Below are 110,519 nucleotides of genomic sequence, written 5' to 3'. Positions count from 1 at the left end.
TGAAAGCGAGCGGTGGCATTTTGTTTTGTCTTTTTAAAAAATGTCATATTTGAAAAACTGCCATTTTCATTCATCAGGATGTTCCTTTAGTGATTGCATGTAGATTTAATTCATTCTGCATTCAAATTCATAATCCTTAAGCTAGGAGCACATTATTTCCACACTGACAGCTTTTTATATACAGTGGTACCTTGGGTTACATACGCTTCAGGTTAAATACGCTTCAGGTTACAGACTCCGCTAACCCAGAAATAGTGCTTCAGGTTAAGCACTTTGCTTCAGGATGAGAACAGAAATCGTGCTCTGGCGGCGCGGCGGCAGCAGGAGGCCCCATTAGCTAAAGTGGTGCTTCAGGTTAAGAACAGTTTCAGGTTAAGAACAGACCTCCAGAACAAATTAAGTACTTAACCCGAGGCACCACTGTATATAAAAAAAACATCTCTACATAGTGGGGTTTGCACACGACTCTAAATACCTTTCCTACCTCTTTTTATGTGAATGCAAAAGGTGCATTGGCTAGAATGTACACTGAACACCTATTTTTCCACTTCCCCTCTTGCATTAACCGCATTCACACATGCACTGGCATGAATGGTGCTCAGGCCACGTGCAAAAAACGCTACGAGAAACTTGGATTTGGGGGGGGGTGTCTTTCCCCTCTAGGGGGCACTGGAACTTATTCCTGGACAATCCGTCTGCTGGCGGCTGCGTTGGTGTTAACATCACAGGCCCCAGTACCAGGCCTTTACGGGTTTATTTCCCTCTGAACCGCAGTGAGAAAAAGGATCAATTTAATTCCCTTTGCAGCCATTAATTTTCTCCGCTATCTGTCACTTTCTGAAGCAAGAGGGGCCGAGAGACTGGAGAACAGAGAGTTTAATTAAGCAGATAAACAGCAGGGGGATGGGATACGGACCACTTTTGCCCATTGCCCGCCTGACCCCAACTTCTCATTGCCACCTGAAGGGCAGTCCCAGGCTCCCCGCTGCGAAGCAGGGGGGGGCGTGCGAAAAGGAATTATAATAGTTTTATGTGATATCTCTCTTTCTTATTAATTGGCTGCCTGATTATAATGCAGTTGCCGTCCAACTGGCAAGTGACATTTTGTCTCTGTCCCAGCCGCTGTACACGCCATGCCTCTGGCATTTGGGAAAGGTAGAGCGCTTGGCAGGGTGGCATCGAGAAGCAAGGAAGGGGGACCTCTGGAAATGGTGGATTCCTCTCCCCCACCCCGTGCCACAACTCTGCTCTCCCCACCCTACCCGCTTCCCTCTTCCCAAGCCCCCTGATCATCCTAGCACAGACTGTCCAGATTTTGCTTGGCACGTTTCTTTCTTCAGCTGCTATTCCTGGAAACATTTTCACTCCCGCCTCCGGGGCTGTATTGGGGGGCATCTTGAACAGAAGCTTCTGTTTGTGTGTGTATGTGTGATATTTTGGTTTGAGGATCTGGGCGCTGACACCTGTCTCTGGAGGCGTTGAGGGAGCTGAGCAAAGGCGGGAGTTGGAAGCTTGCATTTCTGCCAGGACCTCATCCAAACTCCCCCAAACAACAACAACAACAACTCATCAACAATACCTGATCCCTCCAGATATCCAGATGTGGTTCAAATCTCAGGGTTTTTTCAGCGCTCTTCTTAACTTCCTCCTATATGATATTCAACATGGTGTGGTTGCTAGAGGGCTGCCTTCCGATGCTTCTCTATTATGGAGGTTGTGTTGATGGGTGGGTGAGGCTGGCGCTGACTGCATGCCCCCCGCTTTGCCCCATGGGCTCACGGTCCTTTCCACCTGTGTGCTCCCCAATAACGGGGAGAGAAAGAACCGTTACGCTGGTGATGCTATGGAGGAGAGCCATGTGACCCTCTGCACAAAGACTAAGAAGATTTGACCAATCGTAGCTTTGCATCCTGGGACACGGGTGGCGCTGTGGGTTAAACGACAGAGCCTAGGACTTGCTGATCAGAAGGTTGGCGGTTCGAATCCCCATGACAGGGTGAGCTCCCGTTGCTCGGTCCCTGCTCCTGCCAACCTAGCAGTTCGAAAGCACATCAAAGTGCAAGTAGATAAATAGGTACTGCTCCGGCGGGAAGGTAAACGGCGTTTCCGTGCGCTGCTCTGGTTCGCCAGAAGCGGCTTAGTCATGCTGGCCACATGACCCGGAAGCTGTACGCCGGCTCCCTCGGCCAATAAAGCGAGATGAGCGCTACAACCCCAGAGTCGGTCACGACTGGACCTAAGGGTCAGGAGTCCCTTTATCTTTACCTTTACCTAGCTTTGCATCCTATATCCTGTGACCTCCGGTACGATCATCACACCTGTCAGTCCACATACGTGGCCCTATTCCTCCCTGTATAAAAGCCCCTTTTGTGTATGAACTGTGGGAACATGGGTTATCTCCCTAGAGGATCAGTGACCTGCCACTCCAGTGAAATTCATGGCTGGCTGAGTAGAGGCCCTGGGTCACTGGTGGACGGTGGACTTTCAAATTTCAGCAGCGCTCTGCGTGACACCAAAATTTGGCGCCCACTGGCCTCTCGCCTTCCCTTCTAAGTCATTGTGGCATGGATGGTAGCCTCTCTTGTTGCTTGGCTAATGTCCAGGGCAGAAATATCTTGGTGACAACGGAAGATTTCAGAGACAGGAGATGACCTAAGAGGTCTGTGCATGCCGGTCTCTCTGTCTGCGTTTGTTTCAGGCTAGCCCCAATGTGTAAGTGCTGGCAGAAAATAAAGTGTGATTTATGGGTCACCTGTAAATGGGATCTCCAGAATACAGCTGGCTATACAGAACTCCGGTGTCCTGAATCTGATCCTCCCTATTTTCTACTTTTGGTAACAGGCAGTTTCACTTTCAGGGGTTGATTTATAACAAGAAGGGTCTGCTTTTATGACAGGATAAATGATTAACAGAAGGGTGGATGTGTCTGTTGGTAATGGAAAAGGCTGGGCCCTTTTCCCATTTGTAGTTTGGGGAGGGGGGGATGCATCCTTGACAGTTGCAGTTAGTCTGTCATCTGGGGGACAATTTAAGCCGCAGGAGACAGGAATGTAGCCAAGATGGGATAAAAGTCTGGATAACAGTCTGGGAGATAACAGGAAGAACACATCTGAAATGAGGTTTGGAAAGCATCTAGTAAAGTTGAGGTTTGTGTTAAGAGGGAATATAGAGATTGCTCCAGAACATCTGGGAGAGAGTATCTCAAAATAGATTCAGTAAAACATTAGTCAAACATGGCTGTAAATTGTCCAACAAATTAATCAAGTACCAACTTGCCTCTAGAAAGTACTGTAGAAAAGCACACATTTTGAAAGATATCTGTTCAGAAGAAAACCAGGAATGTGCCTGAAAGATATCTAAAGGGGAGGAAAGCTCTTTTCAAATCAGCTGATTGGTTTTAAATTATGTTCCGAGTGCCCTTTATGCAAAAGATTTTATAATGATTATTGAGCCCGATGCATTTTGAACCGAGCTCTTTCTCAGGGGTACTCTTAAACAACCAATTCCAGTCCAGTTTCAATGATTTTGCAACAGTGTGGAGAGACTAGGATTGAAAGTGGTTGCTTAAGTGTGTCCTGGAGGAAGAACTGAGTTCGTGTGGCACCATATTATTTTCACATACCTGGAGGTTCCCTAGAGTGACCTTAATAGTTGTGAAGAAGAGGGGATTTCAACAGGTGTTGCTTGCATGATAACTGTGCTGGAGCCCTATTCTCTTTTTCATGCTTCTCCCAATAAGGTGCCCTTCTTTCCTTCCAATTGGTTCCTTGCTATTTTTCCTTTCCTTCTCAGGTTGTTAGCATACCCATTTTACAGACGGGAGCAACCGAGACCAAGACACAGGTGCTTGACTACCATGGCCAATCCGGCGGAGTTTGTGGTGGCTCTCTCGTTGATGGGCCCATCAAACCCTTCACTCTCTTCAAACACCTGCCCGGCTTCCAGTACCCTCTCCGTCTAACCAGTAGCTCCTCCGCTTTCCTGTGTGGAATCCTGACTCCTCTGCCTTTCTCGCTGTGTCCCATTAGGCCCTACTTTCCTCCCACAAAACCCAGGAGTCCTGTCATAAAGCAAAGGCAGGGAAGTAATGAGTGACGCATCTGCTTGCTTGTGTCCCAGCAGAGACCTAATTAAGTGGCAGGTTCCGTGGTGAGAAAGCAAGTCACACTGTGCTAATGAGATCCTAAAACATCGCCTTGTTAACCCTCCCTCCTCCGCCGAGGCTGACGCATTTCCCTTTGTCCCCACCTGCCACCCCCTGTCCGATGCCAACCTTTTCTGGACTGGTGCCAAAGCCCTCTTCAACAAAGCAAAGACCCCCCCCCCCCCCGAAACACACACTGATACCCTGATAACCCTCCCTGCCTTTTTGGACCAGCCAATTCAATTTCTCTACCCTTTTCCAGCTGAGGCTCCATTCTCTGAGTGACACCTGTCATTTTGGTCTCACCTCACCAGCTGGGCCCCATTTCTTAATTATATCCCAACGGGGGCGGCCATTTGACAGGCAGTAGGGGAATTTTATGGGGAGCTGAGGAGAATCTCTAACCTTTAAATCCATAGTCTCGTTTGGCGGCTTCATGCTGGCCCAATTAGTCTTTACCCCCCCTCGTACTCCTTTTGTTTCCTTCCCTGTCTAGATCTGTTCTTCGATCAATGGCAGCTCTGGCCTCAACCAAGGCTTTCTAAAACTCTTTGTTGTAACACTTGCCAGCCTGCTGATAAAACCTTCAGCTTCATTTCAGGAAAGTGTGTGTGTGTGTGCGCGTGTGCGTGCGTGCGTGCGTGCGCGCACGCACACACACACACACACACACACACACACTCTCTCACACACAGAGATCAATGTGAAATAAAATATAAAACGGACATGCAGCAATTTATTCCACCTTCTGAATACACACGCTGATTGATGAAGAATGCTGTGATACCTTGAAAGCTTGCACTCCCCTTAAAACTGCTGGCTGGCCCAGTAACAGTGTGTTGCTACTCTTCCTATACAATAGGAGCTAGACGTGGGTGACTTTGGCTTTAGGGATTCTCTGCAAGGTGCTGACAGTGCCTCCGAAATTGACTGTGTGGATATAGGCGGGGCCAGCTCAAGTCATTTTTTTGTGGCCTGAGGCAAAAACAGCTCATTGCTCCCTGTATCTCCAAGCCCTAAAGCAGAGTACCCAGGACTAGCCAAGTTATTTTGGCACCTGAAGCAGAAAATCTCACCCACATTTCCCTTCCCTGGTAGTACAAGTACGGTATCTATAAATTAGCTGCCTGAGGCAGCTGCCTCCCTCTGCCTATTAGCTGGGTCAGCCCTGTATGTAGAGAATCATCTCCTCCCTCCCTGGCCTGTGATACTGCTGTGCCCTCTGTGTGTGTGTAATAGTAGCCAGACACAGACTAAAAGGGTGACTGTCCTAAGGAGGGCGAAATCCCTCGACCATAGCTGCAATACAGCCGCAGCTGGGGGGGGCGGCGTAGGTGGTGTTTTGTACAGGGATCCCTCCGTCAGCTCCAAGCCGCAGACACCTCTGTCTCTAACCTTTCCCTACTCTTTGTCTGACTGCCGCAGTCTCTACCTGAGATGCCTTTATTAATTATAAGCCATCTCGCCTTGCTTTCTGTGTCTCCCTCGCGGCGTTCACACCCACACATCCTGCCAACCCGTTTACTTGTGCACCTTGTCCATCCATCCATCTATCCCTCCTCCTCCTCTTCTCTCTTGCTTTGTTAGCCCCACACCTGCCCTCCCACTCTCTGTTTTGTGTGTCTCGGTGAAGGTACCTGAGGGTGAAGTTTGTGTGCGGTTATTTCCGCTGTTTATGCACCCTTTGGGATAATTAGCGCTTTCTGTAAGATTGCTCTCCTATCTGTGCGTCCTGTGACGATTTCTTCAGGTGCATGCATTTGTAATAAAAGTGTGTGTGTATGAGTGAGTGAGAAAAAATCCGTATGTGCAGGGATTGCTTCATGTGTTATATAACTCCTTTCCCTATCTGTGTGTGTGGCTTCGCTTCGCACACCTCTTTTCAACTCCTTTTTTTACCTGGCTATAAAGATTTTGATCTTAGGTGTCTATAATTGTCGCTGGCACCTTTGCTGATCGTTTTTGTCAATGTGTTTCTGTGAGCCATTATCATTTTGAGGTTCAGCATAATCCCTTGCAGTTTGTGGTGTGTGTGAGGAAGGGATGGGGGGGGGATGAGTTTGGGGGCTGACAATTTCTGCTTTGTGTGAGTTTGTGATGGCGACAAATGTTATTTCAAGACGATAGCGTACTTCTTTCGCTGATGATGGTTTTATGGCTTGCCTGGGAATGTTGTAATTATTTTCTGATGCCTGAGCATGACTTCCTCTCTCCCTGGAGAATGGAGGAACCTGTGTCTATGTAGTAATAAGCTGAGGTGCTTGGATTTGACTAAGCTTGAGTTATTGCCAGGAGGTTTTGTCATCGCTTTAGAGCATTTCTAATTGTGCAAGCACTGATAGTTCTGATTCGTTACCCGCCTTCACCCTCATTTCTAATATTTATGAGTCACAATAAAACAGGCCTTTGAGGAAGGCTGCAACGTCTCCCATTTTACAGGCTAGAAAACCGAGCACAGGAAGGCATGGTTTTAAACAAGCCGTCGCCCAAGTCATTTCCCTCTTCTTGCTCTGCAGTTTTGTTACTTTGGCAGTACTGTACCTTGTCTTGTGTTTTTATTTTACGATTTTAATGCACTTTCCCCTTAATAGTCATCGTAACATTAAAGTGATTCCAGTCTGAGTTTTACCAGTTCACCGCCTTGGAGGAACTCCAGCCCAGGTTTTGTGCAAGAGCTCAGGAGTCCTAGAGATTAATTAGGCCCTGAGGCACTTTGAGGAGAATGAGATTTCTGGTGGGCTTTTCCTCCTACCTCATGTGTGTTCTCATAAAAGTGACCTCTTACAATTGTGGCAGTTTTGTAACCTGCCTTGGGGCCACTTCTGGTGGTGCCTGTAAGCACAAATAATAAAGGATAAATCTATAATAAACAAGTACTGGACATAAACTTGCATTGGCTGCCAGTAGTCAGCTGTAGGGTATGCAAAGTGAGGAAGAAATATGAGAGCACCTTTAAGCATGCACGGAATGCCTTTCCTTCATTAGTGAAGAGACACCAAAATCTGCCACACATTTGGGATGAAAAGGCAAGATTTCCAGAGTGTGGGATGTTTCAGAAAGTAGGCACAGTAATGTGCGGGTTGCACCGTTTTGTGATACAATGAGTCGCCGTATTATTCACAACCTCTCTCTTCCTCTCTTTTTGTACTGGCATGAATGCAGCAGCAGCAGCATAACTGAATGTGAAATATTTGAGGTGAAAAACAGTCAATACCTGCTTAAATCTCTTGAATCAACCATGGAGAGGAACACAGTGTCTGAAAAGGCTATTTCACCCAGCTGTTTCCATGCCAGGGAGGACTGAAGGCTTGATACTTTCTTATTAAAGGTAAAGGTTAAGGGACCCCTGACCATTAGGTCCAGTCGTGACCGACTCTGGGGTTGTGGTGCTCATCTCGCTTTACTGGCCTAGGGAGCCGGCGTACAGCTTCCGGGTCATGTGGCCAGCATAACTAAGCCGCTTCTGGCGAACCAGAGCAGCGCACGGAAACGCCGTTTACCTTCCCGCCAGAGTGGTTCCTACTTATCTACTTGCACTTTGACGTGCTTTCGAACTGCTAGGTTGGCAGGAGCAGAGACTGAGCAACGGGAGCTCAGCGCCACCCGCGTCCCTTATAGAGCTGTCTAAATGGCCTCTTTCAACCATCGAGGTGGGCAGGCGGAGGGACACAGGGGTAGACTACAACCACTGGATCACAGAATCTCAGAATACAGAAATGTAGAGTTGGAAGGGACCCCGAGGATCATCTAGTCCAATGCCCTGCAGTGCAGGAATCTCAGCTATAGCATCCAAGACAAATGGTCATCTAGCCTCTGCTTAAAAACCACCAAGAAAGGAGAGTCCACAACCTCCCGAGGGAGACCATTCCACTGTGGAACAGCTCTTAGTGTCAGAAAGTTCTTCCTGATGTTTAATCAGAATCTCCTTTTTTGAAACTTGAAGCCATTGGTTCGAGCGAGTCCTACCCTCCAGAGCAGGAGAGAACAAGCTTGCTCCATCTTTCATGTGACAGCCCTTAAGATATTCGAAGATGGCCATCATGATCTCCTCTCTGTTGCCTCTTTTCCAGGCTAAACATACCCAGCTCCTTCAACTGTTCCTCATGAGGCTTGGTTTCTGGACCCTTGATCACCTTGGTTGCCCTCCTCTGCACACATTCCAGCTTGTCAATATCCTTCCTAAATAGCAAGTTAATGTCAAAGTGCCGCTGGCCTAATGAGTGAACTCAACAGCAGTGTTGGTTTGTCTCGGTAAATTCTGTGGTAAATTGCTGCTGGGAATACATTTGCAGCTCTCTTGGGAATCCTAGTCATAAGAAATCTTATCCATCCATCCATCCATCCATCCATCCATCCATCCATCCATCCGTCTCCACCCTTGTCTCCCCTTCTTCCATCTTAGCAACAGCACATTGATCTCGATCTTGTATAAACAGCTGGGTTACCTTAAGGGCGAAAGAAATATTGGCAGATGCTGACAAAAACAAAGAGTTCTGCACGCAGGGTTATTTCCACCCCTCAAGTGGATGAAAACTTCTCAGCAATAAAGACTGAAGAATAACAGGTTGCTCTAAAGCAGAAAGGCTGGCAACCAAGATCTCTGGGGATTCTGGGAGAGGAATAGGGCTTAGCGGATTTGAGAGGTGGGGGTATATGCGCAGGCTGGGGAGGTGGGTGGGAAAGTTGTAGAAACTTTCTATTCTGCCTTTTCTACTGCAAAGGGACCCCCAGACCAGCTTTCAGACTGAAAGCGGAAACATTCAATAAAACAATCACAGATCCTCCAAGTGTCCCTGTTTTCCAGGGACGTCTCTGATGTGGAGCAGCCGTCTTGGTTTCTGATTTGATCCCAGAATGTCTTACTTTTCCTTAGGATGTCCCTACTTTCATTGGAGAAATGTTGGAGGTAAGGAGTTATCTGACCCCGAGCCATCTGAAGGCAATCTGGTATAGGGAAGTTTTTAAAAAATGTTTATTATTATGTTTTTACATATGTTGGAAGCTGCCCAGAGTGGCTGGGGCAACCGAATAAGATGTGTGTGTGTGTGGGGGGGTATAAATAGTAAAATTATCATTATGGAATGGGACGTCCTTCTTTTCATCGGAGAAATGTTGGAGGGTATGCAATCATAGAATTGTAGAGTTGGAAGGGACCCCGAGGGTCATCTAGTCCAACCCCCTGCAATTCGGGGATCTCAGCTAGATCATACATGACAGGTGGTCACCCAACCTCTGCTTAAAACCTCCAAGGAAGGAGTCCATCACGTTCTGCAGGAGTCTGCTCCACTGTCAAACAGCTTCCTGGTGTTTAATATGATAAAAACAACTAATATGCACCAGTTAAATCATCATATTCCTTGATGTGCTGAACTAATGAATTATGTGAGGAAATAAGAGAGATACAGTGGTACCTCGCAAGACGAATGCCTCGCAAGACAAAAAACTCGCTAGACGAAAGGGTTTTTTGTTTTTTGAGCTGCTTCGCAAGACGATTTTCCCTATGGGCTTGCTTCGCAAGATGGAAACGTCTTGCAAGTTTGTTTCCTTTTTCTTAACACCGTTAATACAGTTGCGACTTGACTTCGAGGAGCAACTCATAGAACGCAGTGTGGTAGCCTTTTTTGAGGTTTTTAAAGACTTTGGTGATTTTTGAAGCTTTTCCAAAACTTTCCCGACACCGTGCTTTGCAAGACGAAAAAAATCGCAAGACGACAAAACTCGCAGAACGAATTAATTTCGTCTTGCGAGGCACCACTGTACTGGGTCCTATCTACCCTCCAAGTTCTATATATGAGGAGATGGACAGACTTTGGTTACTGAGGAAGTGCACTCTGCACAAGCTCCAAGCTATTAAGTAGTGGGTGGACATAGCAGATGACACAGAGATTTCTCCAAGTAGTTCTTTATAAGTAAGCTGGAACTGAACTGAACTGAACAGCTCAGCCGGCCTGCTTTGATAGACAGCCGGCTGTCAACATTGTAACAACAACAACCCAGGGTTTCCTGCCTAAATTAACTTATGTGGACCTGAGTGAAAACTATATACACAATACCCCTGGTGGCCAGGGTGAGAACTTCAATACATAACACCGCAACTCTTTTCTTCCTTGTCCGCTTAACTTTTCTCTGACCTGTTGCATGCTGACATGACCCCCATCTCAGATGAACTTGTGGAATCAAGGCTTCAAAGCAGAGAGGGGAAAGGAAAGAACGGTAGTAATTAATAATAAAATATCCAGCTCCTTAGAAGACAGCTGGGATATGAGTGTTATACAGTATGAAGATATCTATTCAACCTCCAAGGAGCTGAAAGTGGCAAACATGGTTCTCCTCATCTCCATTTTGTCCCCACAACAGGCCTGTGAGGTAGTTAAGCTGAGAGGCAGTAACTGGGCCTAGGTCACTCAGGGAGCAGGGATCTGAACCGTGGTCTCTCAGGTCCTAGGGCAACGCTCTGACCACCCCACCTCCTGGGTCGTCAGTGCTATAAAGCTTCACCGTGCTCATTATTTTGAGAGGCCCCCGGTTTAAAGAACATGTTCAGCTTTAGACAAACCAAAAAGGAATCTTGTGGCATCTTACATATTAATGGACTTATAAATATTAACAGGTTTGCACAGAGAGGGCTCCGGTCCATGGAAGCTGATGCCATAATAAATCCATTTGTCTTCCAAGGGGATGTTCACATGAATGGCATAAAATGCAGTGAGGTCAGCCCCCTTCTGCTGCTTTTCAAGCCGCATTTTGCAGGGATGTCTTCTCTTGATGGTGCATGAACATTCTGGTTTCCCTGGCCCTGCAATCGCGCCTCCGCTGCCCTTGGAACTGCTATTCATGAGGCTGCCACATTACTGCTTACCCCACATCCAGATTTTGTTGTTGGATTGAAGCTGGATGGAGTAAGAAACTCGCCGCAGAGCAGTATTTAACAAAAAACAACAGGATCCGTATGGATTGTGGCTAACATCCTGTGAATGCGGCTTCAAAAACCAGCAGCAGAGTAAGCAGTAACGTGAACATAACCTAAGTTACCACAAGACGCATTTTCCTCCCTTCAGATTTAAGGATATCAGACAAAACGGAATTTTTCCAGAGGATGACAATGAAGACACTGGAGGCAGGTATAAAAAAGGGAAGACTATGTGTTTATTTCAGTGACAGAAATAGAGGCTTTCTTTTAAACTCTGGTTTTCAGCTGGTGGGTCTGTGTACCCTAGAGTGAGTTGTGTCCTGGCCTCACACAATTCATTCCATCACTATTTTCTTCTTTTATGATTTTTAAAAAACATGTTAAAAGGGATGAACAAGGCCTAAGAAGGAAAGCATAGGAGAAAGAAGAAGAAGGTGTATATACACTATATACATTATACACACACACAAACAAACCAGAGAAGATCTGATTTATATGGTGGGAAATGAATGCTGGAATCCTGTGCCCCACTGAACTCATTGGGACTTTCCCCCAAGTAAACTTGTATCAGGCTGAATCGGTGGGTCCCATGGTCTGAGCAAGTTCAATACTGTACAGTGGTACCTCAGGTTACATACGCTTCAGGTTACAGACTCCGCTAACCCAGAAATAGTGCTTCAGGTTAAGAACTTTGCTTCAGGATGAGAACAGAAATTGTGCTCCAGTGGCGTGGCAGCAGTGGGAGGCCCCGTTAGCTAAAGTGGTGCTTCGGGTTAAGAACAGTTTCAGGTTAAGAACGGACCTCCGGAACGAATTAAGTACTTAACATGAGGTACCACTGTATTTCTGTCTAAAGAGATGGGCTTTTCTTTTTGCCTCCCTTTCTCCTTTTCCTGCAGAGTAGCAAAGGTCTGGCACTTGGCACCGACTACGTGGTTCATAGCGCACCACAAGTTGGATGCTGTGTGGCAAAAAGGTGTGGGTGGGAGATCAAGCAGCTCAGCCCTTGGGTATGTCACGAAATGCAAAACATCGCAGCTGGGATTGTGCAGACAGCTGTGTTTTCGCTGGTGGCAGATGGTGGGGGACCCAGGCTGGTGGCAAAGAGTGGGAGTGAGGAGAGGGAGAAATATACCTTTCCCAAACAACTGGTCCAGCCATGTTTGCAGTCATGTACAACTGTACGGATGGGGGCCATGTAGTATTCTGTGCCTTGATGCAAGCAAAAGAAAAGTTCAAAATGTAGTATCCCAAGAAGTATCTCTTTCATTAAAAAATAAATCAAGTTTCTAGCCTTTTTAAGGCTTCAAAGGGTGGCTTCAAAGTGTGTGGCGATGTCAGGGATTGGGGCTGGTTTGGGGCTGGTTTTCAATGCCAAAGTACATTCAAGATGGTAATGCCTCTGATTGTGTTCAGACTGCTTTCCCCTCACACCTTCTTAGTTAAAAAAAATCAGCATTTTCTCAGAATTTCTCAGAATGCTGTCAAGAGAACGCAGGGCAAAAGCTTTCTGCTGCTCCCTCTGATTATCAGAAGAAGAAGAAATTATGCCCTCATGTCCTGCATATGTAAATTTGTTTATTCCATAATAAACATTATTCCATAATGCCCCAGAATGACTGTGGCAACCCAGTCAGATGGGCGGACAACAACAACATAGAGATTTGAGAAATCCAGACTTCTATACCATAGAAACTGCACATAAAGCTGTGCCTATAGGGAAGGATGGGCAAGGATAGACAAGCTGCAAGAAGGTATATGAATCTGTGAGCAGCGGCAGATTCTACTCCTTTTGAGTTTGTGAATCCCTACATAAATTTGAAGATATGAAGCTGCCTTATACTGGATCAGGCTGCTTGCCCATCTAGCCCTGTTGGCTTTGATTGCCAGTTGTTCTCTAGGTCATCTGACATCCCCACCACCTGCTGGTGGACCCTTTTAACCTTTACATCCCAAAGCATCTGGGAGCAGCGGCGGAATGAAGGTCAGTACACGAAAGGTTACTCCTGACAAGATGGAGGCGTTGTTGGTGTCTGGCTCTCGTGGAATGGTCAGCTGGCGTTTGCCCTCCCCAAGATGGGGTTGCAGCCTGACTTTGATCACATTCACAATTTAGGAGTTCTCATAAATCCAGTGTTGTCCCTGAAAGCCTAAATAGCCTCAGTAGCTTAGTCTGGTGTGCCAAGTTCCGCCTGTCCTAGACACAGATAATCCAGCCAGGGCCATCCATGCTCTGATAACCCTGAAGTTAGACATCTGCAACACAATTCACTCTTCTTGGGAAGCTCTTTTGTCAGAGGGCATTTGGGGACTTGCGGCTATTCCTGGTAATTGAAGGTATCGGTTTTTCTGTCAGCCTCATGATTTTGCTTGTGTGTTTTGCCTGATTGTTGCCCATGTGATAATGCAGTTCTTGGGCTGAAAAGGCTTCCTTGCCCCTGCTCAAGATATTGCAATGGCAGACCAGTGGCAGACTCGCTCAAACCAATGGTGCTCAGTTCTTGACTCCCTGGCTGCTGTTAGGGACTCACCTCACCTTTTAACATTATAGCACAGCTCTGGGATGAACCCACCAAAGTTTCTCCCAAGCCACAGCTTCTGCATCCGAGAGGGCTTTCTGAAAAGATTGGACAAATTCATGGCGGACCACTCAAACCAAGGCTATTAGCAGTGGCACGGGTGTGTGGGGCTACAACAAAATATTAAAGTGTGAAGTGCTGTCATTTGGGATCCCTGCCGTTTTATTCAATTCCGGTTTCTCTCCCCTCACAACTGTCAGTCAGTGTTGTGGGGCTGCTGATCATGCTGTTTCCCTTCCTTGTGTGTGTTTGTGTGGCGCCATTTTGGGCACATAAACAACAATGTCTCTCTCTCTCTCTCTCTCTCTCTCTCTCTCTCTCTCTCTCTCTCTCTCTCTCCCCCCTTCCTCCTTGGAATCTTTTTGTGTTACTGGCTTTATTGCTGTGTGAGTCTAACCAACAGGTCCGTATTGTTGTGTGGTGTTCGGTGGGCAAAAAACCAATTGTTGCTCTGTGCTCAGAGCTGGATTCTGACCCTTTCTTCTCTCACTCTTCGATTTGCTCACTTTCCTTGTCAACTGGTAGCCAGGAAACTAGTCAAGTGTCAGAAGAATTGCATTTATTTTGGAAGGTGTGCCAGTCATTCTGCCCCTCAGGGACCTCCAAGGAAACAGGTTTTCGGTTTGAAGGTGAAGCTGTCTCAAGTTCAGGATATGGCCCATATCCCAGAACCTTTTCAATTATAGCTTGAACTTTCTGTTTCTTCCCTCTCTCTGGGCTTCTGTGCTACAAGTCCAGTAATTGGGGAAAAAGGCCTAACAATCCCTCACTGTCTTTGAATCACCAAAGCCTATTATTCCCTTCCCCTTTTGAAAACATTTGTCTTTCATTAGTATACTGTCTTAAGAAGCTGAAAGCAAAATCCATATTTTATTTTTGCTTCTGAGAATGTTGTGGAGTCAGATGAGCTTTCCAGCTTGTTTTCTCATCCTTTTAAATTATCTCATATTTCTTATGCACACACACAACCTTGGGGGATTCTTTTTTTCTAGTTGCTTTTCTTTTGTAACCATGATTACATTTTTAATTGCACTGCTTTCTTAGTCCTTGGCTCCCTCAAATGTTCTTAGGTGGGTTTTTTTTTGTTTTTTTCCCCTTTCTTCAGGAGCACAGATTTTGTTGAGGGATTTATTGGGTGGGGGATGACTAGATAAATGGACCATGTTGTTCCCCAGAGTTGCCAGATCAGGAGCACCCCAGACCCTGAGAGTTCAGGGTTCAAATCTGAGACCTTAGAGTAAACCTTGGTGATGTGCTGATTTTCCCCTCTGCATTTCTTCCCACCACTAAGCTCAGGAGACGGAGGTTAATTGGGAGAGGAAAGGAGGGATCTGAGGAAGGTAGACCCTCTAGAGCAGACTTTCTCATCCCAGATGTTCTCTGGGTTCTCTCTACAACTCCCATCACTAAGCCCTGCTGTCTCTTCAGCTTCCAACACCTCCTCCTCTCAGTCTGCTCCCTCTTCTCCCTCTGACCACTCATTGTCATCCCACCACTACTCCCTGGGCTCTGAGCCTTCTTCCCTTGGGGTTCCCCAGCTGGCAAGAGGGCAACGCCTCCCCCTCCCACATACATCCTAAAGACTGAGCCTGCTCTGTAGAATGCCAACTGGAAAATAGTAATGGAGCACGGGAGGTTGGGGGTGGAACAGGAGTGGAACGCTCTGCTTAGATCCTGACAAAATCCTGAACAGCACCATTTCTTTTAGCATCACAATTTTGTTGCTGGCCCCACTTGTATGTCTGGTTTCCACCTCTCTGAAACAAACAGCAGGGGATGTCTGCCTATCGTGATCTACTTGTGATCATCCATGGAGACAAATTATTAGCGAGGCGGTGCTGCAGTAGAGAGAGTTTTGATTCAATCCAGCAAAGATGAAGGGCATTTTTGGATAGTGCTGTTTCTTCCCTCGAAACACACACCTTTTCCTGTCCCATGGTGAGCACTAACCAACCACAACAAACAACTGTTCTGCAGGTTCTCACCATGGTCCAGTTTGAACTGGGTAAAGGACAGCTGTGCTAAGCGTCTGTTGTCTGGTTCCAGTGATATTGCCCTGAACACTTCCAGCCCTCTAATACCTTAAGCAATTTTGCAACTGTTCTTAAAATATTTGCACTTTATTTCTTCAGTAAACTGAAGGCTCAATCTATATATAAATCAAAATTCATGTGCCAGTCTGCAGAAGAAAATAAAACGACAGCCTGCCTGATTCATGAGATGTTAATACAAGGTTGACAACCTCCTTGATAAGGAACTGTCTCGCTGATCCAGCATTTGACTTGCTGATATGCATGCTTGTAACACAGACTTTGAAGCAGGGTTCACGTTGTGGGTGAAGAAACCGTCTTAGTGCTTATCTTGACCCCAAGAGAGTTCTTACACTTTGTGGCACTATGGCGATGGGTGAGGGGTCCCTGATACAGAGACATGACTTAAACATTTCAGGGATAAGAACCAGTCTTGAAGGCCCCCTTTGAGATAAAGAGTGCTTGCATTCTGTGAGGCTGTGATCTGGCAAGAAGAGATTATTAGAAAGGAAGCACATGTCATAGTCACTAGCAAGATACTTCCAGTCCCTAAAGCAATGGATCTGAAACATAATTTACTCATTTCAAGCAAAAGAAGAAGACCCCTTGTTGTTTATTTGTTTGATAGGTAGGTTGACAACGATTAGCTGTTGGCAGTGGCGTAGCGTGGGTTGTCAGCACCCGGGGCAAGGCAAGTAATTTGCGCCCCCTAACCCGTGGATTTGCGCCCCCTAACCTGTGGATTTGCCCTAACCCCAGATGTTGCGCCTGGTGCGGCCGGCCCCCCCTGCACCCCCCCACGCTACGCCACTGGCTGTTGGGTAACTGTCCTGGCCAGTTGAGTTTCTCTATCTACCAGATTTCCACAGTGACCCTTGAATTCATCCCAGAGAAGGCCAATTTCTGTGGGGCCTGCAAGTATCTTGAATATATACAGTAAGTGTATATTTAGGTATTTGTGCTTCTTGAATTTTTTTATTTCAGGCTGTATGGAACTTTGTGCCGCAGTAACACAGATTCCTCAGTGCGACACTTTTCTGCTGCTGCCAGTCCATTAGAATGCCTTTAAAGCCTTCTTGTGGCCTAGTAGGGTAGGCTTAGGCATAGATTTGGCAACAGGATGAACTAGTAACTATGCTTGTTTATTAAATGGATATAATGCATATTAAGGGATTCTGATATTTACCCTGGGTTCTTACGTGTGCTTGATAACAGTTCCCCAAAACTCTGATCCCAAAGCTCCTCCACTTGTACTGAAGCCTTATTTACCTAGGGATCCATCAGCCACGCCATCCCCGGACCTTGGAGGGAACAAAAGTACCAGGAAAGCAAAATCTTCTTTGGAGAAAAAGAGTTTATTGAAATCTGTCCACAGAAACATTCTGTACACAGAGACAACCAGTTGGATAGCTCCTGAAAATACACTGGCTGTAAAGAAATACGCATCTACAGACTTCTTATACTCTTCTGAACACTCTTCCCCCTCCCATACCTTCTCAAATTATTCCCTTACATGGCACATCTATATTGCTTGCTAAACACATTTTATTGCTTGCTAAACATTCCTGTCTTTCTGCTAGCTAAGCATTTCCTCCCTCCTCCTTCGTACACGTGTCTTTTCTCATCTTTGCATTAGTAAGCATAAGACAGGAAAAGGGCCTCTTTAGCAGGCCTGGTTAAATTTGCAGACATCAGCTATAATGTTTTTGCAAGCTAACAGGGTAGGAAATGGACTTTTGACCTGCCAGCCAAATTTAGTAGGTCTGGTTAGTTACTGCTAACAGCAGCGGTTTCTTGCTAGCTGACTAGGCAGGAAACGACCTCCTGACCTGTCTGATTAGAAATAGCAAGCAACTGCTGTCTTTGCTAACTGTCTGGCCGAAATTTGCAGAAGTAAGATTAGCTCAGAGATTTACTTAGGAATTTACTGCAGATAGTATTCACAAAGTACAGAGCTTAGAAAATATTGAGAGAAACCTTTCCCATCTCCCTTTACTCCCTCCTCTTCTTTTGAACAATCTATTACTTAGATTCGTTCTGGGGTAGGGGTTTATAGTTTCTCATTACAGCAGTCACGTGAGGTCCCATCATGCGAGACATCATCTTTCCCATCATATTCTGCAAGCATTGCATCAAGCAGGGAATACAAAAGCAGAAAAGCAATAGAAGCATTATTGGGCCTATCACCATAGTAAATATCCTCCCCATCCATCCACCTGGGAAGATGCCGTCCAACCAAGACATATCCCAGCCCTCCCAGGTTTGTACAGGGACATATGCTACCTTTTCAATGCTTGCTGCCAGATCACGGATAGTCTCGCCATGGTCTGAAATGTTGAAGCAACATGCTCCATTTCAGCCATTTGTAACCACCTTTTTTTTAGGGGTTATGGGCACCCCACTCAGTCATCAAACGGGAAATGTCGGCAAGGGAAGTCGGGGGACTTTTTCCTGCCTGTGCCAATACACATGTGGGCTCTCCAACTAAAAAGAAAAGGAGAATCATCAAAGGTATAGATGGATTATGTTTCCTCCCACAAATACGGTACCGTTCATGCCAACAAAAATACAGGAGCATCCAAACAAGCAGGCCGGTACATATCACTCCTACCCACCATCCCCAATATCTCCATGGTTCCTCCCACCAATATTCAGTCATGGTGGGTATCGTGTCAGTCACTCAAGGGTATGTGTGTAACTACCTCTAAGGCCCACTGGGTGTATGGTACTTCGATGAGTGGGAGAAAGAGAAGCACCTCCTGGAGGGGGGTTTGGTGAGAAATAAAAAGCAACACACCCACAAGAATAGACTGCTGCTAAAACTCTAGCCTGGTGAGGAGTCAAATGCCCAATGGGGTGGTCCCCTTCCCAAATTATTGTAAGTCTCGCTCTGTCCTTATATTGTGGTAGGATATTCTCAGGTGGGTGAGTTCGTAGAACAGGTACGTTGGGAGCGCTGCCTGCGGGCGCCCCTCCCATCCAATTCTCCAGCTGTGCGTAGAGATATCAGCTTCCGGTGTGATATCAGCAGAGCGGTCGTCAGCGGAGGGTCTGGAGATGGTCAGCCGAAGGGGTTAATCAGGATTTAACTGCACAGTCCAATCTGTAGTGGTCACTCTGGTGTGGTGGACCCAAGGGGTGATGCCGGCGAATTTCACGGCGGTGGGTGTGGAGAGCAGGACGATATAAGGTTCCAGCACGGTTGTAGCTGCGTCCGTGCCCAATCGTTTACCCACACTTCATCACCTGGCTCGAACTGATGCAGCCAACACACAGGGGTTGCGAGCCTGGGTCCACCTGTTGAGACAAAAGAAAACTCGGAAGAATATCTGGACTTAATTATTCAATTGCATATCCTGGCTAGCATATGGAGTTAACATTCTAACATATGGGACCGGTCTCCCAAACATAACTTCAAAGGGTGACAAATGGGTCCTTTTTGACGGGAGACTGCGGACCCTGAGTAATGCCAAGGGCAACATGGTCACCCAATTAGACCCAATTTCCTGTGTCAGCTTGGATAGCTGATTCTGGGGTCTGTATGCTGTATGCAACTTTCAGTTGATCTGGAGTGCTTTTGCCAGTCCCTGTAGGACTGCATGAACAAATGCTGGTCCATTGTCAGATCCTATGGACCTTGGCAATCCATAGCGAGGGATGATTTCCCTAAGCAGGCACCTGGTTACTTCAAATGCCTTTTCAGTCTTTGTTGGCCATGCTTCGGCCCTCCGGTGTAGGTGCACACTGCCACCAGCAGGTAGCGGTGTAGTCCACAACGGGGTAATTCAGTAAAGTCCACGACAAGATCTTCCATAGGTGCAGTTCCACTATGCTGAATCCCTGGGGGAGCCAGTGGTCCGGCTCTGGGATTATTCTTTTGACACAGCAGGCATTTCCTGGAAATCTGGGCTGCCAGTTGGTAGAGGTGGGCCATGTAGAAGCACTTCTCCAGCTGCTTGGTTGTAGCATCTGGTCCTATGTGGGTTGAATCATGGTATCTCTGAATTATCTGCCGAGAAAGAGACTCTGGAATCCATATCCTGTCATCAGGGGTAAGGTACCATCCCTCTTTGGACAATGTCAACTCCTGAGCGTCTGCAGTGTCCCTTTCCTGCTTCGTGTAAGCTGGCTTGTCAGTGGTGCTTAAGATCTCTTCTGGGACCAGTGCTCCAATAACCAAGGCGGGGGCCAGTTCCCGGGCTGCTTCTTTGGCCACTTTGTCTGCCAATCGATTTCCTCTGGCCACTTCCCCTGGTCCAGTCTTGTGGCCATAGCAATGGATAACTGCCACTGCCTCGGGCTCCCATACAGCATCCAGAAGGTTCAATAAGGCTTGTGGGTGGGCCACCTGGCTTCCTCTGGAGGTAAGCAAACCTCTTTCTTTCCATAAGGCTCCATGGGCATGTAAAGTCAGGAATGCATACTTAGAATCTGTATAAATGTTTATCTTCTGTCCCTTTGCCAGGCTCAGGGCTCTGGTAAGCGCAGTTAGCTCTGCCAGCTGGGCCGATGTTCCAGGCGGGAGTGACTTTGCTTCGACCACCTGGTCTTCCAGGGCTACCACTGCATAGCCTGCCTTCCGCTGCCCAGCCCCAACAAAGCTGCTTCCATTCACAAACCATGAAAGCCAGTGGGGGTTTGCTTCGTCTTTAAGATCAGGTCTGCTGGAATATACTTCATCCATCACTTCAATGCAATCGTGCGTCTGCTCCTCACCTTCTCCTACCGGCAACAGGGTAGCTGGGTTGAGGGCTGTGGTAACCTGGAACTTCAAACGCGGGTGCAACAATAGCATCTGGCACTTTCTCATCTTCGCTTGGGAGAGGAAATAGGTACCCTTCATGTCAAGCAGAGCTGGGACTGCATGCGGGGTCACACAAACAGTGTCTTGGCCAAAAGTAAATTTGTCTGCTTTGTTCAGTAGGGTGGCTACTGCCACAACTGCTCTCATGCATGGCGGTAAACCTTGTTCTGTAGGCGTCAGGTGCTCAGATAGGTATGCCACGGGCTGCTGCCAGCTTCCCAATTTTTTGGCATAGCACTCCCTTTGCTGTTCCCTGGTCTTCATCCACAAACAGGGAGAAAGGCTTCTCAGGATTTGGGATGCCCAGCGCTGGTGCTTGCTGCAATGCCTTTTTCAAATCCTTGAAGGCATGCTGTTGCTTTTTCCTAAGCGGCCTCGCCCTCCTCTTCTTCTCCTAACGGTGGACTTCCCGTCTTCAGGGCCATCAACTTCTCTGCCTGGTACTTCTCCTTTTTTCTTCTGGGTCTCTTTTTCCCTCTGATTATAAATGGTCTGGGCTAATTCCAACATCCATTCAAGGGTGTGGCCCATAAAAACCTTCATTTTTCTTGGTGGATATCGGGCGCCGCTTGGGCTACAAAGGCAGTTTTTATGATAGGGGCATTGGCAGCCTCATCTGGGTCCACAGGGATATACTGGCGGTAGGCTTCCTTCAGCCTCTTTAAGTAGGCTCCAGGGGCCTCCTCTGTCCCTTGTACTATTTCTCTGGCCTTCACAAAGTTGGTGGGTTTTCTGGCTGCCCTCCTCATGCCATTTAAGACATTCTGGCGATAAGTGGTGAGGGTATTTTGCCCTTCAGTGATCTGATAATCCCAATTCAGTGTAGTTTCAGGATATCCTGTTGCAACAGCTTGATCTCCTGCCCCCTGCGCTCTCATGTGTGCTCGGGCTTCAGCATGAATTCGCCTAGCCTCTTCTGTAGCTAGCAGGGCATCCATCAAATATTACACATCATAAAAAAAATGGGGTTGTATGTTTTTTTTAAAAAAATAATTCCCTCAAACAGCTTAATGATTTTGGCAGGGTTTTCTTCAAATGAAGGGTTTTGGTTCCTCCAATTACAAACATCTGCACTAGAGAAGGGGACATGTTGAACTGTATGAGTTCTATTGGGCACCACCCCATTAGGTCCCGCGGGGGCCGGAGGGTCATACACTCTATGGAGAGGCATCACTCTGGCCGCGCCCTTCTCCTGTGCTTTATGTGCCCTATGGAGGGTCACTCTTTTCACTGCCTTCCCCACTCCTTCTGCCACTTTCTTCTCTGTTCCCCTATACATCCCGCTGTTTTTAACATATGGGGACTGACGTCCACTTCTCATAAGGTTCCACATACTTTCTCAAACGTTCTGCCTGTTCCTCTGTTCATATCTTTCCATCACTTGTCAACTTAATCAATCTTCCTACAAATGCCTCATCCTCATCATCCTCTTCTCGTTCCTCCCTTTCTCCATCTTCGCCCAGGTCTAACAATGCATTGTCCACGGGATTGGGGGCTGGGCCATCTGCTCCCTGTGGCGGGGGTGGTGCCAGGGCTGTTGCCGGGGCATAAGGCGGTGGGGGCATCAAAACTTTATCTTCTTCCATCTCTGAATCCTGGAGGACTGGGGGGTTGTCCTCCTGTCTTCCTGACTAAGCAAATACGGCTGCCTGAGACTTTTTGGCAGCATGATTTCAGCCAAAAGGGGGGGGGGTTCTGTTCCACATTGGTCTTCCATGTGGAAATGTAGGGGATTTGATCAGGGTGGACATTCAAAATGTTCTGATATAATGGATTAATGAGTTGCAAATCAAGGGTCCCGGTGGACGGCCAATTTGTTATTTTGGGATGGGCCAATCTAACTCACAATGTCCTCATCTTCCCCTCTCATCAGCTTGAATCTCCAAAAGCATTTCAAAGGGGTACTTTTACTTTGGCCAGAACCCATTTCTTCCAGATCCTTCGCTACTATTCACAGTAAAAATTCTCTCACACTTCACACACAACAGACCTACAATTGCTCGGCCAAGGGGACACTAAGCCCTGGCCCACACTTGACAATTCAGTCACTAGAGTATCTTGACATGCAACATACAACATACAAAACACACCAATATAATTTCAACATGTAACACACTAAACACACCAAAATAACTTCAGCATGCAATACACAAAACACACCAAAATAATTTCCCCTCCTTCTTCTGTTCCAAATTTTTGCTGGTGGCACTCTCCTGCACAACCAGTCCCCTTTATTCCTGGTGGCTGGCACACTACTGCGCAGCCAATCCCCTCTTTACCAAACCTTACTGGTGGCACAACACTGCCACGCCCTTTTTTCCCTTCCTGGCTGCACTCTACTGCATGACCAGGTGAGGCTGATCAGGCCTCGCCTTTTTTTCCCTTGGGCCCACGCCCACGCCCTTTCCCTTGGGCTTACCGTTTTCCGCTGCGGACCTGTCCCCTCGGCGCCGTCCTCTTTGTTTTTCTCCCTCAACAAGATGTCTCCACTGCAGGACAGTGTGGCCGGCTTCCCCCACAAAACAGGTGGGGTGCGCGCTGAAGCCTGCAAACGCTGCTGAGCTGTTCACCTTGGTTGAGCCTGGCCCTCCGGTCCGTATTGGGGAGGGGGCTTATCCCGGCACGAGCCCCCAAAGAAATGAAGCCTTATTTACCTAGGGATCCATCAGCCACGCCATCCCCGGACCTTGGAGGGAACAAAAGTACCAGGAAAGCAAAATCTTCTTTGGAGAAAAAGAGTTTATTGAAATCTGTCCACAGAAACATTCTGTACACAGAGACAACCAGTTGGATAGCTCCTGAAAATACACTGGCTGTAAAGAAATACGCATCTACAGACTTCTTATACTCTTCTGAACACTCTTCCCCCTCCCATACCTTCTCAAATTATTCCCTTACATGGCACATCTATATTGCTTGCTAAACACATTTTATTGCTTGCTAAACATTCCTGTCTTTCTGCTAGCTAAGCATTTCCTCCCTCCTCCTTCGTACACGTGTCTTTTCTCATCTTTGCATTAGTAAGCATAAGACAGGAAAAGGGCCTCTTTAGCAGGCCTGGTTAAATTTGCAGACATCAGCTATAATGTTTTTGCAAGCTAACAGGGTAGGAAATGGACTTTTGACCTGCCAGCCAAATTTAGTAGGTCTGGTCAGTTACTGCTAACAGCAGCGGTTTCTTGCTAGCTGACTAGGCAGGAAACGACCTCCTGACCTGTCTGATTAGAAATAGCAAGCAACTGCTGTCTTTGCTAACTGTCTGGCCGAAATTTGCAGAAGTAAGATTAGCTCAGAGATTTACTTAGGAATTTACTGCAGATAGTATTCACAAAGTACAGAGCTTAGAAAATATTGAGAGAAACCTTTCCCATCTCCCTTTAGTACTTCCGGCTGCTTGAGCAGTTTAGCTGGTTCTTTTTTTGTTTAACTTTGTGCAAGTTTCTTCGGGTGAAGCCTTTACAGCAGGCAGCTTCTTTGCCTAATCCAACCACAGGCTCCCTTCTTCTGATCTTCACCATCAAAGCAATGTGAACGCACTGGGGGCGAATGGTTTAATATTCAGGCCTCAGCTATTCACTTTCACCTCTGCTTTCTCTGGTCTTTGCCTCACCCCTCCTTGATCAAACTGCCTTTCCCCCAATCTCTACAGACAGTTATTTCTCTTAGTGGATCTTTCTTCGCTGACTAGACCCTCCAGCCCATTACACTCTGTTGTTTCCCAGACCAAACACAACTTTAGTCTCTGGCCCTTATTTCAGCTCTGGAGATGGGAGAGTACCTTCATAAGGGCAGTAGTCTAGATTAGTGGGCATGGAGCAGGCTGCATGGCACACAGCTCTGCCGCTCTCTCCTACCCATGCACCTGCTGCCTGACAGAGCTGCCTCATTCTGCCTAACGGTAGAGCCGGCTCTGATAATGTCCAATGCTTGTTGGAAGCTATTCACTTTAGCTTTCTGACTGTGGGATGTATTGTTGCTACAGCAGTCAAGTACAATATCTCCCTGTTCCCTATTATGGATCCACAGGGGAATGTGGCTCCAGAAAGGGAGGGCTTCCTGTCATATCTGCTCGGGAGCTTCCTCCCCTTGTGTGTGACCAGGTAGATGGGCATGACCCTAGCTGACCAGGTAAAAGGGCTGGCCACACCACCATCTGTCTCTTGGACTCTTACCCTCTTGCTCTCCTGGCTCTCAGCCAGTGCATGGCTCAACCTTCACACAAGATGGAGCCCACAAGCAGAGAGTCTGAGATTTCTTTTCACTTTAGCTCAGACTTCTTTTCACTGTAACCACAAGATAAAGCCTGCCTTCAGATTACTGCTGTGTACTGAATGTGAGTAAAACTCTATTCTTACTTTTAAAGAAGACTGTGCTGTGTTATTATTATTTTAAGAAGGAAATAAAGGGGACACTTACCAGGAACAATCCAGACTGGACAAGCCAGACTGGACTGCTTAATTAAAGGATTCATCAACTTGCTTCCAATAAGTTGCAAAGGAAATGTGCTCTGCTGTTTACTCAGTAGCACGAATGAGGAGGGATAATATCAAAACAATACAGTATATCCTCCCCTACCTTCCTTAACGGGACACGGGTGGCGCTGTGGGTTAAACCACAGAGCCTAGGGCTTGCCGATCAGAAGGTTGGCGGTTCGAAACCCCGCGACGGGGTGAGCTCCCATTGCTCGGTCCCTGCTCCTGCCAACCTAGCAGTTTGAAAACATGTCAAAGTGCAAGTAAATAAATAGGTACCGCTCCGGCGGGAAGGTAAACGGCGTTTCCGTGCGCTGCTCTGGTTCGCCAGAAGCGGCTTAGTCATGCTGGCCACATGACCCGGAAGCTGTACGCTGGCTCCCTCGGCCAATAAAGCGAGATGAGCGCCGCAACCCCACAGTCGGCCACGACTGGACCTAATGGTCAGGGGTCCCTTTACCTTTTACTTTTCTTAACATCCCCACACTAAGAAGGATTTGCGTGGGGTTAAAACAGGGAAGGGAGCCTCCCAATTCCTGAACTGGCTCATTGTTTTTTTATCTCTGTGCTGACCTGAAACTAATATTCTTCGGTTGCAGCTCTCATTTCCGGTCTCCCTCTTCACTTCTCCTTTGGACTTTTTGAAGAAGGGTCAGCCTTGGGTCTATCTCTGCTGAGATCGAATAGCAGGCACAGCTCTTTGTATCTCCAACTTAGCTTGCTAGAACTAGGAATGCTTTGCTATCCAATAACGCATTTCCAGTAATAAACCTAAGCTCTCTTATTTTTCCTATCAAGTGCCTCTCTGTGTGATTGCAGACAGCTGAGCCAGCTATCTCACAGAAAAGGGATTCAATATGCAGTCAGCTTCAAGCTGCGTGTTAATTTAGCAAGTAAAACAACAGCCCTCACAGGGATGTACAATGACAGAAGAAGATGCGAATCCGTCCTGATGCTGGCTTCCAGCCGTGACACACAGGGAGAGGAGGCAGCAAACAACTTTGGGAATTTTGGGATTTACACTTTTTGAAATATGGCATCCCTACCATACACAAGGTGAAAAAATCATGGAGAGGTCACTGCATGTAGGGCCCAAGTGTTTGTCTATTAAAGCACTATGCGCCTCAGCAAGGACACAGAGCCTCAAAAGTATGGTTAGACCCAGGGAATATAAAAGGGCTCAGATTGTGTACACACTGCTGTTCAGACCCAGAGACCTCCCCCCTAAATAAAGACACATTTGACTCAAATTTTAGTTTTGGTTTTTGGCAGAATTTAGGCCATCACTTTATTGATTACAGAAAGTGAGTGGTTGAATAGGTTCTGATTTGACTAGCTCCCTGCACCCTTGCAGGTAGCGCTGACCCAGAGCTCTATCATAGGTCAGCCAAGGGTGAACACCTGAGGTAGGCGGAAAGCCCAGGAACCGACTATGTCCACTCCCCAGATGCTCCCCTGGACTCAGGCATAGGCACAACCCCCTCTCGGGGGTTGACCAGACCAAGTTGAGTCCCTGGAATACCCTTCACATAGGGTTGGCGAGACCGTTCTCCCACCCCTATCACCTGAACCAGTGCCTATCTGCAACCTTACAAGTTGTGATGAATTGCTATGCGGCAGGCGAAACCCAAATGGCACCAGCCAATCAGTCAAGTGGGGAAAATTCCTGCCATGCCCCTGTCCCAATGACAGATGACACATGATGGCATAGCAAGGTCAAATATAGGGAGAGGTGGGCGGGTGTTCCGATGCACGAGCCGAAAGAGGAAGCTTTGGGTTACGTGCATAGGCATATATGGTAGGTCCCTCAATCCGTTTAGACTGCACCCCATTGGCCAGATTAAACCCAGCAACGAGGGACCTACCAATCGGGTGTTGTGGCTTGTCCAAAATACCCACCCACAACACAGGAGGTCAGTCTCCAGGTCTCACCGCAACACGTGCCCTCTTTGAAGGAGGACACGCTTTGCTCCCATGTGCTCCCACTGCTGGTTTGGGAACACAAAATGGCCACACACACCATACATTTGAAGCACCGCAATGCCACTTCAAATAGTCTTGGCTTCCCCCAAAGAATTATGGGAGCTGTAGTTTGTCCTGGGTGCTGAGAGAGATGTTAGGAGGCCCCCTATTCCCTGCACAGAGCTACAGTTCCCAGAGTTCCCTGGGAAGAAGGGTTGACTGTTAAACCAATTCTGGGAATTTTAGCATTATAAGGAAAATAGAGGTCTCCTAACAACTTTCAGCACCCAAAACAAACAACAGCTCCCAGAATTTGGGGGAAGTAATGACCATTTACAGTGGCATTCAAATGTATGGTGTAGATATGGGCGATGTTAGCCACAATCCATATCTATTCCCTGTCCTGAATTGAGCCTGTCGTTTCTTATGAAATGCTGAGTTTTGATGTGTTCATCCCCGAACCAGCTTCGATCCATACTGAGAAAAGGATGCCCTAACTGCATTTTAAATCATTAATGTACAGTCAGCCTCGGTTGAGACAGCTCTCCTCAAAACAAGTCACCCATTAGCTGAGCTCTCTGCGGGGTTTTGCCTCAGAACAGCTTTGTTTTGTACTAGAGTCCTGATGGATCCACAATGAGTGACCTGGCCTGTCTGTATCTTCTTCCCCTGGAAGAAGACCTACATCCTTCTGACCCGTTCAAGGCTGCACCTGATCTGGGGGAAATTTCTGTCACATCTCTCTCTTCCAGAATGAAGTTTCAGGAATATAAACCAGACTTTGGGGGAAGATGCACATTGACATTTACAGCTGGGGAGCACTGAGAATGACGGAGAAGCTTCAAAGCTGTCTGATGAGCCAACAACAGAGATTTTTTAAGTACACATACACAAAGCCACTGCTTCTTGAGTCTAGCTGCTCTTGAGAATAAATCCCCATATGACTAGGAAGCTTAAAACTCCCTCCCAAGCCACCACGGGGCTCCGCAAATCAGCAAGCCAACCAACTCTGGAGTCTTTGTTGCTCCTTACAGCACCTTGGGGAAAGACCTATTTGCAAAAGAATAATAATGGTTTCTGTACAATGCTTTTGTCCTATGGCCCTTTCTGCCACAGGTTCTGTCTCTAGGTGGAGCTGGCAATTCCAGCTGTGCTCTGCATTAACACTTGCCCAACCCTTTCATCGGTAAATAAATGTGTTTCTACGCAGAGCTTCCCAAGAGTCCGTGTTCTTCTAGCACTGTCTGCAGTTTAGGGTAGCTTTGTGCCATCCAAACCCCCGGTGGGCAATTGTTGTTTTTTATAATCTATGCTCCGTATGAATCTTTTAACACGTTGGCATAAAATTCACACTGCTGGAAATGTTTCCTGGCACAGTTTGGGGCAAGCCCAACCCCCCAGCCAGCCGCAAGGTCCTGTGCTTGGGTTAATCTTTTCTGGCTTCCCCCATGGCTGCTTGTCTGTAATGGACTTCTCCAGAATGCCTCAATATTCAGCATTCATCTCGATTTGCTTGCACAAAGCTTACGCAGTGAAGCAGACCAGAAGCTGCCTCTCACTGAACCAGGCCAGTTGGTCCATTAAGCTCAGGATTATCTGCACCCACCAGCAGAGATTCAGACAGGGATCTCTTCCAGTCCTACTGGGAGATGTTGGGGACATGTGAATCAGATGCTGTATCACTGAGCCACTCCCGATTTCTAGACTTCATTGAGCATTTGTTCCGATTTGTTTACAGGGAGGTTACATGACAATGAGCATTCACCCGTGTTTGCTTGCGGGTTTTGTTTACACCTTTTCCACTTAATCCTTCGTTCATCTCATTTGCATTTCCACACTGCAAAAAATCTTTTTTTTTTAAAGTAGATTTGTTGCAATAGGGTGCCAGAGAGCTTTAAGCCACTCTTAACTGTTTCGGAAGGGCTCGTGCTTTATTCATTTCTTATTTTATTCATTTATTAAATTTATATACTGCCCTTCATCCAAAGGTCTCAGGGCGGTTCACAGACTTCAAGTGTTTCTATCCAGAGAAGCACATATAAAAGGACAACTTACAGTTATCCATAATCTATCACTCTTTGTGTAATGGCTGCCCAAGAACGTTGTGGTATTTGCCGAGTGAAGGAAGCCCAAGCCTGCAACTCTGAGCTCCTTGGAGGAAAGGTGAACTGCGCATGAAAAATAAAGAAATAAATGAATTGGGAAGAATCTAGGTGTTACAGACTCTGTTGTTCCTCAGACTACTTGTGCAGAAATGCTAGTTGTTCTCAGTACAATTTCCACACACAAGTTGTTCTCAATACATGTATAATAATAATAGGTAAAGGTAAAGGGACCCCTGACCATTAGGTCCAGTCGTGACCGACTCTGGGGTTGTGGTGCTCATCTCGCTTTACTGGCCGAGGGAGCCAGCGTACAGCTTCCGGGTCATGTGGCCAGCATAACTAAGCCGCTTCTGGCGAACCAGAGCAGTGCATGGAAACGCCGTTTACCTTCCCGCTGGAGCAGTACCTATTTATCTACTTGCACTTTGACGTGCTTTCGAACTGCTAGGTTGGCAGTAGCAGGGATCGAGCAATGGGAGCTCACCCCATCACGGGGATTCGAACCGCCGACCTTCTGATCGGAAAGTCCTGGGCTCCGTGGTTTAACCCACAGCGCCACCCGCGTCCCAAGTATAATAATACTTACTCTTTATTATTTATAGAAAGCTTTATATTACCTTCTGATTCTCATCACTTTCCCTATAATCTGCCAGGAAAGCTGATCTACAGGAAATTAAATATGGGATCAGCAGAGCTGGTTTATTGAATCTTGGTTTTTGGCCCAGGAACTCGGGAACTGCTGATCATGTCTTCTTCCACTGCCAGGTAGTGAGTTTTCAAGAAGCCAAAGTAGACTCCTAATGTATTCTCCAAAATGACTGACATTGTCTTTTCACAACAGTAGCCAACCCTGGGCTGTGCTTTGAGGGCAGGCCCAGGATTACCCAGCCATAACTTGAAGTTTAAGTCTTCTCACAGGTCATTTCCATGGTTTCCCAAGAAATGCTAGTGTTGACTTCTATAAATCGGCATACGTTTATACTGATATGCATACAGTATAAAATAATGAAACAGAACCGAAATCGTTACAACCTTGTAAAAGTATTTGACTACTTCTGCAACTGTATTGCATCATATTGGATCATATGTCTGACCATAATGTCCCCAGAAATAAATGAAAGAGCATCTTTTGTTCTAAACTCTAAACACAAGCATAAAATGTTATGTAAATATATTCCAAATTGGCACACTTGTTTTACCCTTTTTACTATCGTGCTGTTTCTCTTTTCCGTTCTCTCCACTGGCTTCCACTTTTCTTACGTCTTCTGCTTGAAGGTCTTCTACAGCAGCTTTCGCCAAGCAGGTGCCCTCTTGATGTTTTGAACTACAACTCCCATCAGCCGCAGTCAGCATGGGATCTGTAGTCCAAAACATCAGGAGGGCCGGAGAAGGCTGCTCGAGTGGACTAACTAGCCTTCCTGGTCTGTTGCAGTGAAAACAACAAAGAATCTTGATGCAGCTTAAAAACAAATTTGTTGCAAAAGAATAAGGTACTAAATAAGCCTTGTGTATTTTTATGGGTATGAAGAGTTCTTACAGCTTTACAAGGAACGAGTCTGTGGCTTATAGAATATGCAGTAATAACCAATCTAATGTGGCTTTATGGAGACACTTTGCCTGTGTATGCACTAAGCCTAGCAGGGCAAGGCAGAATTAATCTGCAATGAGCTTTCGTTTTGGGACTGAAACCAATTTCTCAAGAAGCACTTTTCAGGGGCAAAAAAGGGAAAAAAAGAAAGAAAAAAGAGTGCACTAGATATAGATTGTGTGTGGACTACTGTATGTAGGGGGGAAATCCCTGGTCCTCCCATCTCCATTGATTCTAGAATTAAAATGTGGGTACACGAGCTGTGTATAGTATCACATGAATATATTTTAAAATATCACAACTGTGTTGGCTGAATATATCTTTCAAATGCTGGCTGCCCCACAGCAATGAAAAACAGAAACAGCTGCCCAGGTGGAACACATGTGTTTCAATCTATAAAGTCTCCTTTAGTGGCATTTGGTTGTAAAACTGCATCTCCTTGTTTTGTGAGCTCAGAGGACAAATTCATACACACACAATTTTTAATAACATTTTTTTGGGGGGAGAATTAATCATTCAAATTTTTTTTCAGTAAAGAAAACTCATTATGTGATATATATTATGCTGTTTCAGACTTTTGTAGTTCAAGGAAAAATCGTCTGAGGCTCTTCTGCAGCCAGTACGGCACTGTTTTATGTCCCTGTGGAAAATAATCTCTCCAAGTTATAATTATACAACTCATTTAAAAAAACCAAACACCTCTTATTAAAAAGCAATGTTAAGCGAAGTGTTAAATTAGCAGTTTCACACTGAAGTTTCTTTCCCCCCAGTATGGCTACCTTAAAGTCAACAACAGATTATCCGGGGAGTTTTAAACCATCTCCCACTGGTTTCTGAATATAGCAAAACTTATGTCAGAGTCGTGTCCATTTATTCCTACACAAAAGAATAAAGGCACTCCAATCTGACACAGGTTTTCCTTGCTCAAGGGCAAGAGCATTCTCTGAAGCTCATTTTTGGAACGTTGTTCTGCACCTCCATATATGTATTTATGCAGATGACCACTTAAATATCCACTAGTCATCCACTCTTAAATAAAATGTGTAGTGGTTTTTTTATGCTTGGTCATTTATTCCACTTTTTCTACAAATGACACCATCCCACCACCACCAAATATCTCAGCTGAGAAGTCAGGAATATGAAGCTTGACTGGCTGCTAACACCTCATTGTGCCATTTCCTCTGTTTTACATGCCAATTGCTCATTACAGAGTGATTAGTGAAGTTTGTAGAAGGGATAGAAATTTGACTGACACACTAAACGAAACAGCAGTAAAAATAACATGTTGTCATGGGAGAGATTCCTTGCTAGAGTTGAACAAAAGGATATGTATTGTAAAACCTTCCACCTTAGGTTTTAATGTTGTTTCTGGGATTACTTCACCAAACCATCAGGAGTGCTGGTTTCCTTCAGCCCATCCCCTCCAACCACTAGGCAATATTTCCTTCCTAGAAGCCTTAATATCTGTTTCCTGGCCCCTTCATGACACAGTAATCAGATCCCACGTTTCTCCCAGTGAACAAGAGTTCAGAGATCACGGTTGCATACACACCACACATTTAAAGAAGATTCCTGGGAACTATAGTTTGCTAAGGGTGCTGGGAACTGTAGGAGGTGGTGGGGATGTGCTTTAAATGTATGGCACAGATGCAGCCTGCGGCCATTATTTCTCTTTCTATCACACCATTCGCCACTTCCGGATAAGCCAAGCGTCCCTGTTTCCATCTGATTTTGCCTTCCATTTAAGAAAGGTATTGGGTTCTTATTAATCACCGATCTCTTGTGGTGCAGCTGGCTTTTTGCAGCCAAATGTCTCCACCTGAAGGCTAAAGCTGCACATTGCAACCAGGTATTAACTTTTGATCATCCTCAGGACCCTCACCGAAGGAGAGAGGGATTCTGGAGGTCTCCTTCAAGGCACAAATTCACGAGACATGAGCGGGGGGCGACTGCAAAGAAGCAAGCAATCGAGTTCAGCTAATAAAAAGCAAACCCGAAGGATAGCCAGGCTTCCCCATCACACAGAAAACCAATCTCTCACATTTCAAGCATTTTCCATGCACAATGGGAATACAGGCTAAATTTGAAGAGGTGAGTGACCTTCTTATCTAAGTAGCAACCTTTCCCACTTTTTATTTCTGCCTTCGTAAGCAGTGGAAGATTGCTAATGGCCCTTCTCCTTCAGCAGTCATGGAATCACAGAATCGTTGATTTGGAAGGGACCCTAAGGGTCATCTAGTCCCACCCCCTGCAGTGCAGGAATATGCAGCTGTCCTGTACGGGGATTGAACCTGTAACCCTGGGTTTTATCAGCACCACACACTAACCAACTGAGCTATCCAGGTGGTTCAGTTTTTGGAGCCCTACCTGTTGAGCTGTGGCCATTTCCCTTGCAGTTTACCCAAACCCACATGGCAATATCCAGATTGGGGGGGTCCTCCTTCCCAACATCACCCACCTGCTCTGATTCTACAGTGTTTTAAATGGGGACTATTTTCCCTTTTAAAAAATTGTCGCCATGGGTTAGCCTTGCTCACCGGTGAGTTTGAGATTTCTCTTTTAAGATCGTCTCGTGTAGGCTATTTATAGACTCCAGAGTGTAGGCTGTTTGTTTATTTTTATGCTACCAAACTGTTTTCTCCCTCATCCCACATCTTAATCAAGCGTCTTAATTTGGAAATGAGGGTTTAACTGGATGCTGTTGCCTTCAGCTCCATCCTCCGCGTCTCAGCCTTTTAGATATTGGAAGATGGCTATCACACCTCCTCTCTGTCTCTTCATGTTTTCTTGAAAATGAAATAAATACAGATGCAATGGGTCTTATTCCCAGGTAAGTGTGGATACTGGAAAGCAGCTGCCCGGAAGTTTTAGATACAGTGGTACTTCGGGTTAAGAACTTAATCCATTCTGGAGGTCCGTTCTTAACCTGAAACTGTTCTTAACCTGAAGCACCACTTTAGCTAATGGCGCCTCCCACTGACGCTGCGCCGCCGCTGTGCGATTTCTGTTCTCATCCTGAAGCAAAGTTCTTAACCTGAGGTACTATATCTGGGTTAGCAGAGTCTGTAACCTGAAGCGTATGTAACCTGAAGCGTATGTAAGCTGAGGTACCACTGTTCTGTAAAGCAGCCTTTCAGAAGTTTTGGAGCATAACACTGGAGGGTGGAGGGGGTCACAGCATTAACATCCCGAGAGATCTTGCTTCCCCATTAGGTTTTCAGGGGAACTCCAAGTACACCATAGAGTAAGTTGTGCCTCTGTGTATCCAGCTTCCAGCATCAGCCCAGCACACTCTCTTACAGCCTTCCCCCCCCCCCAGCCTATTGTTCTTCCTCCTTGGATAACAAGGTACCCAGCCAGGTGGGGTAGGAAAAGACCCACTCCTTTGTCTCTAGGGCAAGCTATTTGAATTTGTAAATCGCAGTACATTTGTACCTTGGAAGTTGAACGGAATCCGTTCTGGAAGTCCCTTCGACTTCCAAAGCGCAGCTTCTGATTGGCTGCAGGAAGCTCCTGCAGGCAATCAAAAGCCGCGAAAGCTGTGCCAGATGCTCGAAAATCGTTCGAAAACCGGAACACTCACTTCCGGGTTTTGAGTGTTTGGGAGCTGATTTGTTTGGGACACCTTTCCAAAGGAAAATCCCTATCTTGAAATTATGTGAGAGCTTTTTATGGTGGTGCTCAACATGGGCCTTTCCCCTTTCATGCTTTTAGCTACTTTTTTAAAATAAAAAAATCAAGATCTCTGTGGCCTCATCCCACAATGCACCTGCCTTTTGGGTCTGTAGTGCATCCTTGCCTGGACTGGGTGTGTGCAGATCTGTGGTGAGCTGGTGTGGAAGAGTGGTCCTTGCGGCTGGCGGTTTGCCTCAATCACTGTTGTAACATGTTATATATTTCAGCTCAGTTTACTGTGCTAGCCGAAGGCCATGACAAAACCAACACAGTCAACAAAAATATAGAACAAACCCTCTGTTTAAACTAACAGAACCATGCAATGCAAGAGAGACTATAAATGGGGAGCCCCAATGACTATATACAGTGTATTTCAAATTATACCTCAGAATCTCCCTTACAATTTACTACTATTTTGTCCAATTCTTTCTTGCCACCAGCATGAAATAGGCCACTTTATGAGTCACTGAGGCATTCGAGTCACTCAGCAGCTACAGAACCCTCTCCGCCAAGGAGAGATTGCTTTCTCTAACAAACCGGGGATTTAGAAGGTGTCTCCTAGGTTCTGTGTATAATGGGCAATGTAACATATAATGAAGAATGTCTTCAATTTGCGGTTGCCTGCATATACAGAGTCTATCTGTGTATGGAATCTTGTTATAACACCCATCCAGCACAGCTGAGGGCATTGCTTGGAAACGCACCTCAATAAAGGAAAATCTTAAGGGAACAAGCAAGAAATGGCTCTAAAATGCTCTGTTTTTAAGAGTGGAAACCACAGAGAACTTTTGGAAGATTTAGCCACTTGTCCCTTCTGGATTCTGTCCATCTTCAAAATCTGAAAAATAATCTGAATAATAATACAGACAATGTTGAATGTTTGATTTCCCCAGTTCCATATAGCACATGGCAGGAAATCGCTTGAAGGGTAAGGAAGTAATCGTTCCAGGTAGTTGAATTGAGAGCAGTCTACTCTTTTCTTGACCATTGTCCATCTGGCTTCCGTACGTAGAAGTGCTGCTGATGTTTCATTGGGTAAGGAGAATAGTCTCCTAAGAAATTTGTTTTGAACCATTTCTAACCCTCACCTCAAATTTCAGCTCCGCACAATATTTGCGGGATCACTTTACTACCATTTCACTGCCCTTTGGATTTCACTGCCTCAATATGCCACTTCAAAGACAAGGATTCACTAAAAATGATTCCAAGATATCTGAAGCATTGTTGCCATATTTCAAAAGTTGTTGAGCTTTTTAAAACTAGTTTTTGAGCTATTTCTTATTAAATTAGTCAAAATCTACACTACCGACATGGCCTGTCATACATCTGGATTTTCCCGGACATTTCAACCATTTCCGCCCAGACAGAGTTTACCCGCTATGTCTGGAAAATTATAGACATATGGCAACCCTATCTGAAGGAGCAAGAATGCTGTAATTCATGTTGACCCAAACTCCATTTATATCTAGGGCTGTGTTTTCCAAAGACCATCAGCTCAGTCTTGGAATAGTTTATGGAGAGGCTTTCTTGTTTATAATATGAACTAAACACCACCAATAGATTTTTAAGTCCCGAGTGGGAGACTGAAAGGAGCCCTATGTCATCTGCATACATCTAATTGCCAGAGAACATGGACTAGGTGAAGAACTGCATCATTAATATAAAGATTAAAAAGCATAGGGGCCAAAATACAGCTCTGTTTCACTCCTTCGGTCGATTTAAAGGCCTCAGGCAAGCCAGCATTAAGACCAACTCTGACCCTCGTTTATGTGCCATAGTACAGTCTCAAATGAGTAAGAGAAGCCTGTGGTCAATGTTAGCACTGAGAAGTCCCCCCCCCCCCATCTGCTGTGATTAACGGACTCAAAAGCAGCAGAGAGATCAATAAAGGCTGCAAAACGATTGTTTTTACTGTTTTTGGTGTATTTTCTAATGATGTGATTCAACATAAAACACTGGTTGTTGTTACTGAATCCCTCTCTGAAGCCCGCTTGTCCTTCACACAATATATAATTTGCATGGACCCTGTCTAATAACTTATTAAATAGATATTGAGCATAAAGCTTGGAAAGGAATATCTAAATAAAAGGCCAACGGGGAGATAGGTTTTGAGGAACGGGTCTGTGTGCTATTTTTATAGAAAAAGAGGTGCTGGAACCCAACATGAACGCCTCCCTCATTCTCTCAGAATGGCAATGGAACCAACCTGAGAGGTGCCGGAATTGAGTTCTGGCTGGAAAAAAGCCCTGGTTCTAGTCATAATGGACAAGCTTGGCTGAAGGCACACCCCAAAATGGTGTGTGCATGTGTGAAGGGTAATAAAGACAGAAGTTGCCTCCTCTTATTTCTTCCCATCAAACATCCACACCTAGAGACTACAGTATTACGGATGGGCATTTGCAGAAGAGGGAGAGTGTTCCCTCTTTGAAAGGATGCACTCTTGAGACGTGAGCAGAGCCGGGGCCGGCCCTACCATTAGACGCTGGGAGTACATGGAGTCAGTGGCAGGAAGGTGTTGGAGGACGGAGCTGTGGGGGGCAGCTTGCCTGGCCTTGCCCTACCTAAGCTAGCTTGTTGCCCTCAGGGGCAGTGGAGGGGGTTGCTTTACAAAGGCCACATTCCCAAGATAAGTGTAAAACATTGCCGCCATCTTGCACCACCATGGTTTGCCCCCAAAGAATTATGGGAACTGTAGTTTGTTAAGGGTGCTGAGTGTGGCTAGGAGCCCTCTACTGCCCTCCCAGAGCTACAGTTCCCAGAGTTCCCAATGAATGTGGGAATGCGACCAAAGCAAGAGTCAGTTGCCCGGCTAGTCAGCCTCAGGGGTGGTGGGTGGGAATGGCTCATCATGCCTCAGGCTGCAAAACGTTTTAAGCCAGCCCTGACGGAGCAGAAACTGGTGCAAATAAGCACCTGCACTTGCTGTTTCCCATCCCTGGACTTGAGCCTTTGTCTACAGTCATTTCCCTTTTTCTGTTGGGGTTGAGAGAGCAATGCCCACTCCTGGCAGTAGGGCTCATGGGCATTTAGTATCTGTGCCCTACCTTTTCTCTAGGGCAGCAGCAGAAATGGCTCCCTCTATTTTGGCTCCCCAACAATCTTGTGAGGTAGGCTAGGCTGAGAGGAAGTGGCTGACTTTAACAGCTGAGTAGAGACACGAACCTGGATCTCACTAGACCTCATCTGATACTCTGATCCCTGTGCTCACAGTGGCTCTTTGAACTCCAAGACAAGCAGAAGTCCAAAAAGTAAAACCTGGAGGGCTCTCTCTCTCTCTCTCTCTCTCTCTCTCTCTCTCTCTCTCTCTCTCTCTCGGCAGCAGCATTCAGAGACAGTGAGAAATTTACCAGCCAAATTTCTGTTTGCCATAAATTTGTTAAATGAGCAAGAGTGCTTCCAGAAAGCAGCAGTTGGGACTGTCATTCTTCTCTGTTCACCCAACAGTTCCATTTTCTTCCTTCAACTCTCCCTCTTTAATGCCCCTTCTTTTGCAAAGGTTTTCTCAGTCTGCCCACCTTACCTAATTTGCAAATAATTTCTTGAGCTATTATGATATACACCTTGGCGTAGGAGAAGCGTTGCTTTGGGTCCAGCAAATTATGTGGGAGCTATGCAGGCATGGGTTAGGTATTCCCTTGTATGGGAGATTACAGAGAGGGCCATGTAAGAATAGAAGCCAAAGTATTACCATTTTAAAACTTGGGCTTGTTTACAGCTGAATCCAGGTGCAATTCTAAAAGGGCAAGGCGACCTTGAATCCTGCACTTCCAGTCAACAGTCAGATCTTCAAGGTCTCGTTTTCGCCGGCAGCTGAATGAGACGATAAGGAGTTCTGAGGCTGCAGGACCACTTCAGACTAAACATGGGAAATCACATTTTGTTCATGCTCTTCTGAATTTAATATAAACAAAGCCTCCCTTTAACAAGAAAACAGGCTTGAGAAAGAGAGGGCTGTTTCTCACTCGTGCGAGATAGTTTAAATAAAAAAACCAAGAGTTTTGGGTAGTTCTCATGGAACATTCCAAAATTTCCTTCTCGGCTGCAGTGGTACAATACACTCTACAAGCTCAGGATTTCACCAACACATTATCCTACCTGTATGTAAGCAGCCCAGGCTGCAGATGACATTTGGGGCCTGTACAAATTTGCTCTTTCCTGACAATTCTCCCTTCTCCCTGCCATCACATATTCACTTCCCTGTATTTTTACCAGATATATCATCATCATCATCACCGCATCAGAGTGTTCCAAGCACCTCTCAGTAATCCATACAACAAAGTCAACCAGTAAATGATTCTGCTCATATAGGGTTGTTATAAGAATTGGCAGGGTTATGTGTGTGTGATGTGCTTTGAATATTCTGGTGCTAGATCAGTATTAATGATGGTTATTCTAATAATAATAACAATCACCATCATTTTAGGGGAGTGAATATTAGTCATAATTGTTATGATGGCATCCATCTGTCTCGAGAGACAATGGAGTGTGCCTCTGGGGGGTGTTAGCAGCACTAAAGTGACTCCCCTCTGGGGTGCAATGCTGGGCAGTGTGTATGGAGGTCCTGGGCTGCCCAGACAACAAGACAACCCCCCCCCCCCCCGTCTTGCTGATATGGTCCAAAGGAAAGCAGAGCAATACATTTGGCACCAGCTTGGCTGCAGGAGTTGCCAGAAGGAGGCATACAAGATGTCACCCAACTATTTTAGGGACTCCACTCTGGATTTGTGTAGATTTTGCTCTAAAACAGAACCTCAGACCTCTGTCTAAGTCACAGTGACGATATCACACGGCTGTGATGATGTCACGTTCAAGACCGACAACAAATAAAGAGATCCACAATCCCTTTTTGCAAATTTGCTTTTTTATTGCTCGATGCTGATCGACAGCAGTGCTGCGCTAGCTGTTTGACAGGAGAGGAAGCTCTGAAAACACAGGGCAGGGCTGAGGTAGGTGTTGGTTCAACAGAGTTAACAAAAGAGGTGAGAGAAAATGTGCTGGAAAATTATTTGCCTCATGAATAATCAGTCAGTAAGGGGAAAGAAAATCCCCAAGATTTGGGTGGAAAGACATGGGCCCTGAGCTGTCCCTGTTCCCTGCCCCATTGATCAGCTGGTCTCTCCCTGCTGTGCTCCCTCACTTTCCACAAGAGGGGCAGTCACTGGGGTAGTAGTCCCAGTGGAAACCGATGGCGTCAATGACTGAACCAGAGCTGCCGCTGAAGTAACGCAGGACGGTGTTTGGGAAGAGAGGAGCTGCGTTGAAGCTGGTGCCTGTGTCCTTCCCAAAAGGGAAGTAGCGCCCCTTGTCGGTGACAAACACAAGTTTGCGGACGTAGCTTTTGTATTTCCCGGAGACTTGGATGATGGACTCGCCAGGGTGCAGGAAGATTTCCTCCAGGTCGCCAGAAGAACCCCCCACGTAGTTGCTCCACTCCTTGCCGTAACGGACCTGGAGACTGGAATAAGGTAAAAGACAGACTTCTTAGGCCATCTTCTTTCTTCCCTGAAAGGCCAACAGCCCAGTGCAGAGTTAGCCACTCTTATGCCCCTTAAAACAGAAGGTCTCATTGGTGCCTAAGTCTGCTCTTGATTCCTGTACACCCCTTTCCATCCCAAAGGATCTAGAAGTTCTCTACAGCCTTTCCATGTTATCATTTCGTTTGGCACAACAAATTCACATTTGTTACTCATTTGCCTTGCGCAATTCACATAATTGTGCTGCCGATTGCAAGGACACCCCCTATCCCCCCCCCCAATATTCCTAATTTGTTGCTGAGAAATGTGGCCCTTGACCAAGGAAACACTTGGTCATGTTGTGCGGATGCATAATGATCGTCTTCCAAAGCAACTACTCTATTCCGAACTTAAAAATGGAAAGCATAATGCTGGTGGTCAACAAAAGAGGTTTAAAGACTGTCTCAAGGCAAATTTTAAAAAATGTAGTATAAACACTGACAACTGGGAAACACTGGCCTGCGAGCACTCCAGTTGGAGAACAGCCTTTACCAAAGGTGTCATGGGCTTTGAAGACACTCGAACTCAGGACGCAAGGGAGAAACGTGCTAAGAGGAAGGCACGCTTGGCAAATCCACACAGTGATCAACTCCTGCCCGGAAACCGATGTCCCCACTGTGGAAGGACATGTGGATCCAGAATTGGCCTCCACAGTCACTTATGGACTCATTGTTAAAACTGTGTTTATGGAAGACAATCTTACTCAGCTACGAGTCATTGCCAAAGAAGAAGAAAGAAGAAAAAGAAAGATAAGTTGTAATAACTTCTCCAACTCCTCTCCAACTATCAAGCTCTCCAAAGCAGAACATGTTCTCTGGCTAGCTTTATGCAACGAGGCACTAAGCATGTGACAGAAATAGAAGAATTTAGGTTGAAAGCTCTTTGGGGCAGGGTCCTGCATTTGACAACGTTGTAGAAAACAAACGAGGGATAGCAAACGAGTGAGTAGCCAATTTCACACAAGAGCGACCCCAGTATTAGAAACTGGTTCAGAGCTCTGCACTGGACTCTTGGACCTCAAGTGTTCAATATAAGTAAAGCGGGTTCTCCATTTTCATTTCGCCATGGAGCCTTTGACTGCTCTGAAATGGTTTTGCTGCTGGCATCAAATTGGCAAACAAGCATATTCAGACATGAGGCTTAAAGTCACTTTCACAATTGAGGGTTAAGGTATGCACACATTAAAATGGCTAGAAACACAGCAAGACTGTTTCACTCTACACAAACATATCTTCAGTGCTCTCTGTCCTATGAAATGAACAGAGGGCACTTCCAGACTGCTGCTGTTTTGCAGGCGACATTCAGCGGCATGCTGGAAAACTAAAGTCGATTTTGTTTTATTTTTCAATTTCTTATTAGGCTTCTATCCTGCCCTTCCTCTCAAAAGATGCCACAGAACCATAGCATTGTAGAGTTGGAAGGGACCCCGAGGGTCATCTAGTCCAACCCCCCCACAACGCCCAGGAGCACAACAAACCCGCTCCCCCTCTCCCCAAAAATCCTGGACTGCTTGCAGTAAGGTAAAGGGATGGGGAAATGTACTGGAAAGTATATGATAAGAATTGCTTGATTGTCTAATCTCCCTGCAAGCAATCAGAATGAATGCTCATCTAACCTCCCTGCAAATTTTATTGAGGTCTTGGATACACAGGATGTGTGGAAGTGAAAGGACTTTCCGAAGACTGCCCTAAATTTCCTTGCAAAGAAAGGGGTTACCTTATTTTAAGGTCAATCCGTCCACCAATCGCTTTTTCTCCAAACCCTACAAGCGGCCAAGCCACGGCCTGTTCCCAGATCCCCACCAGCCTCCAAACACTTACCCCACGATGTACCACCGGTTCGTCCGGATCCTAATGGCAGTTATGGGCCCATCCAGCTGGTTCCCAGAATGGGAGAAGCGTTTCCCGCCACCTCCGCCGTACTCGCCAGAATAGGAAGAAGAACGTGGCTGAGCTGGAATAAGACCCAAAGCAACACAGAGCAGATGAGCTTCAGCACAGCAGCCTAGTCCTGCACTTGGACAGCACCACGGCCTGGGGGACAGTGACACCTCCCTCCCCGCCCCGTCCGGCCCCCATTGGGATTTACCTGTGTTGATGGTGATGCCGTAACAGAGCAAAGCAAGGAGAGTGAACCAAAACATCCTAGAAAAGAGAGTGTTGCGGTTTTTTTAAAAAATCAACGCGTTGATTTCAGTACTTTTACATGTTTACAGTATTCTATCCTCCCTGCCCTCCCACATCCATTTCAAAGTGTCATACACATCCTGGTCTCGTTCCTCTAATTTTATCCTTCACAACAGCCCTGTGAGGTAGGAGAGGGTGGGAGTAGGTGAATTGGCCCAGGTCACCCACTGAATTTGAATGCTGAGAAGGGATTTGAAGACAGGCCTCTCCAACCGAAGCCTACCCACTCACTTTGGATACAAGAAGGTGCCTTAGTCCATTGGTCCATCTAGCTCAGGTTTCTCAAAGGACTTGGGTCTCCGGCTGTTTTTGGACTACAGTTCCCATCATCCCTGTCCTGCTAGCTAGGGATGATGGGAGTTGTAGTCCAAAAACAGCTAGAGTTTGGGCAATCTCTGATCTAGCTCATTACTGTCTATGCTGTCTGAATTGGCAGCAGCTTTCCAGTGTTTCAGGCAGAAGCCATTCCTACCCCTACCTGGAGATGTCAGGAATCGAACCCGCAACCTTCTCTGTGCAAAGCAGATGCTCTGAGTTGTGACCCATCCCTCAGTTATGAAATGGCAGGTGTTCCAAAGAGGTCTGAGACACACCTGCCAGAGCACTGCTTCATTACACTATCAAACCTGATACCCAAGCCAGCTTTACATCTATTTCTTTTAAAAGGGAGTTCCTGTAATAGGATCAGGACAGCCGACTCCATGAAGGCTCTGTGCTACATGGACTTTGCCATGATTTGTGCAAAGTGGAGCTTCCATTGGAAATCAAACCAAAGCATAATTTGAACCAAATTCACCAAGCATAGCTCTGTTCTCAGCCCTGCAAAAACGTAAAGAGGGAGTGCTTTTGAGCATGTGCAGAGTGACTTGCATTCACCCTTGAATAACCGCAACAAGCTTGCAATGAGTGGTAACAGCTTCTGATTAAGAACCATGTTAAAATTGCTCAGACCAGCCTGTGCATATGTTGACGTGGTTATGCCAGTGGTCTGCTCTCCTCTCTCTTTATTAATACCTCTTAATTTGCAGCTTTTAAACCATTTTTCTGGAGCGTGGCCTCTGGAAAGTTGTCCTGGCTCAAATCCCATGCTGGCAACCTTAGTTCTGTGAACTAGTGGAGAGTCAGATGTTGGGAGACTCCAGCTCCCATTCTCTCTCACCACTGGTCATGCTTCAGTGATGGCCAAAGTTGGCCCGCCAGCTGTTTTGGGACTACAACTCACATCATCCCTAGCTAACAGGACCAGTGGTCAGGGATGATGGGAATTGTAGTCCCAAAACAGCTGGAGAGCCATCACTGTGCTAGATGGAGTTCTTAAAGAGTTTGGAGTCAAGCAACATCTGGAGGGCCACATACCAAACCGCTAGCCAGCCAGCTTAATCACAGAATTATAAGAGTTGGAATCATCTTTTTATGTTCTTATGTTCTTTGTATACTGTGTTAGTTTTATGATGTTAGCTGCCCTGAGCCCGGCTCTGACCGGGGAGGGCAGGGTACAAATAAAATAATAATAATAGGGTACAAATTAATCATCATCATCATCATCTAGTCCAACCCCCTGCAATGCAAAAATATGAAGCTGTCCCTTACGGGGATCAAACCTGCAACCTTGGTATTATCAGCACTATGCTCTAACCAACTGAGCTATCCAACAGGTCTTGGAAAAAACCAAAGAGGTCCAAATCCCTTAAAGCAAACAGTCAATCCCAGGCAGCCTTGAAGACAGACCCCCAAGTCCCTATAGAAAGATCTTGTTCTCAGAGAAGACCTCTTCAGAGCCTCCTGGAAAACAGGGTCCACTGGAAGCACCCCCTCCCCTTAAAAAAAACCCACACACAAAAGATCTGTTGTGAGGCTAAAATGTGGAGGGGGAGAGGCATGTTTTATGCCAGCTTCAGCCGCTGCAAGAAAAAGTGGGATACAAATGCAATAAATAATTATTTGCGGAAAGGGCTGCGCTCAGCCCCCGACTTACCTTGCAGCCTGCGCAGTCCTTGGTGGGCTGGGTGCTCTGTGCCTCAGCTCTGCAGAATCGGCCAAAGGGGAGCTTCATGTTTTATACTGTCCGTGAAGTACGATATGGCGCCACCTTATCTTGGGAACCTGCCTGCTGGGCAAACACCATCCATCTATTATAAAACACTTCAATTGGCATTTTCCTGGGAGGGACCCAAACAAACGGGCCCACCCTTTAATGGCCCACGGCAGCCACCTGCTGCGCTGGGGCCTAGTGAGGGATGCGGGGAATCCTGGAGCCCCAAAGATGGAAGGGAAACAGCATTGTCCAACCCTGATGTATCCTGGCCACCTTTGGAAAATGGAGGGAACTTTGATCTCCCACCCAATCTTCACATTACTGCAGCTGTGTGGCCAGTGAAGATCTTCAGCGCTTAAACGAAGAATATTTAAATGGCACAATCATTAGTTTTTATTTGAAATATCTGGTGCTTGAAAAACCAAAAAAAGGTGCTGATAGAACTCATGTGTTCAGTTCCTTCTTTTACACATGCCTTATAGGTACCACTCCGGCGGGAAGGTAAACGGCGTTTCCGTGCACTGCTCTGGTTCGCCAGAAGCAGCTTAGTCATGCTGGCCACATGACCCGGAAGCTGTACGCTGGCTCCCTCGGCCAATAAAGCAAGATGAGCGCCGCAACCCCAGAGTCGGCCACGACTGGACCTAATGGTCAGGGGTTCCTTTACCTTTAAATTCAGAGGAGAAATGGCACAGGCAGGTAAAAATATGGACATGTTGTGTTGACATCTTTGAAGAAGATTTTATTTTTGTTCCTATTATTAAGCAGCACCTTGGTTCTTGGCTGCCATCTGTTTCCCAGTCTTAAGAGAACCCAATATATGAAACCAATCCATACTATCAGGAAGTTAGACCTTCCTCTTCATACGTATCAAAGAATTACATGCAAACAGCCTTGGATTCTGCTCATGGTTTCATTGAGAGGCTGTTCCCAATCAAATGTGGGAAGTCAAAAAACGCACTAAAAGAAGTTTCTCCAACGATGTTATAGAAGGTTCAAACCTGAATGTGCCACAACAGAACAACTTCAGTGATTGTGGAATTTCCACCTGATTTCCAAGTCTGGATGCTCCGTTGGTAATCTCCTGAGAGTGATCTAGTCTGGCTCAGCCCAGGGATTTAGTCTAGACTTGGAGCTGAAACCCATGCGGGGAGTGATTTGTCTGGGCGAGACTCTCTGGGTTGCACCCTGACACATAGCTGTCAAGTGTCCCTTATTTGAAGGGACAGTCCCTTATTCCAGCGCCATGTCCCGCTGCTGTCCCTTATTGATGGATGTCCCTTAAATGTCCCTTAAACGATGTCCCTTAAATTTCAAAGGAAGCAGCTCCTCTCCCTCCCTCCCTGCCGGCCAGGGAGGAGGGAGGCTCCAACTGTGTTGCTTGGCTGTGTTGCTCACCCAATAAGAAGTCTAAGAACGACTGGGGGGTGGAGCTTGCATGCCTTGTGTGTGGCTAGTTAATGCAAGCTGAGGGGTTTTTTGAATGCTGGACGCCATTTTGTTGCACGTGCTGCTGCAAACTTTGCAGTGCAAAGCCAGGCCGGGGAGCCATCTTAAGTTGAGGCTGCATAGGCCTTGTGGTGCATGTGATTCAGATTCTATTCAATCGAACCTCTGGTTACAAAGTTGGTTGGACAGTGTTCTCGAAGCTACCAGCATGAGTTTGACCAAACTGCAGGAGGACAGGAAGACTGGAGTGCCTGGAACAGGTGAGGCCGCAGGTCCCTTATTTTCAAGGCTGCTGGTCCCTTATTTTCAAGGCTGCTGGTCCCTTATTTTCAAATCTGTAAGTTGACAGCTATGCCCTGACAGGAACGACTCTCTCATTCTCCCTCTCCGACATTTTGGCTCTCCCAGAATAGACCTGTAAAACAGCAAATGCAGAGTCACCACTATTTCCAAATCCCTTCTAACCACAGAGCACAGCAAGGAAAGACCTGCTATGGGGAGAGAAAGGTCTGCTTTGTCTCAGCTTCTGCCTGTGAATCTGGGCGCCCCATAGGGGGAGGTGACAGCTGGGATGCTGCAAAGCCTGACCCTGCCTCTTCATCCATGTAGTTCCCTTCAGGGAGCAGCACATCATTCTCTGAGGATGACTCCTCTGCTAGGGACATGGCATCAGCAAAGATGAGGATGGGGACAACCCGAGAACCAGTTGGCTCCACCTGCCATTGGCCCTGGGCCCTGCCTTTCACTGGCTCTGGGTCCGCCTGCTGTTGTGTGGTGTAGTCTGGTGTAGTGGTTAGAATGAGAGACCGGGACCTGAGTTCAAATCCCTGCTCAGGCACGAAACTCACCGAATGAACTTGGGCCAGTCACTACCTCTCACACTATTGTGATGTGTGTTCAAAGACAGGATTGTTGTGAGCCTAGAAGGGGAGGGTGGAGAGCTCCTGGGAGGAAGCCTGAGGTAAATTGCTAAAAAGCACGTGGGATTTATTTTTATTTTTAAAAGAAAATTAGCAGAGAGAAGGTTGGGTGAGAGCCTCGGCATGCTTGCTCTCTCTACTTGAAGGGAATGTTTTTTCTATAGTCAAAAGATTGGCATCCGTGCCATTTCAGAACACCCCCTTCTGCCCACCCTACTACTGACCAAAGGAGAAAATGAAAACCCAAAAATATTTGTGCTGTGTTTTCTTTCTGCTCCTGATCACATCCTTGCTCAGCCTCAAAGCTCTTAACAGGGCTGCTCCTCGGCCTCTGGGTTTAAGATGGGCCTAGTGGCTTCATCGCAAAGCAGCAAATTGATGGAGAAGGAAGGCAGAGGCAGCTGCGTGCCTGACAGCAATGAGGAACGAGGGACACGCTCCGTTCTGGGGCCGTGCCCTGATAATGCCCTTTGAGAATATTGCCAGAGACATCTGGAAAGTAGCAATTCAGGAAGACCTCGCCCAAGATGAGGTTGGGTGCCAGGCCTGGCCCATCCCAGGCATATGCTGTTCTGAGAAAACATGGGAATGTCCAGAGGGCGTTAGAGGACAAGGGCCTTCCGATGCCACCGCACCCTGTCCCCACGTCACAGACCATCTGTGTGAGTGTGCGTGGGAGGAAATGAGGAGATCCAGTTTGGGGCAAACACAACCTTTGCCACTGGTTTGGCAAGGAGGAAGTGGCTTGTCCGATTCTGGTTCCCTGCCACAAACATGCAACACGCTTTAGCTGAATTCAGCACAGGTTTGATGCATGCACCCATCGCCGGCTTTACATATTCAGTGTTTCATTAGTATTTATTATTGTTGTTTATTAAATCTGTATACTGCCCTACACGCATAGATCTCAGGGCCGTTAGCAACACAAAATCACAATAGTAAAAACACAAGATATGTAATAACAATATAGGTGTCTGCTATCTGAAGAGTCGGGGTGTGTGTGTGAGGAAATGGGTACAAAATTAAGGAACCCAGTGCCCCTTGCAGTCTCCTAGTTTTGGATACAACGCAGTCCCTTTCCACTCCCCACCTGTCCTAGGCCTCATTCCTCACGCCATGCCTCTTCCCAGATATCAGGGCCACCTGAGGCACGGCCCAATTAGTCGAGCAGGAGATCCTTCATCTCAGGATCCTGGGTTCAAGCCCCACTTCAGGTGAACGGTTCCTGCCTTGCAGATGGTCGGACTAGATGATCCCACTCGGATCATCCAGTTTGGAGGGTCTCAGATCCCAGCCTTCAACTCCTGTTGAAAGCGGGGCGATTTAACACATGAAAAATCTAGTTGTCCAATTCACGTCCCTTTATGAAACATTCCAGGCAATATCTCTAAGGCGGCCCCCCCCCCCTTGCGAATTTCAGACCGAATTAAATGAAAAGAAACAATTTGTCCAAAGTTCCAAACAGATTTTAGGAGCCCAGTTGGTTCCATATACAGCACGGGGCTGATACGGCCAAGGTTGCAGGTTCGGTCCCCGGGCGGGCCAGCTGCATTGCAGGGGGATGGACTAGAAGAATGATCCTAAATAAATCTACAAGTCGCTGGAAAATGGCCATTGGCGCCTTCTCCTCCTAGGACCTGATCTCCAAATCCAGGCGGCCTCCATCTCTCCTTCCCCGTCTCACTTGCTCTCCCTGCTGCCTTTTCCCTTCCTCGCCTCCATTGCCAGCCTCCCTCCTTCCTTCCCTGGGCGGCCAGGCTGCCTCTCTCCCCGCGGCCGGTAGATGGGGTCCGCCCGGCTCCCCTCTCCCTGCTGCTGCCGCTGCTCCTCCTCTCGGGCTTCTCCGCGTCCCGCCGCCTGCCTTCCCCTTCCTTCCTTCCTGCCAGGCTGCTGCCTCCTTCCTTCCTTCCTTGCTCCCTCCTTCCCTCCCTCCTGCCTGCAAAGATGGACCCGCAGCGCCTCTAACAAAGACCCCGCCGCCGCCGCCGCCCGCCCAGACGCCGCTGCCGCCTCGCTCGGGTTTGCCCTTCTTGGCTGGGGGGCGGGGGGGGGCAGGTTGCAGGGGGGTCTCTCTCTCTCTTTCTCCTCTCCTTTCCCCGGGGAGCCCCTTTTGTCTCCGGCCGCAGCAGCAGCAGCGCCAGCAGCGCCCACCCACCCCCACCTCCCCATGCCTTGCTGAGACTCTGCGAAGCCCACCCGGGGGGGCGGGTGGGGGGTGGACCCCATTCCGCCGCGATGGGCGCCCCACCTTCCCCCCCGCAACCACCGCTGGAGGGGCTTCCGCGTCGGGAGGGGGGTCTCCTTTAAGGCTTTTCTCTCTCCCCCCCCTCGACATCCTCATTCATCCTCTCTGAGCACCCCGGAAATTATCTGATTCTATTTCCAAGGAACACCTTTTCCCACTAGGAGACACCCAGCCCCCCAGCCCCAAAAAGAACACCCCCTCCAACACCCTAATATTTACCATCAGCAACCCCCAGGCATCAACAACTGCCCCAGTCAACAGCTGACCTTTGAGAGGGTTTTTCCAAGCACCCCTAGGTTTTATCAAACTTCTCCAAATCGTAAAGGAAGATCTTGAGTCTGCTGCACACACATTTAAAAACAGAAACCCCTTTCAAAGAGGAATCTTACTTTCCTGACCCCCCCCCCCAAATTCTCAATAAGCTTCCCCCAAAAGTGATTTCACCCCTCTGTGTAAGAGATCCCTTGTGGGTCTTATTTACATTTGCTGGTCATAATTGTAGAGAATCACACAAACATCTCTTTGGACGCTGTCCAGAATTTCTGCTGCTCTTGAATTTTCTGTTTACTTCAGCCACCTCTCATGATTTCTGTGGTACAACCCTGAACCTCTTCCTTCCCCCCACCTTATTAGAAAGGCAATAGATCTCCTCCCCCTATATTTTGAAGTGCACTTCTGAAATTGCTCCCGCTTCCCTGATTCCAGACGGGCGCCTTGCTTAAATTTCTTTATCCCATAGCTATAGGTCATACTATCCATTTATGTCTACGGGGATCCCCAAATTTTCCGTCCCTCTAGCAGGGAGGAGCCTGGGCTGCTTCACCACATTTCTATAGGGCCCAGCATTTGCATCTGTTTGTAAAAGAACAGAAATAGTAGTAATAACAGATTCCCTAAATCTCAGTTCTATAGTGAGATAACATTTGAGTGCCTGCCTACTCTCTAGTAAACACCTCATCCCAGAGGCTCCTGATATAAAAGCCAACAATTCTTTCAGCCTATCCAACATTCTGGAACCTGGGCTCCTAAAATCTGTTTTGACAGATTGTTCCTTTTCATTTAATTCAGTCTGAAAGTCGCAGAGGAAAAAAACCTCCTTAGAGATATTCCCTGGAGTGTTTCATCTCTGATAGAGGGACGTGAATTGGACAACTAGAGTTTTATTGTGTTAAATCCCCCCGCTTTCAACGAGAGTTGAAAGTAGTGATCTGAGACCCTCCAAACTGCCTCCCTAGTGCCCCATAACCCAAGACACCCACCTACAACCCGCTTTTTCCAGATCCTTCCACATTCAAGGTATCCCTAGATACCTCCCCTTTCGTCCTCAGTCGTGAGAGCTTTCAAGAACAGGTGCTGCTAAGGCCATACAACTGTCAAGAACACTCCTTTGCAGATTCTGGGACACCCCAAAACTTTTGAGCACCCAATATTGCAGACGTTTCTTCAGCCCTGTATACCTTTCAATAGGCAGCCGCAAAATTTCCCCCCAGCTCAGAGTTTCCCCACTGTCCCAAGGGTGCCTTGAAATCCTAACTTCAGACCCAAGAGCACACCCTGCTTCTGATTCCTAAAGCAGGCTCTCTCTAGCCCCTTTCTCAAAACCATAATTTCTTTAACCCCCCCCCCCATTTGTCCAATGGCTTTTCAGGACCCAAATCACCCCCTGCAAGCCCAGCTCTGTAGCAATGTTTTTGGGGCGCTCACTGGGTTAATACAACCCCCTTTAGCAGCCGGGCTAGGTGGGGGGCAGAAGTATTATTGCAATAATGGGGTGCAGCTAGCCTCGCCGCCGCCGCAGCAGACGCCACTCAGCAATGCGGTCATGGTGGAGCCGGAGCCCGATCGGCCCATCGGCTATGGAGCTTTTGGCGTGGTGTGGTGAGTGAGGAGTTTGGGGTCTCTGGGGGTCGTGGGCTGGTTGGACGTGGAGGATTGGTGGGGGAACGGGCGGGGAAACTCCCAACGGAAGAAGGCTCAGAGCTCAGGGAGTGGTGGTGGGACGACAACCGTGAGTGGTCAGAGGGAGCAGACTGGGGGGAGGAGGTGTCAGAAGCTGAAGAGGTAACAGGGCTTAGTGAGCTGGGAGAGTCTGTGGCAGAGCAGAGCCCAGAAGCTGAAGCAGGGGAGGAGGGAGGCCCAGAGGCAGAGATGAGTCAGGCTGGTGTAGAGTCATAAGGGTCTCCCTCTCCTGCTGCAGCAAGCTTTCCTTCCCCCGGTCTCCCAGAAACAGAAGAGGCATGAATATATATTTTTATTTTTAATTTTGAAATTTTTAAAAATTAGAATGGCAAAACAAAATAAGAGAGTACGCTGAACTGGCGAGATTATCAGCAAGGTTAAGAGACGTTGCGTATGAAAAATTGATCAGAGAGTGGGATATATACAGAGTATATGTAAAAGAACACTGTCAAAAGATCAATCTGTTGATTGAGCTTCGGTGTGTAAGTAGGATAATTTTATGAAATAAAATTTATAGTAAGTCAAGTAACACAGAGAAGGTAAAGTTTAAGCGCGTATTTAAGGAACTTAATTCGGGAACGCAAGGGGAAGATCACAGGTCTTGTCAAATTTAATCACAAATGGATGTACAGTGGTACCTCTGGTTACGTACTTAATTCGTTCCGGAGGTCCGTTCTTAACCTGAAACTGTTCTTAACCTGAAGCACCACTTTAGCTAATGGGGCCTCCTGCTGCTGCTGCACGATTTCTGTTCTCACCCTGAAGCAAAGTTCTTAACCCGAGGTAATATTTCTGGGTGAGTGGAGTCTGTAACCTGAAGCATATGTAACCTGAAGCGTATGTAAGCCGAGGTACCACTGTACAAAGCAAGTATTAGTTAAAGAATGAATAATTGTTTGTTTTTTATTTCTTATTTTGCCTATAACATCCATTGCATATTTCTGCTGTAAAGTTTTCAGCCAATAAAGCATTTAAAACTGGGGATGGGGGACGACGACAGAAGAGGCATGAAAAGGGCAGAGGAGAGGTTGGCTGCATGCAGGAGCAGTCTCAGATTGCTTGGTGGAAACCCTGGAGAGGAGGGGACTTAGGCAGCTGCGGGGAGGCGCAGACCTTCAGTCTCAGCTTCTGCTCCATGGGGACAAGACCTGTCACAGGTCAGTTGCTGTGCCCAGTATGCCTGATACACCTGTGAATATCTTGGGTTTTGCTAATAAAGAGTTAACACCAACTTGCTCAGTGTGATTTACTGTTGGCTCGCTCCTGACACTGGGTTCCGTTTCGGTTTTTTGAGGAGGTTGAAGTCTAAAGCAGGGAAGGAAGGGGCTAGGGCAGGGATCAGGAAAGCTGGAGCCTTCTGGGTGTTCGACTCCCACCATTCCTGACCGTTGGGGTCTGCTGGGAATTGGAGTCTGACAGCATCAGGAAGACCACTGGTTCCACAGTCCGGAGCCAGAGGTCCAGGGGAGCTGTGAACGGCCATTTCAAAGGCGTTCTGTTTTTCTTTCCTCAGGTCGGTGACGGATCCCCGAGACGGGTCGCGAGTTGCACTCAAAAAGATGCCCAACGTTTTCCAGAACTTGGTCTCTTGCAAACGGGTCTTCAGGGAGTTGAGAATGCTCTGTTACTTCAAGCACGACAACGTGAGTGTGCCGAGGGTGCGAGGGGAGGTTGGGGGGGGGGCTCGGCAAAGTGTCCTCTGCTAGGCTGCTCTGCTAGGTCAGCGCATCTCTCCATGGGCCTGTCTGTTGGGGGGTAGGGGAGCAAATGGTCCAGTCAGTGCCAGCCGCCATCCAGATTTCTGCCGGTAGCCCTGATGTGGCATCACTCTGTGTACTTTTTCTGTGCTGTGCATGGCTTTTATACACATCTGCTGTGTCCCCACCCTCACTCACCCTGTTTCTGAACCAAGGTTGCAGCATTGGGACTTTAGACAAAAGGTGATTAAGAAGTGATGTGTTAGAATATTATAAAATTACGCATGGCATGGACAGTGGGTAGAGCAGGATGCTGGCCGAGGTGCGTCATTGACTTGGTCTTATGTTCTTAGGACCTTGACGGTACCTTCCCTGGTTTGTGGTACACGTTCAAGCTGAGCTTTCATCATCGTCATAATTTTATTATTTCTACCTCATCCATCTGACTGGGTTGCCCCAGCCACTCTGGGCGGCTTCCCACAGATATAAAATATAAAACACCAAATGTTAAAAACTTCCCAATACAGTGGTTCCCACATTCTGGATAGGTTTGGCCCTCTTGGTATTCAACTGCCTTTGTACCAGTCCCTTCATTTTGGAGAGGTTTCCTCTTTTGAAGCCAGATGTGACTAGTTTGGGATTTCATTGGTACTTGTCTCGCTTCCCATAAATGTTGGTTTTGATAATGCGATGGTCACTTGTCCCCAGTTGGTTCTACAGAACTTACATCTTTTGCCAGGTCCTGGCTACCACTTACGATTACAGTCACACCTCGGTTCCCAAACGGCTCCGTTTTGGAACGTTTCTGTTCCCGAACGCTGAAAACCCGGAAGTAAATATTCCGGTTTTCGAACATTTTTCCAGAAGCCGAATGTCTGAAGTTGCTTCCGCTTGAGTGCAGGAAGCTTTTGCAACCAATCGGAAGCTGCGCCTTGGTTGTCGAACACTTCGGAAGCTGAACGGGCTTCCGGAACGGATTACGTTCGACAACCGAGGTTTGACTGTAAGTCCAGGGTCACTGCTTCCCTGGCTGGTTTCTGAACTAGCTGTTCCAGGACACAGTTGTTCAGAGCGTTTAGAAACCTGACCACTTTGTTGTGACTGGAGCCCATCTGTGTCTCTGTCTTTCACGAGGGTATCTGAAGTAGCAAAAGAACCTTTTCCCTGAGTGATAAAAGAGGGCTGAGGAGCCGTAACAGCTACATTGGTTTGCTGATGTAATGGAAATGCATTGAGATACCTCATCCCACATAACTTTCTCTGACAGGACATTACAAAAACAAAAACACAACTGTTGAATGTTCTTTCTCTTGTTCTCTCAGGTCCTCTCAGCGTTGGACATTCTCCAGCCTCCACAAATCGACTGTTTTGAGGAGATGTATCCTTCGTCCCACATGCAGGCCGGTGCAGCCTGTTGCTCAGTTATCTTCCCAGCATTCCTTTGCTTATCATTTCTGCCCCCCACCTCTATCCTTTGCTGGAGAGGCCAATATAGGTATTTTCTTTTTGTTGTCTCCTTCCCACCCACCCCTTTTATGTGTTTGTTCATTTATTTATTTTTAAATTGCTTTTCTTACAGTTTTCCGGCATTGTGTTGGTTTGGGGTTTTTTTCTATAATTCTTTTGCCGTGCTTTTTCCCACCAAATTATTTTTTGTTTCCTATCTGTCTTTAGCTTCCTTAATTTACAGTTTGTCAAGCATTTCTCAGTCATCGTCCCCCCCCATGCAATTGTTTCACGGCTTCTTCTCGGCTCCATTTCAGTCCCTTTCTTTGTATCGTCTTCGTTTTCCTTCACTCCTCAGTTCCTTTCTTTTCCTGTAACCTATTTGCTTTCAAGAATATCATCATTCATTCCCCTGCCTGTTTCTTCTTATTTTACTTCCTTCTGCTGTTAACACTATTTGTCTGTCCTCCCCAATTGTGACCTCCATTAGTTCCGCTTTTGTTTTCAATAATCCGTCCCCTTTCATTCTTGATGTCTCTTTTACAGCCAGCGTTGGCCTTTTCCATCGTTTCAATTGTCTTGATGACATTCTTTCATTTTGCAGCGTGTTTTACTTTTCTTTTACCTGTCTTTGATCTGCACTGTGGTCCATCTGTATAATTATTTTTTTTTAGACTTACCTTAATTTTGCCTTGTCCTTGCCTTTGTGTGCTCTGTGCTTTCTGCCTCCTAATTTTGCTGGAAGCAGTTGGTTCAACTAAATGGCGGAGAACCAATTTTTCTTTTTTGCTTACGATGGGAAGGGGCTGGGCACTCAGATACCTGGTCGTTCTCTGGTCTCATCTCCCGCATCCTCCTTGACGATGTCCACCAGTTACGTCATCACTGAGTTGATGCAAAGTGACCTTCACAAAGTCATTGTGTCTCCACAACCTCTCAGCGCTGACCATATCAAGGTCTTTCTGTATCAGATCCTCAGGGGTGAGTACCAAAACATTTCTAAAGTGAGTTTTTCATTAACAATATGCCGCAAGGCAGTCAGTATGCAGCACACTAAATTACAGTAGCTTCTAGAAAAACAACAATAAAAGCTCGTTAGGGGATGGGAATCATGTTTCAAAGGCTCATCTGAATAACTCTGTTTTCATGACACCATTACCGTGGCAAGTAGAGACGGATGATTCCTGCTGAACTTCTAGTGGCAGGGAGTTCCACAGCGCAGCGCCTGCCACATCAAAGGCTTGGTCCATAGTCAAGGCCAACTGAACTTCAGGGGTATGAGAAGCCACTAGAAGTTCCCACCAGAGGATCTCTGTAGGATGTGGAGATGCCACAATCTTTTATTGTAGGAGGGTTGATGTCCCATTTCTGAAGCTCCATCCCTCGAATACGTCTTCCTTCCACCTTCTTAAATTATTCTCCTCTCCTTCATGCTTCTCTTCCCTTTTGACTTTTATTGCTATTTTCTTCTGTCCCTCACCTGCGCTTTCTCAGTTCTTTCTCAACCTCGTTCTATCACGCTTCATGTACTTTTTACCACCTTTCAATCACTTCCTTCCTTCCTTCCCTGAGGTTTTTGTTCTTTGCAGAGCTGAAAACCAGATTAACCACAGTTTTTAGTCCATTAATTGTATGTTGTTAATTGATTTATCAAGAATGCTGGCATATGGGTAAAATGATAGTTCTGAAGCCAGAAGCGTACTTTCCTTTGTTTTTGCATCACACAAGCATGTCATTTTAGAAGAGGCATTACCTGCTTTGTAAGAGAAAAAAATGGATGCAGGAAAAATGCCTCTTTTAAGATAGTGCTAGCCCTCTAGTTTTTATAAGTAGTTGCACATACGCTTTAGGTTACATACGCTTCAGGTTACACACTCCGCTAACCCAGAAATAGTGCTTCGGGTTAAGAACTTTGCTTCAGGATGAGAACAGAAATCGTGCTCCGGCGGCGCGGCGGCAGCAGGAGGCCCCCATTAGCTAAAGTGGTGCTTCAGGTTAAGAACAGTTTCAGGTTAAGAACGGACCTCAGGAACGACTTCAGTACTTAACCTGAGGTACCACTGTATATATCTTTTTTAAAAAAAATAATTGGAGCCACTCTAAACAAACATCTCAGCCCTTTCCCCTTTTGCTTCAGTCAGCCCATTTGTAGCAGGCACGTTTTGTGACATTGCGAATTCTTTTCTCTCTCTCCGCCAGGGCTGAAATATTTGCACTCTGCCGGTGTTCTCCATCGGGACATCAAACCTGGGAATTTGCTGGTCAACAGCAACTGTGTCCTCAAGGTAATTCAGCCTTGTAGCCTCTAGGGGGAGCCCTTAGGGTGCAATTGTCTCTGATCCCACTAATTAATATTGTGATTGCTAATCATAGGTTTGCCATATTTCAGAAAGGGAAAATCCGGACAGTAAAGTTGTTGAGCTTTTTAAGGCAAATTTGTTTTTTGTTTTGTTTTTTGGCCTAAGTTGTTGAGCTAGTTGAGCAAAAAAATTTTTCAGGTTTCAGAGCTATTTTTTCCCAAGAAATTCAATAACTTCCGATATGGGTTGCCATGCGTCCGGATTTTCCCGGACATTTAAGGGATTTCCTCCTGGACGCAGTTCCCACCGGCCAACTCCCGGCTGTGTCGGGGAAATTCCGGATGTATAGCAACCCTACTAGACAGGATATCTCATGGTTGTTGCTTGCTCACTGAAAACGTCTGTTCAGATTGTGACCATTTGTGAAGAAGGGAAACTTTGTGCCAAATGATTCTTTCTTTATTCGAAGCATCAATGCCCCCCCTCCTTTAACTGGAAAAAGCTCCCACGGCGACTTGTAGGTCCATAGAAATAACACAGCTCTTGCTCTCAGGCTTGCAGTCTAAGAAGGCATGGGGGAATTCGTGGAAGGGAATTTGGGTCGACTTTAGAAAAAGGTTTTAAGAATGAGCACTGATGTACAAATATTGATGTTTATAAGTTAAAATTGTTTTCTCTAAAATGAATTAAATATAAAAAGGTTAAAAATTGGGGACAAGAACTTGTTGAACTAACAATTTGAATTGGAATACAAGAAGGGGAGGTGTGGGGAAGTCAGGGAAATATGTTATTGAAAATAAGGATTGTAAACTTTGTGTTTTTAACTTTTTTGTTTTTTTGTTTTTTGATTTTTTAATGTATTAAGATGGAAAATCCCAATAAATATCTTTTAAAAAAAGAAGAAGGCATCTAATGGAATCAGGGTCACTTGTGGCTTTGAAGGAAGTCAGTTCATTCCACCAGGGGGCACTGCACACCAGACTGAAGTTGGAGAGGACTTTGGGCCGATGTCTATGATCTTTGTCCTCCTTCTAGCGCTTGACACACTCCTTGTCTTCCCTTCAGATCTGCGATTTTGGCTTGGCCCGGGTAGAGGAGCCAGATGAGTCCCAGCACATGACTCAAGAAGTGGTAACTCAATATTACCGGGCCCCTGAGATCCTGATGGGGACCAGGCACTACGGACGCCCAATTGATATTTGGTCGGTGGGCTGCATCTTCGCTGAACTGTTGGGCAGGCGTATCCTCTTTCAGGCCCAGAGCCCAATTCAGCAGGTAATGTATAGAAAGCCAGGATTGGGGAAAGGGCGGGAAGCTGTTGGTGGCAAAGAGTGTGGCTGGATCTAGAAGCATTTCAATTAAATGTGTTGTAAACTTGGTATGAGAAAATCGGGTTGGCAAAACAGGACTCCACAGCGCCATCTGGTGGCACAGTCTTAGAATGCATAAACAATGCATATAAAATCTTTGCCAGTGCAGCTGAGTCCCATATCACCGTTGTTTGTAATTCTACAAAACGGCCACCAGTGGGCACCAAACAGCAATCCATCCATCCATCCACCTACAATGCGAAAAAGACAAATTCTCATTTTCCTTAAAGATGGGTGACATCAAAATGACATTGCATATTAGGCTTCTAAGGATGTTGATCACTCCCAAGTTGACACCAGGTGCCTGGAAGGCACTGGGGTGAGGCAGGGCAATGAGGGTGGGGCCGGATGGATGCATCAGCCAGAGTCCTGTCCCATTGGCTGCTCTTGGTCTCACCACTCGTCCATCTCACTCAGTACTGCCTTCACAATCTGGAAGCAACTTCTCCAGGGCTGCGGACCAGGGGCGTTCCCACCTCAGCCTAGAGATTAAACCTGGGACTGGCGTGCAACTAAAGGAGGTCCGATTGAGATACTTTTGAATGGGTTTAGAAAACAAAAGCACACATTAAAAATCTGGCATCGTAAGAATCAGGAATCGGTGTGATTAAAAACGGAAAGGCAGGCTGGATTTCCAGCTGCTTTTGAAGACGTGTATTTGGAAGTGCCTTTGATAGTTCCATAGGGAGGGAGTTCCGCAACTGCAGGGCCACCACTGAGAAGGCCCCGTCTTTGGCTGGCAACGTAATGGACTGTACCTGTGGGCATTCAAGGCGGAGGGACTCTGTAGCTGATCATAACGCAGGAGCAGTAAATTTCTTTCTTTCCTGTTCCCTCTTGCCGCTCCCTCTTTCTCCCTTCCGGCCTCGTGGCTCCTTTGCACTGTTCTGCGGTCGGCAGCTGGACCTGATCACAGACCTCCTGGGGACTCCTCCTGTGGCCGCCCTCCATTCAGCCTGTGAGGGGGCTCGGGCCCACATTCTGCGTGGCAACCACAAGCCAGTGAGTACAGCTGGGACTGTCTGTTGGGAGGGGGGAACTGTGAGGGAGGGAAAGAGGAAGAGAATGGCGCCAGGCATGTGCCCCTCTTCGCAGACTCAGCCCTCTCTGTCTCCTTCCAGCCGTCGCTGTCTGTCCTTTACATGCTCTCTGGAGAAGCCACCCACGAAGCTGTCCATCTGCTCTGTCGGATGCTGGTCTTTGACCCGGTGAGTTGGTATCAGGGAAGGTCTTGACCCCGTGACGGCCTCTTGGGGTGGCCTACCTCACAGGAATGTTGTGAGGGTGAAACAGGAAGGGGGGGAACCATGTCTGCATTTTTTAGCTCTTGGGAAGAATGGTGGGGTGCAAAAGTAATGAAATAAAAATAAACGATGAAACGTTAGGCTGCTGCTCTCTCCCCTGCCCACTGCATGGAAAAGAAGCAGTTCTGGTGATGCTTCCTCACTGCGACCACCTGCAAGCACAAAGTGTGTAAAGTGGTACCTCGGAAGTCGAACGGAATCCGTTCCGGAGGTCTGTTCAGCTTCCAAAAAGTTCGGAAACCAAGGCATGGCTTCTGATTGGCTGCAGGAAGCTCCTGCAGCCAATCGGAAGCTGCGGAAGCTGCGTTGGACGTTTGGGTTCCAAAGAACGTCCACAAACCGGAACACTTACTTCTGGGTTGGCAGCAATCAGGAGCCAAAATGTTTGATTCGCAAGGCGTCCAGAATCCAAGATACGACTGTATGTTCTTTCGTTCCACAGTCACTCTGTGGTCCTCAGGAGGGTGAGGGACACAGCCTTCGCTTTCTCAGCCAGCCAGCCAGACTTGAGCCTGAGAACCTGCTAGTTTCTTGGCATCCACTGCAGGTTCCTTGAAGTGCTAGATTATCTGATTTTGATACTCCACCTGAATTCCATTCGAGAGCAGATCGCGCAAAGAGCTGCCCTCAACAGAAGCCCTGCCTTAAAGCAGAAGTCAGTATAATTTTAGAACAGAAATGTTTTGTTGCAGACCAAAGGCAGTGCTTAAAGTGAATTGTGGTGAGCCAAGCTTTGCTTTTCAGGTGTGAACTTCCAAGTGCAAGGTGCTTCATTCTCATTTGAATATTCAGCTTCACTGTTCAAATAGTGGTGAAAAACATTCAATGTTTGTCTTGACTCTCCTCCTCCTGCCTGCAGGCCAAACGGATCTCTGCCAAGGATGCCCTCTCGCACCCTTACCTGGATGAGGGCCGGCTCCGCTACCACACCTGCATGTGCACCTGCTGCTTTTCCGTGTCCTCGGGCCGCGTCTACACCAGTGACTTTGAGCCCCGGGCCGACCCGAAGTTTGATGGATCCTACGAGAAGAACCTCACCTCCGTCTGGCAGGTCAAAGGTAGAGTGTCCTCTTCCCCAGGCTCCCTCCTCGCCAGGGACTCTGAGCACCCGGGCAGTTCCACCCTTGGCTTTATTCCTTCCTCCTCCTTGTTGTTGTTGTTTAGTCATTTAGTCGTGTCCGACTCTTTGTGACCCCATGGACCAGAGCACGCCGGCCCTCCTGTCTTCCACTGCCTCCCGCAGTTTGGTCAAACTCATGTTTGTAGCTTCGAGAACACTGTCCAACCATCTTGTCCTCTGTCGTCCCCTTCTCCTTGCACCCTCCATCTTTCCCAACATCAGGGTCTTTTCCAGGGAGTCTTCTCTTCTCATGAGGTGGCCAAAGTATTGGAGCCTCAGCTTCACGATCTGTCCTTCCAGTGAGCACTCAGGGCTGATTTCCTTCAGAATGGATGCGTTTGATCTTCTTGCAGTCCATGGGACTCTCAAGAGTCTCCTCCAGCACCATAATTCAAAAGCATCAATTCTTCAGCAATCAGCCTTCTTGATGGTCCAGCTCTCACTTCCATACATCACTACTGGAAAAACCATAGCTTTAACTATATGGACCTATACGAATAGCCTATAACTATATGAATAGCCAAGGGGGAAGGACCTTCCCCTTCATGGATCACTGCCTTTCCGTGGCAAAGGGGCTTGAATAACTCAGAGAAGCTATGAACTATGCCAAGCAGGGCACCCAAGATGAACAGGTCAAAGTGGAGAGTTTTGACCAAACGTGATCCATCTGGAGCAGGAACTGGCAAGCCACTCCAGTATCCCTGCCAAGAAAACTCCATGGACAAAGACAAAAGGTCGTTCCTCCTTGGCTATTTTAATTTCTATCTTGGCTTGCCACACCAGGATCCCCAAGGCAACCGATGCCAATAGTGTATGCAATTAAGTTGTAATAATTACGTTTTGAAACAGCAGCAGAAGGGGGGAAAGATGAGCAGAGGAAAACTGCCTGGAAACTGAGACAAGGGTAGGAAACGTGATTCCCACCATCAGTTGTGGGTCTCGAAAATCTGGAGGGCCAGAGGTTTGCCCCACCCCCCACCTGAGCCCCACTTGGACTCCTGGATAATCCAGAAAGGTTGCACTGTTAGGCTTGCTTGCTAGGGGTGTGCCCAGTTGGAGACAGCGGGACTTACTTGCATGGAAACACGAACAAGGCAGTTTGTTAAATTATATATACAAAGGCCCATCAGTAGGGCAGGTCCTGAGTTCAAGGAGGAGATAATCTAGAATCTGACAGGGACCCACCCTCTGTCACAGCACCCAACTGATACGTCTATGTGGAAAAAGCTGCTTGGGAGGATTTTATTGTTGTTGTTGTAGTTGTTGTTGTTCAGAAAGGCAGCATACACGTATCTTTTAAAATATTTTGTATTTATAAAGAAAGCACAGCAACGGTTTAAAAACAGGAGAATTTGCAACCATACATTTGCAGCGTACCGCCACGTTAGATTCCGAAACTCGCAATGTGTCTTTTAATTGTTGCAAAGCTTTTTTTGCTTGTTTTGTTTTTAAGAAATGAAAAGTTGCTTTAAAACAAACAAGGAAGGCAGCATGTTAACGGTTTGAAATAAATAGCAGGGAAAGTGGAAGGAAATGGGGAAGCGTGTGTGTTTCTGTTGGGCTGAGTTACCGGCTGAGTCACAGGAGGGGTCTGGGAACTCGGGGTCACGTGCCGCCAAACGGGTTGTGGAAAATGTCGTTTTTGAGGAGGAGGAAGGGAGGGGCACCGTGGCGCTGACCCGGGAGGCCGTTCTAAGCATGCCAGGGCAGCAGAGGGTTGTAGCTCAGTGGTTAGAGCACATGTTCCGTGTACAGAAGTTGCCTGGTTCAATCCTGGGCATCTCCCAGGACAGGGCTGGGAGAGTCTCCTTGCCTGAAACCCCGGAGAGCGGCTGCCAGTCAGTGTGGGCAGTGCTGAGCCAGAGGGAGCAAAGGAGAAGAGCGATTCCTACATTACTCGCAAGGGGGAATGTGGGAGCAGGAGACCCTCAGGCCCTGGAAGGGGGATAAGGAGGTGGAGGAGCCACGATTGAACTGAGGGAGAGAGGGGGGAAGGAGGCCACTGGGGGGGGGGGGCTCTGAAGATCAGGAGAAGGAGCGTTTGCTGGCTCTAGGAGCAGGCAGGATTAGGCCAGCCTTCCCTACCCCGGCGCCCTCAGCCCCAGCCTGCATCTCCAGTGGTTTTAAATGAGGGGCAGGGCCAGCACCGTGCCCTGACTCCCCCCCCCCCCAGCCACATACACTGGTACCTCAGGTTAAGCACTTAATTTGTTCCGGAGGTCCGTTCTTAGCCTGAAACTGTTCTTAACCTGAAGCACCATTTTAGCTAATGGGTCCTGCTGCTGCTGCCGCGCCGCTGGAGCCCGATTTCTGTACTTATCCTGAAGCAAAGTTCTTAACCTGAAGCACTATTTCTGGGTTAGCGGAGTCTGTAACCTGAAGCGTATGTAACCTGAGGTACCACTGTAGTTGGATCAGCCATCTTTCCATAGGGTGTAATGGGGTGCTTTTCCCCAGCCCCCTCAGTCCCTTTTCTCTCCGTTCACTGGCCGGGGTCGGAATCTGCATCGGCCGAGGAGCATTGCATTCTGGGTAAATTAAGATGGCAGGTGACTCCCTCAGGCAGAAGCTGAGCTTCACTCCCATGGCTGCCCATCGCTTTAACAGCAGTCTGGGGCCTCAGTGATGAGCAACAGGGCAGTGACGGGCCCGCCTCAGCCCCCACTGTTCTTGGGCAGTGCCCCGCCCTGTTGGCCAATGGCTGCAGCCCCAGACTTTTGGAGGGCTCCAGGCTGGAGAAGCACGGGCTGCACCGTGAGTCATCGGTTGCGTTGGCCAACTTTGACCCACGTCTGTCACCCGCCCTGCAGGCTTGCTCAACCTGTGGTTTCCTCTGTGCGTCTGTGTGGGGGAAAACACACAGCAAGAAGGTTGTTGAAACAGCAAAAGGTAATAAAAACACCAGAGCACCACAGGGGCGTTCTTGCCTGCCAGCGTCGTGACAGGTGGGATATAAAAGCAACTAAATAAAAGGCCAGACACCAGCACACTGAACTGAACTGAGCTCGGAAACAGGCCCGCGGCCTGCAAGGCTAAGTGGAGAGCTGGCAAAATGGCTTTCTTTAGATTAGGGGTCAGCAAACATTTTCAGCAGGGGCCAGTCCACTGTCCCTCAGACCTTGTGGGGGCTGGACTATATGGGGGGGGGGGATGAACGAATTCCTATGCCCCACAAATAACCCAGAGGTGCATTTTAAATAAAAAGACACATTCTACTCATGTAAAAACACGCCGATTCCCAGACCGTTCGCAGGCCGGATTTAGAAAGTGATTGGGCAAGATCCAGCTCCTGGGCCTTAGTTTGCCTACCCATGGCTTAGATTGGCCCCAGCGAGCAGCCTAAACGATCTGTTATTTTGGACTAATGGAAGTTTGCAAGCAGTCGTCAATAGCCACCCCCACGTGCCCACCATGGCAGTCAGTTTTGTGTCCAAGTGTGATTGTTTGGCAGGCCTTGGGGCGGGAAAGGAGCCCCGGGTGGGAAGGAACAAGTTTTAAGGCAAAATTACAGATACGAAGAGCTGCTTTTGAACTCTGGGGAAGAATAGAGCTGGGATGGGAGAGCAGTGGTGAGGCTGGGGGTGAACTGGGCATGGAAAAGAGACGTGAATAAATGGGAAGACTGGATTGACAGGAACCCCTTTCTCCCTTTCCAGAGCTGGTGCATAGATTTATCTTGGACCAGCAGCGAGGGAAACGCGTCCCGCTCTGTATCAACCCCCAGTCGGCTGCCTTCAAAACCTTCATCCGGTGAGTGTGCGGTGCTGCCCCCTAGTGGCATAGCTGGAATCCCCCCCACCTTAATAATAATAATGATATAATAATTTATTACTTATACCCTGCCCATCTGGCTGGGTTTCCCCGACCACTCTGGGCGGCTTTCAACAGAATATTAAAATACAATAATCTATTAAACATTAAAAGCTTCCCTAAACAGGGCTGCCTTCAGATGTCTTCTAAAAGTCTGGTAGTTGTTTTTCTCTTTGACATCTGGTGGGAGGGCGTTCCACAAGGTGGGCACCACTACCGAGAAGGCCCTCTGCCTGGTTCCCTGTAACTTGGCTTCTCGCAGTGAGGGAACTGCCAGAAGGCCCTCGGCACTGGACCTCAGTGTCCGGGCAGAACGAAGTGGGTGGAGACGCTCCTTCAGGTATACCTTAGGAGTGGGTTTCTGGCCTGGAAATGAGGGTCTTTAAACTCTTCTTGTTTCCACTCGGCAGCTCCACGGCGTGGCACTCCTCCAAAGTGTCTAAAAAGGAGGAGAGATGAAGGCGCCCAGTGGACACGGTGGGGAGAAAGAGAAGAAAGGAGAAGAAGAAAAAGGGAAAGCAAAGGAGAAGGGCAGAATGAGAGAGCCTTTTCATCGGGTGATGGAGAGAGAGAAAGAAGAAGAAGAATAAACAACCACTCTTCTTAATCCTGCACTCTTGAATATTTTGACTCATGGACAAACATTTGGGGTGGGGGAAAAACGTCTGTGTCTTTTTTTTATTATTATGAATATTAATATTATTTGGGCTGGGTGGGAGGGTTGGGAAGGGATTGTTTTTTGCATCAATTGATGTCTTTTTCCCTCCACCTTTATTGTTCTGCACTGGAAAACCCTTTAGGTTGTAGGTATTCTCCTTGTGCAACTCTCCCTGTCCGCAAACTCACCCCCAAATCTGCACTGTTCCCCGACACGCCTGTATTTGCCCATCTCCTGGCTGAGTTACCCTTCCCTCTCTGTCCCTGTATTATTAGGGTTTTGTATTGCTACCCCTAGAGGGTTTGCAGTTGTTGGAGCGAAGGGGTGTTTGCTTTTCTCAGTATGTTCCGCCCATTCTGCACCAAACCCTGCTGTTCCCCCACTCCTTCAAAAAAAAATCCTCTTTAGGATCAGCGAAGGGTCTTCTTCCTGGCTGCGTCTTCACTCCTATCTGCAAGGCACCGTCCCGTAAATAAGTGGCATGTTTTATTAGTTCCCCTAAATGCTCTGTCCCAAAAGAACCACAGGTGGGGGGGGGGTAGAGGGGGGGAGAAACCCAATTTCCTAGCTGGGATCCATACAGCCTTTATCAACCATATTGTTCTCTTAACAGTTCACACTGAATATTCTGCCACTTCTTACAATCAGAAGAGGGGACTCTGGGCCTAAGTAAATATGATCAGTGATGGAACACCAATAGGTTTTTAAGTAAAGTTACAATGAAAGCATGGGGCAGGGATTTGAAGTGTGTGTGGCAGAGAGGGCCCGACCTTCTCCTTGTCTGCTTGCTCCAGTTGTCCCACCACCAACCCCAGAAAGAAAACACCTGAGGTACCACCTGGCTCCATTTTGGCATCTCCCAACGTGGCCTTTAAAAAAAAATCACTGCTGGGGTTTTAAAAAAATCACTGCTGGGGTTTACTGTATAGTTTAGTTAGGCCTTCATCCTGTCAACAGAATCTCTGGAAGTTTCCTTCTCCCACCACCCTGCTCTGCAGCCAGAAAAGCACCCCACTTCTTCTTAGCACTCCTCAAGGACACTTATTCCTTCCTTATTTCCACACCCGTTCAAAAATCTACCTCTTTTCTCCTAGTGTGTGTGTGGTTTGTGTGTTTGTTATTTTTAGCCGGGGGTGGGGGTGTTGAACTTTCATACTTTTGTTGTTAATCTGTATTTTGTTTTCCTGGCTTTTTTTTTTGCAGGGGAGGGCGGCTGTTGGATGTTGTTCTATTCTTAATTTTTTCAGTTTCATTTATTAATTTATGACCCTGTCGGTTTTTAGAGACTCAAATCCAGAATGCGTGTGTGCGTGTGTGCATTTTTCCTTTGTCCCTGAAAAAGAAAATGAAAAAAAACCACAAAAACCACAACCAACAACCTGGAAACTTGAACTGTCTTGGCTGTAATAATTTTTTTTCCTCCTAATTTAATTGTGCTCCATGGTAGCTGAATTAAATTTATGCTGTGTATTTTTCTCCTGTGATTTTTTTAATTTCTCTTCCTATTATTATTATTACTATTATTATTCGACCCTTTGAATGTAAATGCACTTTTCCTGGCAACTCTGTTGCACATCTGGATCCCTCTTCCAGTTCTGCTGGGGCGGCAGGTTGCTTTTGAGGGGCGGTTTGGGGGTGTGCACCTGCCCCAGTGAGATTGGAAGCAGGAAGTGCCCATCTGTGGGCTCCCGGCCTCGCAGGGCGTGCTCAGGAAATGATGCGATCAGGACGCCTCGACCACATCCTTTTCTGCCACTGTTGTCAAAGTGGAGGCAACCTTTGCTTTGTCGGGGAAGTTCCTCTAAGGCAGAACTGCACACTTGGGGGTCCGCAAACCAAGGAATCCGCCGTTTATCAGGTGAGGTTTTCTATTTTTTTGGTCTTCCCATTGCTGTCCACTTCCCCACTCCTCTACCGGACTCAGCCATTAGTAGGTGGGAGACAGTTTCCTCTTAATGTCCCAATGTGGAAAACACCCAGAGGAAGAGGCCCATGCAGGGGTGGGGAATCCCGGCCCCTCCATGCCTTGCTGCACCTCGGCTCCCATCGCCCCTAACCATTGGGCATGCTGGCTGGGGCTGATGGGAAGACCACAAACTCCCCAGCCCTGCTGTGGGAGAGTGGCAGAGCATCTACTCTCCTCTGTCAGATGGGCAGGGTACAAAATAAAAATTATCACATCTTTATGGCTGCAAAGTTAAGCAGGGGGTGAGAATCCTAGAATTGTAGAGGTGGAAGGGCCACACGGGACATCTAGTCCAACTGCCCCTGTAATCTTTTGCCCAACTTGGGCCTCAAACCTACTACTCTGAGGTGAAGAGTCTCGTTGCTCTACCAACTGAGCCATCCTGGGAGGGTCTCAGAAAACTGGAATGGGACTGAGCGGGACTTCACAAGCAGGTTGAGCTTTGGGACTTGTAGCTGCAGAATAACAACTACAGTGGTACCTCGGTTACAGACACTTCAGGTTACAGACTCCGCTAACCCAGAAATAGTACCTCGGGTTAAGAACTTTGCTTCAGGATGAAAAAAGAAATCGCACAGCAGCGGCAGCGGGAGGCCCCATTAGCTAAAGTGGTACCTCAGCTTAAGAACCGTTTCAGGTTAAGAACTGGCCTCTGGAACGAATTAAGTTCTTAACCTGAAGTACCACTGTATTTTTCTTTTCTTTTTTAAAAAAGGGCTGAGGTTTTATTTTTTAATACTGCTCCACCCACATCCCTCAATTACATCAAAATTAAAGCCCAGTACGACCGCCCTGATACAAATCGGTGATTTGACTCCTCCTTCTTTCTTCACAGTTTGGCTTCTACCTGACGCGCCCATTCTGATTCTGGATGCGGCTTTGATGTGGCTCCATCGCAGTGGTCCACCCCCTGCTACGTTGTCAACGCCGGCCCCCTCGACGGGAGCCCAGATGCCTCCTTCCTCTGTGGCCTCCCCGCTCAGCGAGTGTGGCAGCTGCCTGCTGATCATGACAGGCATCGCCTTCGTTGCCGGCCTTTTCATCGTGATCTCGGCCATCCTCTGCGACCGGGTCTTCCGTGGGTCCCTGCCCTCAGAAAGAAGGGGGCTGCCGTCTGTCTGGAGGCAAGGCGGGACGCTGTGGATCGAGCCTTCCAGGAGCCGCAGGGAGCCAGATCTCCTATCTAGGCCGTCAGAAACGGTGCCCCTTTGGATCCAGCGCTCAAACGACTGGTTTCTAGAGCAAGGGAGCTGCGATTCCCCCGAAGATACCCAGATGGAGACGCAGAGCCCAAGCAGCTCTGCCCCTTTCTGGGATGACGGCGAACCCACCTGGCGGATACAGCCACGCGTCACCCTGCAGGACCTAGAGAGCTTTTTCCAGCACAGCGGTCGGGGTACCTAGAGTATTCCGTGCCTGGTTTCACTTAAGGCGCCCAAAACCTTCCCTGCCCACTCCACTCCTTCCTGAATCCAAGAAAGCTCAAAGGTCACTGTGGGGTGTGAGATGGAAAATTTAACTCTTGGGATGTTAGGGCTTGGGTGGGAGTGTGTGGGAAATGGGCAAGAAAACATCTGGGGGGGGGGGTTTAATACCCTGCTGGTTGGTGTAAACAGAGGCTATGATCAATGGACATCGGGAAGGAGAATTCTGGGACCAAGGAGTTGTGCTGGAGAAGGAGGCAAAAATGGAATTTTAAAAATAAGTAATGAGAAAACCCACAGAGGTTTTGCTTCATCAAATACCCATTTTTTAAGTTTTCCAACCTGACTCACTTCATACATCTCCCATGCAAAATATGCCATTTCAGCATAAAAGGGTTGGGGCCCTCTGGTTTCCTACAAGTGACCAGTCCTTAAGGACTGCCTCCCCGCACATTAAACTGCCCGAACAGGAAGATCGTACGGTCATAGTGTTAAAAGGGGCTTCAGAGCTCAACTAGACCAACCCGCTGCTGATGAAGGATGAAAGCAGGCTTTCAAAAACCGCAACTGTGCGTCTGACATGCGCAAGAGTGAATGTGGCAACGAAGCAAATGGCGGACGTTTTGTAATGGTTCTTGTGCTCTTTGCAGTTTATGCTGATTAAAAAAAATATGGTTGACCTGCGGCTTGTTTTATATTTTATTACAGTAGGCAGCATTTTAAGTTTGTATAGAAAATAATAAATAATTTAAAATAACTAAGTGATGGGCTGCTGGGTTTTTATCCCGTCATTCTCAGAGGGTATTGTTACTGCTTTTTGAAGTGACGCAAAAAAGCCTTTTCTGTCATCGCCACCCAACACCCTGCCGTTGTGAGATGTTCTCAAGAAGCCTCGTTGATGGCAGATGACGGCTCGGCTCTTTCCACAATGGGAAGCGACAACACTTCGGAATACCACTTGCCAGAAACTGCAGGGAGAGCGCTCTTGGGCTGGAATCCAGTCCTGCTTCTGGTTGGCCACTGTGAGAACAGGATGCTGGACTAGATGGGCTGTTGGCCTGATCCAGCGGGCTCTCCTTATTGATATAGGGTGCGAAATGTCTGGGTTCAGCAAACGTTGGAATTTAATTAGAGCTTGTGTGTTAGAACCAGGAAAAAGCCAGACTTGTGTGTTTAAGGCAGATCCGTTTGTGTATTTGACCTCTGCACTCGCTGCTTTTAATCATTTAATTAGCATGTGTGGAACCTAATTATTGCTGCACAAACTTCCTAAACTGTGCATTAGGTAAAGGGTAAAGGGACCCCTGACAATCAGGTCCAGTCATGGCCGACTCTGGGGTTGCGGCGCTCATCTCGTTTTTTTGTCCTAGGGAGCCGGCGTACAGCTTCCGGGTCATGTGGCCAGCATGACTAAGCTGCTTCTGGCAAACCAAAGCAGCGCATGGAGACGCCGTTTACCTTCCCGCCGGAGCGGTACCTATTTATCTACTCGCACTTTGATGTGCTTTCGAACTGCTAGGTTGGCAGGAGCAGGGACCGAGCAACGGGAGCTCACCCTATTGCGGGGATTTGAACCGCCAACCTGATAGGCACGCCCTAGGCTCTGTGGTTTAACCCACAGTGCCACCTGTGTCCTGTGCATTAGGTTCTCCTTAATCCTAGGAAATCAGTATGTGTTGAAAGGTTCTAGACTAGAGTCAGCCTAATTTCCTGGGGAGAATGAGCCATTTGCACATCAAAGGAGTGGGGCCTTGGCCGGTGTTAGAAAAGGCAGAGGCAATGAAAGCTTGGGAGGAGCATCGTGATGCAAGCTGACAGAAGTTGGGGGTCAGAAGGACATGACTTTTTGCCGCTGGGCTGCAAGGCTGCATCTGCGAGAAGAACAGAAACCTCTTGGAAAATGATGCTCTGAGCCGCCCCATCTAGACTCTGGTTGCGTAGATGTGTATATAAACCATGCACCATAAAGACACCACAGTCTCTGCTGTGCCTCATTGTTCAAAAAGAAACACAGTGCTTACAACACCTGGAATCTCTCACCACTTGGAGATAGGGTGTGTGTGTAACATTATGTCCAGCTTTTAATTTACCTTGAGGCCAGGAGTGCCAGCTTGGCCCCATGAGTGGCCAGGGCCGTGGGTGCCATGCAGCGTGCATAGCCCTGGCACTGAAATTTGTGAGTGCCCAGCCCCTTCGTGGGGAGTTTGTGGGTGCTCAAGGCCCCAGGGAGTTGGTAGCTATGCGGGAGGCTTTTCATAACATGTTTAGGACTTTTTAAATATCGGAGCTGTATTTGATTTGGAAGTTTTATTTGTTGCACCGCTCAGACTTTTAAATACCACGATTAAAAGAGACGACGGTTTTAACATGGTTCGCTGCTCTGAACTGTGCTTGTTCTCAAACAAATATGCCAGCAGACGCAAGTTCCAGTTAATACCTGTACTCATGACTGATAACCGCACACACTTAGCATCTTTCTTTTTTTCTTCTGCTGTAACCTGTCAGGAACATAGAAGAAGGTGTAAAGCATAGATGATGCTCACTCCAGTGAGGAAGGGAGCCCTATCTGGCAGGGGAATTGAAAGTGACTAGTCTGTGAGGGAAGGCCCTTCACTCTATGCAGGAATTATGACTTTACCTCAGATGTGAAACTGACAAGGGCCTTCTACACACTTGGCCTCCTGACTAGGGCCCAGTTAGATGCCTCCATCTTAGTTTTTGTTTTTTAAGTAAAGAAGCCGTGGGAAGCTGCCTGTTTGAACTGACAAATGGGAGGTTAGGGCTGCTTTGCATCTGAATTTTTCTGATCCAAAGCCATCCTTGAGTGAGTGGGTTACAGGAGGGATTTAAAATAAATGATAATTGTGTGCTTCACAAATGAGGCCGTCCACATGGACTAAAATTATGTAGCTGCACCGCTGCTCTCACCCCCTCTGACCCTCACTGGCAAAATGGGCCCACTGGCTCAAATCATGACGCCAGATCAGTGAGGATTGCCTTATGACCTGAAAATATGCCCCCTGGGGCACCTTGACTTCCACACGCACACCAACCCCCAACAGAGCAAGGGGTTGTATGTGAATAAGAAGCACATTCTGGCCACATTCACACTGAAAGCACTATGGCGCCACTTTAAACAGTCATCATGGCTTCTTCCCCTGAAGCATCTTGGGAGCTGTAGTTTGTTCAGGATGCTGCTGAGAGTTGTTAGGAGAGCTCTGTTTCCCTCACAGGACTAAAATCCCTAGAGCGATTTAACAGATGATCCCTTTCACAGGGAACTCTGGGGACTGTAACTCTGGGAGGGGAATGGGGGTCTCTTAACAACACTTAGCAGCCTTATCAAACTACAGCTCCCAGGATTCTCTGGGAGAAGCCATGACAGTTTAAAGTGGTACCACAGAAATTTCAATGTCTCATGCGAATGTGGCCTCTATATGTTCTGGAAGCAGCCACACCAAGCACTGGCCCTCAAGATATTTGGCTGGGCTAGAGGGCCTGATCTTACCCTAGATTACCTGCATCTTTTCTCAACTATCTACTTCTTGCTTATATTAAGAAGCAGGCTTTTCAGATATAAACGCGCCATCACATCCTTCGAAACACACTAGATGCAGATTATCTCGCAAAACCTTTGCAGTTCACATGCCCAGCCTTTCCTGTGGTTGGTCCTGTGGTGTCTTCTATATTTATCTCAGCTCCTGCTGTACTCAAGCCATTCTCAGGTTGTCAAAGACCTCTCCTCCTCGTGTTTCTTTTGTTTTTCTTGCCCCACAACATTTAAGGACAGGCTAACATGCCAAAATTGAGCAGGAGAAAATCTTTCCTTCACACTTTCCCCATACCTGGATAAATTTCTGCTAAATCTCACCATTTTTTAGACGGTTGCTAATGTCACAGGACATTAGTCAGTCTACATCTCAATCCCAAAGAAGGGCAGTGCCAAAGAATGCTCCAACTACCGCACAATTGCACTCATTTCACACACTAGAAAGGTTATGCTTAAAATTCTACAAGGCAGGCTTAAGCAGTATGTGGACCGAGAACTCCCAGAAGTGCAAGCTGGATTTCGAAGGGGCAGAGGAACCAGAGACCAAATTGCAAACATGCACTGGATTATGGAGAAAGCTAGAGAGTTCCAGAAAGACATCTACTTCTGGTTCATTGACTATGCAAAAGCCTTTGACTGTGTCGACCACAGCAAACTATGGCAAGTTCTTAAAGAAATGGGAGTGCCTGATCTCCTCATCTGTCTCCTGAGAAATCTCTATGTGGGACAAGAAGCTAAAGTTAGAACTGGACATGGAACAACTGATTGGTTCAAAATTGGGAAAGGAGTACGGCAAGGCTGTATATTGTCTCCCTGTTTATTTAACTTATATGCAGAACTCATCATGCGAAAGGCTCGGCTGGATGAATCCCAAGCCGGAATTAAGATCGCCGGAAGAAATATGAACAACCTCAGATATGCAGATGACACAACCTTGGTGGCAGAAAGTGAGGAGGAATTAAAGAACCTTTTAATGAGGGTGAAAGAGGAGAGCGCAAAATATGGTCTGAAGCTCAACATCAAAAAAACGAAGATCATGGCCACTGGGCCCATCATCTCCTGGCAAATAGAAGGGGAAGAAATGGAGGCAGTGAGAGATTTTACTTTCTTGGGCTCCATGATCACTGCAGATGGTGACAGCAGTCACGAAATTAAAAGACGCCTGCTCCTTGGGAGAAAGGCGATGACAAACCTAGACAGAATCCTAAAAAACAGAGACATTACCTTGCCGACAAAGGTCCGTATAGTTAAAGCCATGGTTTTCCCAGTAGTGATGTATGGAAGTGAGAGCTGGACCATAAAGAAGGCTGATCGCCGAAGAATTGATGCTTTTGAATTATGGTGCTGGAGGAGACTCTTGAGAGTCCCATGGACTGCAAGAAGATCAAACGTATCCATTCTTAAGGAAATCAGCCCTGAGTGCTCACTGGAAGGACAGAATGTGAAGTTGAGGCTCCAATACTTTGGCCACCTCATGAGAAGAGAAGACTCCCTGGAAAAGACCCTGATGTTGGGAAAGATGGAGGGCACAAGGAGAAGGGGACAACAGAGGACGAGATGGTTGGACAGTGTTCTTGAAGCTACAAACATCAGTTTGACCAAATTGTGGGAGGCAGTGGAAGACAGGAGTGCCTGGCGTGCTCTGGTCCATGGGGTCACGAAGAGTCAGACATGACTAAACGACTAAACAACAACAAAAATGTCACAGGAAAACGGACAATCCCACCAATAATCCCTGCCCACACTGCTTACTCTTTCAATGAAGTTTTTCAGAGTTTTTAAATAAGTTTTAACTGGTTTAGACGGTTGGTTTTTAAAAGTGATTTTAGAAGTTTTAGAATAAGGAATTGTATTCTGTTATTGAATAAGTTTTGCATTTTAAAACTCATTTGAATCACAGCACCAGTCACAAGTACAGGTAAAACGGGGTTTGGACCTGCCCTCGATGCTAATCCTATTTATTTAGGAACATGCACCATTTTGTTCTAGAAAAAGATACTACTACTATCTCGAATAATAATGTATGTCTCATATCAGTTTTCTGGGCAACCAGTGGCTTTGGCGGGTGGGGAAAAATAGCTTTTGAACAATGTAAGTTGCCAACATTTGGGGGCCGGTGGGCATATTTGGAATTTTGAGAAAGTCTCCTTGGGTGCCAGTCACACAATGGCTGCTGGGTTAGTGTATCGCCAAATGACTTTGGTGACGGGCCCATGAAATGCTCATGCAACAGTCAGCCCATTGATGCAAGGAAAGGCACCTACATTAGCTACTGCCAGATTCACTCAGAGAGAAAAACTCTATGAAGGTTAGTCTAGTGCCATCATACACAACACACAACTGTTTATTGTTGTTTAGTCGTGTCCGACTCTTCGTGACCCCATGGACCAGAACACGCCAGGCATTCCTGTCTTCTACTGCCTCCCACAGTTTGGTCAAACTCATGCTGGTAGCTTTGAGAACACTGTCCAACCATCTCGTCCTCTGTCGTCCCCTTCTCCTTGTGCCCTCCATCTTTCCCAACATCAGGGTCTTTTTCTCTTCTCATGAGGTGGCCAAAGTATTGGAGCCTCAACTTCAGGATCTGTCCTTCCAGTGAGCACTCAGGGCTGATTTCCTTAAGAATGGAGAGGTTTGAAATTCTTGCAGTCCATGGGACTCTCAAGAGTCTCCTCCAGCACCATGCCCTCTCCATAGCGGTTGCCGAATAACGGTGGCACCATTCTCTGGTCTGGATGTTAAGATGCCGGGAGGAGGGCCTGGATAAAGCCCTCTCACCACCCGCAGTCCAGCGCCGATAAGGAGACAGGCAAGGGGAGATAAGCAGCCGAGGACGTCAACAAATGTTTGTCGCCTTGCAGATGTGCAGACGCTCAGAGAGGGACCTTGCTAGCCTAGTCTGGACGCAACTGCTCGACAAGACCATTGGCAGGTATGGCGAAGAAGCCACCCCACTCGCCCCCAATGCACCCGCTTGGTCTCTGCCAGTGCTGCCCTTCCCTGATGGTTTTTGCTTTTCAAAAGGGTGGGGGCGGAAACAGGGTTGGGAATGGCGTTTTTCAGTGGGTAAGGCTTTGCTCAATTCCGAGTTCCACCTTTTCATCTCTTCTTTTTCTTTCCTGTGATAGAGGAAGGCAGGAATTTGAATTTTTAATTTGAATTTGAATTTTTAGCTGTGTTTATGTGCGTGCATGCCCACAATTTGGACTCAGCTTCAAGCAGCAAAAAGTCTCAGGCCAGCGCTGCGTTCCCCGCAGGACAGCCTGTGGAGCTCTGGCAAGGGTCTTCTGCAATTTAGCAGCTGAGTGGCAGGTAGAAATTCAACAGGTGTAGTATGCTGCCCTTCATGCCAGAGGAGGGGAGCTTCTACCCACAGCAACCAAGCGCACAGAAGCTCTGCCAGAAAGGATGTTTCAGCCACAGATAAATCTAATGGGGCTAATAAAGTTATCCAGTCTTTCTCTCCCCGCTGCTCCCCAGCTGCCCTCATGCTGAAATAGGCTCCTGTTTTCACCTGTGGGGGCCGGTCATTGCCTCTTAGCCTAACCTACCTAACAGGGATGTTGTGGGGATTAAATGACGAGGTGGGAAACCATGCACACCACCTTGAGCTTGTAGAAAACATGGGATATAGAATAATAATACTGATAATAGTATTAGGTCATAAAGAGATGCATTCTGCTGTTTACGAAAAAAACTCGTGACAAACCGAATTAATAGTAGAACAGAACTTTATCCTTCACGAGGCCTGGGAGCCTGCAAAGCGTAGTAGTAAGCTCTCCAGCAAGGCCAGCCCTCTGAATCACTTGTTAAAGTCGGGTTAAAGTAGGGTTGCCGCATTTTAAAAAGTGAAAATCCGGACACAAAATTGGTTGAGCTTTCTTATTAAAAAAAATTAAGAGCTATTTTTAAGGAAATTCGCCAAAATATACACTTCTGACATGGGTCAGGATTTCCCCAGACATTTCAGAAATTTCAGCAAGGGCCTGGCTATGTATGGAAACACTATCTTAAAGGGGCCAACTGCCAGATATTTAAATGATGCTGCGTACATTGCAGGAGGTGCCTGGCAGTTGCCTACCAACAGTTGCCATTGCTTTATTATTACTAATATTCTGTTGGGAGCCACCCAAAGTGGCTGGGCAAACCCAGCCAGATGGGCAGGATATAACTAATATATTAATATATAATATGAACAATTGGCCAAGGAGATAGACAGGTCACCGACAGTCAATGTTAGTTTTAATTTGCAGCTATACATATACTAACTATACATATACATTTACACATGCAAAATCCTCATAAATCTATGCCATCTTTTGTTTGCTTTCTGGGCCACGGAAATGACAGATGCCCGGCCTTGCCTGGTGGCGGCGCCAGCCGTGAGTTGAAAATGGAGAGCTGACAGCTGTCTAGAAACGATAAGATTGCCACATGATGAGGAAGGCCTGTTGAAACATGGCAAGTCCAGCGTCTCAGCCGGATTCTGCACGCCTGGCCACATTCTAGGATTCACCACCTGCACCCTTTTAATATGTTGAGCTGCGGGTTGCGAATACTAATTAAATGTATTTAAAATATTTCATCCCTCTGGGCACCTGGTGCAGCTGCTTCCCTGCATTCCCACAGACCAGGTTACGGCAGGGAATCAAGCCCTCGGACCACCTTGATACCACCTAAATAGGGCCGTGTCCCCAAGCGCTGTAGAAATCCTCAGTCCAGATCCTCGGTCAGTTGCTGCATGGGGCAAGTGATCTCTCTGGAAGCCAGTGGAGACAGGCATCGCCATCCTTGTTGATGCATGAAAGGGAAAGCTCATCTCCACCCAAACTCTGTCACACGGGCAGAGGCCATAACGAAACCCTTGCAACTGGAAAAACACAATGATGGGGTTGAACTGTAGAGATGGAGAGGAATTCATTCATAACAAATTAGGTAGAAATTCAAACGCATCAGATTTGCGTTTTCCAAACCAATGAACCAAACGCCAACTACCCTTTCAAACTTGTACTTCTCTGATTTAAAAGCCTATGAGTTGAGGTAGCTGCTGGCTGCCCTCTCTTCTCAATGCATGCCCTTGGATATTTCTTTCCCCCCATTTATTTATTTATTTATTTATTTATTATTAATGTTGCAATACATATATCAATGGTTCCTCTTCATCCTGGAGAAGAGTGACTAGTGGAGTGCCACAGGGTTCTGTCTTGGGCCCGGTCTTATTCAACATCTTTATCAATGACTTGGATGATGGACTCAAGGGCATCCTGATCAAATTTGCAGATGACACCAAACTGGGAGGGGTGGCTAACACCCCAGAGGACAGGATCACACTTCAAAACGACCTTGACAGATTAGATAACTGGGCCAAAACAAACAAGATGAACTTTAACAGGGAGAAATGTAAAGTATTGCACTTGGGCAAAAAAAAATGAGAGGCACAAATACAAGATGGGGGACACCTGGCTTGAGAGCAGTACATGTGAAAAGGATCTAGGAGTCTTGGTTGACCACAAACTTGACATGAGCCAACAGTGTGACGTGGCAGCTAAAAAAGCCAATGCAATTCTGGGCTGCATCAATAGGAGTATAGCATCTAGATCAAGGGAAGTAATAGTGCCACTGTATTCTGCTCTGGTCAGACCTCACCTGGAGTACTGTGTCCAGTTCTGGGCACCACAGTTCAAGAAGGACACTGACAAACTGGAACGTGTCCAGAGGAGGGCAACCAAAATGGTCAAAGGCCTGGAAACGATGCCTTATGAGGAACAGCTAAGGGAGCTGGGCATGTTTAGCCTGGAGAAGAGGAGGTTAAGGGGTGATATGATAGCCATGTTCAAATATATAAAAGGATGTCATATAGAGGAGGGAGAAAGGTTGTTTTCTGCTGCTCCAGAGAAGCGGACACGGAGCAATGGATCCAAACTACAAGAAAGAAGATTCCACCTAAACATTAGGAAGAACTTCCTGACAGTAAGAGCTGTTCGACAGTGGAATTTGCTGCCAAGGAGTGTGGTGGAGTCTCCTTCTTTGGAGGTCTTTAAGCAGAGGCTTGACAACCATATGTCAGGAGTGCTCTGATGGTGTTTCCTGCTTGGCAGGGGGTTGGACTCGATTGCCCTTGTGGTCTATTCCAACTCTATGATTCTATGATTCTATGATATATGAAATCTTTACATAATGATACATATACTTTATATTCGTAAATTCATATTTTCATATTTCATTATGTACCAGCATTTATCCATTTCTTATTTCTTGCCCTGTGTCTTTCTTCCACCCCTGCGTGACTTCCTTGTTACTATTTTGTAACTTTATTATTGAGATTGTAATTTTGTATCTTAATAATTAAACATTCAATCTTATATATCTGATTAGCTTAACTTAACTTTGTGAAATCAGTCTATACATATCAATAAAGTCTTGTTGGAGCATCTTTTGGTCATGTATTCTTCTACACATTTCCATTCCTGTTTGAGATTTTGATTAGATTCCACTCTAATTGCTGTCGTCATTTTTGCTAATTCAACCCAATTAGCTCTTGGATATTTCTTTTATGTTTTGTCCTCAGGTTGCTGTTCCTTGTTGCTCCGCTGCCTTCTGGAGTTCTGACACTATGGAAACAAGATCTCTTCTCAGGCAGATAATGGGCTACAGCATGCCTTTGGGCTTCCTTATCCTTTTGGCCGTGGCCACAAATGGTGATGAGAATGCAACCACACAACCTCCAGACAAATCTTTGTCTCATCCCCCTGTTGCAGCTAATGAATCATCTCAAAATGCAACCGCTTCGGAGACAATTCAGACGTCCGGAGAAAGTGGAAAGAACAATACCTCTGGAGAAACCTCTGCTGCCTTGAAGCCTCTTTCCAAAGAATTGAGTGCAGCTGCAAAACGGCCTCCGAATGCGACCATCAGCACCACTGAGAGGTCACCTGGCAAAAAACCAAGCGCAAAACCAGGACAGCCTAAGGGAGAAGGAGAAATGAGGGCACCGCCTAAGTTAGATGAGAGGAATTCAACCCAAACCCATGGTAACAGGGACTGTGGGGCTGGCTGCCGACCATCAACTACCACACCAGCTGCAACAGCTGGATCTGGTGGTCTTACAGCAAGCCTTGGAATCATCATGGCAGTGGTCCTCTCTCTCCTGCTCTGCTTCTGACCCTCGTCTGACCCCCTTGGTTGACGTGGGGCTTCCAAACCATGAAGCCCGCTCACTCAGGGATGTGGTAGGATTGTAGTAATGCTGAAAATACGCCCTGGGACATCTCCTCCGCTTCCAAACACCTAAGCCCCAAATATAGTGTGTGTTTGTGTGAAATAAATTCTATGTTTTTTGAAAGAATCGCTCTGAGATCAGCCCTTTAAGCTCTCGGACTGTGTTACAGTGGTGAGACTGTACTACTCCTCTGTTACCTTCCTCTCACCTCAAGAGTTTCATATGTACACCAGCGCATCCTTGAAGACCTAGATTAACCCGTCTAACTTTGCAGTTTAACCACCCAGCCGTTCCTGTGTTGGTCTTGCCTTATCGACCTCCTTTTGTTGTTCAACCGTTGCAGTTCATGGGCCCTTATCAGGCTGCCCCAGACAGGCATCCCTTCTGTGACTTTCGTTTCTTCGTGCCCTGCGGCCTGAAACAAAATGCTGCCATGCCACAACTGAGCAGGTGAAAAGCTTCCCTTTGCGCTTATCTCGGTGCCCGGAGAAGCCTTTTGCTCTGCCACCCCTGCTGAGGCCCCAAATGAGCCGGACATCTCATTTGGAATCAACCATGGGGAGGGGCATTTTTTTTCGAGACTGCAACAGGGGAGAAAAGGCTTAAATTTGCCTTCCCAACACACCACGCTGACAGGGTCCACCATGAAGCCCAAGTGCCGTGGCAGTTCATCATAAGATTGTAGCATTGGAAGGGACCCCATGGGCCATGTAGTCTGACCCGCTGCGATGCAGGCATCTCAACACGCTGTCTCCCATCCAATTTGAAACCATACTGGGCCCTGCTTAGCTTTGCAAATGTGCTAGCAGTTTTCTTGCTATGCCACTAGGGGTGGGGTGTTTGTTCAGGGGCTGGGCGCACAAGGCCCTGGGTCCAATTCCTTGAATCTCCATGTTTTGGGCCACAATTCCGGGGTAGCTGAGCAGGGAGTCCCATGGGGGAACATAGTGGTTTGTCTAGGGTTTCCACCAGGGGTGCTTTCAAGCCTGGAGATGCTGGGAATTGAACCGGCAAAGCAGAGTTTGCTCTGCCACTGAGCTATGGCCTTTCCAAGGTTCAGCTCCCTCTTCCAGCTCAAACGCATAATGGTGGCCCAGTGTTGAAGACCCTGGAGAGCCCATACTGCACAAAGGGTACAAGACTAGGTGAGGTGGGCCAGGGGCTCAGTGTGTGCTTATTTTAAAATAGCCCTGAATTCTACTTCTGAAAGTGAAGCATCTATTTATATTGTCTTTATATTGTCTTCCCAAGAGTCGCTTGGGAAGAAACCAAGTCTTTAGTGTCATCAGCTCAGTCCTGGGAATACTCTGTCAACAGAGATTCAGTAGGCACCTTTTGTTTCAGCTTTTGAAAGCCCGCCAAAAACTTTTCTATTCAGTCAGGCTTATGCAGGCAATGAAGAATGCATCTTTTCAAAATAGTTGGCTGATTTCTGATATGTGTGTGATTATTTATATGATTGTTGAAAATGACTGATTTTTTTTAATGAATAGTGGAATATATAGATATTAAATACAAATATATAAATATTTTATGATCAATCAAATGAATAAATATTATTTGGGGAGTGTAGAGGATATTGGGGAAGGGTTTTCCTGATCATTTGAGTTTGCTGTGGAATCATGGGATTCCATTTACTATTCAAAGGATTTTGACATGTTGTACTTCCTGGTTTCCTCAGCTGTACTATAAAATAAATAAAACAGTATTGTAGATGATAAAATTGTTTAAAAAAAAATCTTTCTTACCTGCACCGATGATAGTCATTGTTTGGATGGGAGGCTTTTATCCATTTCCACAGTCACACAATCAATCAATCAATCAATCAATCAATAGCTGAACTGGGATTCACACAGTCACAAAAACAAATTAACTGAAAAAGCCTCAAATAAAAAAACGCAAAATAAATAACAAAAACAAAAGCACCAAATATAAGCTCCAAATATCACCTTAGAACACTGCAGTCGAAAATGGAAGGCTTGAATTACAATTGGGGGGGACGCAAAGTAGCAGCGCAACAGGAAACACACAGGGGGACACAAAACGGAGCACATTTGGCTTCCAAAAAAAAGTTTGGAAACCAGAACACCCACTTCCGGTTTTGCAGTGTTTGGGTTCCAAGTTCTTCTTTAACTAAGCTGTTCAAAAACCAAGGTACCACTGTATTAGACAAACCAGAACCAGGCTGCAGACATGGGGCAGGCCAGAAAGGGACCCAGTCTAATTACAAACTTAATTCCACTTACCTGGGAGTAAACTCCCTAGAGTGCAATGTACTTTCCTTCTTAGAAGACAAGGTTAGTCTGGTAGTCCTACATGCACAACACACAAGATTTGCATACATCCGCCACAACACTGGTGGGTACAGAGACTGGAGGTAACAAAAACGTTTTGCTGCTTGAAATGGGCCTGTAGCACTTGGGCCAACCATTTAAATCGGGGATGGGGATGCTGTGCTTCTCCCAATGCTGTTGGACTCCAACTCCCATCAGCTAGTCTGATGCTCTAACCACTGCACCACACTGACCCTCTCCATTGCGGATGGTGGAAGTGCAACCACCGAGATATTCTCAAGTCTGGATGTTCTAGAGGAAGACTAGAGAAGTCACACACCCAGACACATACCCCACCCAGTCCCACAGCAGTAAGGGGAAGATGTGCAAAAGAAGATAAGCGCTTGCCAGCTTCAGGGAGCCTGTGGTTGGCATACTGATATCTAGATGAATAAAAAGGGACGTTACTGCCCCAGTCTGAGCAGGACGAAAACCACCATCCACTTGCACGGCCAGTCTGCTTGCCTGGCAGCCCATCAATCTCACTTTCCTCGGCTGTTCTGTGGTTGTGCCTTCCTCCGCTGTGGATGCAGGAAGCGGAGCTGAGCAGGGGCTGATCGTGCTTGCTTACTGCTGAGGCAAGTGCACTCTGCATGAGCTCTGAGGCACCCTTTCTTCACGTCGGCTGCCCTAGCATTTTGTGTGGGAGGGTGGATAACTTTGGTGGTCCTTGGTTCCAAGAGCCTCTCGGTCTCCCCACATGTCCCAACGTGGGCAGGCCCCTCTCACACCCGCGATGCATTGCCAAGCTGACTACACCACTTCCTCTCTCTCTGTGCATTTAACGGTCGCTTCTTCTTTTTCAGTATTTCTCCACCGCCACCTCCTTCTTGGTTTCATTCACTCCTTCCTGCCTGGCCAAACAGAATATTGGTGAGGCGAAGGCAAAGCTGAGGCCTGCCCCACAAGAACCTTCCCTCAACAGGTGGGACCAGCGTTGCGTGAAGCCTTCTTCCTAAGCAAAAGGTAGAGGGGAGCGGGATGGTGGGGCATTGGTCATTTGGGATAGAGCAAAACTGCAAAGTATCGGGTGGAAATGGTTGCGGGGAAGGGGGGGTGGCAGCTGCGGAAATGAGAGGTGATTTGTTAAAGTGTGTTTGTTGTATCGTCCACCTGTCATCCCTCGAAGGAGTTCTGTTGGGCATCTATTTTATCTTCACAGCAGCCCTGTGAGGTAGGTTAGTGACCTGCCGAGGCGGGATTTGAACCTGGCTCTAAATCAAACACTTTGTCTGCTAAGTAGTCTGCCCCGAGCTGGGATTAAGAGCTGAAAGAACAGTGGAAAAGAGGCATCTCGACTAAGTGGCAAAATAGAGAAATCTGCTTCAGGCAGGACCATGATATAGAGATGGGGAAAGGCAGGAATTTGAATTTTTGAAGTGCCGGCCCTAACAGAAGGGAGGCGGTACTTCTGGGGCTCAGCTTCAGGCGGCAAAATGACTTGAGTTAGCACAGGAGTCTCCACAGGACTAAATCAGGTTTATGGTCCTGATTTCACCCTTATAATCTAGGCAGGTATATAGTTTTATAGTCTACAACCACATTTTCCTTCCTGGATGCTGGATGCATTTCTTAAACTCTTTGCTGCTCATGCCGAAACGTGGAAAGTCAGTGAGCACGCTTTTTCTATAGTGATAAGTCACAGATTCCATGCTGCGTGGATGAGTGAAAGTGCTGCGCAGCCCTCAAGTTTCCCCTACACTCGCCTTCAATTACGATATCTCACAGTAGATTCAGAAGAGAGGCAGTGGAGGAGACACAACGTGCACGCTCTTGGCATCTCCTGTCTGAGCCTCCTACACAGGAACTGACAGAAGATGGTCCATTGTGGTGAGATGGGGGGAATCCCCCTCCCAAAAACTGCAGGAAAAGCACTCAAAGGACGAGTTTCTTCCAGGGCAGCCTCTCATAGCACTTTTCTGGTCCCTCGAGGGATGGGATGAGGTAGAAATTCAGATTTTTTTTGCATTCTAATGAGAAACTTCCTAATCCACGCTTCTCAAGCAATGCACAATTAATTATCTTTTGGAATTTGCACCTCTCCAGATTTTGCAGTGTAGATCCCCAAACCGAGAAGGTGTGCAAAAATGCATATGTTAGTGCTTCTCCAATTTTCCACCTCCCACATGAATTGTTGAGGGTCTTGGCAGACCACTTGATGATTTTTTTCCCCTGCCTGCTGTAGAAATTGCAATGCGCTGTGCTAGACGCTGCATGATTTTGAAATGCATTTTTGTTGCTGCTTTTATTTGTTATACTGTATTTGATTGTACTGGACTTTAAATTCCATAGAATTTGATAGACTTCAGAGTGCAAGTGTCCTTTGCGGAGATGGCACAGACCACCTGAATGAAGCTTATGGGCCACTGGTAATCCGCAAACACAATATGGGAACCCTGTGTTAGGCACAAAAATACATACGTTAGCAAAGATAATGTAGAAAAATCCATTGCATTATAGGAAATTGCTTACAAAAAAAAAAAGTGCCCAATAGTCAAAATTGCATACCTTTTAAAAATATGGGGTTTTTTGGAGAGAATTTTGCACTCAAAAAACTGAGGAATTTCCATGAGGATTTTTTTAAAAACAGATTGCAATTTGCTGTGGAAATGCAAAGATGTTAATTTAAGACTGAGGAACTGAGAGAAACTGAAATGGGCAGATATATTCATTCTTTATCCTTAGGGAGGAGGATAAGCTGCTCCAAGGAATATTATACCAGGATCTTCCCTGACTTGGAGCCTGCCCTGTGGAGAGACAACAAGGGAAACACATGAAATAGGTGTCCAAATGGCACTGCAATATTTTTTTAGAGGGTTGGGCCTAGCAGTGATGAGGCAATGCTTCAGGCAGAGAACTGCCGTGGGCTGGAACAACCCTGATCATTCAGCTTTCTTTCTTTCTTACTTACTTATATTTTATTGCTTCTATTTCTTTTAATTATGGCAGTATGAGAGAAACACTAGAAAGAGAAGCAGCAGGCTGTGGCAGGAAGAGGGAGCGGCCCTTTCCATCCACCCGCCTTACACAACTGCCACCCGGCCCCTCCTCTCCCCAGGTTCTCTCAGCGGTCAGCCATTTTGTGGGGCGCACACAGTGAGGCTCCTTCCATTGGCCTCCTTTGACCCATTTTTGTTTTACGTTCCTTCCATGAGACACATTGTGGTTTCCTGCTGAAAGGCAGGATAGAAATATAATAAACGTATATACAGTGTTGCAGCACACAGGCAGCATTTCCACACAATTATCTCATTAAGAGAATGTCTCAACATCAGACTAGGATACCTAAAGGGCCGTCTCCTTTCGTAGGAGCCTGGCAGCTTCTTAAGATGAAGGAAACGTTCGAGGGTGGAGGGTGGCAAAATAACACGAGCCTCTGAATTTACAGTAATTCTCTAATGGCCATAATTACTGTGGTGCCAAAGTGGTTGGCAGGGATATTTGGACTGGGCACAGGACTTGGTACGTGAGGGAAATTCTTCAGCTGCAAGTGGCAGCAGGCAGGGCCTTGGGCAGTGCCAGTTTAAGATTTCAGAGCAGGCCTTGGCCAAGATGTCCCTCAATGGGCTTCAGCTTCCACTGCGTCACCCAACTCCCTTAGCAATACCACTTGCCCTTGAAGTATTCCCCCAAATACTATGTCATGTGCTCTATCTTAACTTTCCAGACTCCACCCTTGGATGTTTCTTTCTGGAAAGCCTAGCCTGGGTCTTCCCTGTTGATATGGAAGAACAGCCAGGTTCCCATGAGAGGAAACGGTCCTTTGTCTGAAGAAATCTCTTCATGGCCACCACCAGTTGCCAGCTTCCTATTCAACAGGCACACACATACACACATATTCCTAATCCCAGCTCTGGGGCATGGTGGAGGTGTCAGAAGTTGATATTGCATACCCCACAAGTGTTCCAGGAAAAAATGGGGCATCCTTTTTTTTTTATCATGAGAGAAAAGTGGCCATTTTGGTTGCTGTGATCTTGCATGGTTTTGCGGCGCAATCCCCCCACCCGCGGAAAAGCGCTTTCTTCAGGGCGTGATAGCACATGGTATCCCCAAACATTCGTTTTTGGGTGCCTTGCCCAAAAGAGTGTTTTTTTTTTTTTTTTGGAGGGGGGGGAAACCATGACCATGATGTTCTCATGATAAAAAATCGGAAAATGCAGCTCAGGAAGATGGCATCCTGGATTTTGGCTTCAAGGCCTTGGAGGGTATGGTATGGCTGGGCAGGTGTCACAGCCCATTCCTGACCAGGGGACTAACCGCCAGCCCTGGCTGCCACCGCCTTTTGCTAACCTTCACTGAGTGAGGAAAATGTGACAAATGAGCTGAAGGAGTTGCAGTCTCTGCTAGCCTTTCCCTCTGGGTGGGCATGAGGACGGAGCCATTTGCTTGCTCTCTTCCTCAGCATCAAGCCACCATGGGATTTCAGCAGGTTTTGGGTTGACTCCTACCGTCCTTCTTACAATGGTATCCCGCCTTTTTCTGATTATGGAACTCAAGGCAGTGTACATGTAAGTTCTCAGCTGGTCTCCCATCCAGGCACTGATCAGCACTGAGCCTTCTTTGCATCCATAAGGGAGTAGACTCATGTGCCTTTGGACCACACCAAGAGCGGACTTTGCTCTTTCAGATTTCAGTGGCATCCTTTGCAGGGCCAAAATTTGACAGCCCCACCTCTCACCTTCCATTCTGATCTATTTGCTATATCATAGCTACACCGCTCCCTATACTCAGCGCCCAGTGCTTCCAAATCTGCCTCTGACCACACCCACTGGATCGGGAAGGAATGATGGGTATATCTGCCCATTTTCAGTTTCTCTCCATTTCTCATATCTTCAACTCTTCACATTTCCACATCAACTGACAATTTTTTAAAAAGAGTCTAGTTGAAAATTTCAGTGCTAATTTCTCCTAATATACGTATTTTTATTTTTGTATGCAATTGTGCCTAGTCTACACATTTTTGCAAAGCAATTTCCCCCAATAGAATGCATTTTTGTACAATATTTTCACCCACATGTGCATTTTTTGTGTGCACACTTTGCTTCATTTCTGTACGTGTGACTCGGCTGGAGAACCGTGCTGCAAAATTGGCAAACTGCAAAGCACGGCTGCGTTTTGGTTCATGTATTGTTTCAGAAAGTGAAAGGTTCGCCTTTAAATGAGGACAGGATTGAATGGTTCCTCCTGCCCCCTAGCTGCCCGTTAGTACCGGATGGCGAGGTGGCGTTGTGAGCGGTTAGCTCTGCCGCTCGTACTACAGGCCACTTCCGTCAGCAAAGTGTGTTATTCTTCCTGAGTGGAAAATCCTGGGTGTGGCCTTGCTGGGTGGGGAGATTTTGTCCCTCCGAACCATTGAGTTGGGCAGCCTCACCGGCTAGGCCACGGCTTGGATGTTCACCAGTCTGGATGGCTGTAAAAGAAAATTAGACCTTTTCATGGAGGCAAGGCTATCAATGACTAGCTATGGTGGTGACTCTGTTCCGCCTCCGCTGCTGGAGGCAGTAATACTGTTGGATACCAGTTCCTGGAAACCACAGGAGGGTTGCACTCTGGCTGCGTGTGAGAACAGATGCTGGATTAGATGGGCCACTGGCCTGATACAGCAGGCTCTTGCCACAAAAGAGCTCAGGCATGATATAACTCTGAAAAATGCACAAGCACAGATGAGATTCCAAAGATGGCAACTCCATTCTAGACTCTTCTCTGGGTTTTTTTTTCTTTTCCCAAATATATGCATGGCATTTATACAGAGCCTCTCTCCAGGTCCCGAACAGCCTGGTCTGATAGGGCTCATCTTATATTGCAGCTCCTGGGATTTTTAGTACTCAATGCATGGGCTCTGCCGCTGAGCTCTTGAGCCATCACTCATGCAATCTGCATAATAATAATAATAATAATAATAATAATAATAATAATAATTGTACCCTGCCCATCTGGCTGGGTCTCCCCAGCCACTCTGGGCTGCTTCTAACAAAGATTGGAAGCTTCTGAAATGTAAAAAAAATGCTCGTGTCTATAATGCATTCAAATTAAAACCACAAGGGAAATCTGGAGCATGGAAACCTGTTCGTATGTGGTCTTCCTCACTTGTCTTTCTCAGCTATCGGCTCGTTCCACACCTTCCTCTTCCGATCCCTGCTTCCTCCCCCCCCCCCAAACCACATCAGCCTTGCTCCCCGCCCTTTCCTGTCTCTTTCAGTTCCTCCTCGCTCAATTTGATTTGTGGGGTAAGACTTGAGAAGGCTGCAGAAATAAACTGGTCCTGTCTCCTACTTTACAGAGGACAGCAGCCCTTTGTTTGAATGGCTCCTCTGTAGGAAGGTGTGTCCCGTCCAAGTGGCACAGTGTGCTAATTCTAGATCCTGAACCCTAATAAAAGAGATCCCTTCAATCAGGGGTGGGGAACCACCAGCCCATGGGCCAAACCTGACCTGCCAGAGGTCCCAATTTGGCCCATGAGAGCTGTTTCCCCCCAAACCATGCCCAGGTGTGGCTTCACAGGAACTACTGGGAGCTTAAAGGAAATTCCCGCTTGTTCTTTTGCCTGAAGCAAGATGTGCTCCTGTGCCTTGTTGTGGAAGCATTTTGTGGGCTATACGAAGGAGTTTCCCTCCATGTTGTTGATACCTGAAAAATCTGAGCTTCTATCTCCGCCTCTATCAGCTGATTTTTTTTGGGGGGGGGGGGAGAGAAAGACACACTTTTCCAGCCCTTTGTTCAGTACTTCCCAAAGGGTCAAGCACTCCACACTGGGGAATAGATATAGGACACAATATCGACCTAAATCTCTTGGAGAAACACTGGAAAAGAGATTTGAAATTTACCACACATTATTCTCTGAAAGAGAACTATTTGAGAATGATTCATAGATGGTATTTAGTTCCGAGTAGGTTGGCTAAGATGTATAAAGCTGAATCAGATACGTGTTGGAAATGTAAAGAAATGGGAGGAACTTTTTTTCATATGTGGTGGACATGCAGAAAGGTAAAAGAATATTGGGAAATGATTTATAATGAGTTGAAAAAAAATGTTTAAATTTACCTTCCCCCAAAAAACCAGAGTCTTTTTTGTTGGGAATAACCCAGACAGAATTTCCCAGGTGCCAGAAGTTTATTTATGTATGCAACAACAGCGGCCCGTGTTCTCTTAGCCCAAGAATGGAAAGTGAGTGAGGTCCCATGTAAAGAAGATTGGCAACTTAAGATGTTAGAACTTGCAGGCTTAACACACAGAATAAGAGAGCAAGAAGAATATATATTTAAAGAAGAGTGGAACATATTTATTGAATATATGGAAAATAATGGTACTCAGCTGAAAACACTGGCAGCATTCAACAGAGTAAACAATATTTGATTGGTGTAAAAGTGGAAAATTGATTTGAATGATTATAGTAAAATATGCAGGAATGTGTGATATGTAACATGAACCATGGAAGGAGAAGAAGGGAAGTCACTGGATATTTTAAAGTTTGTAAAAAATAATAATTAAAATGTAATAATTAACTGAAAACTCAATAAAAATTATTTATTAAAAAAAAAAAGCAAAGGGTCAAGCACCAACAGTCAAGCTGGCTGTGGGGTGCTTGGGAACCCCACACAAGAGATTTTGACAGGTGGGAGGAACAACCTGCCTGTCAGTCACATGAAACCCCAGTGATGTCACATGATTGACAAATGGGCTGTCCTGTCCACCTGTTGACACTGGGCAATGTTTTGCCACCTACCGTAACTGCTTAACTGGCCATATAGCATGAAACACACAATTAACATTTCTCTTCTCAGCCCCTCCCCATCATTCTAATTTTTCAGCTATGCATATAAATTATATGTGCCATCATTTCTTAACTTTTTTTGAGTGATGCATTTCCTCCTTTTCCGGTGATGCATCGGTTGCTGCCCTCCTGCAGATGTATGTGGATTTCAGACGTGAGAAATGTGTCTGCCTGGTAGGAAGTGCCACTCCTTGTGGTAACCCTTCCTAGAACGGTTGTAGGCAGTTCTGCCCTCAACCAATCCCCAGGCACAAAATAGTGAGTGCTCCTGTCCACCATATTCCTTAGGAATTCCTCTTGATTGGAGCCCCATTTTTTTAAAGTTCTCACGCACCTGACTTGAAAATACTGCTGGTTCATTTGTTGTCTGGTTTAAAAGAGAATTCGCAGATGCCAAGATCCATGTTTGGCACAAGTACTCTTTGGTAAGAGAACCCAAGCAGAGATTTAAAATTTTAAAAAATACACAGCAAAGTAAAGCGTGGAAATATAGGCTGTTGGATCTTTAAAATATCCCCTTCTAAGATGCTTCCTAAGTCCTCCTCTTCCCTTAGCATAGAAAGAGACTACATGTTTGGCAAGTTAAAAATGGTTTGCATACAAAATCTTCAAATACTGTATCAGGTTCATGTGCTTTCTCATATAGCAGTCAGAAAAAGACAGGCAGTAAAACTAAAGTTCTAAAGTGGTGAATGTTTATTTGCCTAGAAACAAAAGCATGGCTTGCAGAAAGCCATGAAGCTAAGCTGGAGCAACTAGCTTAGCCTCCTTACTTGCAGGAGTGCAAATGGTGTAATGGGAAGAATGAAAGCTTGATAACCCTTTCTCCCAAGATAAGAGAGAGTGACCTAAGCCCGGCAGGACAGCTTACTCTATGGTCTTAACCCCTCCATGCATTAATTAGAGTTAAGCACGTTGGTTATATGGGACTGAGTATCCCACAAATACATCCTTTTATTCATCATATGCTTCTGTCCTTCTAGATTTGCATACAACTCTCTTTCTTTCTAGCTATCTATATTTTTCTCTCTTATCCAGAGCCGTCTTTCCCATTGGACTCAGTGGTTCGTTGCGCCAGGGCGCTGGCCTCTCAGAGGCGCCCTAACGAGTGGGGGAGCTGCGCGGCTTTGCCGGCAGCCTCCCCTTTCCCTGCACGCCCGCCAGCTGCGCCCCGCCAACTATATGGCTGACAGGCGTGCAGCTCCCCCCCCCCCAATCCTCTGCATCTGCTAAAGATGGCCCTGCTCCTGGTTGCTGTCCTCCTCCTGCGCAGCCTTCCTGGGCTACCTTCTCAGGCGGCCCGACACTGGAGAGCATGTCCGCCAGCAGTTTTCCTGCTTGATTGCCACCATCACGCCAGGGATGGGGGTGGTGGGGGAGGCAGAGGACATTTTCCACCACCCCCTCCCTTGTTTTGGAGTTGCCGGGGGGGGGGGGGCGGCAGAGGAATCTTTGCAAACGGCACCAGATATGCTTAAGATGGCCCTGCTCTTATCCAATGTATATCATGTTCATTTCAAAGCCGCTGGGGAAGGTTGATAGCACAGTGGTTAGAGCATCTGCTTTGAGTGCAGAATGTCCCGGGTTTAATCCCCAGGGCTGGGGAAAAGATCCCTGTCTGAAATCCCGGGGAGCCATTACAAGTGAGTGGGGACAGCACTGAGTTAGATAGACCAAGTGGTTTGACTCTGTATAAGACAGCTTCCTTTTATGTTACTAGCGAACAGCTTTTACATTAAAGCAATACAAATCAATTCACCAAATAAAACTAGTTTGCAAGACTAGAGAAAGGGTGCGGTCAGCTCCAGACCTTGTTAAATGCTGGAAAGGAATTTTGCTGTGGGGTGTCCTGAGCATGAAGTCCCCAACCCATCAGAAGGATTCACGGGTCCCTAATTTTAAAAACCCAGGTGTTTAGATATTCTCTTGCTCCCCTCTCTTTTCAGTGCAATCTTCCAGGGGGAAAAATGTTTTTTAAAAACTTTTCACATTTTGTTCCCAGGTTGCTGTTCCGTGTTGCTCCACTACATATCACTAGCCAAGCAGGCCCTGCCCTCTGGAGTTCTGCCGCCATGGAAACGCGATCCCTTCTCAGGCAAATAATTGGCTACGGCATGCCCTTTGTCATCCTTATTCTTTTGACCATGGCTGCACATGTTGATGGGCAAGTTTCTGCTACTTCAGACACACGGCCTGTGGGGACCACCATCTTTCCCCCCACGTCAACTTTCACAACTGAAAGGGTGGGCACAGAGCTTGCAACCTCTGCCTCTCCAGCCAAGCCTTCAGCTCTCCCCTTGTCTCAGCCCACTGCTGCAGCTAAAAAACTGTCTCTAAAAGCAGCCACTACAGAGACTGCTCTCCAAGATAGCAGCACAGATGAAGATGAAACTATCACCAACAATACATCAGGCCGCCATCCCTCTACCGGCCCTGCGATCAGCCTTACCACAGAAGCAGCTGTTGTGGGACAAAAATTTGCAATCAGCCCTACCACAGAAGCAGCTGTTGTGGGACAAAAATTTGCAATCAGCCCTACCACAGAAGCAGCTGTTGTGGGACAAAAATTTGCAATCAGCCCTACCACAGAAGCAGCTGCTGTGGGACAAAAAACTGGTACAACCAGTGGCATGGCAAACCCTCTCAATACAACAACAGCCCCTCTCGAGACTACCGTTGGGGGTATATCTGGCCTCAAACCAAGGTCAAATTCAAAACAGACTACCAAGGGTGAAGCACAGCCAAGTCCGAAGCCAGAACAAGATGTGGTAGATGACACCAAAACAATGGACAACCGCACCCATTGGCCTGCTCAGTGGCCCTCAACCACCACAGCTGTCCCCCAAACAACAAGCCCTGTCCTTGGCCCAAGAGCAAGTTCTGAGAAGAGCCAGACTGGAATAATTGTGGCCGCTGTCCTCTGTGCCCTTCTGTTCCTGATCCTCTTGACTGCCGTCCTCCTTTGCAGGCGAAGGCGCCGCTCTGGCTCAACCAGCTTCAACGAGGGGTGGGCAGGGCAGGTGGCGCTGCCAGACGACTCGGCCTTGGATCGTGATGTCGAGCAAGGGGCAGCGCCTGCAAAGGAAGAGGAGACCAAGCGCAACACACTCATCACGTTCTCCGGCAAGCGTCAGTCGAGGGTGCCTTCGGTGGCCATGGAGGAAATAGGCGAGAAAGGAGAGAGCGGGGAGAACCAGAAACTGCTTTGTGGAGATGCTGGCGGAGGCTCCAGCCCAGAGGCTTCTGGGCAAGCAAATGGTAAACTCCCAGAATCCACCATGCAGTCCTCTCAGGAGATCGTGTTCCCTCCACCCCCAGCTAACCAGGAGTAGCCTCTTCCTAAAAGACCAACGGAGGACACACTTCTTATGCCCCTTTCTACCCCCATTCCAGTATATTAGGACACTCCATTCCCGGTCCGTTCGGAGCTGGTGGAAGGGCGGAGGAGCCCAGGAGAGAAACGCTTGCACCACCAGTGTTTCCGACCACATCCTTTTTCCTGTTTGTATGGTATCTGCAAGGTAGAGACAGTGATCTTAAACCAGGAGTCCTGGTTTCCCAGCCACCTTTAGTTTCACCAAACCTCTTTTTCCTTCTAGAAGACAAGGGGTTTGAGCTGTTGCTTTTTCGCAGCTGTGCAGAAAACACCTTGGTGTGGTTGTACAGGTGGAAAATCCAGGGCTACAAAGAGGAGGGAGGTTGCGCTGGAGAAACAACGGCCTTCTATTTGTAGCAGAAAGTCTTGGTTGCCATTTTCAGAAAGAGGGTAAATTGACGACGTCAAATTTGCTGCAATTTTCCACAATGTCGAAAACAGTTGTGGGCAATGAGCCCTATTATCAGAACCAGTTTGCAGGGGACTTTTAACGCAGAAGTGCGAATAGGCTAACCAGTTATTGCAACCCTATCCAGGCCAGTGGGCATGTAGGTTCATATGGACACTCTTCTCATTTAATTCAGCTATCATCCCAAATCTTTCCAACCAGACAGCTTACTGCTTTGTATCATATCAAAAGTACATCTTTTCAAGCAGCCAGTGAATGAATCTTTATTAGCTAATTCTCCAAGATCTGTTGCAGGGTAAGCGGAGTATAGATGTTCATAATTTAAAGTAGACCACAAATGGGAGGAGTATAGCTGGAGTAATGGGCAATATTTATTTCTGGATAACCATTACAGTTAAGTGGGTTTTCAGGACCCATTATTACAGATTGTTGCCTCTTAATATGCTTCGGTCATTCTTTTGGACCAATTATCAAGGCGTTGAAATGGGTGGGATGTGGGTTCTCCGTGATTTATTTCTAACTCCCTTGGAGTGAGAGGCAACAATTTCCTGAGAGGTAGATACATTAGTGTGCAGCAGCAAAAGCAACAAAGAGGCTTAGGGCACTTTTAGAGACAAATGGATTAATAGCAGCACAAGCTTTCGTGAACTTGAATCCTCTTTGTCTGATGAAGTGGCTTCTAATCCACAAATTCTTATGCCACATGCAAAATTTGTTTGCCTAAGATGAAAGAAGCCACACTGTTGTTTTGGCTGAGATAACATGTGGTAATCATCTCGCACTTATTAGTACAAAATAGTTAATGATACTTTTGTGAATAGGCACTTAGGGAAACCAAACCAAAGAATCTACAAAAGCTTTTTACTGGTTTTCTGAAAGCCAGTGTTAGGGCACCACAAGATAGATGCTTTAGAATCCTCACAGAATTACAGGTTCCAAAGTTCACTGGAGGAGAAAACATGGCAATTATCCTGGTTTTGGTCCAGTTTAGATTTCTGCTGCAGGTCATAATCTGTGACAGTGTTTGCCCGCACAAGCCCCAATGAAACAAATAGGAAGACCTGTGCAAGAAGCCATCTGCCATTTCCCCTACTTGCCTCTCCTCCATTCACCCTCTGGATAACCCTGTCTAGTGTTCACTATATGTTCAATTGCTGTTTGCATCAATTTGTTGTGTTTTTTTGCAGAGATTTATTTTTGTGTGTTGCCATATCAAAATATATCAATAAAGAAGTTTTACTTTGGTTTAATTTTTTGGAGTGTGGTTTGGAACGATGTCGAAACCCACTATTTCAATCAGTTCCGAGTGACAATGTGACTGACACGCAGTAGACCCATCTTTTTATATTGTATAATACTAAAATTCAGGTTACAGTGGTACCTCGGGTTACAGATGCTTCAGGTTACAGTCGCTTCAGCTTACAGACTCCGCTAACCCGGAAGTACAGTATTGATATTGAATACAATTAAACAATAGTTTTAAGCATTCATATCCTGGTGATTTGAACCTTTCAAATCTTGCCAATGAAGGTGCAAAAGTGATTTAACAAAAGTTCTTCATCTCAAAGAAAACAAAGGCGGCGTTCAGAACGCTGGAATTAATTGCTCTAATCTCTGCTTGTGGTGTTTATCTTGCATGCAATTAGTTTGCAGGACTCCTGGGCTCTCCTTAATAGAAACTGGTTGTTCATCTGTATGGGTACACAGGAGAAGCCCTGGTCCTGCATTAGGGGCCTAAATCAACCCTGGGGTTGATTTGCCTGCCATCATTACAGGCTGGGGTGGGGCACAGTTTCAGGGTGGCGGTTGTATGTACTTCTTACCTCTTGACTGTGCTTTCAATGAAGTTGTAACTCCTCCCTTTTGCTCAAAGTTGGTTAAAGGCTAATTAAACTAATGAGCGTGCTGTGGTTTAAAAAGAAATGAAATTATCCTTCCCTGTGTATGCATTCATTCTGCTCCTTCATCTGAACTTCGTCCAAATTACATTCCTTTGATTCCAGATCTTAAGGGATTTCTTGAAGTCATTATGGGTAACTTGCTGCAGGGAAATGGCTCAGGAAGCATCTTGTTTTATTCTCTCCTCCCCGCCCCTTTAATTTTATACCACTCTCATCTACCACAAAAATCTCTCTTGACTAATTGGTACTCCCCGTTCGTTGAACCAGCATGAGCTGCCACAAATAAGCACTGCACTGAAATGGTACATTTTAAAACAAAAAAAGGAAAGAAAGTAAAATAAATACATTGCTAGCATTCTTTACCACCAACAGTAGCACAAGAAAATCAAGCAATGTCTAAACTTGGCAAAGATTTTTCCAACAATTTTTCCAGCCCATGAGAGAGGTGCCAGAACTGCTCTCCAGTGTGCTCCGGCTGATAAAACCCCCACTGACCTGGAGAATCTATTGTTTTCTGTATGTAAGAGATTTTATTTTGAACGGAAGAACCTTCAGTCACGTGAGACCCCGCCATCTACAGTCTAAACTTCAGACTGCTGCATGGGCTGCTCCCCAGACACACCTTGACATTCTCAGAGAGAACAAGGCCTGGAATAGGAAAACGGAGACTTTTAAGTGAATGTAGAAGTGACAAAATCCCACACTTTGCAGTTTCAGGGTGGCACGTTGGAATTCACCAGACTGAGGCCGTACTCACACCTTACTTTTAAAGGATTGTGATACCACTAAACAGTCATGGCTTCCCCCAAAGGAATTGTGGGAGCTGTAGTTTGTTAAGGATGCTGAGAGATGGTAGGAGACCCTCCATATTCCCCACTCATAGCTGCAATTTACAGAGCAGATTAACAAGCAATCCCTCTTCACTGGGAACTCTGGGAATCATAGCTTTGGGGTGGGAATGCAAGTCTCCCAACAACCCTTAGCCCCTTCGATAAACTACAGTTCCCAGAATCCTCCTGTGGATTTTTCCTGAGAGGGGACTTCTTCTTGTATGGAGGAACGCTCAGTTCTGATGTGAGCCTGTGATCCAAGGCTTGAGGTGGTTGTCTGGGCCTCTCGCCACCCTTCTCACACCCCCACTTCACGCCCTCTGTTGTCGTCATCCTTCTCCTCCGACTCCTCAGAGCACACTTCTTCGTGGCTTTCCTCTTCCTTCTCCCCGCACATTCTCTGGCAGCTCTCGTTCCAGCACATCCGCAGGTGGAAGTAGCCGGCGCAGGTGATGATGAAAAGGATGGAGGTGAAAACCAGCCCCCACAGCGCCACCCGCTTCTCAGCCCTGCCATTTATGGTGCACTCAATCTGCTGCTGGCACCTGGTAGTTGACGGGGTGCATACCCAATACGCACCCCAGAGCCTGGGCATCTGGAAGATGAAAATGACACAGAGGAAAGAGATCTCCAAGGCAAGGATAAGTCCCACCCAGATATCAAAGAGGGGGACACCACAGATGTTAGTGATCCTGGGCCTCTTCTTCCGCCTAGAAGAAGATTCTCTGTGTGGGTCGTGGTGGTGGGCAGCTTCACACGGCGGGGTCGCATGACATGGCTCAGCCTCGGTGCATGTGCAGGCCGTGTCTCCATGGTAACACAGCATCGGTCCAGCAGCCATGCCTGGTCCGGACATGACCTGTGCCTGACCAATGGGCTTGCAGTGGGAGTCTCCAGCCATCCATGGCTGGTTGCACACATTGCCTCCAAAGTCCCCATCACTCCTGCCTGTGGTGTCAAAGGTTACGTGGCGCTGGCTGTGCAACTTACACCCCTGAGCCGGCCTGCGTTTGATGGCCATGTTTGCTTTGTCATCTACCCAGGGATGGGCAGGGACGTAGCCCATGCTGCCTTCGGTGTCTGACTTGCATTTGGTGGCCGTGCTGTATTTGCCATCATCACGGATACCTTGGCCGATGTATCTTTTAGGTGTGCCCATAGCATACCCATCATTAGCCAAACCACCCGATTCTTGAGGGTTGGCGTATCTCCAATGGAGGGGTTCTCTGTGCTCGTCACCTGACCAAGACCGAGGGGGCATTTTGCCTTTGTAAGGTGAGCCGCTAAGGGAGGCCGAGGTGCTCTTGGTGGCCACGTGGCACTGCTCCTTTTCGCCACAATAGGATGCTGCAGTGGTTTGCCTCATGTGACCTTGATGTGCGGCCATCTTGGTTTGCCTAGTGTCCGTTGGACCGTAGCTCACACTGGGGCCATACCCTTCAGCCATGGGAGCCGCATGCCCCCCGTGCCAATCATCCCAGTGGGTATAGTATGGATGGTGGGCATGGTGGCGATGGTGGGCATGGTCGTGGCCATAGTTCCTAGGGAGACCACGGCGCCCAACGTTGTAGATGGTGGATATGTCGGGGACGCCACTGTGGGATGCTGTGGCAACAATGGCCAAGCCTTCCCCTTTATCCCTATCCTCTTTCTCTCTCCTCCTCTTCTTCTTCTTCTTCTCCTTGGGGGTGGTGAGCCGCAGGAGCCCTACGAGAAGGATCAAGGCGATGAATACCAGCCCCCATGTTGCTGCGATGGAGACGGGAAAATGTTGGTTGTAGCACAGGGCTGTGCAGAAGTCTCGCAACAGGTCGCCTTCGCCCTCGGTGATACTGCAGCTGGTGTCGTCTTTGATCTTGTCCCAGGGACCGTTGGCGAAGAAGATGGCCATGATGCGGAGGCCCAGCAGGAAGTACCATGGGTTCAAGCCCTCGCAGTCGAGTGCACCGGAGAGGGAGGATAGCAATGGTCGAAAGAGATGGATAAGACCGGAGAGGATGATGGACATCTGTGGAGAGACAGGGGTAGGGGTGGGAAAGGGGAGGTTAGGCCTCAGGCAGGAACCTGCATTGGAATTCTACCCAGGGCCAGCACCGGGATTTGGTACCACTGGGCATTAACTGAGGTACACTCCACAACAGAGGCCCCACTGTCGACCCACAGAGCCTTTAGCCCCCTCCTTGCCCTCACTTCTTGTTCACCTGCCCTATGCAAGCAACCACACAAGTGAAGAGAGGAAGTGGCTGTCTATATCGGCCTTGCCTTCTCCTTCTGGGTGTTAGCCACGTTGGGCTCATGGCAAAAAAATGGGGAGCAGGCACTGTGACAGAGAAGATGGACTTGCTCGGGGAGGGGTGCCCACAGAAGGCCTCCTGCCCCCCCCCCAAATCTAGTGAATGTGCTTGCATTATTTGGGGTGAGCCAAACTGGGCTGCGGGGTGAAGGGAAAAAGCACAGAACTCTCTTCCTCAGCTTCCAGGGTGGACATAGGAAGAGCCCCAGCAGATCAGGCCAAAGGCCCATCTAATCCTGCAGCTGTCAGACATCAGGGAATCAGCTTCCTCCCCCATGGCCGTAAATGAGCAGATCAAGCAAAAGGAGTTCTTACCAGTTAGTTTCCTTAATAAACACAGCGAAGAACAAAAGAAAGCGTCTACCCAGAATGGAGGTACTCCCAATTAAGGGTCACTCCCCCCTCCATCCCTATTAATCTACTTCACTCCTACGTCTTGTATTCTGGGCTTGTAGCCTCTGTTCTTTCTGTTCTTACATTTTCTGAGCTCTCCATGACTTTGGAGATGGGTGTGTGTGTGGATACTATCCAAAGACTGTGAATCTGTTAACTCTCTCTCCCCCAATGCTTCTTCTGCTAGCTGTTCCCCATCCAGTATTTCCCAGCTTCTGCTTTCTGAACTATGCCCCTCTGCAAACCACTGTTCTAAATCTATACTGTCCTCCTGCTCCTGGGAAGATTCAGGAGCAGAGCAGGGGGAGGAGGTGGCTCCCACCATTCCTCCTCATTGCAGCCCTCCTCAGCACGGTCCCTGACAGGTGCCTGCTCTCACAGTTGCCACGCAGGACCTGAACGCAACAGCACTTTCCTAATATATCCTCCAACATTCCTCAGATGAAAATGGACATTCCACACTCCCTACCAACTGACCCTGCACAACACCCCCCCCTTTTTTTGTCCCATGCCCCGAAGAGCATTTCCTTTTAGAAGTGATACCACCAAGACACAGCACACACCGTCCTGAGAAAACTGCTTAATCCTGGTTTTATTTTAGTTTATTCTTTGGTATATTTACAAAAAGAAAAAAACACACCAATAAATAAATTTTAGAAAGGGGTGAGATTAGATGCCGATGCACAAAGCATTTTTTATATATTTTTTTTAAAAAATCAAGACTCCTCACAGTCCGCTCCATTCCCCCCTGGCTGTCACGCGGCAGCTTCTCCTCCTCCTCCTCACCTGCTTTCTGAGCTGCCAAAGGAAGGCCGGCAAGCAGTGGCCATGAAGAGGCAACAGGATGCTCCCTTGCACTACCACAGCACCGGCTCATCCTCCTCTCTGAGCTCTGTGCTGGTGGGGCAAATAAGGACATTGCAGTATCAAATCAGAAACCGGGATGGCTTTTGTAATTCCGGGACTGTCCCTGGAAAATCAGGACACTTTGTTTGCAGTTTGTGATTCCCAGGAACTAGTGCTCAGAGGCTTATTGCTGGCTTGTCGTCACTGACAGCCTTATCCTACATGCAACCCAATTTGCGTGTGCGGAGGTTAGATGACTTGCACCAAGCAGGAGTTATGCCACACTTTCCAAAGCATTTCCCCAAAGCTTTCCTGGTTGGAAGAAGTCCAAACATTTGGGAAAGTGGTTTCGTTGTGCAAGACCTCCTGACCAACTGCAACTGGGCAACCTGAACTGGCAGGTATGTGATCGAATCCCAACCGAAAACTGTGGCGGTCTGGAAGTGCCCTGTTTAAGCCTTACCTGCCAGGTTCGCTAACGCCTGGCTTTCTGTCTCCAGTCTTCTGCTCCTTTCCAGAGTGAAACCTCAGTAAACAACCCAGGCTTGGGGAAACCTTTTCTGGAGCATACCAGCCCCGTAATCCTGCAGTGATTCAAGCTTGATAACCTCTGGTCCAGCCAGCACTGGACTTCCCTTGCTCCCCTCTTCTGCAACTTCCATTTCCTATTGACTTTCACGGTCATCCTCTTTGTCCACTCCTTTCTTCATGCCTGTTCCATCATCAGTTTCTTTCCTTCTGTCTCCTTTTCCCTCTTTCTCTGAATTACCCACAGCTAAGGCCAACCTTTCACGAGGTCTTGAGGCCTTGTTCAGGCATTAGTCCCTGCCTTCCTCTGCTCCACTTGAAGCGGGTCACGGCCCAGATTGCAGGGCTACGCCTGTTTACTTCCTTCAACATTAGCATGACAGCTGCTAGCAGAATATTCCTTTGTCAGGCAGATTGCTGGTTTGTAGTCCAGGATGGTTGCTTGATGTTTCATTCATGGGAACTAATAGTTAGGAGATGATCTCTTGACGGTTGGGAATACCTCTCTGAGCACATCCAGACTCTTGAAATTGCTGGATGGGTTTCAGTCACACACTTGCAAACTCAGGTTGTGCAATTTTTGTCGATTCCGAGGCTTTGCTCAGCAGACCCACTTCCCCCCAAAGCTCAGAGTTTTTGTGATAAGCAAAACTATTGAGAAATGCACTGGGAAATGTAGGATGACACTTCCTTTGAAGGAATGTCATCTAACCACTCCACAAGCAAATCAGAATGAATATTCATTAAATAGCTTCTGGCTGCATATACCCTATACATTTAAATAACATGACACCACTCCCCACCTACCAAATAATCCCGGGAGCTGTAGTTTGTGATGGGAGCTAGGATTTGTAGATCTGTGACGGTACAGACTACAATTCCCAGGATTCCTTTGGGGCGCGTGCTTTAAAGATATGGTGTACATGCAGCTGTTGCCTAATCTCCCTGCAAACAAATCAGGATACGTGCTCAGTGAGCAGCTCACCCGGCAGTGCCCTTTGTTTCTGAATGAAAGACGGGAACACAGAGAGGGAGTTGTGTTGGGCTGAGTTGACTGAAGCTTGGGGTACTGGATCTCTCTCTCTCTCTAGAGATCTGATATAGGTACCGGATCTGCTGCCATATAGGTGTGTGTGCTTTCTATGCATATTTCTATGTAAATACATGGAGCAGACCTAAGGCTCCATGTGAATTTAAAGCAGCATCCAGACACCTATGGTTTCCCTCCCGCAAGGACTGTAGGTTCTTAAAGGTGTCCAGAGTTGTTAGGTGACCCCCTACTCCCCCCCTCAGAGGTACAATCCTCAGAGTGGTTTAACAGTCAATCCCTCTTCCCAAGGAGCTCTGGCAAATGTAGAGGTGTGAAGGGAATACGGTTCTCCTAACAATTCTCAACACCCTTAACAAAGTACACTTCCCAGTATTCTTTGGGGAAAGCCATGACAGTTTAAAGTGGTATGATATTGCTTTAAATGTCTAGTGCGGGTGCCAATGCCTCTGTGGCCCCCTCCTATCAACAGGAAGCAAGACGTGGTAGAACAGTCTCTGGAAGTTTCCTTCTCTCTTACGTTTCTTTGGTGGGACAATTTCACAGCCCCCATATTCCTTCCTTCTGACTTGCCTCTCCTCACATGTTTTCACTCATCTAATCCCAACAGTGGAATCTTTCAGCCACTAACATATTGTTATGGGTTTCTAGGTGCCAGGCTCCCCTAATTCCCTGGGTCCAGTAGGTGTTAGAATTCAGTCAAGGCTTGGAGAGCTAAACTGGATGCTAGACTGCTAAACCTTGGACCCAGCTGACAATGTCCAGGAGATCACCTGGGAGATGAGCCATTAGGAGGAAAGGTAATGGTCCTTTAAGAAAGCCAAGGAGAGGGGGCTCTGTGCCAGACTCAGCTGAGAGTCAAGTTAGAAGATAAAGCCGGTGTTTGAAGCAGAGACTTGAGAGTTGTCTGTGATGTGACCTAGAGTGATGTGCATGTTGATAAAGCCAACAAGCTGGAGAGAGGGTCGGAGCATATGGCTCCCCCCGAAGAATCCTGGGAACTGTACTTGGCCACTCACAGAACTGCAACTCCCAGCACCATAACAAACTGCAGTTCCCAGGAATCTCCTAGCAGTGCTTGAGCTATAACATAGAACACAACTACTTTATAAGATGACCACCCCGCTGCCAGCTGCACTGGGCTTTGGTTAAAACTCTGCTTCTCTCCCCTTCCAGCAAACATGGGGCCAATGCATTCCAAAATTCTACTTTACACTAATGTGGCGTCTTGTCTTATGTTTGCTTATTTTTGTGAGATTTTTCTTTTAGTACTATTGGGTTTTTTTAAATGCTTTGATTTCTAATCCGCCTTCATTTTAAACAATCAGTTAATAAATGCGATGGAATTCTCCTAAGCTGTGAACTGCTGCCTTCAAGGCTCTCTCATCCTCTGGTGCCTTCCTACCACACGACGTATTGTCCCGAGGTTCTGAGTTTTCTTGCACGAAGTGACTTAACCTGCCATGGAGTCGCCCTCTTCGCAAGTTACTTCTTTCGTTTTATTTCTCAGAAAACAAAACCATTGGGCCACATTAGCTTCTTGTCCCTGTTAGCCAATAAATGTACGTACCCCTGTTCACTCTCCTCTCCATACCTGATAACTTGGCTACGTGGGTTTCCCCTTCTTCTTTCATCCGTCCTGCTTTGGAGTCCAGACCCTCTGGCCAAACCACAGCTGATCCTGAGTCCTGCAGTGTATATCCTAGTTTGTAGGCAGCAAAACAACCCGCCAGTCAGACCGAGAGCACAGGTGAAGACACCGACAACGTGTGGCAGGGCCCGACAATATATTGAGTCACTCCCTGCTCACTTGGATTCCTGCCCTGGCCAGGCAGCCTCACTTCTGCTGCCAAGAAATTCCACAACCGCCCACAGGGCATCTTGGGCTGCTGTGGCAAAACAAAGGCTCGTCCCGATCATTAGTGTGATTAATGCTTCTGCACAGAGGAGACCGCATCCGAGGATATTTTGCAAAGGTTCCTGTTGCATACACAGAGAAAACCCCGAGACTCTGCCCCTAAAACCGCAAATGCGGGAAAAGCTGACAGCTCCCGATTTTCCAAACGATAATGGGAAAGAACCATCCGTCTCCCAGATTATCTAATTTCCTCTGACTCCCGCGCAAACCCGCCTCTTTTGCAAACTTAGAATGCCAGTGACAATGAGAGCCATTTGCAGGCTGTTTCAAAGCACCAAACACCTTCCTCATGTTAGGACCAATGCTTTTTTTAGGTGGTTCACCACACGTACCCTCCCACATTCCTCGGATGAAAATAGAGAGATTTCTCACTCCCCACCAACTGACCCTCAACCCATTTTTTTTGTCCCCCAACTGCGGAGCACTTCCTGTCAGAAGAAGGGCGAGTGCCGCCACCACTATGCCAATGGAACACAGCCCACATACCCTCCATCGTCCTGAGAAAACCCCTAAATCCAGTTTATATTTTATGCTATTCTTTGGTAGATTTACAAAAAGGAAAACACACACCAATAACTAAATGTTAGAAATGGGCAAGATTAGGTTTCCAGCTACATCACAAGTCAATGGCGGTAACTCCTCGCTGCCCTCCGCGGGCAGTGAGGAGGTTCAGGCAGGGGAAAGCCAGGATTTATGATGCAAAAGTCCTGGCAATGTTCCCCAGTGGGGTCTGGGGAGCTCACTGCATCCCGCTGCAACACTCAAGCCTGTGTCTGTCATGGGCCAGGAGTCGGCTTCACCTGCTGAGCAGCAGCCTGAAGGAGCAGAAGGCGAAGTGACTCCGCCTGCTGCTGATCAGCCTTCTTGCTCCTGAGGAGAACCAGCTGGCTCCAGCTTTTTAAAGCAGAGTTTCCAGCCTCGGTCAGTTGCTGGAAACATTTGTTGTTCCTGACCAGACCTTGCTGCTTCTTACTTCTCATGACCATAGACCCTCGGCTTTTTTGACCCCCGTATTGTCTGACTACATGAACTGAGATGCTCCTGACCTTGGGAAAGGACTGGACCTTGTTTGCGGACTCTGCCTCCAGGCAAGTTCCCCTCTGAGACTTGGCTGGTTGGCTGGCTTCCCCCTCCACTGAGCTCCCCTCACACAGAGAGCCAGTGTGGTGTAGTGGTTAAGAGCAGTAGACTCGTAATCTGGTGAACCGGGTTCGCTTCCCCACTCCTCCACATGCAGCTGCTGGGTGACCTTGGGCTAGTCACACTTCTTTGAAGTCTCTCAGCCCCACTCACCTCACAGAGTGTTTATTGTGGGGGAGGAAGGGAAAGGAGAATGTTAGCCGCTTTGAGACTCCTTCGGGTTGTGATAAAGCGGGATATCAAATCCAAACTCTTCTTCTTCTTCTCTGCCATGGCTGGCAGAACAGGACTATGACAGTGTCTGCCAACTTGAAAGGCAGAGTGGGTGCGACCTGGGAGTGTGTCCCTGCCATGGATGAGCCTCTGTCTCAGGCATGATTTGTGGTTGGTTCCTCAATAATTTGGACAATTGGCATTAATCAAGAGGTGCTCCTGGACCGACAAGGTTTTACTATGCCTTCCTCATTCGACCAAGGTTGAATGCAATTTCTTTAAAATTATTCCTGGACTGCACTAGGAGTGCTGTTGAAGGAATGGAGTGGGGGGGGGGGGAATGAACAGATGCGGTGAATGAAGCCAAATTTGAGAAACGATATTGTTTTTAACTGTGCGCCGAGGAAGAACTCCAAAGTGGAACTTTAATGGCGGAGTTTGGATATGCACTCTGAATTTATGGCTGCAGCTCGTACGCTAGTCTGTAAACAGCGGAAGGAATGGAATGTGACCTTGTACCATCCATATAAACACTGCAACGAACCGAACAATGGAAGATAGTAATTAACTCTCCCAGCACACGAGGTCCGGAACAACAATGAAATGGATTATTTATAAGATGTAACGGAGGTGTTGTTTGTAAGGTGGAAAAAGCGGCCAGCTGGAAGAACGGTTTAACGGCAAGTGAAGGGTGTCAACTGGACTCTAAATAAAAAATGATTCGACTATGCGAGGAAATGATGATGATCGTTTGGAACAGGGATGGGAAAACTCATTTTTAAGAAACTATATTAAATTCATTTGGTTTGATTAGTAATAATTTGAGAAAATAAGAAAAATATTTTTTTGGGGGGGGAGGAGAAACGAAATGGGCAAGATTAGATGGGGGCTCACAAAGCATTTTATGTATTAAAAAAACAAGATTTTGCTCCTCATTTCTTCCCACCCAGGGCGACCCTGACCTCTGCCTGCCCCTCAGTGCCACAGGCCCATGGGGGGGGGGCTTGGCGGCCACAGCCTCCCCTCCTCCTCCCCCGCTCTCCAGCAGCCGCTATGAGCTGCTCAAGGGAGGATGCAGAGGCCATGGAGAGGCAATGGGATGGTCCCTTGCTGCTGTCACCACTCATGACAACCACTGGCTCATCCTCCTCCCTGAGCTTGGCGGTGGCAGCTCTGGCGAGGGAAATCGGGACATTCTGGGATCAAATCAGAAGCCGGAGCAGCCTTCATAATTCTGGGATTGTCCCTGGGGAATTGGGACACTTTGAAGGTTCAGGCACCCATGCTTCACAGCAATGCCTATCTCCCTCAATTTTGCCAAAGAAGCCTGTTTCTCCTTGCCCAACAGTAGGGCTGGGCCTGTCGATCATCATAGTGTCCCATTGTCTTTTCTATGCCAGCAGCTACTTGGGACTTGCTTCAGGTTTCAGGGGGCTTTGGGCAAAGTGATTTTGGGCGGATCCCTCCTCCATTGGTAGACTCTGGTAGCCTTTACCCGACAGCTGAAGGTGGCAACAGTGTTCTGGGTTGCTTTGCAGAGGGCCCTCCAAACCCTCCAATGAAAAGAGGGACGTCCTACCATACCCTAGGAACACTTGGAGGGTCTGTAGTTTTTTAAGTGTTGCTCAGAACTCTGTGAGGGGCAAACTACAGTGCCCATAATTCTTTGAGGGAAAGAGTGTCTCTCAAATTTGCTTTAAAGGTATAGTGGGTATGCATCTCCATCAGAGGTAATGGAGGCAGGCAGACACAAAGGGCAGGACCTTTTTGGTGGTGACACCAAAAGTATAGAATGGGGGGACTGCATCAACACCCATCTCTTCCCACAATGTTGAAAACTTGCTTATTTAAGCAGGCCTTGAGGGTGGTTCCAGACAGGGACTTAATGTTGGAAGTGGATCATTCAGATATCAGAAACAGGTTGTTAGGATCAGTTTTTTTTGTTTTTGTTTTTAAAGAATCTCTGCAGAGGAATTTGAATTAAACAGGGGGATGGAAAATCAGGCTAACATTTTATGACATCATGAGGCAGCTGCAAAAATTGTACATGAATGAGGAGCACTGATCCCATAAATGAACACTCGCCTGGAAGCACACCAAACCCACCTGAGGGATGAGGGAGCCTGTGGTTCTCCAGGTGTTGTTGGACTCCAACTCCCATCAGCCTCTGCTAGCATGGCCAATAGTCAGAGATGATGGGAGTTGTAGTCCAACAAAAACATCTGATGAACCACAGGTCCCCCCCCCCCCCCCCGGTTTAGGGAGATCCCTGTCCTGTGGAACCTTTTTAATCCGTTTTTAATTATGCTGTTGCTATTTGGCAAGACTGTTTCTTTTCGTCTCACATTTTTATTTTTCATACTCATCGGCTGCTGCGGTTGTTAATGTTCTTGAACACCGTGCAAATTAAGTAGATAAAAGTCTTTGTCTCCAGTGGTGAGAGGAAAGCACTTTATTAAACTGGTGTTCAAAGGCCTGCCGCTTCTAGTGCTGCAGGTAAGTTATATAGGCCACCCTGACTACTAGAGATTGTTATATCATTCCCTGTGAATTTGCCTAATCCCCATGTAGAGGCTGTCCCAAGCCGACAGCCATCATCACATCTTGTGGTAGGGAGTGTGCGGTGTGGGAAAAGAGCATTTCAACTCACCTTTATTGGATCATCCAGGAGTCTAGTATTATGAGAGAGGAAGAAAAACTTCTCTGCATCGATTTCCTCTCTATACCATGTTTATTCACACAATCGACCACACTATGCATAACTTCAAACACCTCTGTCATGTCCCCTCTTGCCGTTTTAAAACTCCCTTTTCTCATAGATCCCAACCTCCATTTTGATTGCTTTCTTCCTGCACCTTTTCCACCAACAGTATATTTTTCGAGGCAGGGCGACCAGAACAGCACCCGGTATTCCAAGTACAGTTGCACCATAGATTTGTACACTCATTCTGGCAGATTTATTTTTAATCCCTTGGCTGATGATTCCTGACATGGAACCCACCCATTTCACAGTTGCTGCACACTGAGTCAATGTTTTGGTTGAGATATTCATCATGACCTGAACATCCCTTTCCTGATCTGTCACTGTCAGTGATGGATATGTGGAGTTAGGCTTCCTACACTGCCCCACATGCATGACTTAACACTAGATACAGTGGTACCTCGGGTTACATACGCTTCAGGTTACATACGCTTCAGGTTACAGACTCCACTAGCCCAGAAATAGTACCTTGGGTTAAGAACTTTGCTTCAGGATGAGAACAGAAATCGGGCTCCGGCGGCACGGCATCAGCAGGAGGCCCCATTAGCTAAAGTGGTGCTTCAGGTTAAGAACAGTTTCAGGTTAAGAATGGAACTCCGGAACGAATTAAGTACTTAACCTGAGGTACCACTGTATTTGATTCAGTTTGTATTTAAAGGTGAACTTTCACAAGCCACGCTTGCCAAAACCATACATGGACCAACAAACAGCCACCCTTCAAAATGTGCAACGTTCTGAATTTTGCAATACAGTTCCCCAGCCAAGTCGTGTGTGCAAAATGCATACATTTGGGCAATTTTTACTTTAAAATGCATATATTAGCTGTGCCAGATTAAACCCTGTGGAGGTTCCTAGGCAGCTGAAATCTCAGGTCCCCCCTTGTGCATCAATCTAGTGGGATAACATTGAACTAAGAAAGCTTGGTTTTAGTTTTCCTTCTTTCTTTCTTTCTTTCTTTCTTTCTTTCTTTCTTTCTTTCTTTCTTTCTTTTGCAAATAAATTGTTATTGTTTTCAACATGTAATTCTTTTTCCAACAATCCTCATTGTCACATTATAATCCCTTTGACTCTGCAGAGTCCTGACTTCTCTCCCTCCCGACTGCTGGTATATACATCACATACTTTTTGCGTATATTATTGTCATAACTCTACTGTTTTACATTGGAGGTGTTATTCCAGTCCTGCTAGTGTCTTAATATTTTTGTTGTTCTCCTTTATATATTCAATAAATTTATTCCAATTGTTATTGTATCTCTGGTCCTCTTGGTCCCGGATCCTTCCTGTCAATTTGGCAAGTTCCGCAAAATCTATCATCTTCACCTGCCACTCCTGGAGGGTTGATAAATCTTGTGTTTTCCATCTTTGGGCCAGTAAAGTTCTTGCGGTGGCTGTGGCGTACATGAACAAGTTCTGGTCTTCTATTTTAATTTCTTTTTCCACCAGACCTAGCAAAAATGTCTCTGGTCTTTTAGGAAAAGTATACTTAAATATCTTTCTAAGTTCATTATAGATTAACTCCCAGAATCTTTTTACCTTGCCACAAGTCCACCACAAATGAAAGTAATCTCCGTCTATTTCCTTACATTTCCAACATTTTCTGTCTCTTTTCCTATACATTTTAGCTAATTTTATTGGCGTCAAATGTCATCTATACATCATTTTTAATACATTCTCCTTTAAAGCCATACATCCTGTAAATCTCAAACCAATATTCCATAATTTTATCCATGCTTCCAGCTCAATATTGGGCACAACAACAAGGTTTTAGTTTTCTTTCAAGATCAAATCAATATTATTTTGATCCGCTGTTGTGGAGAACCCAAAAGGCCCATAGGCTGGTGCCTACTCTGCCTATTTGGTAATCTGGTCCTGTGCATTAGTGAAAACAACATAACATGCATTAAGGAACTCCCTGTCCCCCAAAATGTGTATATTAAGGTGAAATTTCCTGAGCTTTATGAAGACTTTTTTTAAAAAAAAACACCAAAGTAATATTGAAATGTGCAGAACTGAACTTAAGGTTTTCAAAATGAAAAACTGAAACCAACAGGTTTCCCCCATCCCTGCTTCACACTTTTTTACACTGAACCACATTTGTAATTTTTATGCCTGTTCCTCTAGTCTGGGGGAGAATCCTTCTGGACTTCTTCATTGTTACATTTTGCTTTTACTATTGTGTCATCGGCATCCTTGGCTGTCTCGCTGCTCACTCCTGTTTGCAGTTCATGGATGAGCAAGTTCAAAAGTTCTGGTCCCAAAATAGTAGTCCTTCGCAGGGACGGGGAGCACATCTTTCATCCGCCCATTGCGAGAACTGTTTAGTCTCTCTGCTTCCAGATGACCTGTTTATTGAGCATTTGCCCTGATTTGTTTGCTGGGAGAGTAGACAAAGTTGCATCGAGCAAAAGCCGTCTCACTCTTTCTAGTGCATTTCCTTATCACTTTCCTCGTCGCAAAACATAGAGGAGGCAGGGGAAGCAATTTTCTTGTTCAAGAGCTTCCGATCGATCTGAATTTGCCACTTTGTGAATGAATCCCTCATGAAAATCGCAACAGTCTGCAATCTTCCCCTGCACTTTAATTGGTTATCAACTGATAAATAGGCCCCTCCTCTTATCCCACTGTGAAGTTGGCACAGTTGTCCTTTAGCGAAGGACTACATCGAAAGCTTTTTGAAAGTCAAAATACATGCTGTCTTATCAGATCACTCCAATCACATGCTTATTTATTCTCAAAAACATTTAGTGAAACAGGACTTACCCTTCCCATGGCGATCCTTCTTCAGCGAGTCTTATTTTCTTCTGTAGGCTGGAATAATGTCACCGATAATAATGCTTTCTGCCAGCTTTTCCAGAACAGGTGTCAAGCCAGGTAGCCTGCAGTTTCATGGCTCTCCCCGAACCCCTTGTGTTTAAGATGGTTTCCCATCGGCTACTTCCCATTCATCAGCTACGGAGCTTCAGTTCCGCCATCTGGAAATGCTGAGGAACAATTTTTTTATGCATACAAAGCTGTGGCTCATCAACTAATCCCAGCCGCTGCATCCCCTGCAGCAAGGGAGACGAGGACATCCTAGGTTAAATAAGATGAAGACTAGGACATCCTAGGTTAAATAACATGAAGATGCAGGAACAGGATGCACGAAGCACCGGCCCTTCCTGTCCCATCCGCATCTATGCCACATCTTACATTAAGATTATGTTTTTCTTAATGGAAGAGGCAAAGGATGGTTAAATGTATGTTACATTATTTTTAAAGCTTACCCCGCCTTTGCCCTCAACATAGCCTCCCGGGCAGTTTGCATGCTGTGCATCGTTCATCAACAAGAATAAACAAGGAGAGCTGCCCTTAGCAACAGCTTAAGCAAGGCTTAATGCTGAGCACCATTGTGATGAGCAGGTATTGGCTAGCATTAAAAGTCCAGGCAAACAGGATGGACTGGCATCTGTAGTATAGGTAATACGTCAGCAGGCAAATGCAGTAGCTCTTTTGGGACTCTGTTCCACAACAGTTGAAAAGGCCCCCTCTTCCTATTAGTCGTTTTCCTAATTTCTGAAGGTGGAGGCATCTAGACTAGGGCTTCAGACGTATATCTCAGTTGATGGGCAAGCTCATCTGAGGCAACATGGTCCTCCTGTAGAGCTATGGTCTATCTGAGGCGATTCATGCCCCCATTGCTGTTGCTATTTCAGTTTATTACCCATACTACGCCATCAGGTCCCAGGTTGGGTTACAACAATGTAAAATCCTATAGAGAAAACAATTAAAACAAGTTACAGTCATAGGAATAGGGTAGGTCCTGAAAATGCCTATCTCAGGCCAGGGACAAAGGGTGTGTCTTCAGCATAAGGTGGAAACTATGTAGTGAAGGTGCCAGGCACACTTTTTGGGGGAAGAACGACCAAGGAGTTGCCATGGAGATTGCCCTCTCCCAGGTTGCCACTCCCCCCAATATTTCTGAGGGGAATTACCAAGAGAGCCCCCTCTGCCACTCTTAACAGCTGGGAAAGTCTGTAGCGAAGGAGGATGTCTTTCAGATATTCAGGCCACAAGTTGTTTATGGCTTTAAGCTCCTGTGTGAGCTTCTTGAACTGGGCCCGGAAATGAACTGGCAACTAATGCAGCTGTTTTAAAACAGGGGTAATAAAGGGAACCTCAGCCATCTGAAGTTTCAACTAGTATTGATTTGAATCAAGAATGTTCTTAGAAATAGGAGCCTCCCACATATAACCTCATACCCTCCGACATGCTGCAAAGGAAAACTGGGACATTTGTTTTTCAGGGCCACGCTCCCATGTGAGTCACAGGACTTACATGAG

At 46.9% G+C, this 110,519-nt stretch overlaps 5 protein-coding genes and 1 long non-coding RNA gene across 11 annotated transcripts; 3 read left to right on the top strand and 3 right to left on the bottom strand.

Moving 5' to 3' along the window:
* Positions 1–16,997: 16,997 nt before the first annotated feature.
* On the bottom strand, positions 16,998–23,842 carry LOC144325071 (uncharacterized). Its single transcript, XR_013390360.1, has 2 exons — positions 22,887–23,842; positions 16,998–18,960 (listed from the first exon to the last, which is right to left on the bottom strand). It is a non-coding gene; the product is annotated as an uncharacterized LOC144325071 (long non-coding RNA).
* A 15,270-nt stretch (positions 23,843–39,112) lies between these two features.
* ZG16 (zymogen granule protein 16) lies at positions 39,113–44,043 on the bottom strand. The gene is made up of 4 exons (XM_028703902.2): positions 43,944–44,043; positions 41,871–41,926; positions 41,603–41,735; positions 39,113–39,724 (listed from the first exon to the last, which is right to left on the bottom strand). Exons 2-4 carry the CDS (start codon positions 41,923–41,925, stop codon positions 39,403–39,405), a joined length of 510 nt encoding a protein of 169 aa, XP_028559735.2. The 5' UTR covers position 41,926; positions 43,944–44,043; the 3' UTR covers positions 39,113–39,402.
* Positions 44,044–48,258: 4,215 nt separating this feature from the next.
* Positions 48,259–65,756, top strand: LOC114581516 (serine/threonine-protein kinase NLK2-like). Its single transcript, XM_028701713.2, has 11 exons — positions 48,259–50,495; positions 52,090–52,219; positions 53,596–53,651; positions 54,594–54,700; positions 55,919–56,004; positions 57,085–57,294; positions 58,290–58,391; positions 58,511–58,597; positions 59,553–59,751; positions 63,470–63,563; positions 64,034–65,756. The coding sequence occupies exons 1-11, from the start codon at positions 50,254–50,256 to the stop codon at positions 64,080–64,082; spliced, it is 1,362 nt and encodes a 453-aa protein (XP_028557546.1). The 5' UTR covers positions 48,259–50,253; the 3' UTR covers positions 64,083–65,756.
* A 1,442-nt stretch (positions 65,757–67,198) lies between these two features.
* Positions 67,199–67,651, top strand: C13H16orf54 (chromosome 13 C16orf54 homolog). The gene has a single exon (XM_077918118.1). The coding sequence runs from the start codon at positions 67,199–67,201 to the stop codon at positions 67,649–67,651; it is 453 nt and encodes a 150-aa protein (XP_077774244.1).
* A 6,211-nt stretch (positions 67,652–73,862) lies between these two features.
* SPN (sialophorin) lies at positions 73,863–93,579 on the top strand. Of its 6 annotated transcripts, none has more exons than XM_077917010.1 (3): positions 73,977–74,153; positions 81,580–81,698; positions 90,547–93,579. In XM_077917010.1, exon 3 carries the CDS (start codon positions 90,617–90,619, stop codon positions 91,874–91,876), a length of 1,260 nt encoding a protein of 419 aa, XP_077773136.1. In that variant the 5' UTR covers positions 73,977–74,153; positions 81,580–81,698; positions 90,547–90,616; the 3' UTR covers positions 91,877–93,579. The 6 variants fall into 6 exon arrangements, 5 of the variants coding, with proteins under 5 accessions (XP_077773136.1, XP_077773133.1, XP_077773134.1 ...); XM_077917007.1 differs by having other exon boundaries at positions 73,979–74,153; positions 81,580–81,739; XM_077917008.1 differs by lacking the exon at positions 73,977–74,153 and adding an exon at positions 80,485–80,594 and having other exon boundaries at positions 81,580–81,739.
* A 149-nt stretch (positions 93,580–93,728) lies between these two features.
* LOC114581873 (uncharacterized) lies at positions 93,729–103,737 on the bottom strand. Its single transcript, XM_077917006.1, has 2 exons — positions 101,763–103,737; positions 93,729–97,068 (listed from the first exon to the last, which is right to left on the bottom strand). The coding sequence occupies exon 2, from the start codon at positions 97,066–97,068 to the stop codon at positions 95,359–95,361; it is 1,710 nt and encodes a 569-aa protein (XP_077773132.1). The 5' UTR covers positions 101,763–103,737; the 3' UTR covers positions 93,729–95,358.
* Between the last annotated feature and the right edge of the window lie 6,782 nt (positions 103,738–110,519).

Source organism: Podarcis muralis, chromosome 13 (assembly GCF_964188315.1).
Source record: "Podarcis muralis chromosome 13, rPodMur119.hap1.1, whole genome shotgun sequence".
Classification (NCBI taxonomy): Eukaryota; Metazoa; Chordata; class Lepidosauria; order Squamata; family Lacertidae; genus Podarcis; species Podarcis muralis.
The sequence above is the reverse complement of the archived record's forward strand: the minus strand, read 5'-3'. Positions and strand labels throughout refer to the sequence as shown.

What these genes read in the sequence shown, in the direction of transcription:
- ZG16 (XM_028703902.2), bottom strand. Translation starts at nt 41,925, where the DNA reads ATGTTTTGGTTCACTCTCCTTGCTTTGCTCTGTTACGGCATCACCATC. An exon ending in CGGCATCACCATCAACACAG is followed by an intron (nt 41,736 to 41,870) that starts GTAAATCCCAAT and finishes GTCTTATTCCAG; the next exon opens with CTCAGCCACGTTCTTCTTCC. An exon ending in AACCGGTGGTACATCGTGGG is followed by an intron (nt 39,725 to 41,602) that starts GTAAGTGTTTGG and finishes ACCTTATTCCAG; the next exon opens with TCTCCAGGTCCGTTACGGCA.
- LOC114581516 (XM_028701713.2), top strand. Translation starts at nt 50,254, where the DNA reads ATGGCTTTTCAGGACCCAAATCACCCCCTGCAAGCCCAGCTCTGTAGC. An exon ending in TGCGTGGCAACCACAAGCCA is followed by an intron (nt 58,392 to 58,510) that starts GTGAGTACAGCT and finishes GTCTCCTTCCAG; the next exon opens with CCGTCGCTGTCTGTCCTTTA. An exon ending in CTCCGTCTGGCAGGTCAAAG is followed by an intron (nt 59,752 to 63,469) that starts GTAGAGTGTCCT and finishes CTCCCTTTCCAG; the next exon opens with AGCTGGTGCATAGATTTATC.
- C13H16orf54 (XM_077918118.1), top strand. Translation starts at nt 67,199, where the DNA reads ATGCCTCCTTCCTCTGTGGCCTCCCCGCTCAGCGAGTGTGGCAGCTGC.
- SPN (XM_077917010.1), top strand. Translation starts at nt 90,617, where the DNA reads ATGGAAACGCGATCCCTTCTCAGGCAAATAATTGGCTACGGCATGCCC.
- LOC114581873 (XM_077917006.1), bottom strand. Translation starts at nt 97,068, where the DNA reads ATGTCCATCATCCTCTCCGGTCTTATCCATCTCTTTCGACCATTGCTA.